This window comes from Balaenoptera musculus, chromosome 20 (assembly GCF_009873245.2).
Source record: "Balaenoptera musculus isolate JJ_BM4_2016_0621 chromosome 20, mBalMus1.pri.v3, whole genome shotgun sequence".
Classification (NCBI taxonomy): domain Eukaryota; kingdom Metazoa; phylum Chordata; class Mammalia; order Artiodactyla; family Balaenopteridae; genus Balaenoptera; species Balaenoptera musculus.
Genome location: NC_045804.1, coordinates 32,817,939 through 32,961,949, shown reverse-complemented (window position 1 = coordinate 32,961,949; position 144,011 = coordinate 32,817,939). Strand labels below are relative to the sequence as shown.

Here is a 144,011-nt window from a genome sequence, read left to right as displayed (position 1 = left end):
TGAGGTGGGGAGAGTGCTAGAAAAGAAGGTTGGAGACTATAAAGGGAGGAGGGGTTTTTTTGGGGGGGCAGGGGGTGTGAGGGAACTGGACCACTTTATAAGCCATAGTAAAGCTTAGGTTTTCTTCTACTCTGTTTAGCTCTCAGGCATACTTCTACCCCAGGGCCTTTGCACTTGCTATTCCCTCCAACTGGAATATTCTGCAGAGCTCAACTCCCTCACCTCTTTCAAGTCCTTTGCTCAAAGATCACCTACTCAGTCTCAGTGAAACCTTCCTTGGAGTCCCTGTTTAATAACTGTAAAGACACACATACACACACAATTCCCTGTCCTTCACGCCTTCTTTATTTTTCTTCACAGCATTTACCACTATCTACATACTACATATTTCTTTTACTTCGTGAGTGGAGGCGTTGTTGAGGGTATGGCACATCGAGGGCACTCAGTCAAAATATGTTTAGTGAATGAATGGGAAGCCATTCAAGAGGGTTAAGTAGAGAGTGACACAGTATAATTTCTGTTTGGATATGGGAGCTGTAGCTACTGTGGAAAGAATGGGCTAGAGGAACACTAGCATAGAAGCAGTGAGACCAGTTGGGAGGCTGGTGCAGTGATCCAGGTGAGAAATGGTGTTGGCTGAGCCGAGAGTCATGGCAGTGAACATGAAGAGACTGCTTTGGACTCAAGACAGATTTTAGAAGTAGTAGCAACAAGACTCGCTCATGTCGTTGGGGGTAAAGAAGAGGGAGCAATGCTTCCTCTGGCCTGAGTTACTGTGTGAAATGGGGTACAGTTTATTGAGACGGGGGAAGATGGGGGCAGAGAATCATTCGTTTCATTTTGGACCCATTAAGTTTGTAATGTGTTCGTAACATCCAAGTGCAAATAGTAATTAAGCTGGATATGCAAGCCTGCAGCTCAGAGGACTTGGGCTCAGAGGAGTGGATGGGAAATAAAATTATGTATTGAAAACCATGTAAAAAGTGGATATTTTAAAGGAAGACAATGCCCTGGTGGTGGTGGAGGTAGGAAATGTCCACAAGGAAGAAACTGAAAAAATGATGCCAGGGGGGTGAGACCTGGAAAGGTGGCAGGAAAAAATGGGGGGACGGAGGCAGAGGGGAGGAAGAGGAAGAAAGAGGGAGATGGGGCTATGAGTATGGTTATGAGAAGGAGGGACAGAAAGCAGGGGCAAAGAAGGCGGAGATGTCAGTCATATCTATGCCTGGGGATGAGGGCAAAGCCTGCCAGGATAAAAGGAATGAGGGGAGAAAAGAGGAGTGGGAGAACGGGAACACTAGGGAAGGTACAAGACTCAAGTCCAAGGGGGAGAGGTGAGAACACAGATTAACTGTAATCACAACTAGAAATCAGCCCAGCAGCTGTGGCTGAGGAGGTGGCCACAAGGTCAGGGCAGTTCAGAGGTCAAAGAGTGATCCTAGTATGAGATTAGAAGATAGAGGAATGAGAAGGGAGGTGAGGATGGAATGTGAGTCTAAGAACGTGGCCATGAGGAAAATAGGATTCTATTATTAGACTTAAACTCCAACAGGAGCTCATAATGGGCAAAAGCCTGCTTAAGGCAGGGATTTTAAGCTAGGTTGCCCAAGCTTCTGGATGTCCATGAGCTCCCCGAAATTGCTCACATAGTTTTATAAGTATGGTATTTTCTGTGGAAATAAGGTTTTTTTTTAATATATTGTTTTTGTCTCATTAGATTAATATAACACCCCGAACAAAGTGAAACAAACCTCTCTTACTCTCCATCCCACTCCCTGTTCCCTTAAACTGCAGAAGCATTTGGTTCTGCCCCAGGACATGTGTGTCTGCAGGGAAGAATAAATGATCTCCTTCTAGGGAAGTCAATGGAAAGAGTTGGGAAGTAACAACACTAATGGCTAATACTTAATGAGCACTTAACGCACAGCACCGTTTACAGCACCTTATTCTAACCTCCACAAACCTCAGTCACACAGCAGCAGAGACAAAGTTTTTAACCCAAGAAATTTGGCTCGGAACCCATGGGTTAACCAGTTCACTATACTAGAGGCGGATCTAGGGATCCAGAGAGCAGTTTTATACAGGAACGTGTCTGCTATAGATTGAATTGTGGCCCCCCGCCAAAAAAAAGATAATGATGAAGTCCTAACCCCCAGTACCTCTGAATGTGACTTTATTTGGAAATACGGCTGTTGCAGATGTAATTAGTTGAGCTGAGGTCATAACTGGAGTAGATTGGACCCCTAATGCAATATGACTGGTGTCCTTATAAGAAGATGGCCATGCGAAGACAGGGAAACAGAGAGAACATCATGTGATGACAGCAGATTGGATTTATGCATCTATAAGCCAAGGAATGCCAAAGATTGCCCGCAAACCACCAGAAGCAAGTAAGAGCCAAGGAAGGATTCCCCTGCAGGCTTCAGAGGGAACAGAGCCTGCTAACATCTTGATTTTGGACTTAATCACTCCTATACTGTGAGACAATACATTTCTATTGTTTTAAGCCATCCAGTTGGTGGTACTTTGTCACAGCAGCCCTAAGAAACTGATACAGTGCCCTTCTTTCTTGAACCCACGGATGCCAGGTGGTACAAGAGAATGTGAAGTCATTCAGCAGTTGATAAAAGGTGGCTGTCCCCTTCCTCCCATCTGGACCCAAGGTGCCATGGCTTCACAAGGCAGAGGCCTCATCCAAGTGGCTATGATGAAAGGGCCTCAAACTGGCACTACCCAGGCTCTGACACCATCACCACTACATAGTTCTTGGGAATTTTCCAGCTACATATTTAAGATCTTAATTCTGGTTCTCTTCAGTGGGTGTCTGGCAGGTTGGCCATTTCCCAGAGCCCCCTCCACTCTTCCCAGCTTCTTCCAGTTTTGAAGTGGAGCCTGAGAAACTCTGCAAGCTACTCCAGACAGGGTGAAATTCTACCCCAAACCAATTTAGGTCCTTCAACTATAGCCAAGCTCGTGCATATAGAGAAGCAATTAAACCTTCTATAGATAGATTGTTACCTACCTCATTTTGTTCCACGAGAGGCATCTCTTTGGGGCCAACCGTTGGGATCCGTAAGGCCGCACATGCTGGGTGCTGTATGAATGTTTGAATTGCTTGGACTCTATAAGAAAAACTGCAGTGAGCCCTCTCTGGTAAGGTTAATAATCTTTATGAAATATTTTTGTTAGTTTGCATACCTTGCTGTGCACCACCGCAGCTGGGATGGTCTGAAACAGCAAGATCCGGAAGTTTCAAGTAACTGCAGAGAGACAGGAACTTCCCTGGGGATGAGACATTTCGTCAAGGTGACCCACCTCTAGAAGGGATGGGGCAGAGCACATAGCACTATGGGGGCTCAGACCCCCCCCCTCAAATTTTCCATTGCCCCCAGCCTCCGCATACCCTCTGCTATTTCTCTGGAACCATTTCCTTGCTCTATCCATTCTAAAACCTGGCAAGTTTCTTAGTCACCTCTGTCTTCTGTTTGATCAGGCATTCAGGTTTCCCATAGACTAGCACATTCTCCCCAGGACTATCACTAGTCTACCCAGTGGCATTGTGCAGATTAGGTAACAAGGGTCCCTTCCCCTAGACAGACAGCTCTGTGCCAGGCACCATGGTGAGCGCAGTGCAATAGCACAGCCTAGATTTCAGTCCCTACTTGCCCTTGGGCTGGATGCCCTTGTGCAGAACTTGACCTGCACAACCCTCCATGACGTTCCTGTAGTTGGGAGGCAGCCTTCACAGAGCGAGTGCTGTCTACCATGACACAGTCATCCAACCAGACGCCTGAGGGTTTTGGGCACCATACTGAAGTGGCTTCATTCATCTAATTGCTGCCAAAGCCTAAAGCACTGCCTTGCTCAGCACAGGTACACTTGTGACCTCAAGGAACTTTGCCTAGACTCTGTTCCCTCATCTGTAAAATGAGGATAATAATAAGACCTACTTCATGGGATCGTTGTGACAATTAAGTGAGATATTCAGCATAAAATACTTTGCACAGTGCTGAGCCCAAGAATAAAAACAATTATTGCATTTCAAGTTCTTTCATCAATCAATCAAGAGCAAGTCAAGGTTCATTCAACAAATATGTATTAACAACTATTTTGTGCCAGGCATCGTGTAGGGTGTTGTGGTTACCAAGGTGAATACCCCCAATGTGGTAGGGAAGGCAGACGTGAATGTACACAAAGGCTGTGTACAGCGGGATCAGGGCTGTGACAGAGGTCAGTACAGAGGTGGGAGGAGAGGTGGTAAATGTCAACGAGTTTCATTCTGCTTGTGATAGGGTTAAGGAAGCTTGACTATATCATTGGTACCCCTTCTGCATTTGACATTCACCAAAATAAAATGTATTGCTTTAGTTCTGTTGTTGCATATCAATTCACCCCCAAACTGAAATGGCTTTAAACAACCATTGTGGGCTTCCCTGGTGGCGCAGTGGTTGAGAATCCACCTGCCAATGCAGGGGACTCAGGTTCGATCCCGGTCTGGGAAGATCCCACATGCCACGGAGCAACTAAGCCTATGCGCCACAACTACTGAGCCTGTGTGCCACAACTACTGAAGCCCACGCACCTAGAGCCCGTGCTCCACAATGAGAGAAGCCACCACAATGAGAAGCCCGCGCACTGCAATGAAGAGTAGCCCCCGCTCGCCACAACTAGAGAAAGCCCACGCGCAGCAACGAAGACCCAACACAACCAAAAATAAATAAGTTAAATAAATAACTTAAAAAAAAACAACAACCATTGATTGTCAGCTCATCAGGAGGGTTTGTTTCTGCTCCAGATGTTGTTGGCGGGGTGACTCAACTGAGATTGGAGGGTCCAAGATGACGTCACTCACATGTCTGGTGCCTGAGGTGAGATGGCTGGAACAGCTGGGCTGGCCAGGCACTTACCTCTCCCTCCTCGTGGTCTCTCCAGCAAGGAAGTGGAACATGTCTATATAGTGGCTTGGGGTTCCAAGAGGATGAAGGCTGAATCTGCCAGGTGTCTTAAGACCTAGGTCCAGACCTAGGCAGCATCACTTGTGCTGCATTCTATTGGTCAAAATAAGTCACCAGACCAGTCGAGGTTCAAGGGAAGCACCAATAGACTCCACCTCTGGGTGGGAGAAGAGGCAGAGGACTGGGGACATGTTTAACCCACCACATCTGTTATATCATATTCCATTTTACAGCCTATTTATTTAATAAATTTATTTATTTATTTATTTATTTTTGACTGCACTTCGTTGCTGTGCACAGGCTTTCTCTAGTTGCGGTGAGCGGGGGCTACTCTTCTTTGTGGTGCGTGGGCTTCTCATTGCGGTGGCTTCTCTTGTTGCGGAGCATGGGTTCTAGGTGTGCGGGCTTCAGTAGTTGTGGCTCACGGGCTCTAGAACGCCGGCTCAGTAGTTGTGGCGCAGGGGCTTTGTTGCTCTGTGGCATGTGAGATCTTCCAGGACCAGGGCTCGAACCCACGTACCCTGCATTGGCAGGCAGATTCTTAACCACTGTGCCACCAGGGAAGTCCCATTACAGCCGATTTATGACTTAGGAGGTATCTATCAATAATTGGTGAGATTCCGTGGCTGCTTCAGAAATCAGTGGCGTGAAATGCAGTGTGGTATAGCAATGATAAAACACAGGGTTCAACTCCTCATTTCAGTACTAACTTGCTGTATGACCCTCAGGCAAGTTATCAATCCTGTCTTCCCACCCTTTCCTCATCTGTAAAATGAGGGGCAGTAAGATCTAATTTGCCAGGGTTATTTTGAGTATTAGAGAGAATGCATGGAAAGTGCCGGCGCCTGGTAGATGAGATAGCTGAGCAGTTCTGTAATACTGTTGTTATTAGGCTGCCTTTCTTCTTCTTCTTTTTAAAATTTAATTAAATTTAATTTTTTTTCAGTTATCTTCGGGTCTTTGAGCATTTCCTGGGCAAAGAGAAACATTTTATTTTTAATATTTATTATTTATTTACTTATTTTTGACTGTGTTGGGTCTGTTGCTGCCTGTGGGCTTTCTCTAGTTGCGGCGATTGGGGGCTACTCTTAGTTGCGGTGCGCGGGCTTCTCATCGCGGTGGCTTCTCTTGTCGCAGAGCACAGGCTCTAGGTGCGTGGGCTTCAGTACTTGCGGCACTCGGGCTCAGCAGCTGTGGCTCGCGGGCTTAGTTGCTCTGTGGCATGTGGGATCTTACCGGACCAGGGCACGAACCCGTGTCCCCTGCATTGGCAGGCAGATTCTTAACCACTGTGCCACCAGGGAAGCCCTGTCTTTCTTCTTAAGTAAGGTAATAGGACTGGTAATATAGTGGTTTCTTCTACCTGTCAGGGGAACACCTAACAGACCTCTAGTATTGCTTGCCCCTCCCTGAAAACCTCAGCAATTATGCTGTGGAGTTGAGGCATGGCTTTGTGAATTTGTTCAACCTTTTGGAAAGCAATTTAGTAATCATTAACAAGAGTCGTAAAAAACGTTCATATCCTTTGACCCAATAACCAGATTTCAAGAAAATTATTCCAAGGGAACTGATTCAAAAGAAAAGCAAAATCCATATACATCAAGTTCTTCATTGCCATTTCCTGTAGAATGGCTAAAAATAGAGAAACAGCTTAAATGTCTAGTAATAAAGAAATGGTTAGCTAAATTATGATACGAATAAAAACTTGTTGGAATATTACATGATTCCTAAAGTGACAATTATTATCACTACATGAAAGCATGGAAACATTTCTTAACAAAATGCTAAGTGACAAATTCAGAATTAAAGAATTTCTCTACATAAACAACAACTAGAGACAAACAAGGAAAAAAAATTTGTTAGTGTTTGGGAAGTGGTTTTGAAATTGATTTATTTTCTTTAAAAATATTCCTTATTTTTTTATATCAAAATCAGAAGAAAAATTTAGGCAGGGCCACGTGGGAAAGTGGTTTATTAAAAAAGAAATGCCACGTCATAAAAGCCAGAGAATAAATTGCAGAGCTTTTAAAAATACAAATGCCCAAGCTCCTCCCTGGAGATTCTAATTCAGAAGGTCCCAGATAGGGCCCAGTTACTTATATTTTTTCAGAGCTCCACAAATGATTTTGATGTACACGAGGGTGAAACTCATCATTATCCTTTCAAATGATCTAATAAACACTCTGTCTGATCAGAAATAGAAATACAAGGAAAACTTACATAACTAGAACTCTTTTTCCCTAATAAAATTGGTTCCTACTTGTGGGCCTTCTCCATTTCCAGTTATTTAGTTGTACTCTGATAAATTGTGGCCTTTGTACATAATCCAGAACACAGAAAGGACAGCTTTCAATAAACATGTGTGGTTCTGTACAATGTAAGGAAACAACATGACATAAGAGCTGATGACCTGGGGTTTAGCAGGAAGAGTAATAGCATCAGAAAAAAAATCTCATCTCCGTATCAGTCAAAAGATATTGACAGAATTTCAAGGATCATCTCCCACTGTGACCAGCTGTGGCCCTTTCTTGAGGAATAGAGATAGTGGGTAGGCTCATGAAAATTAATATGCATATTTTTCTTTCTTTTTATATTGCTAACATTAACCCATAGACAGTTATTGTTAAAAACGGAAGAGTAGGAACAGATAAAGCCAAATAGAGCCTTGTTCTACCCAACTTAGCTTCCACAGAATATAGTGAAAGAGACAGTAGATTCTTTGCGAAAATCCTGGAGTTAACCAGTTTTCACAATAACTGTTTCCTGAGACCATCATTTCCCAAAGTGAGCTCTTTGTAAAAAGCAGTTCCTCAGAAGGCTGAAAGGTATTGCCTGAAAAGGGGTTCCGTGATTAAATAAATTTGGAATGCAGGATTTAACTGAGGTAGAGAGGTTTCTTTGCAGGACTTGTCAGGGCCTTTGTGAATCTCTGAGAAAGAATTGTAGTATGAAATATGAAAACCTCCTCTTGGTCGATGAGACATGATTTGCAAAACACTTCCATAGACCATATGATTTCCAGTAAGAGCTAAATAAACGTTAGTTGTTAAGTCAAAGAAAATTAATACAGGGTATTATGATCCTAGGTTTACATTACTAAATTTGCATATTTCACCTAAGGAAAATTAACTTTTGTGTAAAAATTAGGAGATAAAATTTCTAGAAAATTCAAGAGCCTCTCCAGACAAATCCTCAGAACTGATGAAAAAGTTGACTACAATTTCCAGTAAAAAGAAAGTTGCAAAAAAAAAAAAAGCAAATAATTAGAAAATTTGATTTTAAAAATACCATTCATAATAGGACAAAAATCTATAAGCTATATAGGAATAAGTCTTATAAAATATGGTCAGACTTCTATGAAAAACAATTTAAAGCTTTTACTGAAAGACTTAAAAGTATTCCTAAACAAATGGAGAGATGATACCATGTTTGTGGCTGGGGAGACTCAATGTAGTAAAGATGTAATAGTCTCCATCTTTCACTTCCTTTTCTTCCTAATGAAGACCTTTACCTCTCATCCTTTCATTTTCTTGTTTCTTGTAATGTCCAAAAACAAAGAAGGTAGTAGCTCTTTCACTGCCAGAATGTCTTCTGCCTATCTTAATAAGCCTCTAGCGAGACACATTTTAGATCTCCATCTAAAGATGCCCAATGGGGCTTCCCTGGTGGCGCAGTGGTTGAGAATCTGCCTGCCAATGCAGGGGACACGGGTTCGAGCCCTGGTCTGGGAGGATCCCACATGCCGCGGAGCGGCTGGGCCCGTGAGCCACAATCACTGAGCCTGCGCGTCTGGAGCCTGTGCTCCGCAACAAGAGAGGCCACGATAGTGAGAGGCCCGCGCACCGCGATGAAGAATGGCCCCCGCTCACCGCACCTAGAGAAAGCCCTCGCACAGAAACGAAGACCCAACACAGCCATAAATGAATGAATAAATAAATAAATAAAATTAAAAAAAAATAAAGATGCCCAATGGTACCCTGTAGTTGTTTTTAAGGTTTCCAGTGTAATATTCGTGTAATATCAGATTCTGTGAGGGGCCTAGGCAATTTATTTGTGTCTTCCAACCATTGGATATCTCTTTGGATGGCTTAGCTAGAAAGGGCTTTTCTTGTGTTCGAAATTGCCAATTTAATTTACTAAGCAGGGTGCGATAGAGATAAATGAAGGTACCTTCCTGGTTCACAATAATACTCCTAGTGGCCACATTTGTGCTACAGTTCCCCTGATAATAAACTCAACCTCAAGTCACAGAGGTGGGCAAGCAATCCCACCTGGGTTAGTTATAATGTCTCTTTCCTCAGGCCTGTAATTGGACCAGTGGTGGATACCTGACCTGAGCTGGACTGATCAGCCTTTCCTCATAGAGGGAAGGATAAAGCTAACAGGAAAAGAGCAGAAGAGATAAGAGCCTGAGAGTTTTTGAACCCCTGGCTCCAGTCACCCCTCTTCTTTCATGGGTTGAGGATATAAGCCAAAAAAGGTCCCCTTTTTGCTTAAATTAGTTCAGTATGGCTTTCTGTCTCTTGCAACCAAAGACTCTTCACGATAAGTAAGCAGGTGGAAGCTTCCGTGCATTGATTTCCCAGGAGTCTCCACAGGCTGCTAGTAATGCAGTCAGAGGTTATTCAGGGAAGCAGAAATGCTCCAAGTCATAGAGTAGGAATTTATTATAGGAAGGAGACTTACACAATGGTGGGAGAAACTGGTGAAGAGAAGGACCAGGAGGAAAGTTGGGGAACAGAGAAGAGATCACTGTTTGGTCAATCTGAGAAGCTAAGCACATCCAGTACCAAAATGAGATAGATGGCAAAGCCAAGTCTCATGGGAGGTCAGTGGGAAGCTGTGCCTTTGGGGAGCGACTGCCTTTGTGGATCACTGTCAAGCATCTGGTGTCGGGGGCCACTCTTAGTCATCAGGGTTAGCAGTTGGCAAGAAGAGGCAGATCCGGAGCAGAGGAGAACACGGACGAGCTGGAACCCACAGGCACCTCTGCATCTATCTGTAACCGCTTCTGACCACAACAACCTGCAGAGGGTGATGGCCGGTGCTTCCTCTGCACCTTCCAAATCTCATGCCGGTTCCTTTTTTGGCCAAATCCTACCTGGAACCATACAGAGAAGGGGATCCTGGGAAATGTACATCCCAATTTACCCAAACAGACACAGTACAAATTATCCTAACTTTATCCAGGAGGCGCACATTGAGAACTTCCTGTAAAAGAAGGACAACCAGACGCTACTGCACTTGACTTGACCGTGGGCTCTGCAACAGTCTGACCCTCCAGATACTTCTCATCGGGCAATTTTTCTCACCCGCTTCCAGGTTCTTAGCTCTGCAGCCCTCTTCTCTTATACCTAAGAGCCCTTGATCCTCCTCCCAAATCTGTAGACTCAGCCCTGTCACAATTTCTAGGACCAATTCTAACTTTAGAAAAGGAAGATTAATGTTTAGTCTGATGATCGGGGACACAACATAAAGGTAAGTTTGCTCTGAGATCATCTTTGACTTCTTGCTCTGTCCTAGGTTCCTTTGGCTGGGGCCAACAAGGCCCTTTTCATTATCATCCTAGTCCTCCCAGGACTAAGTCCCTACCTGGCTTTGGCTCTCCCCAAGCCCCACCCAAGTCCTGCCTCTGAACTCCAGCTGGGAGAAATGGCTGCTACCTGCAAACATGTTTTCCCGAAACCGGCGCCTACAGGCTTGATTTCCAATTGCAGCAAACCCACGACATGCTTGAGCAATACTCTTCCAAGCCATTTTGAACCCCAACGTTGTATACACAAGTGACTCTTGTTCTCCAGAATCAAAGGGTCACCTGCTTGTCGTGTGTAGCCTCTCATCACCTACTCACCTCCCTTTCAACGTTCGCTAAAATTTAACTCTCTTTTGATGACCAGTTTCTGTGCCATACTCAAACAGCTTCTTTAATTTCTTTTTTTTGTATAGAACACAAGTGGACCTGTTCATCCCTTCCAGCCCAGCACAGCTGAGTTTGACATTCAGTTATATTTCATTTTTCTGACTAAATTTCTCTTCAGTTTAATACCAGCATCAGCAGCTAACTTACTCTTTCAAAGAAAAAACCATTGTGGTTATTGTTATTTTTAAATTACCTAAGGAAAATTTCTGTGTGCCCAACACTGAGCAAGGAACCACAGTGTCATGGTGAGATGGAAGACCAGTCATTCACTCAATTAGCTCACACGTGCTCAGGTATTTAAGATGCTTGTCCTGGCAAAATGACAAATGGCTGCATGTCATGGATCTTTGGGGTCACTCAAAAGTATTTTCAGTGGTGACTGTGACATCCAAGAAGGCCAAGGGTGTTAATTTATTAGCTGCTCTGTTGCTACCCTGTATCCGCCTCTTGTCATATCAGATGACCCTGATGTCTCCTATTTTACAAAACAACTGCTTATCATTGATTGCCCTGTTCCCCAGATTCCATGTTCTGCCTGCCACACTGGAGAGCCTCCTAGCACCCAAACCTGTGGGCTGCATTCCCAGGGCATATCCTGGGTGGGTGTGTCAAGTGCCAGGTCCCCACCCCTTCCAGTGCACCTTGTTTCTTTAATGCTCTGGACCAGATTGACTAGGATGGCTGCCATTACCAATAACACATTGAACACTGGATGTACTGACTCATGGAAATAGTTTTAAATACCTCTGCTGGTTCCAGGGAAACATATCAAGAGAAAATACAGGAATCCGTAAGATATCTTAGATCATTAAATCACCTCTTATGAGCCATCTAAACTCTAACAAGTTGAGCAAGATTATCATTTACCCTTTATAGCCATCAAATTAGGCTCTAGTTCAAGTGTTTGATCCAATGGCACTTTTATGCACTTACAGCTCATTGGGCTCTTGTGTAATCACTGCAGCTATATTTAAGTCTGTTTTATAGAAGTTGGAGCAGCACACTTTTATTGTTCTAGGTGATTACAGATTTTATCATCTTTTCTCCTAGGATGTATTTTTGACCATGTCTCTGACTTATTTAATGCTGAGTCCTTGGTTAGGAGCCCACTGTCCCATTTTAATAGTATTCCTATGAAGAAATGAAATACATCTTTATTTTTTCATTCAATGAATATGTTAATGTTTAAATGATCCATTCTACTACTGAGGACATTATGAGCAGTCTGCCTCTGATTTGTGCACTGAGTGTGTGTGTGTGTGTGTGTGTGTGTGTGTGTGTGTGTGTGTATAGCCAATAGTGAGGGAAGGGGTGGTGTGGAATGGATATGATCCTTGGAGAAGAAGCTCTATTCTAGGACTGATAAGTGTGACAAGTTTCCCAAATGGTAAAAAAAGTAGAGAGCCTGCTGGTTGGGATGACCCTGAGCCAGGCTCCCCCAAAGATTCAACACTTTCAGCTTCCCCTAGTTTTCCTCCCTTAGAATTTCAGCTCATTCTCGTTCTTTCTCTGGACAAAATGGAGCCATTCCTTTTTATCTTGACCCTACTTTGGCTAGAGGCCCTAGCATCTTTTCCCCAAAGTCTCAGCCTCTCCTAAGTACCTCCCAGGGATGTCCACATCTTAATCCCCAGAACATGTGAATATGCTACCTTGCAGGGCAAAGGGGACTTGGCAGATGTCATTAAGTGAAGGATCTTGAGATGGGAAGATTATTCTGGGTTATTTGTGTGGGCACAACATAATCACAAGGGTCCTTATAAGAGGGATGCAGGAGGGTTAGAGCCAGAGAAGGAGATGTGACTATGGAAGCAGAAGTTGGAGTGATGTGGGGCTATGAGCCAAGGAACGTGGACAGCCTCTAGAAGCTAGAAAAGGCGAGGTAACAGTGTCTCCAGAAAGAAGGCAACTTGACCAATATCTTAGCCTAGTAAGACCCATTTTGGACTTCTGATCTCCAGAACTATAAGAGAATAAATTTGTGTTGTCTTATGCCACTCAATTTGGGGTGACTTGTTACAGCAGCAATAAGAAACTAATACAGTGCCCCAGCCAACATTGACTAGAAGGTAGAGACAGAGGGCTTATCTAGAGCTGTGCTGCCCAATATGGTAGCCATAGCCACATGCAGCTACTGAGCAGTTGAAATGTGGGAGGTCTGGATTAAGATGTGCTGCCAGTGTAAAATACACACCAGATCTTAGGAACTTCATTAATATTTTGGATACATTGGGTTAAATAAAATATACCATTAGAATTCCTTTCACCTGATTATTTTTACTTGTTTAAATGTAGCCACTAGAAAATTTAAAGTTACACCTGTGACTTGCATTATATTTCTATTGATCAGCGCTGTTTTAGGGATTTGGATGAATCTTGCTGCTGGGGTTTCTTTTATTACTGTGAAACCTGACTGGGTTGGACCAGGCTTTGCTTCCAGCTCAGATGTCTCTAGTCCCTGTTGAGTACTCCAGGATGCTGCTAGAAGGAGGACCAGTCCTGAAGTTCCCTGCCTGTCTTGAGTCCTTGTATTCCACTTTAAAAGTTTTATGGACTGGGGGCCACCTTTAAGAAAAAGAACAGAAAATTAGGTATGGGTCTTGGAGCAGTCTGTGCAAATAAAGGGCTTGGAAGCTTAAGCCTCATTTAGCCTCATGGTGATCTGCCTCTGTCCCCTCTCCCAAATCTCACCTAGCGGGTCTCCTTTCTCCTAGTTGCTGATCTGCCAGGTTTTCCAGTCTCCATAGATTCTCGCTATTACAAAGACAACATCCGAATTGGACATCACAGCCCTTAATCCAGGCAAAAGGGGCCCAAGCCTTGAGCTTTACACAACAGATAATTGTATTAAGGAATGTAGGAGTGCCCATCATTTGGGGTTTGGCAGTCAGTGCTACCACAGCACAATCCATAAACCCTAAACATTTGTTCTCATGACTCACACTGCTCAGGTCCCAAGAAATGGTTTCCTTACATTTCTAACCCTATGTCCTTGAAATACAAAGGGACTGAGACCAGATGCCATGAAGATTTGTCAGTGGTGCTACCGCTAACATAGAGCTAGACATTGCCTCCGAGCGCAAGGAGGAGGAAGCATTTAAGAGAAAAAGACAAATCAATTAACTTGTCAAATCCTTCCTCTCAGCTAGCTTGAATGCAACAGATTCCTGCATAACAAGGTTATCATTTCCCGGTGGTGCAGGTTCTGGTATTTGCAAGAGTTGCAAGTAAAAGCTAAGGAATATTTTGTAACACTAAATAATTCATATTACTCTTAAATTTGTATATATGCAAGTTTAGATGCAACATTCAGGAAACATTATATGAATTGGCAACTAGTGGACAAATACAGCGGCAACTAGATGCACATTGAATGCTAAAATGATGAATTTTCATTAACATTTGAATAAAATGTAAATTTTTCCAAAATTTAGATATACATTTCAGCTTTATTTAAATAATTTTGAAAATGAGTACAAGATCATCATAGAGATAGAAAATACAAAAGTGAAGCTCAGTGAAGAAAAAAGATGAAGGAAAAGGAAGTATTGATAGAAAGCAGTCCGCTTACATAGAGAACAGACTTGTGGTTGCCAAGGGGAAGAGAGGGTGGGAGAGGAACTAATTGGGAGTTTGAGGTTAGCAGATGCAAACTATTATATATAGAATGGATAAACAACACGTCCTACTGTATAGCACAGGGAAATATATTCAATATCCTGTGATAAACCATAATGGAATAGAATATAAAAAAGAATATATATATATATATATATACACATACATATATGTATGTATAACTGAATCACTGCTGTACAGCAGAAATTAACACAACATTGTAAGTCGACTATACTTCAATAAGAAAAAAAATCAGTGCTTAAATTTCTAAAAACTAGGAACAATGAAAGTGAGCAGATTTCTGCTGAGCATGACCCACATAAAAAGACAGACAGGATTTTACAAATTTTTTACCTAATAAAAATTTCATTACTAATCAAATAACAATGAACAAAAAAATTTCCAACTTATATTTTGGAAAGATTAGATGAAATCCCTGCAACTTCATATTCTCCATTAAATAAAGGCTTAATTATTGATTAAAATGATAACAGCAACAAAAAGAATTATTCATAACAAAGTTATGACTCAGGGAGCCAAATGCAATTCTGGCCTGTCTGATAGCATATGAAGAAAACTGCATTTATAAAAGCTGAAATTGAATGTGAAAACGAAAAACCTCTGGAGCTTTACTGTGTTTGTTGGACAGTGAGCCTGAAAAATGGCTGTCACGTCCTTCTGACAGTGTAAATATATTTCTAGCAAGATGCAATCCAATTCAAATTAATGATTACAATTTTCCATTGCATGAATATGGCAGAATTAAATTTAGTATTTAATTTTACAGCAAAATTATTTTAGATGGAGAAAGAAATTGTAGAAATAGCTGTTATATGTTTTTATATCCTAGGTCCAAAAGCAGTATTTTGTTACCGCTGTGACAAAATTTTAAAGCAAGCCTCATGATCAGTTTTGGCCAATTAAGGTGTTTGTGTCTGGAATCACTTAGGTTCTTGACTAAAATGAAACACCACTTGCATACAAAAAATATTACATATGCAACTACTATGATTAATTTTTTAAAAGATTGAATAAACAGCAAAACAAAAATAGTATTCAACAGAGACAAATGATGTTCTTATATTATGTATGATGCTCTTATAAAATAGTATGTGTCCAGATGGCAAATAGGCACCTGAAAAGAAGCTCAACATCGCTAATTATTAGAAAAATGCAAATCAAAACTACAATGAGGTATCACCTCACACCAGTCAGAACGGCCATCATCAAAAATATACATACAATAAATGCTGGGGAGGGTGTGGAGAAAAGGGAACCCTCCTAAACTGTTGGTGGGAATGTAAATTGATGCAGTCACTAGGAGAACAGTACGGAGTTTCCTTAAAAAACTAAAAGTAGAGTTGTCATATGATCCAGCAATCCCACTCCTGGGCATATATCCAGACAAAACTATAATTCAAAAAGATACATGCACCCCTATGTTCATAGCAGCACTATTTACAATAGCCAAGACATGGAAACAACCTAAATGTCCATCAACAGATGAATGGATAAAGAATATGTGGTGGGCTTCCCTGGTGGCGCAGTGGTTGAGAATCTGCCTGCCAATGCAGGGGACACGGGTTCGAGCCCTGGTCTGGGAAGATCCCACATGCCGCGGAGCGACTAAGCCCGTGAGCCACAATTGCTGAGCCTGCGCGTCTGGAGACTGTGCTCTGCGACAAGAGAGGCCGCAATAGTGAGAGGCCCGTGCACCGCAATGAAGAGTGGCCCCCACTTGCCACAACTGGAGAAAGCCCTCGCACAGAAACGAAGACCCAACACAGCCATAAATAAATAAATAAATAAATAAATAAATAAAAATTAAAAAAAAAAAAAAAGAATATGTGGTACATATATACAATGAAATACTACTCAGCCGTAAAAAAGAATGAATTAATGCTATTTGCAGCTACATGGATGGACCTAGAGATTATCGTATGAAGCAACGTAAATCAGAAAGAGAAAGACAAATACCATAGGATATCACTTATATGTGGAATCTAAAATATGACACAAATGAACTTATCTACAAAATAAACAGACTCACAGACATAGAGAATGGACTTGTGGTTGCCAAGGGAAAGGGGGATGGAGGAGGGTTGGATTGGGAGTTTGGGATTAGCAGATGCAAACTATTATGTATAGAATGGATAAACAACCAGATCGTACTCTATAGCACAGGGAACTATATTCAATATCCTGTAATTAACCATAATGGAAAAGAATTTTTAAAATTAGAGGATAAAATTGTATGTGTCCAATATTTAACCAAGCATAATGATGCTTTTTGTGGCAATGGCAGCTCAATATTTACAGAAAACAATGGAAATTTTCTCAGTTTCATAAAAATTATTTTACAACATAATGCAAAAATGTTCAGCATGGAAAAAGAGAAAAAAAGAAAAAATAAATTTAAAAACAGAAAAACAAAAGATAAAAAAGAAAAAACAACTACAAAAAAGGGAAAAAATGTTCAGCATGTAATATAGGTTAAAAAATGCATCAGATGATCACTATATAGAATGGAGGACTCAAAATGAGATTATTAATTTAATGTGTTTTAAAGTAAGAGGAGAAATCATATACAACATACTTAGAAGTAAATTTTACTTAGGTACTCAACTTACTTAGATTATATTACAGAATATAATCAAAAGTATTATTTCTTTTTCTTTATTATTATAAAGGTAACATTTCAAAAGTCATGGAAAACAAGTAATATATATTATATATGTTGATGAACCACCAGAAGGAAAAAAAAAAACAAGGAAATTGAAATTAATATTCACTGCAGTAATAATTACATTCAGTTATCTTTGCTATTTTGCTGGCTTTAAGTCATGTTAAAAACCACAGCTTTATGGATTTTTTAAAAATTTTGTTGTCATGAAAGTATGTTTGTTTTGTTGTGATGAAGCTGTATGTGTTAGAGAGTTAGAATTTATTTTATTTAACTGTTTATTAGTTTGATTCTAAACTCTTAATTATTTAGACATATGGTACATGAATTTATTTAATATTCTTACTTGGGCCCAGCAAATGTTAGGTGTAGACCCAGTTGCCACCCACCACCTTTCTCAGGTCTGCAGACTCAGAGCCTTTAGGAACCCAACTTGCAGCTACACCAGTTTGCCAAGTCCCGGTCACACCAATTCCCAGCTTCTTCCACAACCCACATAGCTAGTTGTTGATGTACCATCAGGTCTCAGGCACAAGGGCACATATGTAACTACCATAAAAGTCTCCAAAGTGTAAAACATACTAAATCAACCATGTGTGAGGAGCAGCCTCACAGATGAACACTTTTACCAGCTGATGAAATGATCCTACTTCTTTCTCACACACTCTAGACTCCCAGACAGCTAGTGTTTGGAGTACCAGACCTATGGGAAGTGAAGAGAGATTTAAGTTTATACTAATCTTCCTCACCCAGAGCCTAATTACATCATGGCCATTCATCTGTGTGAACTCAAATGGCTGTGTAGAGTCAGGGAAGTTATGTATTAATTATTCAAATTACTGATCTCCTGTATGAATTAGACCCTTACCTTTGCCCAAAGTCCCCAGCCTGGTTTCCTCTCTCATCAGCCACTCTCTTGTGGGATACAAGCTCTTTCAAATTGTCAGAGCAGTACATTTGCTGGTTCAAAAAACAAAAACTAAGTACCTGTAGATGAACACCCTGGGTTCAACCACCAATGGTTTGGAGGATCTCCTCATGTTTTTTTTTTTTAAACATCTTTATTGAAGTATAATTGCCTTACAATGGTGTGTTAGCTTCTGCTTTATAACAAAGTGAATCAGTTATACATATACAATATGTTCCCATATCTCTTCCCTCTTGCATCTCCCTCCCTCCCACCCTCCCCATCCCACCCCTCTAGGTGGTCACAAAGCACCGAGCTGATCTCCCTGTGCTATGCGGCTGCTTCCCACTAGCTATCTATTTTACGTTTGGTAGTGTGTATATGTCCATGCCACTCTCTCACTTTGTCACAGTTTACCCTTCCCCCTCCCCATATCCTCAAGTCCATTCTCTAGTAGGTCTGTGTCTTTATTCCCATCTTACCACTAGGTTCTTCTTGACCTTTTTTTTTTCCCTTAGATTCCATATATATGTGTTAGCATACTGTATTTGTTTTTCTCTTTCTGACTTACTTCACTCTGTATGACAGACTCTAACTCCATCCACCTCATTACAAATACCTCCATTTCATTTCTTTTTATGGCTGAGTAATATTCCATTGTATATATGTGCCACATCTTCTTTATCCATTCATCTGTCGATGGACACTTAGATTGCTTCCATGTCCTGGCTATTGTAAATAGAGCTGCAATGAACATTTTGGTACATGACTCTTTTTGAACTATGGTTTTCTCAGGGTATATGCCCAGTAGTGGGATTGCTGGGTCGTATGGTAGTTCTATTTGTAGTTTTTTAAGGAACCTCCATACTGTTCTCCATAGTGGCTGTATCAATTTACATTCCCACCAACAGTGCAAGAGTGTTCCCTTTCCTCCACATCCTCTCCAGCATTTATTGTTTCTAGATTTTTTGATGATGGCCATTCTGACTGGTGTGAGATGATATCTCATTGTAGTTTTGATTTGCATTTCTCTAATGATTAATGATGTTAAGCATTCTTTCATGTGTCTGTTGGCAATCTGTATATCTTCTTTGGAGAAATGTCTATTTAGGTCTTCTGCCCATTTTTGGATTGGGTTGTTCGTTTTTTTGTTATTGAGCTGCATGAGCTGCTTGTAAATCTTGGAGATTAATCCTTTGTCAGTTGCTTCATTTGCAAATATTTTCTCCCATTCTGATGGTTGTCTTTTGGTCTTGTTTATGGTTTCCTTTGCTGTGCAAAAGCTTTGAAGTTTCATTAGGTCCCATTTGTTTATTTGTGTTCTTATTTCCATTTCTCTGGGAGCTGGGTCAAAAAGAATCTTGCTGTGATGTATGTCATAGAGTGTTCTGCCTATGTTTTCCTCTAAGAGTTTGATAGTGTCTGGCCTTACACTTAGGTCTTTAATCCATTTTGAGTTTATTTTTGTGCATGGTGTCAGGGAGTGTTCTAATTTCATACTTTTACCTGTATCTGTCCAATTTTCCCAGCACCACTTATTGAAGAGGCTGTCTTTTCTCCACTGTATATGCTTGCCTCCTTTATCAAAGATAAGGTGACCATATGTGTGTGGGTTTATCTCTGGGCTTTCTATCCTGTTCCATTGATCTATACTTCTGTTTTTGTGCCAGTACCAAACTGTCTTGATTACTGTAGCTTTGTAATATAGTCTGAAGTCAGGGAGCCTGATTCCCCCAGCTCCATTTTTCGTTCTCAAGATTGCTTTGGCTATTCGGGGTCTTTTGTGTTTCCATACAAATTGTGAAATTTTTTGTTCTAGTTCTGTGAAAAATGCCAGTGGTAGTTTGATAGGGATTGCATTGAATCTGTAGATTGCTTTGGGTAGTAGAGTCATTTTCACAATGTTGATTCTTCCAATCCAGGAACATGGTATATCTCTCCATCTATTTGTATCTCTCCTCATGTTTTATATCACTGCTCCTTTCTATTATCACAGATCCTTAAGAGTAGCTGCAAAGAGAAGAATTTAGTGGCAAGCTGTGCCCACATCCAGATAAGCGACAAACTGCTCCAGGCTCTTTGATGCCTTGAGTCTGTGTGGTAGGATTTCCCTGAGAGTGGTGCTTGTATTCGTCAAAGACAGACTGCGAGAGTGAAAAAACAAACAAAAAACAAAACACAACAAAACAAAAAAATAGGACAACTGAAGCCTGCCAAGATAGGCTGGTACCTTATCCATCCCATGGCATCTGGTCATGAAGCTTTGCTAGATCTTCCAGAAAAATCACACACTGTTTCTCTTTCTTTTATAGTGACATGCTTTTCTTGTTTCTTTTTATCATTCCATAAGAGTTGCTATGTATTGTACAAACTAGTGGAATTACAGATTGGCAAAATAATATACAATCAACTGCATATGTGCAAAGTAAAATATAATTTTAAAAATCACCTGTAGTTCTACCCACACTATCATTGATAAACTCTGGTGTAAACTTCCAGTTGTGTGTGTGTGTGTGTGTGTGTGTGTGTGTGTATTTTAATAAGAATGAGATCATGTTGTAAATGCTATTTTGACAATCTGACTTTTTAATCTATAATATTATGAATGATTTTTCATTGCTTCGAATCTTCTGCTATATTATTATGATTATTATTATTGAAAATGAATTCTCAGTATATGATAGCTACTTCTATGTGCCATGTGCTATACTAAGCACTTCACCTATGTCATTTAATCATTTCTGTGACCCTGGGAAGTAGGTATTATTATCCCCATTTCACAGATTAGGAAAGTAAGTCTCAGAGAGATTGAATAAGTTAAAATATGCCAAAGAGTTAGTAAATGGCATAGCAGACTGGAGCCCAGTTCTCTCTGCTGACAGAACTCAGGTTTTTAACCAATATGATAATAATTCTGATTAGCAGAATTGAGTGTTCTAATAACCTTTTAGTTAGAAACATGGATAGATCAACAGGTAGTAGGTAGATCAACAACCAAAAGATATACATAAACATATGTAAATACAGTCAAGCATGTCATCATATACATGGATGTGCATGGGTATTCGTAGACACACACACATGCACGCACACACACACACACACACACACACACACACACAGAAAAACAATATAATCCAGGATCAAAAGAAGGAAAACCAGAAGAGAGAGTAAGGTCAGAGGCAATGATGTAGAAAATGTTCTCATTCTTTCCCTGGATAAGTTGTGGATGTCTCGGAGAAGTAGAAACTACCCTTTAGTTCCCCTTTAACTCTTTTTTTCTTCTATTGGAGTAAAATTGCTTTACAATGGTGTGTTAGTTTGTGCTGTACAACGAAGTGAATCAGCTAGGTACATCTACATCTCTACAAATGGCCCAATTTCATTCCTTTTTATGGCTGAGTAATATTCCATTGTATATATGTACCACATCTTCTTTATCTATTCATCTATTTTTGGACATTTAGGTTGTTTCCATGTCCTGGCTATTGTAAATAGTGATGCAATGAACATTGGAGTACATGTGTTCTTTTGAATTATGGTTTTCTCAGGGTATATGCCCGGTAGTGGGATTGCTGGGTCATATGGTAGTTCTATTTTTAGTTTTTTAAGGAACATCCATACTGTTCTCCATAGTGCTGTATCAATTTACATTCCCACCAACAGTGCAAGAGGGTTCCATTTTCTCCACACCCTCTCCAGCATTTATTGTTTGTAGATTTTTTGATGGTGGCCATTCTGACTGGTGTGAGGTGATACCTCATTGTAACTTTGATTTGCTTTTCTCTAATAATTAGTGATGTTGAGCACCTTTTCATGTGCCTCTTGGCCATCTGTATGTCTTCTTTGGTGAAATATCTATTTAGGTCTTCCGCCTATTTTTGTGTTTGTTTTTTTGATATTGAGCTCCATGAGCTGTTTGTATATTTTGGAGATGAATCCTTTGTCCGTTGCTTCATTTGTAAATATTTTCTCCCATTCTGAGGGTTGTCTTTTCGTCTTCTTTATGGCTTCTTTGTTTTGCAAAAACTTTTAACTTTAATTAGGTCACATTTGTTTATTTTTGTTTTTATTTCCATTACTCTGGAAGGTGGGTCAGAAAAGATTTTGCTGTGGTTTATGTCAAACTGTGTTTTTCCTATGTTTTCCTCTAAGAGTTTTATAGTGTCCAGTCTTATATTTAGGTCGTTAATCTATTTGGAGTTTATTTTTGTGTATGGTGTTAGGTAGTGTTCTAGTTTCATCCTTTTACATGTAGCTGTCCAGTTTTGCCAGCACCGCTTATTGAAGAGACTGCCTTTTCTCCATTGTATGTTCTTGCCTACTTTGTCATAACTTAGGTGACCATACGTGCATGGGTTTATCTCTGGGCTTTCTATCCTGTACCATTGATCTATATTTCTGTTTTTGTGCCAGTACCATACTGTCTTGATTACTGTAGCTTTGTAGTATAGTTTGAAGTCAGGGAGCCTGATTCCTCCAGCTCCATTTTTCTTTCTCCAGGTTGCTTTGGCTATTCGGGGTCTTTTGTGTTTCCATACGAATTGTAAAATTTTTTGTTCTAATTCTGTGAAGAATGACATTGGTAGTTTGATAGGGATTGCATTGAATCTGTAGATTGCTTTGGGTAGTATAGTCATTTTCACAATATTGATTCTTCCAATCCAAGAACATGGTATATTTCTCCACCTGTTTATGTCATCTTTGATTTCTTTCATCAGTGTTTTATAGTTTTCTGAGTACAAGTCTTTCGCCTCCTTAGGCAGGGTTATTCCTAGGTATTTTATTCTTTTTGTTGCAATGGTAAATGGAAGGGTTTCCTTAATTTCCCTTTCTGATTTTTCACTGTTGGTGTATAGGAATGCCAGAGATTTCTGTGCATTAACTTTGTATCCTGCAACCTTACCAAATTCATTGATTAGTTCTAGTAGTTTTCTGATGGCATCTTTAGGATTTTCTATGTACAGTATCATGTCATTGGCAAACAGTGACAGTTTTACTTCTCCTTTTCCAATTTGTATTCCTTTTATTGCTTTTTCTTCTCTGATTGCTGTGGCTGGGACTTCCAAAAACTATGTTGAATAAGAGTGGCAAGAGTGGACATCCTTGTCTTGTTCCTGATCTTAGTGGAAATGCTTTCAGTTTTTCACCATTGAGTATGATGCTTGCTGTGGGTTTGTCATATATGGTCTTTATTATGTTGAGGTAGGTTCCCTCTATGCCTATTTTCTGGAGAGTTTTTATCATAAATCGGTATTGAATTTTGTCAAAAGCTTTTTCTGCATCTATTGAGATGTTCATATGGTTTTTATTCCTTAATTTGTTATTGTGGTGTATCACATTGATTGATTTGCATATGTTGAAGAATCCTTGCATCCCTGGGACAAATGTTACTTGATCATGATGTATGATCCTTTTAATGTGCTGTTGGATTCTGTTTGCCAGTATTTTGTTCAGGATTTTTGCATATATGTTCATCAGTGATATTGGTCTGTAATTTTCTCTTTTTTTGTGATATCTTTTTCTGGTTTTGGTATCAGAGTGATGGTGGCCTCGTAGAACGAATTTGGGAGTGTTCCTTCCTCTGTAATTTTTTGGAAGAGTTTGAGAAGGATAGGTGTTAGCTCTTCTCTAAATGTTTGATAGAATTCTCCTGTGAAGCCATCTGGTCCTGGACTTTTGTTTGTTGGAAGAATATTAATTACAGTTTCAATTACAGTGCTTGTGATAGGTCTGTTTATATTTTCTAATTCTTCCTGGTTCAGTCTTGGAAAATTGTACATTTCCAAGAATTTGTCCATTTCTGTGTGGTTCTCCATTTTATTGGCATATAGTTTATTGTAGTAGTCTCTTATAACCCTTTGTATTTCTGCAGTGTCAGTTATGATTTCTCCTTTGTCATTTATAATTTCATTGAATTGCATCCTCTCCCATTTTTTCTTGATGAGTCTGGCTAAAGGCTTATCAATTTTGTTTATCTTCTCAAAGAACTAACTTTTAGTTTTATTGATCTTTGCTATTGTTTTCTTTGTTTCTATTTCATTTATTTCTGTTCTGATCTTTATGATTTCTTTTCTTCTACTGACTCTGGGTTTTCTTTGTTTTTCTTTCCCTAGTTGCTTTAGGTATAAGGATAGGTTGTTTATTTGAGATTTTTCTTGTTTCTTGAGGTGAGATTGAATTGCTATAAACTTCCCTCTTAGAACTGTTTTTGCTGCGTCTCATGGGTTTTGGGTCATCGTGTTTTTGTTGTCATTTGTTTCTATGTATTTTTTTATTTCTTTTTTGATTTCCTCAGTGATCTCTTGGTTATTTAGTAGCACACTATTTGGTCTCCATGTATTTGTACTTTTTACAGTTTTTTTCCTGTGATTGATTTCCAATCTCATAGTGTTGTGGTCAGAAAAGATGCTTGATATGATTGCAATTTTCTTAAATTTTCCAAGGTTTGATTTGTGACCCAAGATGTGATCTATCCTGGAGAATGTTCTGTGTGCACTTGAGAAGAAAGTGTATTCTGCCACTTTTGGGTGGAATGTCCTATAAATATCAATTAAATCTATCTGGTCTATTGTGTCATTTAAAGCTTGTGTTTCCTTATTTATTTTCTGTTTGGATGATCTGTCCATTGGTGTAAGTGGGGTGTTAAATTCCCCTACTATTATTGTGTTACTGTCAATTTCCCCTTTCATTGTTGTTAGCACTTGCCTTATGTATTGAGGTACTCCTATGTTGGGTGCATAAACATTTATAATTGTTATATCTTCTTCTTGGATTGATCCTTTGATCATTATGTAGTGTCCTTCCTTATCTCTTGTAACAGTCTTTATTTTAAAGTCTATTTTATCTGATAAGAGTATTGCTACTCCAGTTTTCTTTTGATTTCCATTTGCGTGGAATATCTTTTTCCATCCCTTCACTTTCAGTCTGTATGTGTCCCTAGGTCTGAGGTTGGTCTCTTGTAGACAGCATATATATGGGCCTTGTTTTTGTATTCATTCAGTCAGCCTGTTTCTTTTGTTTGGAGCATTTAATCCATTTACATTCAAGGTCATTATCAATATATATGTTCCTATTACCATTTTCTTGTTTTGGGTTTGTTTTTGTGGGTCTTTTTCTTCTCTTGTGTTTCCCACCTAGAGAAGTTCCTTTAGCATTTGTTGTAAAGCTGGTTTGGTGGTGCTGAATTCTCTTAGCTTTTGCTTGTCTGTAAAGCTTTTGATTTCTCCATTGAATGCGAATGAGATCCTTGCTGGGTAATCTTGGTTGTAACTTTTTTTCTTTCATCACTTTAAGTATATCTTGCCACTCCCTTCTGGCCTGCAGAGTTTCTGCTGCAAAATCAGCTGATAACCCTATGGGGATTCCTTTGTATGTTATTTTTGCTTTTCCCTTTGCTTTTAATATTTTTTCTTTGAATTTAGTTTTTGTTAGTTTGATTAATATGTGTCTTGGTGTGTTTCTTCTAGGGTTTATCCTGTATGGGATTCTCTGTGCTTCCTGGACTTGGGTGACTATTTCCTTTCCCATGTTAGGGAAGTTTTCCACTATAGTCTCTTCAAATACTTTCTCAGACCCTTTCTTTCTCTCTTCTTCTGGGACCCCTATAATTCGAATGTTGGCATGTTTAGTGTTGTCCCAGAGGTCTCTGAGATTGTCTTCAATTCTTTTCATTCTTTTTTCTTTATTCTGCTCCTTGGCACTTATTTCCACCATTCTTTCTTCCTGCTCACTTATTCGTTCTTCTGCCTCAGTTATTCTGTTATTGATTCCTTCTAGTGTGTTTTTCATTTCAGTTATTGTGTTGTTTATCTCTGTTTGTTTGTTCATTAGTTCTCCTAGATCTTTGTTAAACATTTCTTGTATTTTCTCAATCTGTTCCTCCATTCTCTTTCCGAGATTCTGGATCATCTTTACTATCATTACTCTGAATTCTTTTTCAGATAGGTTGCCTTTTTCCTCTTTATTTATTTGGTCTTTTAGGTTTTTACCTTGCTCCTTCATCTGTGACATATTTTTTTGTCATCTCATTTTTTTTTTTTCGATGGGTGGGATTGTGTTCCTGTCTTACTGGTTGTTTGGCCTGAGGCTTCTAGCACTGGAATCTGTAGGCTGTTGGATAGAGCTGGGTCTTGGTGTCGAGGTGAGGCCCTCCCAGAGACCTCACTCTGATGAATATTCCCTGGGGTCTGAGGCTCTCTGTTAGTCCAGTGGTTTGGACTCAGAGCTCCCACCGCATGAGTTCTGACCTGACTGCTGGCTTGTGAACCAAAATCCCACAAGCTGTGTGGGGCAGCAAAAAAAAGAAAAGAATAAAAGGAACAGAACTGTAACAAAGAGTAAAAAATAAAATAAGATTAGAAAATTAACAGATACGTTAGAAAGAATAAAAAAGTAAAAATATAGATGAAACAACAACCAGAAGGTAAAACAGAACCACTATAGTAAAAAAGGGGAGACAAGAAAAAAAGAAGAAGCTGGAAAAGGCCTTGGCTGGGGTGTGGAGCTTAGGCTTAACTCAGCAGGAGGGGCCCAGGAGTGCCTCTGGCCTTGGAGGTCGGAGGACCAAGTCCAGGACCCCAGCAGGCTCACTGGGCCCGAATGGGTGGGGGAAATGCTAGGCACGTTCCCCCCGATCCTCTGATCCCAGAGGGCCCCTCCCCATTGGCATCTCTTTTTCTTCCCCTTCTCTCCCTTCTATGCCCCTAGTAGCCATATAGACAGAGGGGGCCCCAGAAGGCAGGGAGGGGACCAGACCCGGAAGCCCAACAGGCTTCCTGGGGCCAAGTGGGTGGGGGAGATGCCCTCCATGCCACCCCTGATCCTCCAGTCCTGGAGGGAACCCCCCCACCGTCAGCCTCTTCCTCTTCCTCCCCTCCTCTCTCCCTCCTATGGCCCTAGTATCCACAAGACTGGAGGAGGCCCCAGAGAATGGAGGACCAGAAAATCATTCCAGGGAGTTTTGTAGGAAATAATGGGAAGAGACTTTTCCTTTCAGAGTTGGTGGATAATAAGAAACTGCTAGTTGCTATTTTTATCATGACTAGGGAGACACTAGTTGAGAATGAAGCCCAAACAAAAGGGAGCTGGATCACTGAAGACGTCTCTGAGTACCTAGATCCAACTGTGTCTGAAGCCAAACGACCCCTAGATTCAGGTGAGTCAGCAAATTCCCCTTACTGCTCTGGCCGATTCAAATATGATTTGCCATTTGTAACTGAAAGAGACTTGTAGCATTCACAGGGCTTTTCACAAATACTCTGCTTCTTTCTTTCCAGACACATGATAAGACTGTACTTCCACATCCTCTTTAAGTTAGGGGTGGTTATGGGACCTGCTTTGACCAATTACGTGTGAACAGATATTTTAAGAGCCAGTACAAGATCTGCCACTTTTTTGTCTGTGCCGTAGCAACCAGCAATACTCCAGATAGCGTCTCTCCCATCAGCCTGGTTCCCAGCTGACCTGCAATGGACATGCAGCGTGAGTTAAAAATAAACCTTTATTTTTTTCAAGCCACTGAGATTTTGGAGTTTTTTGCTACTACAGCATAACCTATGCCATCCTGACCAACACTAATATAGACTAGTTTAGAAAGGAAAGGAATTATTGCTTTGTTAATCTGTGTATCATTTAAAAATCGTCAGCATGCACAATAATGTAAATATACATAATGCCACTGAACTGTACTCTTAAAAAATGTTTAAAATGGCACAGCCCCTTTAAGGGGGTTACAGTATCATCACCACTTTACTGCAGGCTGTGATCCCAAGTACCGGAGCTGTGACATCAGTCACCTTCATGAATGATGCTCTTCATTTACACTTTAAAGTTGCTCACTCTCACGTAGCTCAGCACCAGACTGATGTAGCCCCTTCCACTTCTGTCCATCCTCAATCCCACTACAGCACAGAGAGCAATGCAGGGGCATATATATGAGATTTCTGATTGGACCGTAACCATGAACAATACCAAATTTCAAAATTCCACTCTCCAGTTCGGATATGGTATGATGCCCTATGACAGCTCTGAAGATATCATTAAAAGGCCAGGTTACTTTCTTCTGGAAAAAAAAGGTTAAAATTGTCCATTTTATGCTATCTATATTTTATCATAATAAAAAATATCACCAGCAGGCAATCAGGTATTTATTAGGGCCCTATGGGATCGTTCCATGTAAATGGCTCTGATGGCCAAAAAAATTCTTTCTTGCATTCATTCAGCAGACCTTTATTGAGCACCTACTATGTGCCTATCACCATGCTAGGCACTGGGGCTACAGAGACCACACTTTTGCTCTTGAAAAGTTTTCATCCAGCAAGAGGGCACTCATCACAGCTGTTTGCCATCCTCGACCCCCTGCCCACCCCCCCCCACCCCCACTTTCAGGTTCTTGTATTATCACTAGACCCATCTATAGCCCTCATCAAGCAGTAATGACTCAAAGCCATTGTAGCCATTTAAAGAACACTCCCTCTTTCTAATCTTTTTGCCCTCCTCCTCACTAGGACAGTGTTTACGAGGATAGGCTGGAAGGTCCAGCAGGCAGAGTCAAATCCCAGCTCTACCACGTAATAGTTTTGTGACCTGGGCAAGTTACTTAATCTCTTAAAATGGAGATGCAAATAGTAACTGCTTTGTGATGGTTGTGAAGATTAAATGAGGTATTTCACCTGAACACGTAGCCCAATGCCTGTACAGAGTAAGTGCTGAATAAATATTAGTTACCATCAGTAGTTGTTCTGAACTTCTGGTTTACCCTGTGATGCTCACATATCCAGCCCACTAGTGGAAGTTGCAGTCAAGGATTCTGTATCCCAGGCTTCTCCATGTTCTCCATGTCCTGATACGTAGAGTTGGGCTCCCATTTCTTGCCTCTCTGCAGGGGACCATTGCTGGTCCACAGCCACTTGGGAGCACCCTTGAGTTAGGCACGACCTGTTCTTCCTCCAGACAGGTGGCTCCATTCCCAGCCAGCAGAATCCAGTCAGAACCTTTCACTTTCTCATTTAGTCAGAACTGGGTGTGTCCTCCCGGACACGAGGCTGGAGGCTGGTTCCCAACAGCTAAAGGAGGCCACCCCTGCTGAGAGAAGGCTTATAGCAGCTCAGTATCCCAACTTCCCAGCCTTGTCAGCAGGATTTGTGAGTGTGGCTGGATTAATATTTCAAAGTCCCCCTCACTCTTGTCAAATTTCTGTAAGGCCTCCCTGCATACCCTGCCCTTTCACCCTTTGTGAACAGGAGTCACCCTTCTGAACCAGAGAACAAGGGTGAAAACACTGGACAGTTATAGGCAAGATGCCGCTGGGCTAAACAAAGAGAGACCAAAGGGCACATTTGTAGAGAAAATCTGCATGTACAGTTCTTCTAGATGGTAATAATTTTCTTCCAGGCGTTCGTAGTTATCTCAACCAAATCTAATTCCAATGATTTTTTTTTAAAAATTCCAAAATTTTTTATTTTTTTAAAAATTCCAAAACATCTCATTTGGATTTTTTCTTCTATTTTCCTTATCTTTTAGAAAATTAGCAGACATTTTTTAGAGCAGTTTTAGGTTTATAGAAAAATTGGGCAGAAAGTACAAAGAGTTCCCATATAACCCCCTCTCCCCAAGTATACACTTTCCCGTGTTATTAACATCTGGCATTAGTGTGTTATACCTGTTACAATTAATGAATCAAAAATTATGCATTATTATTAACTAAGGGTCCTAGTTGACATTAAGCCTCACTCTTTGTGACATACAGTTCTATGGGTTTTGACAAATGCATAATGTCATGCACAGTATCAGACAATAGATTCACTGCCCTAAAAATCCCGTGTTCCACTTACTCATTCGTCCCCTGCCCCCAACCCCTGACAACACTGATCTTTTTACTGTCTCTGTAGTTTTGCCTTTTCCAGAACATCATATATTTAGAATCATACAGTATGTAATCTTTTCAGATTGGCTTCTTTCACTTAGCAATATGCATTTATAGTTCTTCCATGGCTTTTCCTGGCTTGGTGGCTTGCTTGCTTGCTTTCTCTCTTCCTTCCTTCCTCCCTCCTTCCTCCCTTCCTCCCTTCCTCCCTTCCTTCTTTCCTTCCTTCCGGCCTATTGAGATATAAATTGACACATAATATTGTGTAACTTTAAGGTGTACAATGTGTTGATTTGATACATTTATAAATTGTAAAATGATAACCACCATAATATTAGCTACCACCTCCAACCCATCACATAGCTACCTTTTTTTTGTGTGTGTGGTGAGAACATTTAAGATCTATTCTCTTAGCAACTTTCAAGTAAATGAAACAGTATTATTAGCCATAATCACCATGTTGTACCTCAGATCCCCAAACTTGTTAATCTTATAACTGGAAGTTTGTACTCTTTGACCAACATTTCCCCCACCCCTGCCCCCAAGTGGCTTATTTCTTTTTATCATTGAATAATATTACATTGTATGGATGTACCATGATTAGTTTAATCCATTCACCTATTGAAGCACATCTTGCTTGGTTCCAAGTTTTGGCAGTTATGAATAAAGCTGCTATAAACAATTGTATACAGGTTTGTGTGTAGACATAAGTTTCCAACGCATTTGGGTTAATACCAAGAAATATGATTGCTGGATCATATGGTAAGACTATGTTTAGTTTTTAAGAAACTGCCAGACTGTCTTCCAAAGTGGCTGTATTATTTTGCATTCCCACTCTTTTGGATTCTCTTTTTTTTTTTTTTTCATTAATGTGCAGTGAGAATTTGCAGTCAGAGGAAATCTAAGTATAGCATTTTCCCAGATAATAATGATCTTTCAGTCATTTGCAGTTATTTGAATCAAATCCAATTTTTTTTAGCAGCTGTTTCTTATTGAGAAATCCCAAAACATCAAATTCGGAGTTTTCCTCTTCTTTTTTCCTTATTATCTTTTGAAAACCTTTTTATTATGGAGAATTCTGAACATAGTTCAAAGAGCAGATGGTCAGTGTTAATGAACCCTATGTGTAAGCATCGCCACCCCCCAACCAGGAACCCATGACCAACCCTGTCTCATCCATACCCCCAGCCATGTCCCCTCCATATTTTAGTTTTTCAACTAGCACTTTTATTGAGGTATGCCTTTATTGAGGTTATACCTTTATTAAAGTAAAATTTATACACAATAAATTGCATCCATTTTAGTGTACAATTTGATGAGATTTAACAGATGTATACATCCTTGAAACCACTGCCATAATCAAAACACAAAACATTTCTATCAGCCCCCAAATTTTCTTGTGCCCATGTGCAGTGCATCCCTCCCTCTGCTGCCATTCTCAGGCAACCATGAGCTGCCTTTTCTTTTTTTTTTTTTTGGACAACATACGTTCCCTCCTCATATTATTTTGAAGCAAATGTCAGATATTGTTTAATCTATAAATATTTTACTATACATTTCTAAGAGATAAGAGCTCCTTAAAAATACATAATGTCAGGTGGTCCAGTGGTTAAGACTCTGTGCTTCCACTGCAGGGGGGCATGGGTTCGATCCCTGGTCAGGGAACTAAGATCCTGCATGCCACACTGTGTGGCCAAAAAAACAGTAAAAAACAAAATGAAAAAAACCCAAATGTCATTATTATACTTCATAATTAACAATAATTCCTGAATATTATCAAATATCCAGTGCAAAGCAGGTGTGCATCCTGCACACTGGGTAGAAACCCCCAAGGGCTGGCAAAAGGGAGAGAAACGTGAGCAGATCAAGCAAGCGTAGGCACTGCTGGTTGCACAGAGCCCAGGAGCATTTTGTCTGCATCCAGCTGTCCTTTCCTTTGCTAGATGCTGGGTACTCTCTCCCCTAGGGTTGCCAAATAAATACACAAATAAAAATAGAGGATGCTCAGTTGAATAGTTGGATTTGAATTTCAGATAAGCAATGAATAATTTTTTTAGTATAAGTATGTCCCATGCAATACTTGGGGCATACGTATACTAAAAAGTTATTCATTGTTTATCTGATATTCAGATTTAACAGGCGTCCAGTACTTTATCTGGCAACCCTACCTCCTCTGCAATTGATGGTGGAAGGACGCTGTCATGAGCTCAGGGCATCTAGAGGGCTGGAAATTCAGAGAGCAAAGCTCCATCTGACTAAGGTGGGACTGGTTAGAAGGAGCTCAAAATCCCCCAAAGAGATAGGACATCTCCCAGCTCCCCACCCCCAGGCCCCTATTCCTATCCATGGACAGAGATTGGCTTCCAAATCCCTCTCAAGTATTTCCAGCTGGTCTGGCTTCACAGCCTCACACAGAACCCACCCTAAAAGACCCCTCTGCTTTTTGGACAGATTCTAAAAGGGAATAAATTAAAGCCTAATTAATCTGAGGTACCCCAGGAGTGAGCTTTCCCTGGCACTTTTCTACAAAGTTGCTCTTTGCTTTGTACTGATCTAAGTGGCCATTGTTATAATGGGAATCGTCTCCAGCAGCCCTTTCTGCAATAGGAAAGCCCCACTTGCTCAGACTTGCTGTATCAAATTGCAAGATGATCTCACCAAGCGCTGTCCTCCTCAGAATTTATTTTGGGTGTAACACATGTTAAGAACATAGGGGTGAGCCAGGCTGTGAATCTATCTGTGCCAAAGGTAAAAAGACCTTCTGCCCCTCATGTCTATAAAAGAGAGCTCTTTACCTGCCATCACAGGTGCCTGCACCTGGCAAATAACATCCCACTCAATGCAATTGGTTTTTTATTGTCATTTTATTTATTGTGAGATATCTGATATATACAGAGGAGTAAATAAAAACACATATACAGTTTAATGAATCATTATAAACCGGACACCCATATAACAACCAACTAGGTCTAAAAGGGCACTCAGCCTTGTGAGGCCCCCATCCCAAATCATATTCCCCTCCTCCTCCAGAGATGGTCACTATCCTAACCTGTGGAAATCATTTCCATGCTTTTCTCTTTAGGGTTATGACTATTTGTGCACCGCTAAGCAAGCCCCTGTTTTTGAACTTCATACAAATGGAATGATATTGCATATATTCTTTGTGACTTGTTCCTTCCTCCCAATTGTTCTTAGACTAGCAATGTTTTCTGGAGTAGGCTGTCTTCATAAAAATTACTGGCCTTGAAGTCACACTAACCAGTTTTGCCCTCCTGGCTCAGCCACTTACCCACTAACTGTGTGACCTCTCATTTCCTCCTTTGTCAAATTGTATCCCTGGACATGAGCACCTCAAGGGCAGGAAGTGCACTTCATGTATCATTCTGTTCTCAGCAGCTCACAGGGCCTGATACCTGATGAATCTTGTGTGAATGAAGGCGTCGTGGTGAGATGATGTATTCAGGGCCAAATCCCACACCTGATTCATAGCAAATGGTCAACACATGGTGGCTAAAATTATTATTGTCATCAGTGTTGTTTATTTGAATATGCACCTGCTCATGGGAGGAAGCCTCTGCAATGGCTGCCAATGGTCCCTGCCTCCTGATAGAATGTGGCAGGAGTGATAAGGTGTCACTTCCAAGATTCGATTATAAAGGGCCATGACTTCCACTTTGGGTCCTCTTTCTCACTGTCCCTGGGGGAAGTCAGCTGCCATGTAATGAGGTAGTCCTGAGGAGAGGTCCCTGGGATGAGGGACGAAGGCCTGCCAACCACCACACAAGTGAGCTTTGAGGCGTATTCCCTCCCCAGTGGAGCCTTCAGATGAGACCGTGGCCCCAGTACAGCTTGACTACAACCTCTTGAGAGACCTTCAGCCAGAGGCTCCCAGCCACACTGGGCCTGGATTCCTGACCCACAGAAACTATGAGATAATGAATGCTGTTTTAAGCTACTACATTTGGGGGCAATTTGTTACACAGCAATGGATGACTAATACACTGCCTTTTCTTGGATGAAGGAGCACTGGAAATTTTTAGAGCATGTGGCAAACAAGGAGATACAGTGTTCAGATCCCCATTTAAGGATGGACTCCTGCCCAGATGCAAGGAGTACAGTTAACTGACAGGCTTTGGGGTCCAGCACAGCTTTCAAGCTGAGATCACACTTTTCTTAAGTGCCTTCCCCAGCCAACAGGTAAGCTGAAGTAGTGGTACAAGGGCTTGGCCATCTCCATCTCTGTCTTTGCTTACAGAGCTCCACGTTGGGCTCCAGAGACTTTGACAGGTCTGCACTGGAGTCTTACATTTCCATGGGTGTCACTCCCCAATAAACCTTTCTTGTTCCCAATCCCATCTCAGCCTATGCTTCCCAGATAACCCTTTCTGCAAACCAAAGACAACATCTGCTTCATAGAAGCCCAAGCTTTCTAGTCAGCCCAGACCTGGGTCCAATACAGACTCTGCCCCATGCTAGTTCTGTGACTCTGTGGAAGTTACTTAACCTTTCTGAGCCTTTTTTTCTCACATGTAAATTGGATGGTAAATAACGTGGGGCTCAAACAGGATTTTTATTTACAGTGTATTACAGAATGAGCGACACATAGTTAAGTGCTAGATAAAGGACAACTATTGTCTATCTGTAGACTATATACCAACTAGCCACTTTATATTTTCCATAAAGTTTTATTGGAAATTATTGCAGTAATTTGTCCAAAATATGTTGTCTAGTATATCTATAGTAGACCTTTGATTTTCATGAGGGTGTCGACAAAAAATGAATCATTCAATCTAAGAAAACAATGGAAAATTTTATTCAAGCCAAATTTGAGGATTATAACCTGGGAAGAGCATCTCAGAAAGCTCTGAGAACTGTTCCACCCCCTTAGAAGTCAAGGCACAGTTACATAAGTTTTTTGAGACAGAGGACTGTACCTCAAATGACGTATTATTGACAGTTTACATAATCCAGATATAAGCCTCATCGTGGTGGGTCATGGGACCCCTTACAAGATCAAGAAGGAATGCTATCTTTTAAGAGTTGTCTTGTTGATGCTGGGAGAATGTTGTTCTTTATGGCTGAGCAGGTATTTCTACCGATGGGGGAGGTCTGGTCAATGTACAATGCAGATACACAATGCACAGTGGGGGAGAGAAGAGGCCAAAGGGCAGAGAGTTTTGTTTAAATTTTTCTTGTCTTGCCATAAAAATAAGACTTCTATTTCACAAGGGTTATACCTGTTATCTTTGTGAAACCTCAAACCACCAACTGCCCCTCTAGCACGTACTGTCAGCCATAAAATGAAATCAAGTACAACTCAAACATATACATGACTCTTTCAAGTCCTTAACAGTTCTATAAATAAGGAACTAAACCTTTTTAAAGCCGTTAACTTGTGCCAAAGCAACTGGGTGAACTGTTTCTCTTGTTTGCATTGAACTTTATCACATCAGAGGTCTGAGCCACCTCTGAATGCTGCCCTTTTAATAGACCCAGTCATGTGAAGTTTAAGTCCAAACCTGTTCCTCCCACAGTCTGTCTCACTTTGATGGATAATTCCAAGCCAGGAAATGGGAAGCCATCTGCGGCACTGCCCTCTCTCATTCCCCACCTCCAGTCCAACAGCATGTTTTGTCTTCAAAATGCCCTAAATCCACACACCTCTTTCCATCTCCAAGGGCACCATCCCAGCCTCCTTTTTTTTAAGAGCCTCCTAACAGTCTTCCTCTTGCATTTAGAATAAAGACCAAAAAACTCTTTATCAAGGCCTAGGGGTTCTGCATGAACTGGCCCCTCCCCTCCAAATCTCCCCTCCACTCTCCAAACACTCCTTCCCATGTGTCAAGCTTGCTCTTGTCTCAGGACCATCCTGCAGGCACTTCCGGTGTCTGGAACTGTCCTCTGCCCACTCTGTGCATTGCAGCCTCCTTTCCTCCTAAAAATCTGAGCCTAGTGAACTGCTTTCTCAAGCAGGTTCCATCACTCTCAACCATAGCACCCAGGTCATTTCTTTCAAAGCATGCATCTCATTTTATCATGACCTATTTATTAGTTTACTGAAGGTTTCCCTCAATTTATTACAGTTTCTCTGAGTGCAGCAGTCTTATCCCTTTTGTTCATCCAGCGCCACGCCCAGTGCTGGCCACAATACAGCCTTGATAAACATCTGTTGGATGGATTTTCTAGCTAAAAATATCACTTTTGTCTTTAACAATTATTTTTCCCCTATTGCAAAAGCCATACTTTTTGTTGTAGAAAAGATTAGAAGGTACAGATTAAAAAAACAAAACAAAACATGTTATCTCACATTTAGAGATAGCTGCATTAGCCTTCAGATGTATTCTTCTAGGACAATTTCAATTCATCTCTACCCACATATACAGGGATATATATGCTCCCAAGTCCTTCAACTTTCTGGGGTTACTCTTTCAACAGCCAAACAAAATGTCTTGGTCCCCGGACAACACACAAAGGGAAATCAAGCCTTCTAGAGGGACTATAATGGGGCTTGGTATCCTAGGAGGAATAAACATTACAGATGGTGGCAATCAGAGACAAAAGCCTTTGGGAAGGTCCCTGGAAGGGGAAGAGGAAGCAGCTAACATGGAGAACTGACCAAAGCTAGAGGAAAAGCCTCTGTCTCATAATAAATGTGTTTGACTTAGTTTATTCCATCTTAGCCAGTTTAGTTTTCCCAGCAATCTCAAAATAGCCTTTGTCATACTTCAGCCAACCTGCCCAGCAAGATGCTAAGATGAGGCCAACTGGGTTTCCAGACAAAACAGAGAGAACAGTTCTCACTGAGTTTGACTCCAGTCAAACTTAACCAAATGTGGGAAAAGTCTGATGTGCTAGGAGCCCCCAGAACTATTTAGAATATGTGTGTAGTAAAGCATAGTAGGGCAGGGGAGCTCCCAGGCAGTGTCATGATCAAAACAGATGGACAGGTCTTGGTCAGCTACTTTTCATGTTAGTTCACCCGCCCAACAAGCCTGCACCTCAGGTGAGGTGTTTTTTCACCCCTTTCACAGGGAGGTTAAGTAATTTGCCCAGAGTGATTCAGCCAGAAGGGGCAGAGCTGAGATTGGAACCCAGTCTGTTTGGCCTCAGAACCTGAACTCTCTCTGTGGATCAGAAAGATGGATATAAGGGTACCGTAATCATCACTGAGCTGCAGGGCTGTTCGTGGCATGATCCTGTGTTGTTGTTAGAAATAATGATAACAACTAACATTTAGTGCATTATGCTAAAATTCTTCTGTATGCATCTCAATTACTTCCCCTCACAACTCTATAAGGAAGGCATGGTTATTGTCTTGCCTTTGCAGATAAGAAAGGTGCAGAGACTCGGAATAACTTGCCCAAGATCACATTACTAGTAAATGGCCGAGCTAGGATTCAAACCCAGAGAGTCTGGCTCCAAAACCCACACATTTATGCCCCATGCTATGCTCCTCCTACCAGAAATAGGGGCCAGAAGCTCGTAGACATGAATTCCCACAGTCCCAAAGCTCCATGCAGGGGCTGGGAAAGGGGGGTGGGGGAAGATGTGACTGTACAGATAATTAAGGCATGAGCTTTGGAGTCAGGCAGTTCCAAGTTCACATCTCCCCTCACCTTGGGGGCTTCGAGCCTCCCTTCTCCACCCCAAAACAACTCTGGCTGTCATTTCCCTTCTGCTGTTTTCCAGGATTGTGATGTGCACACACAGAGGAACAAAAGTGCCATAACCCAGCCGGGGCTTTCCTATCTCCTGTGTCCAGCCGCTCCCTCTTTTCACCCAGTGTCGACAGACCACAGAACTCAGCAGCTCCCCAGTGTCCCCCAAGAGGATGCACTCGGGACTTCCCTGGCGGTCCAGCGGGTAAGACTCAGCGCTGCCAATGCAGGGGGTGCGGGTTCGAGCCCTGGTCGGGGAACCAAGATCCCACATGCCGCGCAGCAGGGCCAAAAAAGCCCCACAAAAAGCAAAACAAAACAGACAAACGAACAACGACAAAAAAAACCAAAAGGATGCACTCACCACAACAGGGAACAACAGAAACATTACTGAAGATTTCAAAGCAGAGCTGAGGAAGGGGATCTCCAGCGCACAACTCACAGAAGACAACAATTCCATTTCTATTCTTCCATGCTTCTTTCCAGCCTGCCACCCGTTCTTCTGTCACCGTTCCCTCCAGCCTCCCTCCCCCCTCCCCCACACATCCTCTGCCTGGCGTGGCAGGTGGTGGCTGAGGGAGGACTTCCCTCTTTTCCAAGTCTCTCCTTCTCACTCTCCCCTTCTCACCCAAATTCCTCTTGGAGCCGCGCTCGGGTTAGCAAACCAGTTTTCCTCATCCAGCACATCCTTTGGGTGCCTCCCTCCAGCCCAAGTTGTTAAAGGCTTTATTCCAAATAAGTGTTGTTCTCTCCCTGCTTGGAATCCTGATTAATACATTAGCTTCCTCTACCAACCCTCCTTCGAAAAAGGAAGCTCTTTTGAGAAAGGAAGGCAATGGAAATGTTGGGGCAGAGCTGTTGTGCCTGTCTTGCCGGGAGCGGGGAGGTGGGATTCACCTGCCTTGGCCTGCGCTGGCCTTTCCCCCATTTCCTCTGTTTGGAAAGGTCACTGGTTTCAAAGGTCTTGGCATGTCTGTTCTGAGCCCCTGTTTTTCCATCTCTGGGTTTCTAGGTTGTCCTAACAGCAAAAGGGATTTGTCTCTGGTGAACGCTGCCAAAGGTAGTGGCAGGAATCTCTCAGAGAACAATTACCTTGAAGAGCCCTCCCTGGAGAACTGGCTCTTTCGCTTCCGAAATGGAAAATTTGCACGTCACGCCAATTATTCCAGAGGGCACTTGGACCTTTACCAGCTGAAACACTAACGAGTCTTAAAGGGAAAGTGAGCAAGGAAAAAGGGCAACCTTCCAGGCGCTGGGGCAGCAGGCAGGTGGCTTTTGAAGGAAAAGCCCAAGGTAATAATGAGCTGTGTCGCTGGTGGAACACACTGGAATGTAATGCTAAAACCCATCAACGATTAAAGTTATACGCCCCAGTCTTTTTTTCTTTTTCTCCAAGAGAGTATAGATTTCATCGCCAAGTTCTACAACCCTCTCCTTTACCCTAGAGGTGAAATGTCTATTTTTAAAAAGACTTATGACATGAGAAACCTCCTAAAGTCCATACGTAAATTTGACTTGCTGAAGGTTAATTGTTTATCACAATAATAGAATGGCTGAGGATGTTTGCAGGTTTCTTTTTAATCCCATTGGCTTTGAGATGCACTATATGATTTATTTTGGAAACAGATTTGCTACCTCTGTTAGGCTTTGCCTAAGACAAAACTCAACTTTGCTTTCCCCAGGTGAACACTGATTGGAGTAGTTCAGAGGTGTGCAGACAGGCGGGAAGAAGCTGGCCCGGGTTGACATCTTGCCATGTGTAATCACAGATTGGATGGCCCCTCTATAGCTCGTTTGCAAGCACCCAAAGCTTCAATCCAGGATGAGTTAGAGGGAAAGAGGGCATCTTACAGGAACTGGCCAGACCTATCACATGTGGTTTGGCAGAGAGGACAGTGGGTGGGGAGGTCTGGTCGAGAGAGTTCTTTACATCAGAAGACATCAAATTAAGCTACGTCATTGGCGATGCTATTTCATTCTGAAGAGGGTCACCTACAGGTTGCTCTTTGCTTTTGAATCTGACCCTGATTTTGACTGCTGACAAATTCCTAATGGCAGGAAAAAGCAAGGGCCAGGATTGCTTCTAAACATCCCAGCAAAACATTTCACTCCCTTTGCTGCCCCCAGAAATGAGCACTTTTTTTGACAAACAACAACAAAAGTCCCTGATTCCCCATTCCCAACATATCTGAGCCCCAAAGTTATCTGTGCTTTCACCAAAATACATTCTAACATGACTTTCTTTTGACCTGGCATTTTGTTTCTCTTTTTTAGATTGACATTTTTGTTTTAAAATACTTTCTTAGTGGTTTCTTTTTCCCAGCTCAGAGGAAAACAGAGCTAGACTTGGGCTTTAGCAAATTAAAACAGGTTATTCTTCTCAGATCAGAGTTAAATGTGTTCCCAGAGAGATGCCAATGCCACTTTATTTTTGGTTTCAGTTCTCTCAAGAGGACCTTTTAATAGTTCTTGGAGTAGGGATGGTAATCTCTGGAAACAAGATAAACTGGGATATATTTACCCTACCCCTACTCCCTTTTTTTTTTCTTTTACACTTGAGGTAACTAAATTGGAAGTTGGACATCATGAATCCTATAGTTTTACTTGGGATTTCCTGCTGTTGACACTAAAGTTTTCTTTTTTGTTGGAATCAGCAATACTTACGCCAAACCTAATGACATGTTCTCGAACTACATTTGAAATGCTTTTTGCCAGGGCAGTAACTCTTCCCTTCTCTGGGCTGATGAAAAAGAGTGTAACAATGCTATTCCCAGTTTCTAAAGCCACACGTATTTAGTTAGTATAAGGTTTGGCTGTATGTGGTAGAAAACCCAAACCACCAGTGGCTTAAGATGGAACTTTCTCTCTCCCATGCAAAGGGGAGGGAAGTGGAGGGAGTGGAATGGTGGGTGCATTCCTCAAAGTTCTCAGTGACCCTGGCCTCTTCCAGCTTGTCTCCCACCGTGACTAGGCTTTTGTCCTTATGCTCATTATCCCAAATGATGGCATCCATATTACCAGCCAGTAAAGTAAAAAAAGAAGAGGGAAAAAAAAAAAAGGCAAAAAGCACCTATTGGGGAAGGTTTCCATCCACTGCCAAGAGAACACTTCTGCTTATATCTCACTGACCAGAACTTAATCACATGATCACACTTAGCTACAAGGGAGGCTGGGAAATGTAGTCCTTTTTTCTGGATGGCTGTGTGCCCACTTAAAAATTATATTTCTAGGGGAATTTCCTGGTGGTTGGGGAACTAAAATCCCACACACAAACCGTGCGGCACGGCCAGAAGAAAAAAAAGCAAACCCAAAATTATATTTCTATGACATACACTCTAGGTCTTATCTTCTTAAAATTAATGTTTCTATCAATTTTACCTTAAGAATTTTGAATCACCTTTTGAAATAACAATATAAGATGGTGTAAAATCAGTATTAGAAATGCCCCATTCTATAATATTCATACTCTTTTACCAGTAATTTTGCTACAATTTAATTAACTCAAAATTCAGAAAAAGTTTTAAACAAAAAAAATACTCATTACATAGTTATATATAATCAGACACAATAAAAGGGATCAGAATGGCAAAATATGGGAGATTGATCAAATAAACCATGCTATACATCCTTAATGAAATATGCATCTATTAAAAATTATGTTTACAGGGACTTGCCTGGCAGTCCAGTGGTTAGGACTCAGTGCTTTCACTGCTGGGGTCCAGGTTCGATCCCTGGTCAGGGAACTAAGATCCTGCAAGCCACGTGGCACAGCCAGAAAAAAAAAATTATTTTTACAAAAAGTCCACAGTAACTTAGAAAACTGCTTACCCTGTTAAATAAAAATATAGGGATATAAACTTGCAGTACAGTTACAATTAACCTATATATAGAAAGAAAAACAAAAAACAAGTAAACAAAAAACAAGTAACCAAAACCAAAAAATCAAACATTAAAAATCAAACATTAAAACCCCAATGGCTTTTTGGTTAATAAGAATTTTAATGACTATTTTTCCTACATTTCTTTATTTTCCAAGTTTTCTTACTATTATACTTATTTATTATATTAGAAATAAAAAATAAATCCTATTCTCTTGTCTCTTTAGGTACCTACATCCAACCCACCTCATAGAGCTCAGTTTAATCCTTCTTCCTATACAAAAGCTTTTCCTGATTACCCTCTCTCTCTTTTGTATTACTGTTATTACCACTTAAAATGGAAAGTCAGCTTTTTTGACTTACCACCATCAAGGGGAATCCTCTGCTGGAGGAGTCTTGGGGTCTAAAGCAGGCTAGATGTCCCCTCTCCTTGCTCCTTGGCAGATACAATGCAGTCCTATGATCCGGGCACACTAATCAGATGACACGAAGCATGGGATATGCTTTAAAATAGTCCATTTCAGGGGATGGAGGGTAGACTAGGTGAAATAAGTTTGTTCATGAGTTGATTAACTGTTGAAAAGAGTGAGAGAAGCATAGTGGTTCATTATACCATTGTCTCTACTTTTGTATTTGTTTGAAATTTTCCATAATGTAATTAAAAAAAAAATGATACTTAGAATTTACTCCAGTTTCTGAAACTGGTTAACTATGCAACTTCAACAGTTCATTTAATTAGGGCATTAACAACTGGGAACAAAGTCATTAGTAAATTTTAAGGCAGGAGGCAAATGTTATCAATGGCATCATTTAGGGCTGTTTCCATTCCAAGCGAAGGAAAATCTAATTCAAAATGGTTTAAGCAATTTATTGCATCCCATTCATGAAAAGTTAGAAAATACGACTCTCTTCAGCTTGTTAACCTAAAACAATAAACAGCCGGTTATTTTATCAGCAAAATGGGTTTATTTGGGAGCAGCAAAAAATTGCAATTTGGGACATGCAATTACGGAAAACCACATGCAAGTCCTGGTAAAGCAAAGGAGAGGAAACTCTTTTATAGAGGAGAAGGGAAGTTGGGAGGGGCTATTACAAACAAAGTGTCCATTAGAGGAAAACTGGAAGTTTCCCAGTATAGTCGCTTTTCATTGGCTGAGTCGTGACAGTCTCTCATTGGCTGAGCTGTTGCCAAGCAAAGAGAATCTTTTTTCTTCCTTCTGCAGGTGATAAAGTATTGTCACTTCCTGCTGGAGACGCAAGGTACCTCTCTTCCGGTTGGGATCTGAATTGTATGTGCATGAGATCTCCCCTTTCTGGCCTCCTGACTCTATTTTAGTAGGGTTTCCCTTTATTAATTTTCACAAGGCGTTGTTCGAGCCAGGGTTCAAACATGCCATTGCACTGGGACTCTCTATATCTCTCTGTCTCTTGGCTCTGCCTTCTGCCAAGTTAGCTTCATCCTTGGACTTCACAAGGTGCTTCCTCAGGTTCACATCTGATCTGGTTCAAGTCTAGCAAAAACAAGGGAGTAGCAGTTGCTGTTGCCGCCCCCTCCCCCATGCATACACACACACACACACACACACACACACACACACACACAATATTATATTCATCTTTGTATCCCACCATCACCCAACACAGTCCTCGCACATGAAAGGGGTTCAACAAATGCTTCTAAATGCTTTTTTGAATGGAAAACTTTTTGCCAGTGTACAACTACAGGGCCAACCAGGAAGACTTGGAAAAGGAATTTTGCGACACCATAGAGAGAAATTTCATTAGACCTGTCTGATGACTAATGTCTGATAATCTCATGGGGGATAATACCATTTGCCAGGCTTCCCAAGAGATAAACCTTTACAAAAAAAACACAAACTTCCTCTTTCTGTGGAATGATTAACAATAACAGCAGCTAGTGCTGACTGAGGGCTTACTGTATGCCCTTCACATTTCATCATCACAATAAGCCTATTATTATCCTCATTTTACAAATGAGGAAGTTGAGGCACAGAACAATTAAGTCAATTACTGTAGGTCATCTGGCTAGTAGTAACCTGAGCCAGGATTGAATTCTGGTGACAGAGCTCGTTCTTTTTTTTTTTTTTTTTTAATTTATTTATTTATTTATTTATTTTTGGCTGTGTTGGGTCTTCGTTTCTGTGCGAGGGCTTTCTCTAGTTGTGGCAAGCGGGGGCCACTCTTCATCGCGGTGCACGGGCCTCTCACTATCGCGGCCTCTCTTGTTGCGGAGCACAGGCTCCAGACGCACAGGCTCAGTAGTGGTGGCTCACGGGCCTAGTTGCTCCGCGGCATGTGGGATCTTCCCAGACCAGGGCTCGAACCCGTGTCCCCTGCATTAGCAGGCAGATTCTCAACCACTGCGCCACCAGGGAAGCCCAAGCTCGTTCTTTTAATCCCTCTCCTTCTTGGTCTTGCTGATACTTCCAAGCACTCTTTCTCAAACACTCTCCCTTGCAAGTCAGGCTCCAGTACCTGGCTGTTAAGTGTTACAAGTTCTCACAGGATTCTGCCTAGGCCCTCCTCTCCTCTCACTGTCTAGATTCTATCCCTGTGCAATTGCATTAAGGCCCTTGGGTTCAGTTGCCATCAGTATCAGGACTGCATTTGCCTACATACAGTTGGCCTTCTGTACCCATGGATGTGGAACCCACGGATACAGAGGGCCAACTCTGCCATTTTGTATAAGGGACTTGACCATCCTTAGATTTTGTCATCCTTTTGGGGAGGGTTCTGGAACTGTTAGGGGAACCACTGACCAAAACCGCCCACCCTGGCCAGACATGATCGTAACCACTTGCATGAGTTATCTTACAACAGGAGGTCCTGGTAAGGAACGTGGAACTAATAAGCTACCGCCAACCGGAAGAATTTGGTAAAAGTCAAAAGGAGAGAGGAGACTCTAGTCCATACATCCTACCAACCTCTCAGAATACTTCTTGCTGGAATCCATCTTGGCAATGCACAGGCCACCAGGAAGGACCCTGAGTCAGAATGATTGACCAGAGACAACCTGGAAACTAACTCCATTACCCTAAAACCTGAGACTGTGAGCCACGTGGCAGAGCAGTTCTCCTGGGTTCCCTTACCCTGATGCTCTCCACCCGGGCGCCCCTTCCCAATAAAGTCTGTTGCGTTGTCAACATGCGTCTCCTCGGACAATTCATTTCTGAGTGTCAGACAAGAGCCCTGGGAGGGATCCCCTTTCCTGCAACAGAACTAATCCCCCATGGATACTGAGGGATGACTGTACAGCTAAAAAAGTGACTGTACAGTCATCAAAAAATCTAGAAACAATAAATGCTGGAGAGGGTGTGGAGAAAAGGGAACCCTCTTACACTGTTGGTGGGAATGTAAATTGATACAGCCAGTATGGAGAACAGTATGGAGGTTCTTTAAAAAACTAAAAATAGAATTACCATACGACCCAGCAATCCCACTACTGGGCATATACCCTGAGAAAACCATAATTCAAAAAGAGTCATGTACCAAAATGTTCATTGCAGCTCTATTTACAATAGCCAGGACATGGAAGCAATCTAAGTGTCCATCATCGGATGAATGGATAAAGAAGATGTGGCACATATATACAATGGAATATTACTCAGCCATAAAAAGAAATGAAATGGAGTTATTTGTAGTGAGATGGATGGACCTAGAGTCTGTCATACAGAGTGAAGTAAGTCAGAAAGAGAAAAACAAATACAGTATGCTAACACATATATATGGAATCTAAGGGGAAAAAAAAAAAAAGGTCAAGAAGAACCTAGTGGTAAGACGGGAATAAAGACACAGACCTACTAGAGAATGGACTTGAGGATATGGGGAGGGGGAAGGGTAAACTGTGACAAAGTGAGAGAGTGGCATGGACATATACACACTACCAAACGTAAAATAGATAGCTAGTGGGAAGCAGCCGCATAGCACAGGGAGATCAGCTCGGTGCTTTGTGACCACCTAGAGGGGTGGGATAGGGAGGGTGAGAGGGAGGGAGATGCAAGAGGGAGGAGATATGGGAACATATGTATATGTATAACTGATTCACTTTGTTATAAAGCAGAAACTAACACACCATTGTAAAGCAATTATACTCCAATAAAGATGTTAAAAAAAAAAAAAAGGAAATGGTTGCAAATTGGAAATTCCCTTTAGTGTGTGTATGTTTCCCGAATGACCTTCCTTTTAATTTGCTGTCATTTCAACTTTGAATTGAGTAGAAGAAAGAGCTGTTAAGTGTATTAAATATTGGGGTATTAAAAAATAATTCTATCATGCTTTTTGTTTAACTTGGGGAATCAATGAAGGAATTTTTAGGGTAATAAAAAAAAAGTGACTATACTAGCTTAACCAAACGGGGGCTTGTTTTTCTAGTAAGATTAAAAATACTATATATCTATATATGTATCTGTATAGCTATACATGTATACGTATAGCTGATTCACTTTGTTATACAGCAGAAACTAACACACCATTGGAAAGCAATTATACTCTAATAAAGATGTTAAAAAAAAAATACATGATCTGGGCTCTGCCATGTCATCAGCGTCCTAGGGACCCTTGACTGTTCCTCTCCACCATCCTCACATGTAGCTTTCATTCTTATGCTCTTTTTGCCTTAAATAACAAGATAGATGCTCTGCCTCCAGGTTCAAGTTCATATTCCAGGCAGGTAGATGGGGGAATGACAAAAATTTATGAAAGCCTAATCTATCACTTTGTATAAACTTTCCTGGAGCTCTTACCTGGCTACTTCTGTTTACCTCTTTGGTCAGAGCCGGCAATTTCCAGCAGCCAGGAAGTCAGAGAAGGTATATTTAACTGGGCACATGGTATCCTGAACAAATTTAAGACGCTGATAGAATGAAGGAAATTTATATATATACAATGAAATACTATTCAGCTATGAGAAAGAAAGAAATTCAGCCATTTGCATCCAACAACATGGATGGAACTTGAGGGCGTAATGCTAAGAGATAAGTCAGACAGAGAAAGACAAATACTATATGATATTACTTGTATGTGGAATCTAAAAAAGCTGAACTAAAAACAGAGAGTAGAATGGTGGTTACCAGGGGCTGGGGGCTTGGGGTTGGGTGGGTGGGGGAACTGGGAGATGTTTAAGGGTGCAAACCTGCTACTAGTAAATAAAAAAGTTCTGGAGATCTAATGCATAGCATAGTACTTATAGTCAACAATGCTCTATTATAAACTTCAAAATTGCTAAGAGACTAGATTTTAATTGTTCTCATCACAAAAAAGAGATGATAATTAGGTGACGTGATAGAGGTGTTAGCAAACACTATTGTAGTAATCATATTGCAACACAGAAATGTGTCAAACCAACACACTGTACACCTTAAACTTACACAATGTCATATGTCAATTATATCTCAATTGGGAAAAAAAAGGAAGAGAAATGATATTGGGAAGGCAATCAACACACCATTTATATACCATTGACCTCAAATTTATAATTCTATCTCAGACCCCTGCACAAATTGAAGTTGAGATGAGTTTATGCTGGACTCTCTTTCCTGTTGCAATAGTATTACTGAATAAAGTCTAGCCTCACCACTTTAGCTAGTGTTCAGCTTTGTTTATCTTTGATACCATGTGTCGTTCAGGCACACATTCTCTGCCCTTTTCTTGCAGGATCTTTTTGATCTTCAAATGTCCTTTCTTTTCTATTGCAAAATCAAAAGCTATAGTTTCCCAACGTTTCTTAAGTACGCTTCAGGAGCTTAGGTTGGAAAGTCAAAAGTTAACTGTTCCTTTCTGTTTGCATTCCTGTTTTAACAACTCTAATTCTTCCCAAGGCATTTAAGATGTCTCTGGATGATTAGGTGAAGGATCACGTACTCAGTAGAATAGAGAAGAAAGCCACAAAGATTAATAATCTCGAACTATTATCTTGCTGTAGATACAGAATGCTTGTGGCAATAAATATAAAGAGAAGCCAACAATAGATGAATGACATAAACCATTATATATCAATTTCATGGAATTGCGAGTCAATAAATTACATAATTTCAAAAATTACATAAATAACTGGAGTTTGTTGCTCTTTTACTTACTATTACTGGTTTATCATTAGTTATTTATTTATTTGGCTGTGTTGGGTCTTAGTTGCGGCACGTAGGATCTTCACTGTGGCAGGCGGGATCTTTTGTTTTGGTGCATGGACTCTTCGTTGTGGTGTGCCGGCTTCTCTAGTTGTGTCGCATGGGCTCCAGAGTGAGAGGGCTTCAGTAGTGGCGGTGCAAGGGCTTAGTTGCCCTGCAGCACGTGGGATCTTAGTTCCCCAACCAGGGATCAAACCCAACCCACATCCCCTGCACTGGAAGGTGGATTCTCAACCACTGGACCACCAGGGAAGTCCCTATTACCGGTTTATTATAAAGGATACAATTCAGGAACAGCCAGATGGAAGCAATGCATAGCGCACAGTATGGGGTGAGGGACACACAGCTTCCATGCCCTCTCTGGGTGCATCACCCTCCCAGCACCTTGATGTGTTCACCAATCTGGAAGCTCTCAGGATCCTGTTGTTTAGGGGTTTTGTGGAGGTTTCATTACATAGGCATAGGTCTTTGCCCATAAGTAGATAAAACTTGAAACACAGGGGCTTTTATCATTCTTCAATTCTCCCACCACTGCTAGGAAAACAGCATGCAATTCAGCCCACCTCGCTGATTTGTTTTTTACTTTCTTTGATCAGAGAGGTGGCCTTCCAAACAGGATGTTATCCGTTTACCTTACAGCTGCCATCCATAAACCAAGCAGCTCTTTGTTGGTAGGTTGAGAGCTGTTTACAGGGCACTGGCTAAGTGATGACAGAATCTGGTGGGTCCTCATACAAAGTCAGTCCTAGGGGAAAAGAGGCTCCCTGCTCGTGAGTACATGATCCTTACATTCCACAGGTAGCATGATTCTGTATAAACCATTTTTCTATTTTATTTTTTAATTGAAGTATAGTTTTTTTTTTTTCCCCATTTTATTATGGAACTCTTCTGGGCGTTGCCCTCCCTGATAGAGTGTTTTTCTGACATCACCCAAGACATCACAGGCGTTTCTGGTCTCAAAATTATTTTCTATCCTTCAGTCACAGGGGCAGTTTTAATTAATGTCTGCTAGCAAGCTAGTAATTGCCCCTCAGATGGCAATTTGCTAAAGTCCTAGTACTCAACGCGGGGAGGTGCTCACAGCCTTTTGCAATAAACCCTAGTCTCTGCTCCACACACAGCTATTGCACAGAGAATTTGTCCCTGTCAGCACTCCAGGTGGTCAGCACTCAGGCAGTCTTATTGGTTCCAATTTAGCACATCCAATTAATACTGCCTGAAGGGTAGATTTACACATTTTCTGTTTTCAAAAACAGTTCCCTAGTCAGGCACAATGTCCAGCCCCATAATCATTCAGATAAAAGAGATGCAACCACTTCACATATACGAATTTTCATCTAAACTTTCACCTTAATCCCATCAATCTTTACATTCCTAACTGTAGGCTGGGGAGGTGTTCCCAAGTCAGACATGATATCCATCCCACAGACCATTCATATGAAGGAGACAGTTTCAACCTTACAGTTTTCATCCAAACCTCCATCTAAATTCTATTAATCTGTTTATCACTATATTCTCTCCATCTAACTGAGGCCCACCTCAGGCTTCACTGATGCATTTTGGTACCACAGTGCTTGGGTATTCCATGTCTGGGAGAAAGGTCCCAGAGACCTTTCTCCTTCACTCCCTGATCATTTCACCCACTCAAGTACATAACGTGTTCGGTCCCCAGCAAGGGGATGAGCCTGGGGACCCTGGCCCTTTGTCAGGCGTGTTAGAGAACAAAATTCAACCGAGTAAAATTTAAAGACCTTGTTGGCTTTATTCAGAGATTCATAAATTGGGGAGCATCAATCTAGTAATAGATAGATAGGAGCCTCAAAGAACTGTACAAGGCAAGAAATTTTATAGGCAGAAGGGAGCAGGAACAAGGAAGTTATGTTGGGCATTTGCTGATTTGTTAAGGCAGGGTTTCTTTCCTTACATGGAGCAAAGGGAAATCTTAGAAGAGCTGGGCCAGGTAATTTGTGCTGAGCAGACAAGAGCTGACGGGTTGGCTTAGGTCCTCCTTTTCCAGGAGAGCCCAGCATAAAAACTTAGTGAAGTTTTGGTTTGATGACATGTGGTTTAGCGTGAGTGACTGCATCTTGGCCCTAATCTGGTTACTTTAACAGTCTTCATCTTGGTTTACTGCCTAGTTATTGCCCCAACCTACTCCAGGTCAGGTTTCTCATTGTAATCTTTGTCTGCCAGCTTTTTAAATTTACAAAAATTTCTTCAAACTGAAGTAAATAGAGTGGACTTGTTTGGGGCCTACCAGGGGGTCCCTTTTGTCCACCCAACCTTCAAGCGTGCTGTATTAAGACTTTTGTTTCAATCCCATCAATGTCCAGTTTTATTTATCTCATTTCTAAGGACTTCCATCCTGCTGGGATGCATCCCTTGATCCGCACCACCCCCCCACCTTTCCACATTCTCTTGTTCATTAACCTAGAGTTTTTATTAGCATCTGTAAAGCCCATGAGGAGAAACTGAGACAGCAAATTCGATAAGGCTTCTGGGATTATTGCTGATTTTGCAGCAGTAAAGTTACACAGGGTGCCCAGTGAAAAAGGGCACCCCTTAACCACAGAATTTACCATGACCTGGGTTACAGGTGTGAAAATTAATAAACAGAAACCTCATTTAAAATGGAGTCAGGATGAGACTTCCCTGGTGGTCCAATGGTTAAGACTCCACGTTTCCACTGCAGGGGGCACAGGTTCAAATCCTGGTCGGGGAACTATAAACTAATTAATTAAATAAAATGGAGCCAGGAGGCCAGAAGGGGGAATTCTTATGCACTAGCACTTGTAGTCAATTGCAGACCCAATAGGAAGAGACATACCTTTGCATCTCCAACAGGAAGAAGATTACTACTTTACTACCCAGCAGGAGAAGGAAGAATTTCTTCTTGCTCAGCAACAGCCCAGCCAATGAGAGGCTGTCACCATTCAGCCAATGAAAAGTCACTACACTTGGAACTCCCAGTTTCCTCCAATGGACTCTTTATTTACAACAGCCCCTCCCAACACCTCCTTTTCCTTTATAAAAGAACATTCTTCTCCTTTGTTCTCCGGACTTGCTGGTGCTTCGTCAAAGATTTTATGTCCTGAATTGTAGTTCTTTGCTGCCCCCAAATAAACCCATTTTGCTGCAGGTGAATACCCTGGTCATCATAAAGCCAGTCCCGCACAGCTTGCATATAGAGCGTATCAGCTGCTTCATGTGGGGTGTTCACTTGGCCTTTATAGGGAGAGTAAGACAGTCTCCCTTCTCAGGGTAAAAAGAACTTACATTCACTTTTAGTCATTCACCAGACTGGTGTTTCCTTGGGAATAGCCTATTATGTTTCTGAATCTTGTACAGCCACCTGTGATTGTTCCATCGTGAGCTGTGGGTCCTACATCAACCCAAACATGCTCTTCCACTTTGCAGCTTTCAAAACCAAAGACAGTGCTCCTAAATTACTCTCATAATCTATTCTAGTAAAGGTTCTTCAGGAAGCTGATGATACCAATCCACAAAATAAGACAGATTCTTCATGCTGTACCCTCTGGTTTCAATAGTTTCTTGATTTTGCCCTCCCCCAGTGTGGACCACCTCCTTGGTGACCAGAGATATTGGAGTTACTCTCTGTTGTCCCCCCATAATCCATCCTTTTGGGGTGGCTTTGAGGCTTGAGGCTGAAGCTCAGACTGATAGAAATGTGAGCGTGGTTCAGTATCAAGGTCTGACCCAGCACTCTCTTTTAATTTCATTTTAGTCTTTACAGATAACAATAACTTAGGGACTGTGTGTTTTGCTTTTTTCTTATTCGTTTGCATTTCTTTTGTTTTCTTTTTTAATTTTATTTATTTTTGGCTGTTTAAACTTCAAAAAGAGAAGTTTAAACAGCCAAAAATAAATAAAAATTTATTTATTTTATTTTATTTTGGGTCTTCATTGCCGTGTGTGGGCTTTCTCTAGTTGCAGCGAGCGGGGCTACTCTTTTTTGCGGTGCACGGTCTTCTCATTGCGATGGCTTCTCTTGTTGTGGAGCATGGGCTCTAGGCGTGCGGGCTTCAATAGTTGCAGCACGCAGGCTCAGTAGTCATGGAGCACGGGCTTAGTTGCTCCACGGCATGTGGGATCTTCCTGGACCAGGGCTCGAACCCCTGTCCCCTGCATTGGCAGGCGGATTCTTAACCACTGCACCACCAGGGAAGCCCTCGTTTGCATCTCTCATGTATCCAGTGGACCAGCTCCCTGGGAGCTATTAATTTTTACTGTTAGTAATTTATCCCACCACAGCTGCTGCTCCGTACTGTGGATGGCCACATGACTACCCAGGGATTAAAGGTTCCTTATACTCCACTCACTTTTCCTCTTCCCAAATCACATGTTTCAGAGAGCAAGGCCGTTTCAGCAAATCCCACATTTTTTCTGACACTGAAAGAGCTGTTTTAACGCACAATACTTCTGATACCAAACGTGTGGGGTTTTTTTTCACACCAACAACCAATTCTCTGATTCTCTGACACCAACTAGGTGTCTTACAATTCAACTCAATTCTGACACTAACCACCCAGAGTTAGCATCAGGCCCACAGGTTTAAGGGCTCGGTCCCATACATCAGACACTGGTCACAAATGGGGTGGTCAGGGTACCCACACTTCTATCTAAATTGGCTAAAGTTTGGGGGTTCCTACAAATCCATCTCCAAGGCTCAATAATTCACTAATACAACTCACTCAGGAAACAATTTACTTACTATTACTGGTTTATTATAAAGGATACAACTTAGGAACAGTCAAATGGAAGAGATACATAGGGTACAGTATGGGGTGAGGGGTACACAGCTTCCATGTCCTCTCCAGACACATCACCCTCCCAGCACCTTGATGTGTTCACCAATCCAGAAGTTCCAATAACTGGAATGTTTTATATGAAATACTATTAAATGAAAAAAAAGTATAGGATATAAAGTACAAATACATGATGATTAAAAACACATAAAAATTAAATTTCCACACGGTGCCTGAGCTTGTTTGCTTTCTTCTTGATCCCAGATGGTAAGGCTGAAGTTACGAAAGAAGGTGTGAAACTACCATGAGTCCAGGAAAAGTATTTGGGAGGTAGCTATTCTTTACAACTGTACTCAGACAGTGATCATCAGGAATAGAGAAAATTAAGCCAAGTGACAAATGGGTCACTAAAGAAATCAAAGAGGAAATAAAGAAGTACCTAGAGGCAAGTGAAAATGAAAACACAACAATCCAAAATCTATGGGACATAGCAAAAGCAGTTCTGAGGGGAAAGTTTATAGGGATAGAAGCTAACCTCAGGAAACAAGAAAAATCTCAAATAAACAACCTAAATTTGCACCTAAAGGAACTAGAAAAAGAAGGACAAACAAAACCCAAAGTTAGTAGAAGGAATGAAATCATAAAGATCAGAGCAGAAATAAATGACATAGAGACAAAAAAACAAAAATCAATGAAACTAAGAGCTGGTTCTTTGAAAAGGTAAACGAAACTGATAAACCTTTAGCCAAATTCATCAAGAAAAAAAGAGAGAGGGCCCAAATTAATAAAATCGGAAATGAAAAAGAAGTCAATGCCAAAACCACAGAAATATAAAGGATCATAATAAATTACCATGAATAATTATACACCAATAAAATGGACAACTTAGAAGAAATGGACAAATTCCTAGAAATGTACAACCTCTCAAGACTGAATCAGGAAGAAATAGAAAATACGAACAGACCAATTACCAGTAAAGAAATTGAATCAGTAATTTTAAAACTTCCAGCAAACAAAAGCCCAGGATCAGATGGCTTCATAGGTGAATTCTATCAAATGTTTAGAGAAGAGTTAACATCTATCCTTCTCAAACTATTCCAAAAAATTGCAGAGGAAGAAATGCTTCTGAACTCATTCAATGAGGCCAGCATCACCCTGAGACCAAAACCAAAGATATCACAAAAAAAGAAAATTATAGGCCAATATCACTGATGAATGAACATAGATGCAAAATTCCTCAACAAAATATTAGCAAACCAATGCAACAATACATTAAAAGGATCATACACCATGATCCAGGGGATTTATCCCAGGGATGCAAGGATGGATCAATATCCACAAATCAATCAATGTGACACATTACATTAACAAAGTGAAGAACAAAAATCATATAATCACCTCAATAAATGCAAAAAAAGCTTTTGACAAAAGTCAGCATCCATTTATGATTAAAAACTCTCCAGAAAGTGGGTATAGAGGGAACATAACCTCAACATAATAAAGGCTACATATGACAAGCACACAGCTGAACATAATTTTCCACGATGAAAAGCAGAAAGCACTTCCTCTAAGATAAGGAACAAGACAAGGATGCCCACTCTCGCCACTTTTATTCAACATAGTATTAGAAGTCCTAGCCACAGCAAGCAGATAAGAAAAAGAAATAAAAGGAATCCAAATTGTAAAGGAATAAGTAAAAGTGTCAGTGTTTGCAGATGACATGATTCTAAATATAGAAAATCCTAAAGATGCCACCAAAAAACTAATAGAACTCATCAGAATTTGGTAAAGTTGCAGGATATAAAATTAATATACAGAAATACGTTGTGTTTCTATACACTAACAATAAACTATTGGAAAGAGAAGTTAACAAAATAAACCCATTTAAAATTGTATCAAAAATAATAAAATACCTAGAAATAAATCTAACTAAGGAGGTAAAAGACCTGTAGGTAGAAACTGTAAGGCACTGATGAAAGAAATTAAATATGACACAGATGGACAGATATACGGTGCTCATGGATTGGAAGAATTAATACTGTTAAAATGACCATAATACCCAAAGCAATCTACAGATACAATGCAATCCCTATCAAAATACCAATGGCACTTTTCACAGAACTAGAACAAATAATTCTATAATTTGTATGGAAACACAAAAGAAATTGAATAGCCAAAACAATCTTGAGAAAGAAGAACAAAGCTGGAGGTATCATGCTGCCTGATTTCAAACTATACTACAAAGCTACAGTAATCAAAACAGTATGGTACTGGGGCTTCCCTGGTGGCGCAGTGGTTGAGAGTCTGCCTGCCAATGCAGGGCACATGGGTTCAAGCCCTGGTCCGGGGGAATCCCACATGCCGCGGAGCAACTGGGCCCGTGCGCCACAACTGCTGAGCCTGTGTTCTGGAGCCCGCAAGTCACAACTACTGAGCCACGTGCCACAACTGCTGAGGCCCGTGTGCCTAGAGCCCATGCTCCGTGACGGGACAGGCCACCGCAATGAGAAGCCCGCACACCATGGCGAGGGGTGGCCCCCACTCGCCACAACTAGAGAGGGCCCGCGCACAGCAACGAAGACCCAATGCAGCCAAAACTAAATAAATTAAAAAAAAATAGTTTGGTACTGGCACAAAAATAGACACACAGATCAATGGAGCAGAATAGAGAGCCCAGAAATGAACCCACACTTGTCTGGGCAATTAATCTATGACAAAGGAGGTAAGAATACATCATGGGGAAAAGACAGCCTAATAAATGGTGTTCAGAAAACTCGACAGCTACATGCAAAAGACTCAAGCTGGAGTATGTTCTCACACCATGCACAAAAATAAATTCAAAATGGATTAAAGACTTGAAACCATAAAATTTCTAGAAGAAAACATAACCACTACATTTTTACATCAGTCTTAGTAATATTTTTTTGGATATATCTCCTCAGGCAAGGGAAACAAAAGCAAAAATAGACAAATTGGGCTGCTTCAAATTAAAAAGTTTTTGCACAGTGAAGGAAACTATCAACAAAATGAAGAGGCCACCTACTGAATGGGAGAAGACATTTGCAAACAATATCTCCTATAAGGGGTTAATATCCAAAATATACAAAAATGCATACAACTCAACATTAAAAACACCACTCAATTAAAAAATGAGCAGAACATTTTTTCCAAAGAAGACATACATATGGCCAACCAGTACATGAAAAGATGCTCAACATCACTAATCATCAGGGAAATGTAAATCAAAACCACAGTGAGTAGGTAAATTATAAGGACTCACTGTATAGCACAGGGAACTATATTCAATGTCCTGTAATTATCTGTATTGGAAAAGAATCTGAAAAAGAATATATATATATATATATATATATATATATATATATTTTATATATACATATGTATATATATAATATACATATGAATCAGTTTGCTCTACACATGAAACACTGTAAATAAACTATACTATGAGTTATCACCTCATAACTGTCAGAATGGCTATTATTAAAAAGACAACAAATACCATGTGTTGGTGAGGGTGTGAAGAAATGGGAACCCTTACGCACTGTTGGTGGCAATGTAAATTGGTGCAGTCACTATGGAAAACAGTATGGAGATTCCTCAAAAAATTAAAAATAGAACTCCCATATGATCCATCAATTCCACTACTGGGTATTTATCTGAAGAAAAAAAAAACACTAACTAGAAAAGATATATGTATCCCTATGTTTACAGCAGCATTATTTACAATAGCCAAAATATGAAAGCTACCTAGGTGTCCACCAGTAGATGAACGGATAAAGATGTGATCTATATATACAGAAGATATGATGCATATATATATGCAATGGAATTTTACTTTGCCATAAAAAAGAATGAAATCTTGCCATTTGCAACAACATGGACAGACCTAGAGGGAATTACACTAAGTGAAACAAGAAAAGAGGGTATTATGCTAAGTGAAATGGGGAAAGACAAATACTGTATGATTTCACTTATATGTGGAATCCTAAAAACAAAACAAATGAACAAACATAACAAAACAGAAACAGAATCATAGAGGTAGAGAATAAACAGGTGGTTGCCAGAGGGGAAGTGGTGGTGGGGGGGAGGAGAGAAATAGGTGAGGGAGATTAAGAGGCACACACTTTCAATTGCAAAATAAATGGGTCATGGGTATGAAAATTATAGTGTGGGGAATATAGTCAATAATTATATAATATTTGTGTATGGTGACAGATGGTAACTAGACATTGTGGTGATCATTTTGAAATGTATAGAAATATCAAATCACAATGCTGTAGAACAGGAACTAACATAGTATTGTGTTTTAGGGTAATTATACTTCAAAAACAAACAAACAAACAATCTCATAGAAAAAGAGATCAGATTTGTGGTTACCAGAGGCGGGAGATGGGGGGAGGTGGAATTGGATGAAGGTAATCAAATGTTACAAATTTCCTGTTATAAGATAAATAAATATTAGGTAGGGATGTAATGTACAGCATGATAAATATAATTAACACTGTTGTATGTTTTATATGACAGCTGTTAAGAGAGTAAATCCTGTGCTCTCATTCCAAGAGAAAAATAGTTTCTTTCTACTTTGATTTTAAACCTATATGAGATGATGAATGTTCACCAAATTTATTGTGGTGATCGTTTCATGATGTAGTAAGTGAAATCATTATGGTGTATACCTTAAACTTGTACAGTGCTGTATATCAATTACATCTCAATAAAACTGGGAGAAAAAACTCCACTATGAATCAAAATTGGAAGAGCTTATACTTAACCTCAGTAAATCTATTTCCTCATAAATAAAATGGGATGGTTTTTTTAGGTGCCCATTTCATGGGGTTGATGTGAAGAGTAATGAGATGAGGCATGTAAACACTTGGTCCAGCATTTCACACATGGCAACTATTCCATAAATGTTAGTTGTTAGCATGGTGTATGAAGAAATGCAAATTGTTGTAAGCTGGTGAGGTAGGAAGGGCAAATACTTTTTTGTAAAATTGTTTCCAGATCAAACAGTTTTAGGAAAAAAAATTTATAAGAAAACATTTTTAGCCTAATAAAATACCAAGTATCTGTTGATGAACTAATCGGAGTCCTATGTATCTCCAATAAGACTTGACACATCAAGAAACTCATAAAGACCCTAAGAAGACAATGGAAAAAAATGCAACCCAAGCCAGGTTTCAAGTTGGGCCATGCTAAATATCAAATAGACATAACATAAATGATGCAATGAATGTGCACCAGGCAAGAGTCCCCCTAAAGTCACAGAGTGATGTGAGAGATGGGCAAAAGAACAGGTGAACTGTTTTTTCATAAAGGCAGCCCCATTGACGTCCGGGATGGACTGCATGGTGAGGCGAAGTCTGACATCACCTAAGTTCCAAATGAAACTGGAAACATTAAACTGGAAATGCACTTCTCCATTTCTTAAGTAGGTTCCAGGCTTCCTGCGTGATGCTCATAATTTAGTTTGGTTTGTCGAATATTTACCGCGTGCTCTTATGTGTCAGGCATTGGGACAGGTACTTGGGATCTGAAGATGAGTAAGACACATTCTTTTATTTATTTGTTTACTTATTTATTTATATTTATTTTTTTAACATCTTTATTGGAGTATAATTGCTTTACAATGTGTTAGTTTCTGCTTTATAACAAAGTGAATCAGCTATACATATACATATGTCCCCATATCTCCTCCATCTTGCGTCTCCCTCCCATCCTCCCTATCCCACCCCTCTAGGTGGTCACAAAGCACCGAGCTGATCTCCCTGTGCTACGCGGCTGCTTCCCACTAGCTATCTATTTTACATTTGGTAGTGTATATACGTCCATGCCACTCTCTCACTTTGTCCCAGCTTACCCTTCCCCCTCCCCGTGTCCGCAAGTCCATTCTCTACGTCTGCATCTTTATTCCTGTCTTGCCCCTAGGTTATTCAGAACCAATTTTTTTTTTTTTTAGATTCCATATATCTGTGTTAGCATACGGTATTTGTTTTCCTCTTTCTGACTCACTTCACTCCGTATGACAGTCTCTAGGTCCATCCACCTCACTACAAATAACTCAATTTCGTTTCTTTTTATGGCTGAGTAATATTCCATTGTTTATATGTGCCACATATCCATTCATCTGTTGATGGACATTTACGTTGGTTCCATGCCCTGGCTATTGTAAATAGTGCTGCAATGAACATTGTGGTACATGCCTCTTTTTGAATTATGGTTTTCTCAGGGTATATACCCAGTACTGGGATTGCTAGGTCATCTGGTAGTTCTAGTTTTAGTTTTTTAAGGAGCCTCCATACTGTTTTCCATAGTGGGTGTATCAATTTACATTCCCAGCAACAGTGCAGGAGGGTTCCCTTTTCACCACACCCTTTCCAGCATTTGTTGTTTCTAGTTTTGATAATGGCCATTCTGACTGGTGTGAGGTGATACCTCATTGGAATTTTTTTTTTTTAAATAAATTTATTTATTTTATTTATTTATTTTTGGCTGCGATGGCTCTTCGTTGCTGTGCACGGGCTTTCTCTAGTTGTGGTGAGCGGGGGCTACTCTTCGTTGTGGTGCACGGGCTTCTCACTGTGGTGGCTTCTCTTGTTGCGGAGCATGGGCTCTAGGCACGTGGGCTGCAGTAGTTGTGGCACTTGGGCTCAGTCATTGTGGTTTGCGGGCTTAGCTGCTCCGCGGCATGTGGGATCTTCCTGGACCAGGGCACGAACCTGTGTCCCCTGCATTGGCAGGCGGATTCTTAACCACTGTGCCACCAGGGAAGTCCCCTCATTGGAGTTTTGATTTGCATTTCTCTAATGATTAGTGATGCTGAGCATCTTTTCATGTGCCTCTTGGCCACCTGTATGTCTTCCTTGGTCAAACGTCTATTTAGGTCTTTCACCCATTTTTTAACTGGATTGTTTGTTTTTTGATATTGAGCTCCATGAGCTGTTTGTATATTTTGGAGATTAATCCTTTGTCTGTTGTTTCATTTGTAAATATTTTCTCCAATTCTGAGGGTTGTCTTTTTGTCTTGTTTATAGTTTCCTTTGCTGTGTAAAAGCCTTTAAGTTTAATTAAATCCCATGTGTTTATTTTTGTTTTTATTTCTGTTACTCTAGGAGGTGGGTCAAAAAAGATCTTGCTGTGGCTTATGTCAAAGAGTATTTTTCCTATGTTTTCCTCTAAGAGTTTTATAGGGTCTGGTCTTATTTAAGTCTTTAATCCATTTGGAGTTTATTTTTGTGTATGGTGTTATATAGTGTTCTAATTTTATTCTTTTACATGTAGCTGTCCAGTTTTCCAAGCACCACTTGTTGAAGAGGCTGTCTTTTCTCCATTGTATGTTCTTGCTTCCTTTGTTGTAAATTAAGTGCCTGTATGTGCGTGGGTTTATCTCTGGGCATTCTATCTTGTACCATTGATCTATATTTGTTTTTGTACCATTACCATACTGTCTTCATTACTGTAGCTTTGTGGTATAGCTTGAAGCCTGATTCCTCCAACTCAGTTTTTCTTTCTCCAGATTGCTTTGGCTATTTGGGGTCTTTTGTGTTTCCATACAAATTGTAAAATTTTTTGTTCTAATTCTGTGAAGAATGACATTGGTAGTTTGATAGCGATTGCACTGAATCTGCAGATTGCTTTGGTTAGTATAGTCATTTTCACAATATTGATTCTTCCAATCTAAGAACATGGTGTATTTTTCCATCTGTTTATGTCATCTTTGATTTCTTTCATCAGTGTTTTATAGTTTTCTGAGTACAAGTCTTTCGCCTCCTTAGGCAGGGTTATTCCTAGGTATTTTATTCTTTTTGTTGCAATGGTAAATGGAAGTGTTTCCTTAATTTCTCTTTCTGATTTTTCACTGTTGGTGTATAGGAATGCCAGAGATTTCTGTGCATTAATTTTGTATCCTGCAACCTTACCAAATTCATTGATTAGTTCTAGTAGTTTTCTGGTGACATCTTTAGGATTTTCTATGTACAGTATCATGTCATTGGCAAACAGTGACAGTTTTACTTCTCCTTTTCCAATTTGTATTCCTTTTATTGATTTTTCTTCTCTGATTGCTGTGGCGAGGACTTCCAAAACTATGTTGAATAAGAGTGGCGAGAGTGGACATCCTTGTCTTTTTCCTGATCTTAGTGGAAATGCTTTCAGTTTTTCACCGTTGAATATGATGCTTGCTGTGGGTTTGTCATGTATGGCCTTTATTATGTTGAGGTAGGTTCCCTCTATGCCCATATTCTGGAGAGTTTTCATCATAAACCAGTGTTGAATTTTGCTAAAAGCTTTTTCTGCATCTATTGAGATGATCATATGGTTTTTATTCCTTAATTTGTTCATGTAGTGTATCACATTGATTGATTTGCGTATATTGAAGAATCCTTGCATCCCTGGGATAAATGCCACTTGATCACGGTGTATGATCCTTTTAATGTGCTGTTGGATTCTGTTTGCTAGTATTTTGTTGAGGATTTTTACATCTATGTTCATCAGTGATATTGGTCTGTAATTTTCTTTTTTTGTGTGATATCTTTTTCTGGTTTTGGTATCAGAGTGATGGTGGCTTCGTAGAATGAATCTGGGAGTGTTTCTCCCTCTGCAATTTTTTGGAGGAGTTTGAGAAGATCAGTGTTAGCTCTTCTGTAAATGTTTGATAGAATTCTCCTGTGAAGCCATCTGGTCCTGGACTTTTGTTTGTTGGAAGATTTTAAATTATGGTGTCAATTTCAGTGCTTGTGATAGGTCTGTTTATATTTTCTAATTCTTCCTGGTTCAGTCTTGGAAAATTGTACCTTTCCAAGAATTTGTCCATTTCTTCATGGTTGTCCATTTTATTGGCATACAGTTGTTTGTAGTAGTCTCTTATCATCCATTTTATTTCTGCAGTATCAGTTGTGGTTTCTCCTTTTTCATTTCTAATTTTATTGATTTGCGTCCTCTCCCTTTTTTTCTTGATGAGTCTGGCTAAGGGTTTATCAATTTTGTTTATCTTCCCAAAGAACCAGCTTTTAGTTTTATTGATCTTTGCTGTTGTTTTCTTCATTTCTATTTCATTTATTTCTGCTCTGATCTTTATGATTTCTTTACTTCTACTGACTTTGGGTTTTCTTTGTTCTTCATTCTCTAGTTGTTTAAAGTGTAGGGTTAGATTGTTTTATTTGCGATTTTTCTTGTTTCTTGAGGTGAGATTGTATTGCTATAAACTTCCCTCTTAAAACTGTTTTTGCTGCACCCCATAGGTTTTGGATTGTCATGTTCTCATTGCCATTTGTTTCTATGTATTTTTTAATTTCTTCTTTGATTTCTTCCATGATCTCTTGGTTATTTAGTAGTGCACTGTTTAGCCTCCATGTATTTGTGTTTTTCACAGTTTTTTTCCCCTGTAATTGATTTCCAACCTCATACCATTGTGGTCAGAAAAGATGTTTGATACTATTTCAATTTTCTTGAATTTTCTAAGGCTTGTTTTGTGACCCAAGATATGATCTATGCTGGAGAATGTTCTCTGTGCATTTGAGAAGAAAGTGTACTCGGCCACTTTTGGGTGGAATGTTCTATAAATATCAAGTAGATCTATCTGGTCTATTGTGTCATTTAAAGCTTGTGTTTCCTTACTTATTTTCTGTTTGGATGATCTGTCCATTGGTGAAAGTGGGGTGTCAAAGTCCCCTACTACTATTGTGTTACTGGTGATTTCTCTTTTCATGGTTTTTAGCATTTGCCATATGTATTGAGGTGTTCCTATGTTGGGTGCATAAACCTTTATAATTATTATATCTTCTTCTTGGATTGATCCTTTGATCATTATGTAGTGTCCCTCCTTACCTCTTGTAACAGTCTTTATTATAAAGTCTATTTTATCTGATATGAGTATTACTACTCCATCTTTCTTTTGATTTCCATTTGCATGGAACATATTTTTCCATTCCTCCACTTTCAGTCTGTATGTGTCCCTAGGACTGAAGTGCGTCTCCTGTAGGCAGCATATATATGGGTCTTGTTTTTGTATCAATTCAGCCAGTCTGTGTCTTTTGGTTGGGGCATTTAATACATTTACATTCAAGGTTATTATCGATATGTATGTTCCTATTACCATTTTCTTAATTGCTTTGGGTTTGTTTTTGTAGGTCTTTTTCTTCTTTTGGGTTTCCCGCTTAGAGAAGTTTCTTTAGCATTTGGTGTAAAGCTGGTTTGGTGGTGCCGAATTCTCTAGCTTTTGCTTGTCTGAAAAGCTTTTGACTTCTCCATCGAATCTGAATGAGATCCTTGCTGGGTAGAGTAATCTTGGTTGTAGGTTTTTGTCTTTCATCACTTTAAGTATATCCTGCCACTCCTTTCTGGCCTGCAGAGTTTCTGCTGAAAAATCAGCTGATAACCTTATGGGGATTCCTTTGTATGTTATTTTTTGCTTTTCCCTTGCTGCTTTTAATATTTTTTCTTTGAATTAAATTTTGTTAGTTTGATTAATATGTGTCTTGGTGTGTTTTTCCTAGGTTTTATCCTGTATGGGATTCTCTGTGCTTCCTGGACTTGGGTGCCTATTTCCTTTCCCATGTTAGAGAAGTTTTCCACTATAGTCTCTTCAAATATTTTCTCAGACTCTTTCTTTCTCTCTTCTTTTCTAGGAACCCTATAATTCAAATGTTGGTGTGTTTAGTGCTGTCCCAGAGGTCACTGAGATTGCCTTCTTTTTTTATTTAATAAATTTATTTATTTTATTTATTTATTTTTGGCTGCGTTGGGTCTTCGTTGCTGCGCGTGGGCTTTCTCTAGTTGCCGCGAGCGGGGGCTACTCTTCGTTGCAGTGTGTGGGCATCTCATTGCGGTGGCTTTTCTTGTTGCAGAGCACAGGCTCTAGAGCACAGGCTCAGTAGTTGTGGCTCACAGGCTTAGTTGCTCTGCAGCATGTGGGATCTTCCCAGACCAGGGCTCGAACTCGTGTCCCTTGCATTGGCTGGTGGATTCTTAACCACTGTGCCACCAGGGAAGTCCCCTGTCTTCAATTCTTTTCATTCCTTTTTCTTTATTCTGCTTCTTGGCAGTTATTTCCACCATTTTGTCTTCCAACTCACTTATTCGTTTTTTTTGCCTCATTTATTCTGTTATTGATTCCTTCTCATGTATTTTTCAATTCAGTTATTGTGTTGTTCATCTCTGTTTGTTTGTTCTTTACTTCTTCTAGATCTTTGTTAAGCATTTCTTGTATTTTCTCAATCCATGTCTGCATTCTATTTCTTAGATTCTGGATCATGTTCACTATCATTACTCTGAATTCTTTTTCAGGTAGGTTGCCTATTTCCTCTTCATTTATTTGGTCTTGTAGGTTTTAACCTTGCTCCTTCATCTGTGACATATTTTTTTGCCTTCTTCTTTTTTTTTTTTTTTTTATGAGTGGGATTGCGTTCCTGTCTTGTTGTTTGGCCTGAGGCTTCCAACACTGGGGTTTGTAGGCTATTGGGTAGAGCTGGGTCTTGGTGCTGAGATGAGGAACTCTGTGAGATCTCACTCCTATGAATATTCCCTGGGGTCTGAGGTTCTCTGTTAGTCCAGTGGTTGGGACTCAGAGCTCCCACCTCAGGAGCTTTGGCCTGACCCTGGGCTCGTGAACCAAGATCCTTCAAGCTGCCTGGGGCAGCAAGAAAAAAAAAGTAAAAAATAAAATTAGACTAGTAAACTAACAGATATGTTAGGAAGAATATAAAAATAAAAATATAGATGAATCAATAACCAGAAGGTACATTAGTACCACAACAGTAAAAAAGAGGAGGAGGGAAAAGGAAAAAAAAAAGGGTGGGAAAGGCCTTGGCTGTGGAGGGCAGGGACTAAACAAGAGCAAGTTTTGGGCGGTGGGTGGGGCCAATGCTCAGGACCCACAGAATCAGAAAAGGCCCTGGGGGCTGTGGGGGGTGGGGCTTAGGCTCAAGAAACAGAAGGGGCCCAGGTGTACCACGCATCCCTGGTCTCAGAGGGCAGGGGACCTCACCTGGGAGCCCAGAAGGCTTCCTGGGCTCGAGTGGGCAGGGCAAACGCCCTCCGCTCCTCTCCTGCTCCTTCGGTCTGGAAGGGCCCCTCCCGCCTGCCTCTCCTGATCTCCCCAGCCTCCCTCCTATGCCCCCAAGGACCCGTGTGGCCTGGAGGAGGCTTTGGAGGGCAGGGGATCAGCCTGGGAGCTCAGCAGCCTCCCTGTTCCTGAGTGGGCCAGGCAATTGCCCTCCACTCCTCTCCCGCTCCTCCCACCTGCCTCTCCTGTTCTCCCCTCGGCTTCCTTCCTATGCTCCCAAGGACTCACACGACCTGGAGGGGGGTTTGGAGGGCACTTTGGAGGGCAGGGGATCGGCCTGGGAGCTCAGCAGGCTCCCCAGGCCCAAGTGAGCAGGGCAATCACCCTCCGCTCCTCTCCTGCTCCTCCTGGATGGCTCCTCCCGCCTGCCTCTCCTGATCTCCCCAGCCTCCCTCTTATGCCCCCAGGACCTACGTGGCCTGGATGGGGCTTTGGAGGGGCGGGTACCAGCCTGGGAGCTCAGCAGGCTCCCCGGCCCGAGTGGGCCAGGCGATCGCCCTCTGCTCCTCTCCTGCTCTTCCTGGAGAGTCCTTCCCGCCTGCCTCTCCTGATCTCCCCACCCTCAGGAGCGCCAATCCTGTCTGGCCTCCACTTCTCCTCCCCCCTTAGTCCCCCTACATCCTACCGGTTCACTTTGGCATTCCTCCAGTCTCCTTGGGCATCAGAGTCCCCCACCAGCAGCCGGCAGGCGCCCTAGTCGTGGGGAGATGCTAACTCCGCGTCTTCCTACACCGTCATCTTGACCCCCTCTATTTTTTATATATAGTAGTGTGTATATGTTAATCTCAAACTCCTAATTTATCCCTCCCCCCAACCTTTCCCCTTTGGTAACCATAAGTTTGTTTTCGAAGTCTGTGAGTCTGTTTCTGTTTTGTAAATAAGTTTATTTGTGTCATCTTTTTAGATTCCACATGTAAGTGATATCATATGATATTTGTCTTTCTCTGTCTGACTTCACTTAGTATGATAATCTCTAGGTCCACCCATGTTGCTGCAAATGGTATTATTTCATTCTTTTTTTATGGCCGAGTGACATTCCATTGTATATACATATCCCATCTTCTTTATCCATTCCTCTGTCGATGGACATTTAGGTTGCTTCCATGTCTTGTCTATTGTAAATAGTGCTCCATTGAACACCAGGGTGCATGTATCTTTTCAAATTATGGTTTTCTCCAGATATGTGGCCAGGAGCGGGATTGCTGGATCATGTGGTAGTTCTATTTTTAGGTTTTTTTTTTTTTTTTAAACATCTTTATTGGAGTATAATTGCTTTACAAGGGTGTGTTAGTTTCTATTGTATAACAAAGTGAATCAGCTATACGCATACATATATCCCCATATCTCTTGTGCCTCCCTCCCACCCTCCCTATCCCACCCCTCTAGCTGGTCACAAAGCACCAAGCTGATCTCCCTGTGCTATGAGGCTGCTTCCCACTAGCTATATATTTTACATTTGGTAGTGTATATATGTCCATGCCACTCTCTCACTTTGTCCCAGCTTACCCTTTCCCCTCCCCATGTCCTCAAGTCTATTCTCTACGTCTGCATCTTTATTCTGTTTTTAGTTTTTTTAAGGAACCTCCATACTGTTCTCCATAGTGGTTGTACCAATTTACATTCCCACCAACAATGTAGGAAGGTTCCCTTTTCTCCACACTCTCTCCAGCATTTATTGTTGTAGAGTTTTTTTTTTTTATAAAGGTTTTACTCTTTTCTTAAAATTTATTTATTTATTTATTTATTTATTTATTTATTTATTTATTTATTTATGGCTGTGTTGGGTCTTCGTTTCTGTGTGAGGGCTTTCTCTAGTTGCGGCAAGCGGGGGCCACTCTTCATCGCGGTGCGCGGGCCTCTCACTGTCGTGGCCTCTCGTTGCGGAGCACAGGCTCCAGACGCGCAGGCTCAGCAATTGTGGCTTATGGGCCTAGTCACTCCGCGGCATGTGGGATCTTCCCAGAGCAGGGCTCGAACCCATATCCCCTGCATTGGCAGGCAGATTCTCAACCACTGCGCCACCAGGGAAGCCCTATTGTAGAGTTTTTAATGATGGCCATTCTGACCAGTGTGAGGTGATACCTAATTCAGAAGGGCTTTCATATTGGCACACTCAGCCTACAACCTGCTCGATTACCTATCCTACAGCATAGATAGACCTCCATAAAGTGTAACTAACCTTGCAAAAGATGGCCCTAAGTCAGGGGCACAATTCCTCGTGAGAAATACAATTCTTGTTCTTGCTATCATTGAAGACGTTGCTCCCAAGACTTCTGCAACAGTGAACTACATCTGCCAACAAAGTTGGAAAGAGAACAGCACAAATGAAAAGGTCAAGTTTCTGAAACGAGAAAATGTGGCAAATTTTCATGCACAGATACGGCAAAAAGTGGGTATCACTGAATGGTGAAATCCCAGTCAGAGCCAATGAGGAAGGTAAGCACCTGGAACAAAGCAAACTCAAGTGCAGCTCAGGGACTGCACAATTTGGAGGAGGTCCATTGTGTTCATTCCTCATTCCCGCTCTGGAGTGCCAGTCAGCCAAACAACTAGCAAAGCCTGAAGGCCTACCCTGTACCAGGGCCACAGGAAGTAATCACTAGAAGACTGAGGATCACAGAGCACAGGTAGAGGGCTATGAGACTGAGTAAGGGGGCTCCTAACTTCCCAGGGGAATCAGGGAAGGCTTATGAGAGAAGGTCAGGTTTATGCTGAAACCTCAAAGATGAGTAAGAAAGTAGCTACGTGGGGAGGGGCAGGAGGTCTTTCAATAAGAAGGACACATGAAAAGTTCAGTGTTGGGTGTTGAAGAGTGGAGAGGGGAAAGGCTTCTTCCCTGTGTCTGGCTTTAAGTCTTCCTGAAGACTCAGAGCTCTTGCCCCACTTTAATTCTCCGCAATGAGGAAGCCTGAGTTATCTGATGGGTATCTGTTTTGTGGCAGTCTCAGCCTATTGACAGTGATGCTACCTATCTGCTAGGAATGCCTGCGGGCACTCACCTGGGCCCCTGCTACTTGTGGTGAGCCTACTCTTTCCCTATTGAGCCAGTGTTGTGGCTGGATTAGCTCTTGTGGTTCTGATCATGACTGCAAGATGCACCTCACAGGAACCCTCAGGGAACTTTGAAAAAGCAAGGTTGATTACTCACAAGCCCTGGAGGGTACAGGCATGCCCGGGGCCTACATACTGAGGTCATGGATAAAGAGAAAGAGAGTGCATACCTGGGTTCTGCCTTTACTGGGGTCAAGGTGGGGTGCCTAGGGTTGCATGAGTTCACTCTTTATTGGTTAATTTAGAACACAGGATTGGGAATGAAGGAGCAGGAAGGGAAAAAGCAGGATCACTCAAGCGGTCAGTCATCTAGGTCACCCAGGGCTTTCTAAAGGGGGAACTTCATAGGTGCGGTGGCCTGGCTCTTTATGTACTTGTGTAGCTGGCAATGTGTTTATCCAATCGAAAGTTTACTGTCAGGCACCTACATTACAATCAAATAAGCTAATTGTCAAGGCACTTACACTACAGTATCATCCAAAGTTTAGTGCAGGAAATAGAAAGCGCTGTAGATATTTTGGGTAGGAAAGGATTTATCAGTATCAGTGCTCACTACTTCATTGGAAAGACTGGAAGGAGGGAAGAAATGGCTCGAGGATAGGGTCTCCAGAGGTGAGTCCAAGAACATGGAAGAACTCGTCCACTACTGTAGCTCCTACCACTGGAACACTGATTTAACATAGACCACCATAGTTGTAAGTCAGGGACCAGGAGCCCTCAGGCAAGAAGATGCCACCCCAAAAGATCCTTCATACACAGGAAGAATGGGTACTGGAACGTTGCTGCTGAAAAATCTCACGATTCTACAACCTGGCTTGCGAGAAAAAAAAAAAAAAAACCCAAAAGGGCCACCATCTAATTTCCACCTTATTTACAACACGAACCCTAGCTACAAAGGCATCTGTGAGTATAGTTTTGGCTTTCTGACCTCTGCACTCCAGAAGGTGCCTATGAGGGTGGGCTGGCAGTTAAAAAAGCTAATTCATAGTGTTCATCACACTGTGGCACAGATGGTGGTCTACATTTCTTGACTGGGTAGAGCCAATCTAGCATGAATGCCGGCTTGGGGGGATTTGGCTTTCTTTTTCCCTCTCTACCAGGATGAGCAAGAGGCAGTGTCTGCCCTACACACTGTACCTTTCCCTTGGATGGGCTGGTCCAAGGTCAAGACTGGGGATTTGGAATTAGCAAGTGCGTTCTGATTCAAACACTAAGCTATGTCCTCCAATTTATTTTGGTTTTCTTATCTGCTGACTTTATTGTGTTGTTTTCAATTGTTTCAGAACTTGGGTAAGGAAGAGGATATAATTTATAGGGCCCTCTCCAGGAATCCAACTTCTAATAGCACTGCAGTGAAAAGAGAAAGGGGTAGAGAGACACCAATGAGGCTGAAGAGGGCCCTGATTCTATTAGGCCTTTGGGTATGGTTAAGGATTTTGGACTTGAACCTAAGCCCATGGGGAAGCCCATTCTTCCACCTCAGGAGTGTGAGGCGTGAGGAGAGCCTGAAAGTCTACACATCACCATACTTTCTCCTCTGACCCCTCTCATGACAAGAAGAGTTCTGAGGTGAAGAAAGACAGAGGGAGGTATGAGAAAATGAGTGCTGGCCCACCTGGTAGACAGTCTCTCAATGGCTCTCAGCGATGTCTGCTTCCTTTTTTCACGCCCTTGTGTAATTCCCTCCACTTGAATGGGGCAGGACATACTGACTTGCTTCTTAAGAATAGAATAGGCAAAGGTGATAAGATAGCACACTGGGATTCGGCTATAAAGGACGGTGACCTGTACCTTGCTCACTTTCTCTCCCTGATTCTTCTCTCTCACTTTGCCACGTCATGCGCTGCCCTGCGGAGAGATTCACATGGCAAATAACTGAGAGAGGCCCTCAGTCCAACCGCCTGTGATGAGCTGAGTCTTGCCAACAATCTCATGAGCGAGCTTGAAAGCATATCCTTCCCCAGTTGAGCCTTGAGATGACTGCAGCCCTGGCTAATACCTTGATGGCAGCCCCAGGAGAGACCCCAACTTGACCTACAGAAACGATCAGATAATAATGTTCTAAGTCACTACATTTCTGGGTGATTTATTATGCAGCAATAGGTAACTAATACTAATCCATCAAATAAGGAGTCCCTAGGTCTCTCTGGACTTTGCTTCTTACCAAAGTGGTTGGTCCAAAAAAACAAAGAAAAAACCAAAGTGGTTGGTCCATCCTGCAGCAGGTGACCACAACAAAATCTAGGTGCCTCTGCCATTAGTGAATAAGGGCCTCAAGGAAAGTTCCCAATACAGACAGTCCACGACTTACAATGGTTTGACTTACAACTTTTCGACTTCAGATGGTGCAAAAGCAATGTGCATTCAGTAGGAACCATACGTCAGATTCTGAATTGTGATCTTTCCCCGGGCAGCGATACCTGGTACAACGCTCTCTTGTGATGCTGGGCAGCAGCAGCCACAGCTCCCAGTCGGCCACGTGATCATGAGACACTGACAACCATTCCGTCTTTCACTTTCAGTACAGTATTCAACAAATTACATGAGATATTCAACAGTTTATTATAAAATAGGCTTTGTGTTGGATGATTGCGCCCAACTGTAGGCTAATGGAAGTGTTCTGAGCACGTTTAAGGTAGGTTAGGCTACGCTACGTAAGCTAGGTAGGTTAGGTATATTAAATGCAGTTTTGACTTATTTTCAACTTACGATAGATTTATCAGGATGTAACCCCATCAAAGTCGAGGAAGATCTGTTCTTATTGCTCAAGATCCCAGCATCCACCTCCCTTAGGCACCTGAACAACTAAACAGACCATATGGACCCACAACATCCAATCTTCCAGAATAAGAACTAAGGGGACAATCTAAAAATTAACCAAATGAACAGGATGGGGAATGAGATTATTCTGTAACTACCCTCATTCAAAGATAAGTATACATAAACAAGCAAACATAATAAACATGAAAAAACACACACACAACCAACCTCAACTAAAAGGGAGGAAATCAACACAAAATACAAAAGGTAGATGAAACAGATGAGAAACATTCCTTGGAAGGTTTGTACTAGGAAACTCTAAACACTTTGCTTCCTCTCAAGGAAATTAAAGCAAACACTGAGTTCATGAAATAAGAAATTAAGAAACAGATGAGAAGACAACAGTTAATAAGGTGAAACAGCAGCTGGCATAACTAGGAAAAATCAATTTCCATCCTCCAAAAGTTATAGAATCTCCAGTCTTCTGGGCCACTCTAATCAGAAACATAGAGGAAATTTAATCCCAGAAAACAGAGTTCGGCCAAGGCAAGTTGAAACATTACAAAGACTACAGTCCACCCCTTCTCAACTGGCCACCCACACGTTGCCTGAAACCCCATTTAATCTCCAAATAAAGACAAAAACAAAGCTATGCTTCTGCTTAACATGACACACTATCCCTCTTACAACCAAAACCATTCTAACCTCATCCCCAGGAGAGCATCAGGGTCCCTTTTTTGTCTTTGGATAACGTTCATTCTTTTCCTAGCTGATTCACACTCCTGTTTTGACATCTTGTAACTTAAAATATGTAAAGTGATTATGAGCACATCTCAGGTTAGATGATAGAGATTGAGAGAGGAGATAAAAAATTTTTGGTTAATATTTATTAAAATATAGTCACATCAAAATAAGGAAGAAATACTTTAAACTATTAGAGTCCTCATTCTACAGCTGGTCACAAGGCCACAGTTAGTATTTATAACTATCATCATCTACTGCTCATTCCATATTTCTTTTGCCCTCAGCAAACAGCTCCGTTGTCATAGTTCCTTGCCTGGTGGAATGACTCAAGCCCTTTGTGAAGGATCTGGGACATTAGCAGTCTAAATTGGGTTGTTGTAGTTTTCCACTGATCTTTTGTTTGTTTTACTGACATATAGTTGATTTACAACGTTGTGTTAATTTCTGTTGTAGAGAAAAGTGATTCAGTTATATATATATATTCTTTTAATATTCTTTTCCATTACCGTTCATCATAGGATACTGAATATAGTCCTCTGTGCTATACAGTAGTAGGACCTTGTTGTTTATCCATTTTCCATTGATCTTAATCAGAGGATATGGGAGTACTAAGAGGCACCCCAAAGGGTCTCCTGCAGTACCCCTTCTTACCACCACCGTGCAGCAGCAACCCAGTCTCCCCTTGATAGTCAGGTCTATCACCCCAGCCAGTACTCTGCCTATTGATTCAGTGCCCAAAGAGGCCAGATGGCAGCTTCAAGTTCCAATTTAATGCAATCTTCGCTGTGTCTCCTGGTGAAAGCATTTCTCCCTTTGTAATGAAGATCTCTACACCAGCAGATGCTAAAACTGCAGAGATGGGAAGCAAAACTTTGACTATTGGATCATTAGGGTTAATACTGAGAGGATTGACTTTCACATTTATCCCTTGATTCCTGAACTTCTGAATCCAGGGTATGGGAGAAACATAATGCTGATTTAGAGAATTTACCACAAACTGGAGGACACTGCCCCAGCCCTTGCAAGATGTCACCACCTATTCGGCAATATAACTGAATTTTCAAAAAGTCATTCAATTGTCTGTCAAAGTAGTTGCTTCGACATGACGAAGACTAGGGTTGGACCAGTGAATTCCAAGAGCATGAACCCACTGCTGTATTTCATTTGCTGTGAATACCATGATGGTGGATGAGACATTCTGTAAGGCCACAGATGGTAGTTTTGGCAGAAGCATTGTGGGCAGGGAAGGCAAATCTATGTCCAGAGCAAGTGTCAGTTCCAGTAAGAGCAACTTGCTGCCTCTTCCAAAATGAAAGTGGTCCAATGTAATCAACCTAACACCAGGTAGCTGGCTGATTCCTTGCGGCAATGGTGCCACATTAGGGGCTCAGCGCTGTCTCTGCTGCTGGCAGACTGGGCACTGAGCAGTAGCTGTAGCCAGGTCAGTCTTGGTGAACACACGTTCATGTTGCTGAGCCCATGCATAGCCTCCATCACTGTCACCAGGGCCACTCTGTTCACAAGTCCACAGGAGTTGCTGGGGAACGGGGCTGTCTGTTGTCTACCAAATGGGTCATCCCATCCACCCGATTATTAAAACCTTCCTCTACCCTTCAGTGAGCATTCACATGGAACCCAAATATCTTCAGGCTCTGCCAATCAGAGAGCTCTATCCTCAGACCTTTCGATTTTCCAGTTGCGCTCCTTCCAGTTCAACGACCCAACCAAACCATGACTTGGGGCAGACGCTTTCTTCTGGCCATCTCTCTTTGCAGGCAAAATAAACAGGTGCACTGCTCCCAGGTCTGTCCAGTGGGAGGATTTCCCTTCACCACCACCTTCCAGGGCTGTCCCAGAGAGGAACTCCAGTGCCAAAGCTGTCCACTTTCAGGTGATGCATGCCTATCACACAGAACCATCTACAAACCAAGCCTGAGACTTTTCTTCCTCAGTCAACACATCATAGGGAATCCCATGAAGGCATGGGTGTGGGTTGAGAGAGAATACAATGTAGCAGGAACAGGGGCCTTAGGCAAGTCTGGGAATTTGCTATAGGATCTTAGGGCAAGAGACTCACCTCCTCAGACAGGGACGGAAGGGCTGCTTCCAGTGGCAAAAAAGCTTTGAGGTGCCAGGTTCCTTGGAATCTGCCCATATGACATATCCTAATGTTCAAACTTGCACTCCTTCCCCCCAAATACCTTAACCTCTAACAAAAAGACTCTGTGAGGTTGGGAATTCAACTTGTGTTGTAATTCAACGCCCGAAGGACTCGTAAGACTCAGCAACTAGTTATACTCATAGTTCAATTTTTTTCCAGCAACTGATACCCGGCAGAAGCAGCAGCAGAACGATACGCACTGGTGGATCCAGGGGGACCCAGCACAAGCCTCTGGCCTTCTTCCCCGTCCACACAGGAGTACAGGAGCCCTCTCTTCCCAACAGCAAACCAAACTGTGGGGAAAGCGTGGAGTACCACCCAAGGAAGCCTGTTTTAATCTCAGGTCAGAAGGGGCTGGTCACGCAGGCGTAACCTGTTAGTAACTCTTTCCTCACACACTGCAGGACGAGACTTCGGGTTTGGTTTTCAAAATCTCAGCCCCACAACTACAGGAAGTGGTATTTCTTTCAGGGCTATCATAGACGCTATCAGGTCCCTTTGCAGATCTTGAGCCATGAATTAAAACTCAAAAGTCCCGAACTCATCATTTTAATTTTAAAGAAATGTTACAAATTTTTGACTGAACAAGTATGCTTTTAGGAAATTATTTTAAGAAAATGATAAGGATGTGTGTAAAAATGTAACTAACAGGATAAATCACCAGAGCACCGTTTATAAAAGCGACAAACTAGACACTGTTTATGGGAAACAACTGGGCATTTGGTAGGTAAATTATGGTACATCCATAAAATGGAATGCTCAGCAGACATCATACTGATGGGTGAACAAAATAGACTGTGAAATAACATAGCAATGATTGCGTTTTTTGTAAAAAATATATATGTATATATAGCAAAAAAAGATTTGCAAGGATAAACATTTAAGTGGTAACAGTGCTTATCCCTGGGAAGGGAGCATATGAGTATTCATTTTGTTCTTTGTTTGCCTGTATTTCCTGTTTTTTCTATAAATCGCATAACTTGCTTTTGTAATAAGAAAATGTTAATCTATTTCAACCCTTCATTTTGATGAAAACAAACCCATTTTTTTAAAACTTAGTTTTCAGAAGCAGTAATGATATCCAAGTTGTCACAAAGGCAATGATTTTATCCTCTGTCGAAGCTGATGGGACCCTTCACAATCACAGCCCAAGTCAGGTTCTCCCCCGGAGTCAGATTCGAAGGGAGAAGAGTGGTTCCTACACCTTCAGGGTGCTTGCTTCGGCTTCCGTGCCCCGAGGCCAAGCAGCTCACCTCCAGCCCAGGCCATCCTATTCTTGCTGAGTCACCAGCCTCACCATCTGCAGAGCCATGTCCCCTTGGTCGGAAGGAACCTGGAAGCAAGCAGTATCTGCGTTAGCACTCCTGGTTCCATGCCTGGGGCTGGGGTCAGGGCCGGCATCCCGAGACACAGCTGGGGGGGAGCCAGCTCTGTGACAGCAACCTGGGAGGACAGCTGCACCTGGGTGCCATTCCTTAAAAGAGCGTCCCTTCTGTGAAATGACCCTACGCTGGACAAATCCTCTTCTGGGCCCCCACCTGCTGGGCTGCAGGGGTCTAGAGAAGCCAGCATTTAGGAAGGAATCTTCTATTCCATTTGGGGCTGATCTGTTGATTTCTTTCTTTCTTTTTTTTTTTGGCCACACCGCATGCAGGATCTTAGTTCCCCAAACAGGGATGGAACCCTCGCCCCCTGCAGGGGAAGCGTGGAGTCTTAACCCCTGGACCACCAGGGAAGTCCCTGTTGATTTCTTTATAAGGGCTGTGCTTATGTTACTAGGATCCAGACTGTTCAAGGAAGAGGGAAGATTGTAAATATTTTAAAGGATTCTCTGTGTAAGAAGGGTCCCAGAGTGGAAGGGAAACTAACAGCAAATCTGTAAACCAACAAGACCCTTTGTTTGGGGCACCCCTGCTTTTACACGGTTATTCAACTTTTTGTTTTCCTGTAAGATTTTTTCAAATAATTCTTGTAAAAAATCTCCTTCCCACACACCATCAAAAGGGGGAGGGGCATGGGCCTCAGTTTGTCCCCCACAAAGATGGGGGTAGAGTTGATGGCTCCAAGTTCTGAAATTCTGCGGCTCCATGATTCTCTCACACTCCTGCCCCTGACTCTCCTGCCAGGCTTGGTCCCCAGGAGGCACAGGCACAGTGGGGTATGCCAAAATGACACTTAATCAACTAAAGAGGAAGTGGTTGGGAGATGATTTAGTAACAGTCTCCAATAGCTATTTTAAGGCTGCCCCCAACTGATGCCTTGTTCTACCGGTGACAAACCAAGAGGAACCAGGCCTGAACTCCTCACACCAGTGACAGCCCACAGCTGCTTCCTCCTGCCTCCCCCTCCTCTCTGACTCCGCAGAGACCCTTTCTTGGAATAGTGTTGTGCTCTAAGACCTCCTACTGCCTTTTCCCAGTCAACACCGAAGGTACTCAGAGCCATGACAAAATGCCTTCTTAACCCTGTGTCCTGCTGCCTTGTCCACTGTCTCCTCGGATCAAGTTTATTAAAAGGGTGGGCTACTACTTCCTTCCGGTTTCTTAAGGGAAGTTGTGTTCTCTCCCTCACTGCTCATTCATTCGCTCTGTCCTTTCCGTGCTGGCTTGAGCCTGCCGATCCACTAAACATGCTTTTGCCACAATTACCACCAACACCGGTGCACCCAAATCACTGCTTACACTTCAGTCCTTTATCTGAGCTCTTGGCAGCATTCGACACCACTGGCCCCTCTCTGCTTTGGGGATGTCCCTGGTCTCCCTCCTACTTTTCTAGCTGTTCTCTTCTCAAGTCTCATTTGTGGGTCCTTCTTTTTCCTCCTGCCTCTTAAATACTGGTGTATCCAGGGCCCTGACCCTCGCCTTTTCCATATTCGACTCCCGAATCTCTATCTCTAAGGACAAACATTTAACTCCAGACCCACAAATACACAGTTTATATAGTCAATTGCCTATGGACAGCCCACTCGGCTGGTCTATAGACAAACAGTTACCAAGTCCTGCTTATTCTCCCTTCTAACATCAAATTCCTCTATGTCTCTCCCGTCTGCATTATTATAAAAGCATCTTAGATCAGCTCTCTGCTCCAGTCTTGTCCCACGTCCTCTATGGCTAGAATGTTATTTCTTAGACAAATCTGGTAATTTTACTCCTTTCCTTAAAACTCCCCAGGGGCACATCATTGCTTTCAGGGTAGGTCTAAGCTCCTTACAGAGGTATGCAAACTCTCCCTCTCCAGCCTCATGTCTCCTCAGTGATGCGGAGACAACCCGCCGAGGCCGCAGTTGCCTGAAGGCACCTCTGGACTTGCACGCACTGCTCTCTTTGACCCCACACCTTCTCCTCTTTACCCAGCTAACTCCTGCCCATCCTTAGGGCCTCGTCTTTGACCCCCAAGCCTGGGCTGGGCTCCCTTCCCAGGGCCAAGCCCCATCTTGGGATTTCTCACCCCATGTTACTAGAGTCTCTCTGCCTGTCTGCCGTTCTGGTCCATGAGCTCCCGGAGGACAGAGATGGTGTATCATCCATCTTTGTACTCCCAGGACCTGGCACAGGGATGAGTGGTTATGAGACACTCAAATGTTTGCTCAGTGAATAAAGGAACCAAAGAGTAACTTTGGTTTCTCTTAAAGCTTGCAGCATCTACATTTCTGGGAGGTTCTTGAGAGAAGACTAAGAGAAGGGCTTTCCTGGTGGCACAGTGGTTGAGAGTCTGCCTGCCCATGCAGGGGACACGGGTTCGATCCCTGGTTTTGGAAGATCCTACATGCCGCAGAGCAACTAAGCCTGTGCGCCACAACTACTGAGCCAGCGCTCTAGAGCCCGCGAGCCACAACTACTGAAGCCCGAGCGCCTAGAGCCTGTGCTCTGCAACAAGAGAAGCCACCACCATGAGAAGCCTACGCACTGCAACAAAGAGTAGCCCCCGCTCACCGCAACTAGAGAAAGCCCACGTGCAGCAACAAAGACCCAATGCAGCCAAAAATAAATAAATAAATAAAATGAATTTATTAAATAAATAAATAAATAAAAGACTAAGGGTCAGAGAGGTTGAGGGTAAGTTATCCATGGTCAAGATACCTAATAAATATAGTAAGAACAAGTATACCATATACCCAAGCTCCCACTTTCCCCTAGATCAGGGTTTCTCAACCTTGACACGACTAACGTTTTGTGCGGCACAATTCTCTGTGGTGGGGGGCCAGCCTGTGTGCGGCAGGATGTTTACCAGGATCCATGGCCTCTCCCCACCACATACCAGTAGCAACCCTCCCCAAGCTGTGACAACCCCAAATGTCTCCAGACATCGCTGAAGTCCCCTTGGGGCAAAACTGACCCCAGTTGAGAACCACTATTGGTAACCCCCAAGTCCCTCAGCACTTCCTTGGCGGTCCAAGTGAATGCTCTATGATGTGCTCACTGTGCAAATGAAGCTTTAAGGCCAGTTCCTCAGGCCCTCCTTTCTAGCCAGACAGCTGTCCCTCAGCCCCTTCTCTGTGGAGATTCTGTCTTAGCACAATGGCGCCAAGCCTTACCATCTCTCCCACAGATCTCCTCCAGGAAACTGCCAGCTGGGACGAAAGGAGAGCCTGCATTTAAATGGCTGGACCAAAGCATAACCATGAGGGAAACACCTGGGCCCCTTCTGCTTCCTGGGCATCCCTGCCTTTGGCTCCTTTGCAGGTAGTCTGTGTGTGTATGCGTGTGCACGTGTGTGCATGTGCTTGCATAGTGTATTCATCCCTCCATAATCTCCCTCAGCCCAGGGAAAGCTACTCAGTCCACCTACAGCCTAAGGGAAAACACCGTGTTCGCTAGGCAAGTGCAAGAGTGCTGCAGCCTCCGTGCCCGTCTTTGCAGGTGAAGCCTCTTCTGAATTGAAGTTCCAGAGCCACCACTCCTCACAAACACTTGTACTCTGCACTGTGCTCAGCCTTACAGACCACCGAGCTCTGATTTCACTCCCTGAAAATGTCAGGGAAAGACGATTTCTCCCTCCCTCCCTCAGGACAAGTTGTTCCTTCAGGACAAACTGTCCAGAGGAAAGTAACATTCAACTCATTTAACCTAAACAGCAGAGGATAGAGAACCCAGCGCAAGTCTCTCAGGAGGATTTACTTTTTCAATGAAGCACAAATAGAGTTTCATTAGCAACCCCAAAACACCCCCAAACCCAACGCACTTATGAGACCAGTGCGTGTGGCTCCTCCACCCCCAGCTCGAGTGGCAAATCTGGAACAAACGCTGACCCTCTCTCACCATGTGTCCAGCTCTGAGAATCCAGTAGAAAGCCAGGTTCTTGTGGGACTTGACAAAGGCAGACGTTTCTGAAGTCTTAGGGTCACTGTGCAGAGGCTTCCACTTCAGCTGACTGAATTTGGGCAGTTCTGCCCACTTCAGTTTTCGCACCCAGGCCTCCTGACCTGGCGAGAGGGATGAAGAAGGGCCCAGCGTTAAGAGCTGAGTGGAGTAGAAACCAAAATCTGGGTCCCATGATTCGGCATGGAATTTGCAAGCTGGGCTGTACATAAAACTCACTCCGGGATCTTGTTAAAATGCAAATTCCGATGCAGTAGGTCTGGGCAGGGCCTGGGACTCTGCATTTGCAGCACTGGGTGTCCCAGCCACAGCCAGGCTGCCCGGGAGAAACCTAACAGCTGTGACTACTTTTTGCCCCTGACCCTCCCACTGCCCTATGCTCTGTAGGAAGGAAATCGGGGACCTCTGGAGGTGGACAGGGCTGCCAGGAGGATGGAGAAGCCTCAGGGTAAGGAGATGGTGGATCACACGGGGGAGCTCATGGAAGAAACATGGAACCTTTTCACATCATCCTCAGTACCCTTGGCTCCCAAGTCGCAAAAATATTCAATCCTGCTGACTTTGAGGTGCGCTCACGCCTGCCAGACCACGTGCCTCGATTTTTCTGCCAGTTCTGAGAACCTGCCTGAGCTTCTCCCTGGCCCTCCCTGAAACCAGAGGTGGGCACAGGTGGCAGCCAGTGCGGGAGGGACCCCACCAAGACCATTTCCCCCGGGTCTTCATCTTTACAGGGTCAGCAGGGCTGTCTTGATTCATGCTGCAGTGCTTACCATCCCCTGTGACGCTGCACAAAAACGAGGTTTTCCCTCAGTTAAATGGTGCCTTTGTCCAGTGGCTAGGGAAATGTCTTCTTTTTAAATTTCGAGGTGGGGGTGGGTATTATCCTTTTCTGTAATCATACCTAAGGCCTCAAAAGCTGGACAGGCCAGGCTTCTCTGAGGGGTCACAACCTCGGGCAGCCCTACCTTCTTCAAAGAGTCAGGTCAGGGGTGGATGCATGTAACAGGAAATGGCCTTCCTCCTGCCATTTCAATGTCAACAGTCCCCCAAGAGGCCAGTTCCCTTCCAGCTCAACCCACGACACTGGCTCCATGGGCCCCGAGTGGCTCCTACCCATGGTGTCCACGATGAGGTCAAGCTGTCCATTATACACGGTCACGTTGACCCCGGCTTCCAGCAGCTCGTCCACGATGCTGATGACTGGCTTCATGAAGTCCCCCTCCATGTTCAGGAAGACACTGGAAGCCTGGCCTGTACAAGGGGAAGGAGAAAGAGGTAGCAGCTTGGAACCTGCCAGAACAAGAGGCACCTTTCAGCCCAGAGCATCCAGCACCCAAAAGTGACCACCATGCAGCACCTAACAAAGACCGAATACACAGCTGCTTCGCCAACAGGGACGAGCTGGCCCAGAAATCTGTGCCCCGAGCTGGCCGTGTAGAAGGGGAGCCCAAACAGCACACGTGTCTGTTCATCCAGGTGCTTGTGATGACAGCAGATGCCATTTGTCATGAGGGATGGAAACCCAGAGAAAGCTAACACCCAAGGAAACAGGGAGGTTTAGAAAATACCCTTTGAGGGACTTCCCTGGTGGCGCAGTGGTTAAGGATCCGCCTACCAACACAGGGGACACAGGTTCGAGCCCTGGTCCGGGAAGATCCCACATGCCGTGGATCAACTAAGCCCGTGCGCCACAACTACTGAGCCTGTGCTCTAGAGCCCACGTGCCGCAACAACTGAAGCCCGCGTGCCTAGAGCCCGTGCTCCTCAACAAGAGAAGCCACCACAACGAGAAGCCCACGCACCGCAACAAAGAGTAGCCCCCGCTCTCCACAACTAGAGAAAAGCCCGCGCGCAGCAACGAAGACCCAATGCAGCCAAAAAATAAATAAAATTAAAAAAAAAAAAAAAAAAAAAAAAGAAAATACCCATTGGGCTGGTCCTCTCAGGGGACAAACTGATTTGGGGCCAACATTAGTTTTCCTCCTTTGCTGAGTAATACCAGGGCCAAGGTTTTTTTGTTTTGCTTTGTTTTTGCTTTTTCAGGGCCAAGTTTTAAGCTCTGAACCAGGAGGGCTACCTTAGTAACCAACAAATCAGCCCTAAACCAATTCGGAGCCGGCCCCCTGGTAAAGTCGCGTGGATGACTAGCCCCAGGCAAGAGAGGAGGCGGTCCGCACCGCACAGCCTTCCTGCTGGATCCCTGACCACCACTGTCATCGTACTGAACAACGGCACCAGCCATCATTGATTTTTAGTTGCCAGTCACTGTGCTAAGTAAGCACTCTGTAAGCAACACCCTATTGCCTCCTTCCTTCACCAGCCCTGCGAGGTTAGGTTCTTTAGCCCGTGCAATGGCTAAAGAAAATAAGGCTCAGAGAGGCTGAGAAACATGCCCCGGGCGAAACAGCCAGTGGCAAGGTGGGACCAGAACGCAGGCCTGGCTGACTCCGAAGTACGTAGGCCTTAACTACAAACTGGACTTGGGACACTGAGGGTACCCGGAAAGTGCAGTCTGTCCTTTCCAGACCCCTACACAGGCACACCCGGAGCCAGGGAGAGTTTGCTCTTAGCAGTTTTCATCTGCAAAAGTGTAGTTGGCTCGCCCGTCCAGCCACTCTGGGCAGGGAGGGAGGGTCCCTATAACGCGAGAAGCTGGGGCTGGACAACACGGTCATGAAGGTAAGATGAGGGGGTTGAGCTGAAAAGATGTGCTCTTGTGAGCTTGACCTTCGCCTGGCCTCCTGGGGGTGCTCACATCTCCTCCTTCTCAGCGTCCAACCTCCTGTGGGTGTCTGTACCCCTTAAAGCTCTGACACCACATTCTTTTATTTGAGCTAACTTTCCCCTCATTTCTAGAAAACTCTAAGGGGTGAGGGGGAAATGAAGACACTAGGTCTAGGACGAGTCCTCTGTTGACTGCATGTTGGGAGGATGGCCGCGTCCCCTGAAGAAGCCAGGGCCAGAGCCAAGTCCCAGCCTCTCCGCCGCTGTCAAGGTTCTGCCCTAACAGAGGCATAGCTCTGGGGTCTCTTAGACATGAACAAAACCCTCCTCAGCTTGAGTGTTTCCCCTCCAGGAGTCTGGGAGTCCCACTTAACTCATGGCTTCCCTGTAAGACTGAGCAGGAACTTATGCAAGATTTCTACCTGGTCTCGGTCCCTGAGGACCCCAGTATTTCCCCACTATGACCTTCAGACCAGAATGCAATAGATGCCAGACCACATCTACATCAGGACGCCTGCAGAGGCCAGCCAGAGAGAGCTTCTCAAACCCTGTCCGAAAGGACCTTTGTGTGGAAGTCTTACCCACAACCAACTGTGGCCTTGGGCATGGCTTTTTTAATCTCCATTTTTTATTATGGAAAACCTCACACTGATACAGAAGTAAAGAGGAGGGTGTGATGATTCCTGCGTACTGACTCCAGGCTTCCACTTATAAAAAGTCGCTTCATTTCTCTCCCCACCCACTTCCCTTACCAACCCCCGATTTTGAACCAATTTTGGCATGTTATTTACTGTCTTTCTATGTTTGCTCATCTATCAATGTCGATACTGTTCTGCCTGCAACACACTATCGCCACCACCAAAACCCATTCAACAAATTAAGGCCTTTGAATTTCCACCTTTTTCACCCCCCAGCTCTACAAAAGACGCTTTAATTAGGTCACACAAGTTACCTCCCCAGGAGCAATCTTCAGGAATAATTTTGAGCTTCTTTCTGATGGGACCATTCATGAGCTGACTTAAGGCATCCTGCTGTAAGTGTCTCACGTGGCGCTGGAAAAGATGAACTAAAACAAACTGGTACACGGTGAGTCAAAGGACTGGAAATAAGACCAAGCGAACCTCTTTTCTAAGCTGCTGGGGATGCTGTAAGAGGGAGGCCTGCACCTGGAAAAAGAAAAGTGTCCCCCTGATTCCCCCCAGATGGCGGGGGGGGGGGGGCGGGGGGAGTCAGGAACCTGTTCCAAGTGGAGATGCTTTATTGATTTTGATTGCTGCATTTTATGTACTCTGGGGCCACTGAGATTATCCAGCACGGCCAAAGGCAATCAGCTGAGTGGAATCTAGAGGCCTCCTGCAGCTTCTGCATGGCGGGAGGATAACAGGCATTCAGCACCCGCAGGGAAGACAACTCAATCCAGCCTTTAGGAGAACTGACATCATAATTCAATGTGCAGAAGCTGGTTTCCAAACTTCAAAACGCTATCTAAGTGCAAGAAGCCGGATGCAAAAGACTACCTAGTGCATGACTCCATCTATGTGAAATGTCCTGAAATGGCCGATCTAGAGAGACAGAAAGCAGATTAGTGGTTGCCTGGGGCTGGGAGTGGGAACAGAAATTGACTGCAGACAGACATGTGGGACCTTTCTGGGGTGATGGAAATGTTCTAAAACTGGATTGTGGTGATGAGTGCACAACTCTGTAAATAAACTAAAAACCATGGAAAATTACACACTTAAAATGGGTGAATTTTATGGTATGTAAATTATATATCAATAAAGCTTTTTAAAAAATTGGTGTCCTCTCACACGGAGGCGGAGACAGGGTCTAGCAACTTCAAGGTCCACTCACCTAGGTGGCTCTGGGTGAACTGTAGACTCGATTTCACGGTAGACATGGGAGACGTCTTAGTTAAGATGTTATAGAAGTTCACCCCGTCTGTGTTCTGAAATACAGAAGAAATATATTTGGCTGTTTGTTTTATTTATTCATTATCAAAGTTGCAAAACAGAACGGCACCTGGTTCTCCACCTTATCCGAGGACAGCTTTAACTCTGTATATTTGCTCGGACCAGAAAGAAATGTAGCCCTGAAGGCTCAGAGACCAGCAGTGTCAGCCTGGTCTCCTGAGGTAGTGAGCTCCGATGCCGCAGGAGAAAATCAAGGGCCTGTGTGTTAATTACCAGGGAAAACTGAGCTACAGTGTCCTACACACTCAAGTCCTCAGCCTGTGCATTCTTCTTTCCTGGCTCATTGGGGCCAGAGAACTGCTCGGCAAGGATCCAAACACTTGCCTCTGTGGGACATATTCTTTTTTATAGAAGCCATACCTTCAGTCGAGGGGCAGGCAAGTCTTGCAGGCTGGGTGGCTTTCTGACCCTGTCTTTGCTCAGACTCGTCAGATGTATCGTTTAGTTTGACATCATTTCTCGACTTGTGGGCAGTCTCAGGACAGATCCCAATCCTAACAACACCAACCAAGGTCCCTTCACCCAAGGGGAAAAGCCAAGCAGGCTGGCCCCGAGCGTGTCCCCTCTTACCTGTTCGATGACCATTTCTGCTTTCCCCCACAGCTCGGTGGCCTCTTTGTAGAGTCTCTTATTTACGGCATCCAGGACTTGCTCTGCAACCCGAGACACCTCTGCCAGACCTCGGTCGTCGAGAAGAGACTGGAACGCAAAGCAAGAACTAAAAGGCCCACTTTGTGAGAGACACAAATCTGCCATTGCTCCAGTTAGGGATGGGTAACAGAAAGAGTGGCAGGAAGGAGAAAGGGGACCGTCCATATGAAAGCACAGCATTACAAGTGCTGTGTTTATTGATGAAGGAAATATAGGAAAATGGTAACTGAGTCTAAGTGATGGGTATATGGGTGTTCACCATGATCTTTCAACTTTTCTGCATATTTGAAAATGTCTGAGGCTTCCCTGGTGGTGCAGTGGTTAAGAATCCGCCTGCCAATGCAGGGGACACGGGTTCAAGCCTTGGTCTGGGAAGATCCCACGTGCCACGGAGCAACTAAGCCCATGCACCACAACTACTGAGCCTGCGCTCTAGAGCCCGCGAGCCACAACTACTGAGCACACGTGCCACAGCTACTGAAGCCCACATGCCTAGAGCCCGTGCTCCGCAACAAGAGAAGCCACCACAATGAGAAGCCTGCGTGCTGCAATGAAGAGTAGCCCCCGCTCACCGCAACTAGAGAAAGCCCGCGCGCAGCAACGAAGACCCAACGCAACCAAAAATAAATAAATTAAATAATTTTAAAAAAAATGTCTGTAATAAAAAGCTGGTGGAGGGGATTTAAAAATGTGCATTTCTTGTACCTGAAGAAATGGGATAACTGTGCTGATATTTCTTTAAATTTGTCCCCAAGGCCGGCTGTTGCTTAGGGTCTTTGATTTGATATGGATTATTTGATAAGTCCCTAAGGGGCAGTGTCAACCACATAGGCAAACCCAGCTAGCTTTGTTCTTCCTTCGGACAGAGCCAGAAGAGGTCAGCTGGGCTGTTAACCACAGAAGGTGCAGAGCTGGGGACTCATCTACTTACCATGCTGTACAAGTAAGGTCCCCAGGAGAGCACTGAATCTAAAGGAAACCACACAAGAATAAAATAAGTTTGTTGTGGCTCTGTCCTCCCCCCAAAATACCTAACTAGTTTTCCTTCCAAAGCAGAAAGAGACAGAAGAAATGCAGTGGCTTTGGGTCTGAAGGCTCCTTAACTCACCAAGGCCCATGCAGGGCCGATGTCTCAGTGGCTGGGAGGTGGGGCGAGGCTGTGGGGGTCTTTCTGGTGACTCAGGACTAAATGCCACATTAATTTGGCCTGATACTGGCACAGCCAGTGAGTCATCGCCAGGGATGGCACCACAGGCAAGCAGTGCGTGTGCAGTGGAGGCTCTCATCTGCAGACTTCTAGACTTTGTGACAGCCTAAAATATGTCCCCACCTTCACAGTTCTGCTCTGCATCCTGCCTGCTCCTCCAATGTGGGGACGCCAGCTTCCTAATTAAGGAAGAAGACTAATGACCTCACAACAAGTGTCTGTGCTGTACTGCCAATCGATTCATTCCAATTCCGAAAATGTATTGAGAGTTTACTATGGGCCTAAAGCCAGTAAGGAGCTTTATAAGATATAAGCATGAGTAAGACAATACCTGACTTCAAAGAGAATAGTTGGGCTTGGTTTGGACAAGTTCACAACTACCATAACACTAAGTACGGCTAATGCCATTGAGAGGTGTGCCAAAAAAGTAGCAAGGACCACAACTTTTTTTTTTTTTGGCTTTGTGATTTTTTTTCTTCTGTAATTAAAAAAAAAAAATTGAAGTATAGTTGATTTACATCAAGGACCACAACTTATAGAGCACATTTGAACACACCACTCCTTTGCTTAAAAGCCTTCAATGGTTCCCCCTAAGCCCAAGTATCTCAAAGTCTGTTTCAAATAACCCCAGTTCTACAGAATGTTAACCTAAGTATTAGAAGGAAAAATGACTTGCTGGTGAAATACCTTTGGGGTTATGCAAAAGAAAACACTTTTTTTTTTTTTACTGCAGGACTTCTCAGAGCCTTTAATGTACCTGTGAACCTTGAGGAAGTGGGACCAGTATTTGGCACTTCTGAAACTTATTTGGCCATGGAGCCCTTTGCATAGCACTTCATTGTACTGGTATTCTTCAGAGCACACCCTGAGAAATGCAGGCACACCAGGTCCTTCAGGACCTAGCTGTCATTCACCTCTCCAGCTAAACCCTAAACCATCAAGCCTGTGCCTCGGTTTCTTATAAAGAATCATCTGCAGTTCTCCAATGCATCCCATTCCCTGCTTGATCTAGACCAGGGACTGACAAACTTTTTCTGAAAGAAAGAAATAAATAATAAATATTTCTGGCTTTGCAGGCCAGCGGGTCTCTGTTACAACTACTCAACTCTGTTTTTGCAGCCTTCAAACAGTCAGAGGATATGTAAATAAATAGGTGTGACTGTGTCCCAGTAAAAACTTTATTTACCAAAGCAGAGTGGCAGGACAGACTTGACTTGGAGGCTGTAGTTTGCTGAACTCTGATGTGGACCTCTGATGTCCAACAGAACTTTCTGCAATGATGGAAATGTTCTATATCTTTTTCTTTTTTTTTTCTTCCACACCGCGAGGCTTGTGGGATCGTAGTTCCCTGACCAGGGACTGAACCTGTGCCCCCTGCAGTGGAAGCACAGAGTCCTAACCCACTGGACCGCCAGGGAATTCCCAAAATGTTCTATATCTGTGTGGTCCAAAACAGTAGTCAACAGCCACATATGGCTATTGGGCACTTTGAAATTGTGGGTAGTACAAATGAAAGATGGAAACGTTTATGTATTTTCATTAATTTAAATAGTCATATGCGGCTATGGCTACCATATTGAACTGTGCAGATCTTCTTGAAGAAATGAAGCATGTCTGTGTATCTTTCCTAGCACCCAACAAAACAACTACTCCCTAGCAAGCAATTAATAATTGCTTATGAAAATTAACAGTACTTCTTCAAAAAAGGGAGTACTTCTGGGGTGGAAGAGTGATACATAAGGTGGACCTGGAAGGAGGGATTAAGAGCTGGGCAGGAAGATTCAAAAGGGGAGGTGGGTCACAACAAGGTGAATTCGGGAGATTTTGGACCAGATGAAGAGCACATGCAAAGCCATGAGGCTAACTTACTGGTCTCAGGAAGGAATGCAGGGTAATGGTTAAGTGCATGGATTCCAGTGCCTGCTGCCTTCATGTGCATCCTGGCTTTAGCTGTGTGACTTTAGGAAGATTGCTTAACCTCTCTGAGTCTCCATTTCATCACCTCTAAAACTAGGATAATAATACCATGTCCCATAGAGCTGTTGCAAGCATTAAGTGACGTTAACACATGAAAAGTGTTTAGTGTTATTAACACAGCTGTGATGAGACCCTCGAAGGAAGCGTGAGGCCAGTACTGTCACTCTGAAGTGAGACACCTGGCAGAAAACCTGCTGGCCCCCTCACGCCTCAGGTCAAGGCTTCTGCAACATCTTGGCGTCCTAGGAAGTACATCCAGAAAGGAAACACAAAGAGCAGCCCTTTTCACAATGTGGACTGAGCTCTCAGTTCTGTCCTTTCAGTCCTGCCCTGGAGATGCCAAGAACGAGGGCAAGAAATAACCATTCCAAGCAGCTTCAGAATGTCTTGAATCCATCAGGGACATGGCTCTGTAACAAGCCAAATCTCTATCTTTTAACAGGAAAATATTACCTTTTATAAATTATTATTTTTAAAAACCTGAGGCATAATCACACATCACAAACCACAGACATACATTTAGAAGAGTTTCGATTAACACATCCACTCATGTAACAACCACCCAACGAGAGCCTAAAAAGTTCCTTCGTGTCCCTTTCCAGCTTACTCCCCTCCCTCCTTCAGAGGCAACTTCTCTTCTGAAATCTAACTCTACAGTTTGGTTTTGCCTGTGAAAAGTCACCTTTTGTTAGGTTAGGGCAGTAGTTCTTAACTGGGGTGATTTTGTCCCCTGGGGACATTTGGCAATATGTCTGGAGATATTGTTGGTTGCCACGCTGGGGTGGAAATACTGGCATCTAATGGGTAGAGATGTTGCTAACGTCCTCCACTGCACAGGACACCCCCCTACAACAAAGAATCACATGACGCTCAGAACATCAACATTGCTGAGATTTAGAAATCCTCACTAGAGTTAACCCTACCACAGCGACTATTTCAGATGCCTGAAGCCACACCCTGGGTGTATACAATCCAAACAACTTTTATCTATACTCCCAACAAGGATACTCAGGTTATGAAATTTCGAACCTCTGAGTTACAGGACCAGATGGTAGCCCTGCCTCACCATCAAAATGAGCAACAGGTGGGAATTTCACCCCAAATGCTCATGTTAGCATAAGGATGGTGGACAGGACGAGATGACAAACAGACTTGGGTTTGAATCCTGCCCAGGCGACTCACTCTGTGTGTCAGAGGGCAAATTCCATCATCTTTCTAAGTCTCTAGAATGTCTTCAACTGTAAAATTTGATTCTTTTGTTGTGAAAATCAAATAAGAGACCTCGGTTCAGCCTGTAGCAGTCCATGGTAGGTGCTCTGTAAATGAGTTCTCACCCCCGAATTTCTTGGAATACGCCTGGGGCAAACACTTTCTGTGTGACTTCTTCAAGGACCCAGAGAATTCCATTGCCTTGTTTCTTTGATCTAGACACCACAGCCCAAAGTCCCGAAGGGTAGGGAAAGGGAATTTTAAAATGTCTGAAAATTCCCTACTTACCGATGGGAGAGATCCAGGAGTCACCCAAAGCAACCCCGGCAAAGTTGCACTGGATGGTCCCTTGCTGAATGGCCTGAAAGAGAAGCCAAGAAATATCCTTGTCAAGAAGACCCAGGGGCCTCCATCCCTTCCTCAACATGAGGGAGCCAAGCCTTTATACACTGCCTTTCCTGAGCAGAGAAAGCTCCTGCCCACCCAGGATACGCTGGATATCCAAAGACAACAGATGCCCACTAGAGGGTAAGGGTAACTCTTTCCCGCTGCCATTTGCAAAATGAGTAGGAACTGTTTGAGTTTTCCCAAGGGTGTTGGCAGGATGTGCGGGGGATCTGGTGTAGCCCCTATCTCTTCCTTAGAAGGGACGCTGGCACCCTTTCCCCTGGAGGTCTCTGATTTCTCACAAGGTGCTCTGGGGGCTCTCTGGGTACAATCGCCACTGTCTGAGTGGCCGTCACTGGAGAGTTGGGAGGCCTCCTCAGAAGGTCCTTGAGGGTGGGATGGATGCCTTAGGACTGGGAACTCATGCCCCCTGCTGCTTTTATCCATTTAAAAGGAATTCATCTGCCCAGTAGCAGAACATTGGAAACAACTGAAATATTTATCAATAGGATGGGCTAAATTAATTACGGTTATTTCCATGGTGCATGATGCAGCTTAAAAAAAGGAATGAGAAGGCTTTTTATGGTCAAATATAAAAAGATCTCCAGGGTATGTTGTTAAAGTAAAAAAGAGACATGTAGAATAGTGTGCAGTATATACAATCATTTGTATAAAAATGGGGGAAAAGAATACACAGGAACTAGCTTATATAGGCATGAAATACTCTGAAAAGGTACAGAAAAAACTAATAGAGGTTGCCTTAGGCGGGGGACAGAGGCAAGACGGAGAATTTTTATAGCATACCATTTACATATTTTGAATTTTGAATTATGTGAATGCACAAGCTATTCAGAGATCTAAAATAAGAAAACAATGAATAGCCTGACTTTGAACACTGGTAATAAAAGAGAAAAAATTATGCCATTCTTTGGCTTTTCCAAAAGGAACTTATTTCAAGTTACTTAAATAGTCCCAGCAGATGAGGAAAAGTTCCACTTTATAGGAGAATACCAGCTAACAAATGTGAACAAAATGAAGGGAGGAGAAAACCATCATTTGGAAACTCCTAATGAAATTACTGACTTGCATAAGAATTAAAAATTGATGTTAAAACCATTATTCAGCGAAAGATGGATGAAGAATTGGACATCCATGTCGTGTGAAAATAACACAACTCAGATCATTTTCTGTCCAGGCGGAGGGTATAGGAGTTCAATGGAGGGATCAGACTAGATCTGGATATTACGTGCCCTCTGATTCAAAGCAAAATGAAGTGCACAACATCCCCTACATCAGAGGCTGGCAATTTTTTCTATAAGAGGCAGATATTAAATATTCTAGGCTTTGTAAAACAAAAGTCTACTACATTGCAATTACTCAACTCTGCCAGTGTACTGATAAAGCAACCACAGGCAATATGTAAACAAGTGAGAGTTCTAATAAAACTTTATTTGTGGAGGAGCTTCAAGATGGCGGAAGAGTAAGACGTGGAAATTACCCTCCTTCCCACAAATACATCAGAAATACATCTACATGTGGAACAACTCCTACAGAACACCTACTGAACGCTGGCAGAAGACGTCAGACCTCCCAAAAGGCAAGAAAATCCCCACGTACTTGGGTAGGGCAAAAGAAAAAAGAAATAACAGAGACAAAAGAATAGGGACGGGACCTGCACCAGTGGGAGGGAGCTGTGAAGGAGGAAAGGTTTCCACACACTAGGAAGGCCCTTCGCGGGCGGAGACTGCGGGTGGCGGAGGGGGGAAGCTTCGGAGCCACGGAGGAGAGCGCAGCCACAGGGGTGCGGAGGGCAGAGCGGAGAGATTCCCGCACAGAGGATCAGTGCCGACCAGCACTCACCAGCCCGAGAGGCTTGTCTGCTCACCCGCCGGGGCGGGCGGGGGCTGGGAGCTGAGGCTCGGGCTTCGGAGGTCTGATCGCAGGGAGAGGACCGGGGTTGGCGGCGTGAACACAGCCTGAAGGGGGCTAGTGCGCCACGGCTAGCTGGGAGGGAGTCCGGGAAAAAGTCTGCAGCTGCTGAAGAGGCAAGAGACTTTTTCTTGCCTCTTTGTTTCCTGGTGCACGAGGAGAGGGGATTCAGAGCGCCGCCTAAACGAGCTCCAGAGACGGGCGCGAGCCGCGGCAATCAGCGTGGACCCCAGAGATGGGCGTGATACGCTAAAGCTGCTGCTGCCGCCACCAAGAAGCCTGTGTGCGAGCACAGGTCACTCTCCACACCTCCCCTCCCAGGAGCCTGTTTAGCCCACCACTGCCAGGGTCCCGTGATCCAGGGACAACTTCCCCAAGAGAACGCATGGCGCCTCAGGCTGGTGCAATGTCATGCTGGCCTCTGCCACAGCAGGCTCGCCCCACACTCCATACCCCTCCCTCCCCCTGGCCTGAGTAAGCCAGAGCCCCCGAAGCAGCTGCTCCTTTAACCCCGTCCTGCCTGTGCAAAGAACAGATGCCCTCAGGCGACCTACACGCAGAGGCGGGTCCAAATCCAAAGCTGAACCCCAGGAGCTGTGTGAACAAAGAAGAGAAAAGGAAATTCCTCCCAGCAGCCTCAGGAGCAGCAGATTAAATCTCCACAATTAACTTGATGTACCTGCATCTGTGGAATACCTGAATAGACAACGAATCATCCCAAATTCAGGAGGTGGACTTTGGGAGCAACGATATATATATATATTTTTTCCCCTTTTTCTCTTTTTGTGAGTGTGTATGTGTATGCTTCTGTGTGTGATTTTGTCTGTATACCTTTGCTTTTACAATTTGTCATAGGGTTCTGTCCGTTTTTTTTTTTTCCTAGTATAGATTTTAACACTTGTTATCATTGGTGGATTTGTTTTTTGGTTTGGTTGCTCTCTTCTTTCTTTTTTTCTTTTTTTTTATTACTTAAAAAAATTTTTTTAATAATTATTTTTTATTTTAATAACTTTATTTTATTTTATCTTCTTCTTATTTTCTTTTTTTTTTTCCTTTTATTCTGAGCCATGTGGATGACAGGCTCTTGGTGCTCCAGCCAGACATCAGGGCTGTGCCTCTGAGGTGGGAGAGCCAAGTTCAGGACACTGGTCCACAAGAGACCTCCCAGCTCCACGTAATATCAAACAGCAAAAATCTCCCAAAGATCTCCATCTCAACACCAAGACCCAGCTCCACTCAACGACGAGCAAGCTACAGTGCTGGACACCCTATGCCAAACAACTAGCAAGACAGGAACACAACCCCATCCATTAGCAGAGAGGCTGCCTAAAATCATAATAAGGCCACAGACACCTCAAAACACACCACCAGACGTGGACCTGCCCACCAGAAAGACAAGATCCAGCCTCATCCACCAGACCATAGGCACTAGTCCCCTCCACCAGGAAGCCTACACAACCCACTGAACTAACCTTAGCCACTGGGGACAGATACCAAAAACAACAGGAACTACGAACCTGCAGCCTGCGAAAAGGAGACCCCAAACACAGTAAGTTAAGCAAAATGAGAAGACAGAGAAACACACTGCAGATGAAGGAGCAAGGCAAAAACCCACCTAACAAATGAAGAGGAAATAGGCAGTCTACCTGAAAAAGAATTCAGAATAATGATAGTAAAGCGGATCCAAAATCTTGGAAATAGAATGGAGGAAATACAAGACACGTTTAACAAGGACCTAGAAGAACTAAAGAGCAAACAAACAGTGATGAACAACACAATAAATGAAATTAAAAATTCTCTAGAAGGGGTCAATAGCAGAATAACTGAGGCAGAAGAACGGATAAGTGACCTGGAAGATAAAATAGCGGAAATAATTACTGTAGAGCAGAATAAAGAAAAAAGAATGAAAAGAATTGAGGACAGTCTCAGAGACCTCTGGGAGAACATTAAACGCACCCACATGCGAATTATAGTGGTCCCAGAAGAAGAAGAGAAAAAGAAAGGGACTGAGAAAATATATGAAGAAATTATAGTTGAAAACTTCCCTAATATGGGAAAGGAAATACTTAATCGAGTCCAGGAAGCACAGAGAGTCCCATACAGGATAAATCCAAGGAGAAACACACCAAGACACACATTAATCAAACTATCAAAAATTAAATACAAAGAAAAAATATTAAAAGCTGCAAGGGAAAAACAACAAGTAACACCCAAGGGAATCCCCATAAGGTTAACAGCTGATCTTTCAGCAGAAACTCTGCAAGCCAGAAGGGAGTGGCAGGACATATTTAAAGTAATGAAGGAGAAAAACCTACAACCAAGATTACTCTACCCAGCAAGGATCTCATTCAGATTTGACGGAGAAATTAAAACCTTTACAGATAAGCAAAAGCTAAGAGAATTCAGCACCACCAAACCAACTTTACAACAAATGCTAAAGGAACTTCTCTAGGCAGGAAACACAAGAGAAGGAAAAGACCTACAATAACAAACCCAAAACAATTAAGAAAATGGTCATAGGAACATACATATCGATAATTACCTTAAATGTAAATGGATTAAATGCTCCAACCAAAAGACATAGACTGGCTGAATGGATACAAAAACAAGACCCATATATATGCTGTGTACAAGAGACCCACTTCAGACCTAGGGACACATACAGACTGAAAGTGAGGAGATGGAAAAAGATATTCCATGCAAATGGAAATCAAAAGAAAGCTGGAGTAGCAATTCTCATATCAGACAAAATAGACTTTAAAACAAAGACTATTACAAGAGACAAAGAAGGACATTACATAATGATCAAGGGATCAATCCAAGAAGAAGAAATAACAATTGTAAATATTTATGCACCCAACATAGGAGCACCTCAATACATAAGACAAATGCTAACAGCCATAAAAGGGGAAATCGACAGTAACACAATCATAGTAGGGGACTTTAACACCCCACTTTCACCAATGGACAGATCATCCAAAATGAAAATAAATAAGGAAACACAAGCTCTAAATGATACATTAAACAAGATGGACTTAATTGATATTTATAGGACATTCCATCCAAAAACAACAGAATACACATTCTTCTCAAGTGCTCATGGAACATTCTCCAGGACAGATCATATCTTGAGACACAAATCAAGCCTTGGTATTTAAGAAAATTGAAATCGTATCAAGTATCTTTTCTGACCATAACGCTATGGGACTAGATATCAATTACAGGAAAAAATCTGTAAAAAATACAAACACATGGAGGCTAAACAATACACTACTTAATAACCAAGAGATCACTGAAGAAATCAAAGAGGAAATCAAAAAATACCTAGAAACAAATGACTATGAAAACACGACGACCCAAAACCTATGGGATGCAGCAAAAGCAGTTTTAAGAGGGAAGTTTATAGCAATAGAATCCTACCTTAAGAAACAAGAAACACCTCAAATAAACAACCTAACCTTACACCTAAAGCAATTAGAGAAAGAACAAAAAACCCCCAAAGTTAGCAGAAGGAAACAAATCATAAAGATCAGAACAGAAATAAATGAAAAAGAAATGAAGGAAACGATAGCAAAGACCAATAAAACTAAAAGCTGGTTCTTTGAGAAGATAAACAAAATTGATAAACCATTAGCCAGACTCATCAAGCAAAAAGGGAGAAGACTCAAATCAATAGAATTAGAAATGAAAAAGGAGAAGTAACAACTGACACTGCAGAAATACAAAGGATCATGAGAGATTACTACAAGCAACTCTATGCCAATAAAATGGACAACCTGGAAGAAATGGACAGATTCTTAGAAATGCACAACCTTCCGAGACTGAACCAGGAAGAAATAGAAAATATGAACAGACCAATCACAAGCACTGATATTGAAACTGTGATTAAAAATCTTCCAACAAACAAAAGCCCAGGACCAGATGGCTTCACAGGAGAATTCTATCAAACATTTAGAGAAGAGCTGACACCTATTCTTCTCAAACTCTTCCAAAATATAGCAGAGGGAGGAACACTCCCAAACTCATTCTATGAGGCCACCATCAACCTGATACCAAAATCAGACAAAGATGTCACAAAGAAAGAAAACTACAGGCCAATATCACTGATGAACATAGATGCAAAAGTCCTCAACAAAATACTAGCAAACAGAATCCAACAGCACATTAAAAGGATCATACACCATAATCAAGTGGGGTTTATCCTAGGGATGCAAGGATTCTTCAATATACGCAAATCAATCAATGTGATACACCATATTAACAAACTGAAGAATAAAAACCATATGATCATCTCAATAGATGCAGAGAAAGCTTTTGACAAAATTCAACACCCATTTATGATTAAAAACCCTCCAGAAAGTAGGCATAGAGGGAACTTTCCTCAACATAATAAAGGCCATCTATGACAAACCCACAGCCAACATCATCCTCAATGGTGATAAACTGAAACTATTTCCACTAAGATCAGGAACAAGACAAGGTTGCCCACTCTCACCACTATTATTCAACATAGTTTTGGAAGTTTTAGCCACAGCAATCAGAGAAGAAAAAGAAATTAAAGGAATACAAATCGGAAAAGAAGAAGTAAAGCTGTCACTGTTTGCAGATGACATGATACTGTACATAGAGAATCCTAAAGATGCTACCAGAAAACTATTAGAGCTAATCAATGAATTTGGTAAAGTAGCAGGATACAAAATTAATGCACAGAAATCTCTTGCATTCCTATACACTAATGATGAAAAATCTGAAAGTGAAATTAAGAAAACACTCCCATTTACCATTGCAACAAAAAGAATAAAATATCTAGGAATAAACCTACCTAAGGAGACAAAAGACCTGTATGCAGAAAATTATAAGACACTGATGAAAGAAAGAAGATGCAAATAGATGGAGAGATATACCATGTTCTTGGGTTGGAAGAATCAACAATGTGAAAATGACTCTACTACCCAAAGTAATCTACAGATTCAATGCAATCCCTATCAAACTACCACTGGCATTTTTCACAGAACTAGAACAAAAAATTTCACAATTTGTATGGAAACACAGAAGACCCCGAATAGCCAAAGCAATCTTGAGAAAGAAAAATGGAGCTGGAGGAATCAGGCTCCTGGACTTCAGACTATACTACAAAGCTACAGTAATCAAGACGGTATGGTACTGCCACAAAAACAGAAATACAGATCAATGGAACAGGATAGAAAGCCCAAAGATAAACCCATGCACATATGGTCACCTTATCTTTGATAAAGGAGGCAAGAATATACAGTGGAGAAAAGACAGCCTCTTCAATAAGTGGTGCTGGGGAAACTGGACAGCTACATGTAAAAGAATGAAATTAGAACACTCCCTAACACCAACACAAAATTAAACTCAAAATGGATTACAGACCTAAATGTAAGGCCAGACACTATCAAACTCTTAGAGGAAAACATAGGCAGAACACTCTATGACATAAATCACAGCAAGATCCTTTTTGACCCACCTCCTAGAGAAAGGGAAATAAAAACAAAAGTAAACAAATGGGACCTAATGAAACTTAAAAGCTTTTGCACAGCAAAGGAAACCATAAACCAGATGAAAAGACAACCCTCAGAATGGGAGAAAATATTTGCAAATGAAGCAACTGACAAAAGATTAATCTCCAAAATTTACAAGCAGCTCATGCAGCTCAATATCAATAAAACAAACAACCCAATCCAAAAATGGGCAGAAGACCTAAATAGACATTTCTCCAAAGAAGATATACAGGTTGCCAAGAAATACATGAAAGAATGCTCAACATCATTAATCATTAGAGAAATGCATATCAAAACTACAATGAGATATCACCTCACACCGGTCAGAATGGCCATCATCAAAAAACCAACAAACAATAAATGCCGGAGAGGGTGCACTGTTGGTGGGAATGTAAATTGATACAGCCACTATGGAGAACAGTATGGAGGTTCCTTAGAAAACTAAAAATAGAACTACCATACAACCCAGCAATCCCACTATTGGGCATATACCCTGAGAAAAACATAATTGAAAAAGAGTCATGTACCAAAATGTTCATTGCAGCTCTATTTACAATTGCCAGGACATGGAAGCCACCTAAGTGTCCATCAACAGATGAATGGATAAAGAAGATGTGGCACATATATTGAATGGAATATTACTCAGCCATAAAAAGAAACGAAATTGAGTTATTTGTAGTGAGGTGGATGGACCTAGAGTTTGTCATACAGAGTGAAGTAAGTCAGAAAGAGAAAAACAAATACCGTATGCTAACACACATATATGGAACATTAAAAAAAAAAAGTTCTGAAGAACCTAGGGGCAAGACGGGAATAAAGACACAGACCTACTAGAGAATGGACTTGAGGATACGGGGAGGGGGAAGGGTAAGCTGTGACAAAGTGAGAGAGTGGCATGTACACATATACACTACCAAATGTAAAATAGATAGCTAGTGGGAAGCAAGCGCATAGCACAGGGAGATCAGCTCGGTGCTTTGTGACCACCTAGAGGGGTGGGATAAGGAGGGTGGGAGGGAGGGAGATGCAAGAGGGAAGAGATATGGGGACATATGTATATGTATAACTGATTCACTTTGTTTTAAAGTAGAAACTAACACACCATTGTGAAGCAATTATACTCCAATAAAGACGTTAAAAAAATAAAATAAATTAAAAATAAATTACAAAAAAACACCTTTATTTGTGGACATTGAAATTTGAGTTTCACATAATTTTCATGTGTCATGAAATATTATTCTTCTTTTAATCCACCCCACCCCCACCACTGTCACTCGATAATGTAAAAACCATTCTTAGCTCATGGGTCGTATAAAAGCAGGTGGTGGACTGGATTTGACCTATGGGCCATCGTTTCCTGAAATCTGACCTATTATAATATATTCTATCCAAAACTTTTACCTTGAATGCATCAGGCCTTTAACTATGACCTCCAGTTTTGTAGGAAACACCATGAAGAGAGGAAGAAACTAAATAACACCATGAAGATGCTACCACACAAATCCAGAAAATGGGATATTCTGTAAGTAGTCTAGTTTCTTTACCAAATGGGGGTCATAAGAAAGGAACTGTGTTAGATGAAGACTTTAGGGACATCCCAGCCACATGTAATTCACGGATCTGGACTGAGTCCTGGCTTAAACAAACTGACCATAAAGGACGTGTTGGGATCATTAAAGCCTCAATATTTGAGATGAAAATTTACTGAAGTAGGAAAGGGAGGACTAATGACGGAAGAAAGCAGGCTACAGACATTACGTATACTACTATCTCCTATTGGTTAAAAAATTTACTTATTTCTAAAAGTGCAGAAAAAGATTTAAAGGCTATACACTAAGGTGTTAACAATGGTGATCTCTTTTTAATTTTTTAAATTTGTGCTTGCTGTATTTTCTAATTTTCTGTTATGCACCTATACTGCTTCTTATAAAAGGTTCATTTTCAAAGAGAATTAATAAATCTTAAAAAAATAAAGCTCATACTGTATAACACGAATATAGCCAATATTTTACAACTATAAATAGAATATAATCTTTATAAATTGTGAATCAGTATATTGTATATATGTAACTTATATAATATTGTCCATCAAGTATACTTCAATTAAAAAAAAAAAAGGTCATACAAGCTCACTGTAAAAAATTTAATCACAGAAGGAGACAGGAGAAAATGTGAAAAAAGTTTTACCTCTGCCCCACCTGCACCCTCACACTCACTAACCAGTTAACATGGTATATATCCTTCTAAGTCCTTTCTTTGTTTTCACAAGCATATATATATACATACATGTATACATATGCACAGATCTACCCATTCTTTCTGATGGCTTCAAAGTGTCCATCATGGAAGGATCCACGTATTTCATTTAAGTAATCTTCTACAGACAGCCACTGATCTTGTTTTCCATTTATGGACATTATAAGCAATGATGAACTTAACATCTTCTGACACACACACACATGTATAAGTATTCCCACAGAACAGATTCCTGGAAGTGAAATTATTGGGTCAAAGGGTACATACATTTTAAAAGTTTATAGATACTGCCAAAGTGCCCCTTTGGGCACATATACATATATAATACATAATGTATTATATATTATGTATTATATATTACGTATAATATATATACATATTATAATGTATATAATACATTGCTATGCCAGCCCCAAATTGCTTTACTCGCTTAGCTGTATAGCCTGTTCGATATCTGGTGGGGCAAACTTCATTGTTCTTTTTGAAACTTTTCATGGTTATTATTACAGACTTACTCTGTATGTACAAGGTCCTATTCAAAGAATATTCAATTATCAGGTGACTACAACAAGTAAGATAATCAGTTTCTGTCCAACACCAAAACAAAGTCATCTTCCTTGTTACCTTATAAAGTTCTAGAGCAATGCCAGCAGCCATTTTTCCTCCATAGGACTCTGAGAAAATGTAGAATGGAATCGTCTAGGAAGAAAAGGAATTTACAAAGAATTAAATATCCTGAATGCCTTTTAATTCACACGAATCAATTTCAAATTTCTATTGCATGTAATGGCCAGACAAAACAAATCTGCTTTTGCTGATCTTTCCTCCCATATCTGATTATTATGTTTAATTAGAATACTGGCTGCAGGGTCATGTTTTTCAAGCTAAAACCACCTTTAGTGATGACTGAGACAGGAGCCCACAATCTGCTCCTGGGTGCAAAAAGGTTTTCTCTGGAATCAGCTAGGCATGTAACTCTCGGGGAAGTTTGCATCTGGTGGATGCAGTGCTGCAACTGCTAGCCCCCCTCTGAGCTTGCTTACCTGGAATTCTTTGTGGCATTCAAAGAAAGTCTTCAGGAGAACCATCATGTCTGATGCCACCATGGCCAGGTCTTTGGTGTACGCGTCACTCTTGTTCACATAACTGAACCCGGTGCCCACTGGGTTATCCACAAACAGGAGACTGGCTGACTGGAGCTACAAACCACAGAGGAAAGTCAAATGTTGCAATCAGTCAGTCAGTCACCAACTATCTTTTGATCATCCTATATGAGCTCAACAAAAACCACACATGTGAGGATATCAGTGTGGTTATGATCTGTTACTAAAATGGATTAAAAAAAAATTTGGAACAGGAACATAGACCACTATGGCAAAGAAAGGCAAAGAAAAGGAGAGGCAAGAAGGAAAGATTAACATATACACAGGGATCGAAGCATCTAGGCTGTTACTTTCACACACTACAAATGTCCTGAATGTAATTCATTCGTGCAGGTAGAACCATGCGGTGTCAGTCTGAGCAATGGCTCGAAGCAGTGAGAGGTCGGAATACCACACCTCTGTTTTCTTCAAGATGAATCCAGTTTCCACATTGGCCTGGCTTTGCTGAACACTACAAGAACAGAATTTATTCTAACACCTTTCCCAAAGAGGCTTAGATTTATAGAATTTTACATCCCGAAGGATCCCTAGTGATGACACACTACAGCCATGTCCTTTACTGATCAGGACATTAAAGCCCAGAAAAGGCCCAGGACTTGTCCAAGGTCACAAAGTTCGATAGGTGATGGCAGCATCAGGACCAAGGCCAGCATCTCCTCACTTCTTGTTCAGGCTCTCTGTCCCAGTCACATGACCCTATTAGTCGTGGGAGGCTTGGGGACAAGCCAGTGGGGTACTCTGCTACTGGAAGTGAGTATGTGAATGTTCCAGGCTGAGGGAACAGCATGTGCAAAGACCCTGAGGCAAGAGTAAGTAAAATGTGCTTAAGGAAGACCAGTATGGAGACAGACAAGAAAATCAAAGGGCTCAGAGGGGATCTTCAGGTGGAGGTGCTCCCGCACTGAGTCTTAGAGGTGAGTATGGTGAGCTAGGTGTGACCGGGTGACCAAAGGAATGAAGTCCAAGCCCAGGAATGGCCCACGCAGAGGCCTCAAGGAAGAGTGCACATGAAGAGAAGATGGGAGGTGTGGCTAGAGGTAGCAGGAGCCAGTTGATGCCCAGGAATCTGGATCCAATCTTTGGGGAACTGAAAGATGGTAAACTAAGGAGTGATTGGCATTGGAGGGTTTCACTCAAGCACCATGTGGGAAGTGGATTGGGGGTGGGGGGGGTGCATCTTGAAAGCACCCATGAGAGGCGATGGAAAAGGGGTGGATGAAGAACATTAACAATACTTGGGTATTAAACACAGAGCTACCATAGGACCCAGCAATTCCCCACCCCCCACCAAATTGAAAATAGGGGCCCAAACAAATACTTGCACGCTAATGTTCCCTGCATTATTCACAACAGCCAAAAGGTGAAAACAACCTAAGTGTCCATCAACAGACGGGAGAGGAGCAGAGGAGAAGCACAGAGCAGAGGGGGGCCACCAGCTGGGAGCAACAGCCCCACCCTGCCCACTGGGGTGGTGTTGCCTACCAGTGTTTGGCGGCCTGGAGGAAGGGGCCGAGCACGTGGACAGGGGGACTGACCCCAGGCTGGGCGCGGCAAGGATGTGGAGGGAGAAGGATGAGGGAACCAGGGGTGGGGGTTAGGTAAGGAAGTGAAGCTAAGAATGAGGGGGCGGGGGGAGACAGAGAGCTAGAGAGACATCAGAAGGGCAGAGGACAAGGGGTTTGAAGTCCTGAGGAAGACAAGAATTGAAGCAGGAGAGTAGGAGGGGAAAGGACTGCAGGTTGTGGCCAGAAGGTGGGACCCTGGCGTCTCAGATTGCAGGGATGGCCAATATGTGGGTAATGACAAGGTCCAGGGTGTCTGCTAGAGTAGACAGAGGTTGCTGCAGGCAAGTGGAGAGAAAGGTCACCGAGTCGGGAAGGTGACCAGTGTGGGATTTAGCTGCCCCAAGAAATGGAAGAGGCTGGCCGGAGAGGAAGCCTGTGGACAAGTACCCAAGGTCCCCCTGGACACAGAGGAAGAAGGAGGGGGGTGGAGTGGGATCGCTCAACTTGTGACGCCACCCAGAACAGGGTAGGGCTGGGTGGGACTCAGCCTGGGGGAGGCCACACGGCAGTGTGAGTTCGAGGCCTTCCTCACTGTACCCAAGTGGTTCTTCGTGGTTTGAGTTCTCTGTCAAGGGGCCCGATTTCCTCAAAGTTCCCAAATCCAGTGCTGGAACCACCTGGACCACCCTGTGAAAGCAAAAAACAACAAACAAAAATAAAGTCAGAGAAAATGTTAGTCAAACCTTCGTCATTACAACCATGACCCCATTCACTATAAACAATTTATGAGTCAGTGATGGCTGGGTCAACCTTACACACAGGACACAATTGATCCAGTGCCTGCACTAACTGAGCCCCCTGGTAACTGCTCAAGTCTTTTCTAAAAAAAGGAAGCAACCAGGCTAAGAGCCCCCAGAGGGAACGTTCCTACCTCTGATTCTCTGAGCTTGAGCCTTGGCCTCACGTGGGGTTTGCTGACTTCAAAACATCTCGTCCAAACCCTCTCCCTTCGAAGATGAGCAGTATGGCCCAGAGAGGGAACGTGGCAATTAGGGGCTCCACCAGGACTGGACCCGGGGCCTTGTGACTCTCCACCACCCTCTCCTCAGTGTCCCTGAGGATTTACAAGGGACCCAGACTGAGGGGCAGTTTGATCAAGATGATCCCCAGGATATAACATAGTAAATGCGGAAGTCCCAGGGCAGGAAGTACTCAATACCGTGGGCATCCAAGGCCAGGGGCGAGGCAGGACTCTGAACAGAAGCTCAGTGCTGGGGCCCCAGACTATGAGAGGCAGAGGTTCTATGGGTTCTAAGGGCTAAGAGAGGGGAGGAGGTCCTTCAGGAGATGGTCAGGGGAAATGATGGTCAGTGCTTTTCTGGACAAAACCTCAGGGGCCATCTGAGCCAACAGGATAGGCCGAGGGCCTTGAATAAAAGGATGTTGTCTCCCTGTGCAAGATGGATAGGAAAGGGAGATACGCAAAGATGGAAGGAAACAGCTCAGGCAAAACATAAGCCAGGGCAATCTGTACAGGGAAATCTAAAGGAAAAAAAAAGACAACATAGAGTCAGGGCTCAGGGGTAACTAAAAGATCCCAACAGAGAGACTTTATGAAACTAATGTTTTGAACTGACACCAAGCTAACTATTATAAAACTGGGAGGCTATAAATCCCTCTAATTATATGCACTCTGTATCTTAAGATTTCCTAATACAGTGGTAAAAAGCTCACAAGTCAGAGGGAGCTGTTTACTGCAGTGGTATTTATAAGAGCAAAAGGATGAAACTCCAATGTCCCGCAGTAGGGAAATGGGTTAGTAAATCATGACACGTCTACAGGACGGAATGTGACACTGCCATTTAGGATCACAAACTGTGATAAACTACGTGGCAACATTGAAAAATGCACGTAACGTGCAATAAATTAAGAGCAATGTCCTCACCATTGACAGAATGAAAAGACCTATGGAATGGGAGAAAATATTTGCAAATGATAACGACCAATAAGGGGTTAATATCCAACATATATGAACAGCTCATATAACTCAACATCAAAAAAACAAACAACCTGACTAAAAAATGGGCAGAAGAACTCAATTGACATTTTTCCAAAGAGGAAACGCAGATGGCCAGCATGAACATGAAAAGATGCTCAACACTGCTAATCATCAGGGAAATGCAAATCAAAACCATAGTGAGATATCACCTCACACCTGTCAGAATGGCTATCATCAAAAAGAACACAAATAACAAATGTTGGTGAGGATGTGGAGAAAAGGGAATCCTTGTAACACTGTTGGTGGGAATGTAAATTGGTGCAGCCACTGTGGAAAACAGTATGGAGGTTTCTCAAAAAACTAAAAATAGAACTACCACATGATCCAGTGATTCCACTCCTGAGTATATATTTGAAAAAAACAAAAACACTAATTTGAAAAAATACATGCATCCTAATGTTCATAGAAGCGTTATTTACAATAGCCAAGATATGGGAAGCAACCTAAGTGCCCATCAACAGATGAATGGATAAAGAAGATGTGGTGTATATATATATACAATGGAATACTACTCAATCATAAAAAATAATGAAATTTTGCCAATTGCAGCAGCATGATTGGACTTGGAGGGTATTATGCTAAGTGAAATAAGTCAGACAGAGAAAGACAAATACTGTATGATGTCACTTATATGGAAAATCTAAAAAATACAACAAACTAGTGGCTGTAACAAAAAAGCAGCAGACTCACAGATATAGAGAACAAACTAGTGGTTACCAGGGGGGAGAGGGAAGGGAGGAGGGAATGTAAAGGAAGGGGATTAAGAGGTACAAACCACTATGTATAAAATAAACTACAAGGATATATTGTACAACACAGGGAATATAGCCAATATTTGTAGAACTATAAATGGAGTAGAACCCTTAAAAATTGTGAATCACTATACTGTATACCTGTAACATATAATACTGTACACCAACTATTCTTCAATTTAAAAAAAAGCAAAGCAAAAAAACAAAAACAAAAACAAAATAAAATAAAATAAGAGCAAGGGTCCTTGAGTGAAAGCTGGGCCCCTCTTTCCTAGTGGACTTACTGGGCTGGGATAGGACCAAAGTGAAAGGAGAGAAGCTGGAATCCTAGAGGTATGGTCTTTGTGGGAGAAATCCCATTCTCCTGTTCTGTTCTACTTGATAACATACCACTGCAAAATCTCTTCATCTAGAACTCTGGGATGGGGTACTGTCATGGCCCGGGACTATGCAGTGACTCTGAAATATGGCAAGTGTGTCAAAGGACAAACTAAAACGCTTAAATGACTTGAAAGTGTACCTAAAGTAGCACACTACATCACTCAGAGCTATTCCACTCAGATGACGTGACCTTGATTCCCAAAGACCTGTCCAGAGAAGTCAGTGCACGGATTCTCAGTAGGCTGCTAAGACAGATCTCCTTTTAACCTGAATTAATTATTTCTTCCTTAATCATACGCTTTTCCTCTTCCCTTGGGCCTCTGAGGAGATGAAGAGCAGGCCAGCTGGCCAGTTGATAACCATCAAATAGCATCTCAGATCACAGAAACCAAAGGTCACAAACTGCACGGTCTTGAGGGGCCAGAAGTGCACCACACGGAGCAAAGAGGGCAGGTGGGTCCCCTCCTCCAGAAGCTCCTGCCTGTGTGCAAGAGGGCCCCCACCGCTCAGCTCCGGGATAGCAAGTTCAGGCCCCAAGTAATCACATCTCCTGGTTTTTGGAAAAAGGAAGGAAACGTCTTGATTTGTAAATATTGGTAACTCATTCAAATAAAACAACTGCCCTATTCTGCAATCAACCAGAAGGAAGGTTTGTAGTTTCTGAAATTCAGTGGTTTTCAAATTGTGTTCCTGGAAGCCCAAAAAGTACCTGAGGGGTAGCATGTGACAAAGGGGAGGCTGAATGGGTGGGACTTGGCACTCCGCCCCAACCTCGGCCCCAGCACTTCTGTCTTCTGCTTTGGCTGGTCTGCAAGCTTTCACTTGGGAGTGGAAAAAGTTCTGCTGATTAATAAAAAGTTTGAAAAGCGCTGAAATCCCGCAGATTAGAAAACCAAAGCCCAGAGAAGGGAAGTGTTTTGCCACGGCTGTAAGTGGCAGGAAGGCAGAACTGGGCTTGTCCACGGCTATAAGTGGCAGGAAGGCAGAACTGGGCTTGTCCACTGCACGGCTCTCCCTGACAGCCCTGTCACAGCTTCATCTCCAGCCGCCCGGGATGCACAAAAGCTCCCTGGGCCACACAGACAGGTTCTTCTTCTGAGACATTTTCCTATCTGCACTCTTGGGCTGAGCCTCACCCCAGCCTTCAAAGAAAATACTTTCGATAATCCCAAGAGAGAAAGGCCCCTCCCTGCAAACTGCTCTTCTTCACTATCTCATCAGGAAGCCTGTAGCCACTGGTCTGGAAGGCAAAGCTGGGGGCACTGGGAGGTTGCTTATGAATAATGACGTTTTTGGAGGAAGTGACATTTACATCCCATGGGGGTGAGTATCAGGGTGCCCTATTTACTGGTGAGCAACCTGGCGCCCCAGCTGGGCCATGCCTACAGTTTCCAGAAGGTGAAGCAAGACCTGCGTTCCTCAACCCCTCCCTAGATCTTGGTCTTCCAGGTGGGTGTGGGCCACCTTTGGACAGACATTTCAGGAATGAAAGGAAGGATCCTTTGCCTGCCCTCAAATAATTTTCAACCAGTTTCCTGTCTTCAATCCTACCACTAGAGCTCAAGATTAAAATGCAAACACTCCTTAGGGAGAAGGATAGGGCCCAACACTTAATGCTAAGATACAAAAGGCTGAGTTCTTTCAAAATATCAGTTTTTCTAGGGGCAAGGAATTCAGGTCTAGGAAAGGACTGGGAGGGGAGGGAGAGGAAGGGCTGGTCAGGGTACCTCAGTCTTTGCTTTGGAACCTTCCAGAAACACTTTCTGTCAGCATATTGTCAAATGGGTCTTCAGGAGCTTCCAGTAAGGGTTCCTACCGTTGCCTGTGCTGGGCTCAACAGAAAAAGACCCCCGTAAAAGGCTAGAACATCTCACTCTCTGATTTGGCTTCCTTGGCTGTACCATCGCCTTTGCCTGCCTCAGAAGGACGCTGAATCCCCAAGCCTAGGAGAGCCCCAGCCGGCTGCTGGACCACATCAGTTCTTCACTGCTGAGCTGTGAGCCTTTAAGGGCAAGCAAGGTGGTAAGTGGGGGAAACCTGGCCTCAACCTCAGGCCAGGCAGTGAAACCAATTTTACCTGAAGCCACATGACCAGGGGCAGTTCTGAGAAGTTCTTGCTGGGGCTGGTGGCATAATAGAGCCACCAGAACATGTGGGCGTCCTTCCGGACAGTCACATAATCCCATACTTCCTTGCCCTCTTTTGTGGGCCAGCTGATGGCAGCTCCTGAAACAGAAGCACAATTCGATTTTCCGGAAGAATGTCTATGTCCAGTTAAATTCCCAGCCCAGGAGACATGGCTGGGATAGGCTAGTGATGATTTGGTTTACATTTCAGACAATTTATTTACTCCAATATATTATGGAGATAAGGAAAAAAAAAACCCAAAAACTCAGTTATGAAAAAACATACCAAACTTAATAGTGGCACAGGGGGCTGGAGGCTTTCACGTTTTCACCTACACCCTCTGTAATGTTTGGATTTTTAACAGCAAGCATAAAACGTGTTTATAATTCTGTTTAAAAGAGAGAGAGATTTACACTTGGGGGAAAAAAGAAAAAATCTCAAAATGCAGCATGCTGATTTTTGTTCCTCATTTAATATACGATTAAAGAAGCATCACAAGTTAGTGGGGCAAGATTACTCACTATATTACTCTGGGGCACCTGTTAGATTTTTGAAGAAAAAAAATAGAGATGTAGGTTCTTTCTTAACACTATAAACCAAAATAAATTCCAAGTGGATCAGATATTTCAATTTTAAAATTTAGATGCGAAAAATAATATGAAAATAGAGTTGAATGTCTTTTTGACCGCTGGATGGGGAAACGATTAAAGCATACCCTAGAGACTATAAAACAAAATATCAAGAGTTGAGGACAGAAACTTGTTACATTTCTGTACAACAAAAATAAAAGGCAAAACAACAAAGAAAGATCGGCAACAAATATGAAAAAGGGTATTTCCTTAATCGTTAGACCAACTAAAAAATGCAAGAGCCTTGCAACAATCAAGATAGTTGTACAATACCTAGCACTTACTAGGCGTTCAATAAATAACAGTAATTATAACAACAACAACAAAAAAAGTAAGATCCTAATAATTAAATGGATAAACGTCACGAGAAAATAATTTATGAAAAGGGAAATACGAATGTCATAAATACGTGAAAGAATGTTTAACATCACTAATATTCAAAGATATGAAAATTAAAGCAATAATGAGGTCACTAAAAAAAGCTTTGCTTATTTGACAGATGGCAGGGGCTCAACCTCCACAATGAGACAGGAGACCAGCCCTCAGCACTGTTGGCAAAAGTGCACACTGGGAAGGCAGTTTGGCAGAAAATTTATAAAAGCCATATATATATTCGTTAATCCCGCAACTCCAATTTTCTTCCAATTTAGAGTTAACCAAAGTTAACTTTTCTAGCATCTGCAAAATGTGTATAAGAGTAGGTTGAACACATTTTCTATGTCACCTTTGCTAAAGTAACAACTTTCAAGTTACAGTATCTTTTTTTCTCCAATACTACTCTGTGGGTAAAGAAGGCTAATGTTGAAAGGTGATGAGAGGGTGATCCTTGGTGACTGGAGTTGTCTGCCTCTACTTCCTCCTTTTTTGAATTTCATTGCCCCTGTGGCAAGTGAAAAAACAAAAACTGGTCCCCAAAATAAGAGGAGTATATGAGGAGACAATGCTGTTTTGAAACTTGTTAAGGATGAAGATTAAGACAAGCAGAAAGTGGTCTGATGAGCAAAACAGAAAGGCTAGAATATTTATTATAGACGTGGCTATAAGATCCTACATTCAAGTAACACAAGATTACAGTCTCCTTAAAAATGATAGATAAGGCTTGGTCCGTTTTGACCTAACCCCTGGCACTCCTCCTCCTCCCTTTCCTGCCCGTGACCACTGTTAAAATCTGGGGGGCAGGGCTTCCCTCGTGGCGCAGTGGTTAAGAATCCGCCTGCCAACGCAGGGGACACGGGTTCGAGCCCTGGTCCGGGAAGATCCCACATGCCGCGGAGTAACTGGGCCCATACACCACAACTGCTGAGCTTGCGCTCTAGAGCCCGCGAGCCACAACGGCTGGGCCCGCGTTCCACAACTACTGAAGCCCGCGCGCCTGGAGCCCGTGCTCCACAACAGGAGAAGCCACTGCAATGAGAAGCCCGCGCACCGCAACGAAGAGTAGCCCCCGCTCGCCGCAACTAGAGAAAGCCCGCGCGCAGCAACAAAGACCCAACACAGCCAAAAATAAATAATAATAAAATAAAATAAATTTATATTAAAAAAAAATCTGGGGGGCAACCTATTCGACAACATTTCCCAGACACAAGCCGAAGGGTCATATCCCCATTTTACAAAAGGGAAAACAAGTTAAGCAACTTGCCTAAGATCACAAGGCAAGTTTGTGGCCAGTTCGAATTCTTAGTTCTTGATTCACACCAGGGCTCATTTTGCTTAAAGAAAAGACTGAAAATCAATTTGCAAGTCATCCCATTAAACACGAATTTGTTTTTGCCAAAAAGGACTGCGGTGAGGGGACATATTATCTTGCCTGTTCTGATCAGGTAGAGGGAGAAAGGCTTACTCTCAATTAAACGTCCCATTCGTGGTAGGATTTTTCAGAGTCTTTTGGTACCGTGTGTTTCAGCTCAAAATAAAAAGACCTTATAATCTCATTTAGCAGCCAATCACGGCAGGAAAAGGGAGGTGGCCTTAAGATCGTGGAAACCTCATTAATCAGCAGCTTCTCCAAATCTTACATTTTGCAAAACTGCTTCTACCTACGCGCAGGGAAGAAACAGGGCAGCAGACCACCCAGAGCCAGAATAAAGTAGAAAAAGAACTTTGAATCAGGAAAAAAAAAAAAATAGAGTAAGGCTCAAAAGCGAAATAATTACGCAAGGTAGAAACAGGGGAAAAGGAATATGCTTTAAAAAGCACAAACCCACTAACAGATTCTCATCCCTAAAGAAGAGAAGGAGGCACCGGCCGCTGAAGCACCTTTTGCCCGAACCTACCCGTGCTCAGGCCCAGGAGCAGCAGCGGCAGCGGCAGAGAACAACTCCGCGACGCCAGCTCCATGATGAATACCGCGCGGCAGCATCAGCTACGGACTGCACCCCGCGCCTCACCACGTGACGGTGGGGGGGGGGCTGGGCGAGGCCCAGCCGGGACGGGGGCGGGGCCTGACCTGGGCGGTCAGGGGCGGGGCCTGGGCGTCGGGCCTGGGTGGGCGGGGCTTGGGAGGGTGGAGCGGCTAGCGACGTCTCGCGCGCTCTCTGCCCAACCCGCCCACTAGGTTTCCTGCAACGGCGTTCGGGGTGTTGTTTTTGCCCCACTACGTGGTTCTTTGCCGTTTTGGGGACAAGCAGAAAGGAAGAGGCGTTTAATGCATTGATTTGACTTGGGTTGTGCGACAGAACTGAGACGCTACAGAGAAATAACTACGAGGACCGTCCTTCCTGCCCCGCCCATCTCTTCCTTCCTCAACAAAAGACCTGGCATTTCAAACTGCTGCATCTGCCCCAAATCAGATTAAACCTGGCCAGCTTAATCTGGAAACTGTGGGATTCCATTTTCATACATTTGTTCTTAAAATTATTTTTCTTATAAAATTACGAATATAATGGACATTTTGGAAATTTGGGGGAAAAAATTAGATACTGCATAAACATTGTTGGCATTTGGGATTTTTTTTCCTCTAGTCTTTTACGTCATCTTTTTAAATACGATAATAAAATTTTTTATTCTGTTTTTTTTCTCGATAATTTGTCATTGGCATAATTCTGTGTTGTTAATGATAGGGATTGAGTAGGATAATCAAATAGTTAGCTTAGAAACCCCATTAGGGGATTGTTGATAGGGAACTTTAGGGAACTTTGGGAGACCGCAGTAAGATTAATGATCACTCAAGAAAGTAATGGGAAAATCCTGAAAAAATGTGGGCTTGCTTGACTCATAAAGCAGAACAAGTGGCTTAGCATCAAAGCCAGATAGGCTTGCTTAACAAGAAAATAAAGCTAGCTTGATTAGCAACAAAATCATGCAACAGAAGCATGAGACATGCCCCAAAACAATACAACAATGGTGGCATGAGACCTATATCCTGCCCAGTGGTGTCATCAAGTTAATGACAACCGGCGCATGCTCTGTGCACACAAAAAAATCATTTATGGAAAGGTGACATATCAAAGTGAAAGGTCCTCATTGTACTGAGACCTGAAATAATTTTTCCAAAGTGCCATGACAGTCCCGGCCTGACCATGTAGGGACAAAAAACCCAATCTGGAGGAGGAACTGATGAGGAAAGCGTGACATCTACTCAAGAAAGACAAAGAAGGTCTTCTCCCCCTCCTCTCTCTTCCTCTGGTTATAAAAATGTAACCCACTAAGTACTCGGGGCATCGCAACGCTTGCCTGACTGCTTGTTAAGCCTAGCAAGCGTCCTATTCTAATAAATCACTTCTTATCTATCAGTTTGCCTCTCGCTGAATTCTTTCTACGCTGAGACATAAAGGACCGAGCCCCCTAAATGACACCTAACTGTTTCGTTAACATGACAACAGTCATTTTAAAGAGGCATTTAGAGGTTTGGGAAGGGGAAGGGAAGAAAAAGGATGGGAGAGGTGTTTTCTTGTGTGTGTGTGTGTGCATGTGTATCTAAATATCATTTTTATTTTAGGGTGTACAGAATAACTCACCTCAGAGCTAGGAAACAAGATTGTGCAGGGCGGTATGACGGTCAGGTTACTTCTAAATATTCTGCTTCAAAGGTGCACATGACAAAACAGAAAAACGAAGTACATGTGACAACTCTCTCTTTCCTGTTCCCTTCTCTAACCTTCTGCCCCTGCAGGTCATTAACGGACAGATGTTTTCATCTGCAGCCTTGAGAAATGGCAGAGTCCTGCAGATGAAGGGGGAGGGTGCTGAGATTTGGGCCAGAGAAGAGAAATATGCAACCAGGTTCTCGTAAACTTTAGCATGGGATGCTCCAGAATGAGTAAAATCCCATAATGCTGGTGTTGGGGATGAGCCTCTGGAGAAACATTTGGAAGATACTGTTTATATAAAAGTTACACCGTTAGTCAAACAGAAGTAATGATGTAACAAAGATTGTCCTAAACTTTTCCTATCTAAACATTCAAAGTTGTTCTGTGTCACCAGAGCCTCAAATACACTTAAACCCTTCCATAATTAGACTCTAGGGCTTCACTTTGTCACAGAAAAATAGCACTATGATAAATATATTTTCCATATGGTATTTTTCATATTTGGGGTTATTTCTCTAAGATAAAATAGAAGTGGTACTATTGCATTAAAGGCTGCCACCGTTATTCTGCAAGTCAGCCCTCCCTCACTATTGGCTGGTTCCATATCTGTGGATTCCACATCCGTGGATTCAACCAACAGGAGATCAAAAATATTTGGAAAAAATTCTAGAAAGTTCCTAAAAGCAAAACTTGAATTTACTGCATGCAGGCAACTATTTACATAGCATTAACATTGTACAGGCATACCTTGGAGATACTGCAGGTTTGATTCCAGACCACCACAATAGAGTCACACAGATGTTTTTGTTTCCCAGTGCATGTAAAAGTTATGTCTACAAGGTACTGTAGTCTATTAAGTGTGCAATAGCATTATGCCTTAAAAAATGTACATGCCTTAATTAAAAAATATTTTATTGCTAAAAAAAATACTGACCATCATCTGAGCCTTCAGCAAGTCATACTCTTTTTGTAATAGTAACACCAAAGATCACAGATCACAAATCACCGTAACAAATATAATAATAATGAAAGTTTGAAATATTGGCAATTTGTGAAGTATTTCCAAAATGTGACACAAGATACAAAGTGAGCAAATGTTATTGGAAAAATGGCAGCAATAGACTTCCTTGAAACAGGGTTGCCACAAACCTTCAATTTGTGAAAAATGCAATACCCGTGAAGCACAATAAAATGAGGCATGCCTGTATCTACAACTATTTACATAGCATGTATTAGGTATTATAAGTAATCTAGAGATGATTTAAAGTATATGGGAGATAATATGCAAATACCACACTATTTTATATGAGGGACTTGAGCATTTGTGAATTTTGGTATCTGTGGGGTGTTTTGGAGCCAATCTCCTATAGATACTGAGGGGCGACTGGATATAACATTAAAAGTGTTATTTTTAAATCATGGGATGGGCTTATTCAGCAGAAGTAATGGAGGAGAGGGAATTCCCTGATAAAATGACGGAGTAAAAATCAACTAGAAACTATGGTTGATAAAAGGCAGGGATCAAAGGGATAAAAGGCAGGCATTGACAGGGAAGGGATATGAAATTTCCTGGGGTAGTGGTAATATTGCACATTTTGATAGGTGTGTTAACAAAGAAAATTCAGCTGAGTAAAATTTTTTTTTTTTCTGGCCATGTCTTGCAGCATGCGGGATCTTAGTTCCCTGACTAGGGATCAAACCTGTGCCCGCTGCATTGGGAGGGTGGAGTCTTAACCACTGGGCCGCCAGGGAAGCCCCCTCAACTGAGTAAATTTAAAGATCTTATTGGCTTTATTCAGTGATTCATGAATCAGGCATCACTCAACCTAGCAGACAGAAAAGAGCTCCAATGTACAAAATGAAAGAATTTTATAGGTAGAAAGGAGCAGAATGAGGAAGTTATACAGACAAAAAAGTGGGTTGGTTATTGCAAGTTTACTTGCCTTTACGGGATGGCAGGAGTCTATCAGGCAGATTAACTAGGGCTGAACAGGCAAATCCTGATGGACTGGTTTAAGATTCCATTTCTGGGACAGCCAAAACTGTAATTAAGTCTCGGTTTGGTGATGTGGGGCTTAGCATAAGTGACTTCATTTGGGTCCTGTTGTCTTGTTTTTAACAGGTGTTTGGATTACAACAGATGTATATATTTGTCGAAACTCAGCAAACATACACTTGATTTGTTCATTTCATAAAAGGCAAATTTTGCTTGAAAAGGAAAAATTGTAAACAAAACTTCACCTTTAGTTAATCATATGGGTTTGAAGTGTTTAGGAGGAAGTGTATACAATCTTTAAAATGAATCCAAAATATACGATGGAATGATGGGTGGAAAGAGCAATGAATAGATGGATAAATATGTGATAAAGCAAGTATTATAGTAAGATGTTAATGGTAGAGTAGGGATGGCAGGTATATGGGTGTTCACTATATATTTTTTTCAACCTTTATATGTGTCCGGAAATTTTTATAATAAGATATAAGGAAAAAGTCAGCTAGGAAAAAGTAGGACTAGACCTCTGGTGGATTGTAGAAGTCCATTCTTAAAATGCCTTAGGACTTGAAATGCATACTATTTCATCTGTTTAAGTTTTTGACGATATAAGCAAAGGCTAACCAAACAAGGGAATCCCCAAAATGCTCTTATGACACAAGAATCACCAAACAATGAGTCACTTACAGTGGCTGTGTAGATAAATGTGGTGTTAAGTACGGCAAACTGTGAGTAGGTGCCCTATAATCTCCATTTTAATCTGGCCTTCAACACTGGGTGGTCTTTTATAGGGCAAACACTAACATATTCCCTTTTCTTTACAGTTTATAATCACTAGAATCAAAGCAACAAAACACACCTGGGAACCAAGTGAAAGATTATTATTCTAAGAGCCAGTAGTAAAGTTCCTCCCAAGAACTGGAATGGTCTTTGTTTAAGAAAAATATCTTTTTGAATGAAATAATGTCATTTGCAGCAACATGGATGGACCTAGAAACCATCGTACTAACTGAAGTAAGTCAGAAAGAGAAAGACAAATATCACTTATACGTGGAATCTAAAATACGACCCAAATTAACTTATGTATGAAACAGAAACAGACTCAGACGTAGAAAACCAATGGATGATTACAAAAGGGAAAAGGGTGTGGGGAGGGATAAATTAGGAGTTTGGGGTTAGCAGATACGAACTACTATATATAAAATACATAAACAACATGGTCCTACTGTATAGCACAGACAATTATATTCAATATCCTGTAATAAACGATAATGAGAAAAAAAGAAACCTATTGGTTCCTTGACATTAGGAGGTGGGAGCTGAGAGTATAGGGCAAGCCAAGGCAACAAAGAATTGCTAAACTGTGCTGCACAGGAATATGAGAGGAATTTGGTTTCCTTCTAGGAGAGGAAAGAAGAGAGATAGATGAAAAGAAGGGGACTGTGCAGAAAGACCAGCAAAAGAGTCAAGACCGAAGAGCCAATGGAATTTTCTCTCATGGAGAGTGGCAAAAGAACATTTTTTAAGGTGATGCTTGTGGTTCAGTTTGAACTTGCATTTCTGTGATGTAAACTCATCTTCTCGGGACAGATCAAAAATGTAATAGAGCTTTGGGGGAGGCAACAGGATTGGAAGAAATCTATTGGGAACTTATCTCAAAACTGTTTGCAACAATACTTTATTTTTTAAATTATATGTTGGGGAAGGGTATGAGAAGCTGATGGAGGCTCTTTGGCTGGGGGCTCGTTAAAGGCCCTCCCAGTGAATTTTCAGAGCATAGGCTTGCAATCCAGGGTGTTACATGGCAGTCTCTTCCCTGTGTGTCTTCACACCATCTTCCTTCTGTGTGTGTCTTTCTCTGTGCACTTAAACGTGCTGTTCTCCCTGTATGGACTGCCCTTTTGCATGTTTTCTCTCCCCTGCACCTGACTAGTTACTATTGAGACTTCAGCTGTCAGTTTAAATGTCACTTCCCAGGGAAGCCTTTCCCAACACTGCAGACTAGGTGAAGTCTGCATAGGATCTCACAACATCCTGTACCTCTACTTCCTGATGCTCATCGTAATTGTTTTAAAATAATCATTTGTGTGGTTATTTATTTTATTTTCCTCACTAAACTGTGGACACCATGAGATTGAGGATCAGTCTGTCCTGGGTGGTTGGCCAAACAGACCCTGACCATGAAGTAGTATTTGAGAGTATCCTATGAGAGCCATGCAGCCCTATTGAAACTCCTCTGCCGTGGTATCACAGAGGCAAACAGCATTTTGCCTTTTTCCAAGTTTGGGATAAATTATTCTTTTATTGTATGCAGGGCCTCAGAGGCACCAGCATATTCAGGGAGCTATAAGTAATAAGGGAATTGTTGGAGAATAAAGTACAAGGGGTCTTGGTTGGTCTGGATCAGAATGCAGCTACTGCTGACAAGCTACTAATTCAAGATTCACTGCAGGTGGTGTGAATCCGGGGAAGAGGATTAGGCAGGCAGTCACATGACCAGATCTGCGGGGGCAGGCAATTTTGTTTCATAGTTGCAAAAAAAGTGTTTTTTCTCTTCTTTAGGGCTAATTTCCTGAAGGAACCGGGCTAAACGCCATAGCAACTATTTCCAAAACTCTAACAGGATGATAGCAGGCAGGGAATCATAACAAAGCCCCCAAGTCAAGGAGGAGGGAAGATAAAAGTGCGCTTGACAAAGCTGAGTGAGAACAGGAAAATATGAGAGAAGAAATGGACTAGAAATAATTCTTAGGAGCAAGGAAAACCCAGAGAGGCCAATGCTATTTTTCATGCTCCTTATTTTCAGCTTCAGTTTCTAAATTTAAATCCTATAGGTGCAACAACAGGAATTCAACTCTATATGTGGGGTGTATCAGAATGCACCTTGTTTCTCAAATTTCCAAACTCAGATAAAAATAAATCAGGGACCAGGGACAAATGAGTTTGCTTGAGTCCATTCTTACATGTCAACCAGGATGGGAACTTCCACCGGTGGCAGCAGCAAGGAGGAGCTTCTCTGCCACTTGCGCCTTCAGGTGTTAACACAGCCCAAGTAAGGAACTTGGACTTCAATCCCCACCTGCAGTACCTCCCCTCCCCCACTAGAGCAGTGTCAGAGAAAGACAGCTAAAACAGAATAAACAAGATCCAGAATCTCAGACCATAATATGAAAATGTTCAGATTTCAACTTCTTCAATTTCATACCCAGAACCAGGAAGATCTCAAACTGAAAAAAAGACAATTAATAGATGCCGACACAGAGATAATGGTGATGTTAGAATTATCTGACAAATATTTTAAAGCAGACAGGATAAACATGTTGAAATGAGTGAAAGAAAAGAAAGACTCAGCAAGGAAATAGAAAGTCTCAGCAAGGAAATAGAAAGTCTCAGCAAAGGAATAGAAGATGTAAAGGAGAACCGGAAGGAAATTTTAGAACTGAAAAATACAATTACCAAAGTAAGAAGCTCAGTGGATGGACTCTACAACAAAATGGAGGGGAGAGAGGAAATAATCAGTGATCTAAAAGAGAACAATAGAAAATTCGCAATTTGAACAACTGAGAGAAAATAAAGTTAAAAAAAAAAAAGAGCCTCAAGGATCTGTGGGACTATAATAAGAGATCTAATGTTTAAGCGATTGGAATCCTAGGAAGAGAGGATGAAAAAGTACCCAAAGAAATAATGGCTGAAAATGCCCCAAATTTGGCATGAGATATAAACCTACAGATTCTCGAAGCTGAGTGAAACTCCAGCAGGATAAACCTAAAAAAATCCATGCCAAGACACAGCATAATTAAAATTTTGAAACCCAAAGACAAAAAAAAAATCTTGAAAGCAGAGAAAAATGACACCTTACCTATAAAGTAAAGACAATTCCAAGGATAGCAGATTTCTCACCAGAAACCACGGAGGACACACTCGAGGTTCCGGTAATAGGGGGAATGGTGGTGTTTTGCACATCTCCAGAAAGGAAACAAGACTAGCCAGGTAAACACTGCTTAGGTAACTTTCCATGTTTTGGAGTAGCAGTCTTCAAACTGGGCGTAAATGTGTCCTGAGGAGTCGCATGCACTTTCTAAGGAGAGGTAGTCCTGTGTGGTTTTAAGAGAATTCAGTTCATCTCCCTCTTTCACTGGGACTCCTTCCTACAGCTGATTGCCTCAGAATGTGCCTGTGCACTGTTTCTGTTCTCCTCAAAGTGTCTTTCTCCCTCCTGACCCCATCCACATAGCCTTACAGCACCTACTGTACTTGTTCGTTTCCACCAGCTATTATTAAATTTAGATTAACTTTAGGGAAACATGTAGTGGATTCTGCTGTAAATCATGTCCATAACAGCAATCATTCGTACAAAAAATGTAACAATGCCCTGAACTTGAGAACTCAGCTTCATTTTATTGGGATTAACTCTTCTTTCTTAGATGTTGATATGCTCTTCCAATTCTATCAAATGAATATTTATAAACATAATTGATTTCAACTATCAGATTAAATTGCTAATAAATCTATATATAATAGTTGACAATCATCCATCTCTCTATCCATCTGTCATCAATATACAGGTCTTTGATCATAATCCCCATTTTTATGGAATTGTCATTTTTACCCCCGTTTCATCTAATTTTAGCGCCATGGACCAGGCACCTCTAATTGTAAAAGTAAGTGGTATAATAATCACTTAGATCTTAGTAGAGCCTTCCCAGATATTGAGAAACTGAACAACTCTAGCGACTGGGTAAACACTTTCTTTGAAAGTCATGTGATTCCCAATTCTTTGTTTTTAACATTATTGAACCTAACTGAATTGTTGACTGAAGGAGTACTGAAAATAATTTTTAACGAACGATCTCTAGGTGATTTTAGTATGTAAGTTGGAAAGAGTTTTAAGGAATTGACTGATATAGCCAATAACATAAGTCCTTCCATTCTTATCTACTTACATAAATGAACATGTTTTCTCAGGGCGTCACATCTATAAAAACAAAAAATAGGTCCAGAATTGATGGGGAGCCCTGTCTCATTTAGCAATATCCATTCACAGAGACTTGGACTAATTAAAAAACCCCACACAGAGCTCCATTTATTTTATTAATAGATACGGTCCATGTCCATTTTATTTTCTCCGTTTAATAATTATGTAACAAAATGTGTGGCGTTTTATGCTATTTTGATCAATTGTGTACCTCTAATAATAGTAATAACTCAATCCAGAGGACCTAGAGCATTAGGGTCACAGGAAAATAAAACTTAAAAAAAAAATTTTTTAAACGTATCTACTGACTGCAAGGTATTAGCCACGTACTTAGTCCAGTGACCTTGGGGAAGTTACTTAACCTCTCTGAACTTTTTGTTGTTTTTTAATCTTCAAAATGGGAATAATAATAGCTCATAATTCATACCTTTGTCATGAAAACTAAAGGAGTTAATATATCATGTCGAAGAAATGGAATGGAAGTTCAAGTGATGTAAAATTTCTGATTCACTTACCTAAGAGTTAATAAGAGGATGTATTTTTTATATTTTAAAATTTGCATGGTGGTATGTATTAAACTGCTAAGGTATTTAAATTCCACTGGATACTTTTAAAAGAGTGATTAATGGTTTTATTTTAAAATGTCAATATTTACAATACATTAGGAATTACATCTTTTGCAACTCTGTATGATGAAACATTTTGTAAACTAGATGCATTGGGAGTTACGTTTTTGAAATTATTTTATGTATATGAGCAAATATCTTAGAAGAAGACCACAGCTGAGCAGTGCTTGTTTATCTAGAGAGTTGCCTAAATTCGGACCCTACGTAGGGCTCAGCAGGAAAGGAATAAAGGCATTTCGCTTATTCTCTTCCCTAGCCCTGTCTTGAGCGGATCTGAATCAATCCTGCTCCGCGTTCTCGTCATTCACAAAGCCTGGAGCAGCCATTTGCCATCAACAGGTGGCACCAGTTAACAGGCTCCAGGGGGCGGGCCCCGCGCACGCCTCTCGGCGGCCCAGTGGAGTCTCTCGGCTTCCGTTGCGCATCGAGCAAGATGGCAGCCTCCGAGACGGTTAGGCTACGCCTTCAATTCGATTACCCGCCGCCAGCCACCCCGCACTGCACGTCCTTCTGGCTTCTCATCGACTTGAACAGATGCCGAGTAGTCACGGATCTCATCAGTCTCATCCGCCAGCGCTTCGGCTTCAGTTCTGGGGCCCTCCTGGGCCTCTACTTGGAGGGGGGGCTCTTGCCCCCCACCGAGAGCGCGCGCCTGGTACGAGACAACGACTGCCTCAGGTGCGCGGGCGGGATGGGGGCGCTGCAGTGGGGCGCCGGGGACCCGCCTGCGCACGCCCGGGGGGAGCCTCCGGCGACTGGAGACCGCATGTGGGTGTGGGTCCGGGTGAGGGTCGGGGTGAGCTGGGGGGGGGGGGTGCTGTCAAACTGCACTTCCGTGAACCCCGGAGATTCTGATTGGTCCAGTCAGGTATGGGGCTCAGGAATCTGCCTTGTAACGAGCATCTTTCTCCGGGAAGCTTCTAATGCAGAAGGTTGGTGGACCACACTTGGAAAAACCCTGATCTTGGGTGTGGGCAGGGCTCGCGTTTCTTGCAGCCTTGACTTAGCAAGCGCTCATTTAGCCGGGCACTGTGTTAGGTGCGCGGGGTGCCGGGCGTGCCTGAGACCCCGCCTTCTCCCGGCAGCTCGCAGGGTCAGGTGCCGGAGACCCAAGCAAACGGACCAACAGTCATGTTTTCTTCACCGCTTGCAGCGTGTCCAATCTCTGAGCTCCTGTGATACCCCCTGGGACTGGTGGGCGTCATTCTGTGTCTCACCTGGGTTCACTTAAATAGGTGTTTGGAACCTTTTGGGTTGTGAATTGGGAAACAAAATAGTTTTAAATATGCTTTTGGAAGTTTTAAAAAATGATACTGAGATGAGTATCAAGGAGCGGTTGTGGTGTAAATTGCTCACGTGTGGCTGATTTGTCTCAATAAAATGGTAAGACATGATCATTTCAGTTCGGATTCATATCTTGGACTGATTTATTCAGGGCTTCTTTTTAAAAGCTTCATCTACAGTGAAAAAAATTCTAGAGTTGTGAACCAGGCTACTTCTGCTTGCCATTTGTTGCATGTTGAATATTCCTTTCCCCAGAGTATGTCAGATTCATAAGATTTCTTCAGAGCATCAGGGAATTTAACTTGGAGCAACTGCTATATCTTTGAGCATATGTGAGTCTTTCTCTCTTTGAAAAGCAGGAACACTGATTTACTAATAATGTTTAGCTGTTTCCAGTGACAATTTGAAAAAATCCAAGTTTCAAAAGAGGTCTTCTTCCTTTTTATTCACTGTGAAATAGATCTCCATTCTCTCTGCAATTCAGGGCCTATTTAAATATTGCAGTTGTAAGGACTGCATCCTCTCCTGTTAAGTTTGCTTTCTGATCTATCTCCTGTCTAATGAATTAATAACTTGCTGATGGCTAACTGCAGTTATACCTCATTTAATGAATCATCTGGAAATTAGACTCTTTATAATGAAGTCAACAATGTCAAAAGCAAACCATGAAAGCTGTTATGGGAAATAAATACAGCACAATGGCAGGCAGAATTCCTCCTAAACAGCAGAATGCACAATTGCGTATGGCAAGAAATACCTCTGCAGCTAGCTTCAGTGGTAAATGGGGCAGACCTTAGGAAAAAGTTGAATTTGGAGAAGTTTTGTATGTTTTTGTGGTTTCATGTCCATAGTCATTCTCTGTCTTCCCCTGACAGACTCACTTTTCTTCAGAGCTACAGAAGAAAACAGTTTCTTTTCTCAAAGGTACCCAATATTGTTGGAGTAGACCAAAATAACTAGTTTTGTGTTTCTGTGTATTATCTTCTTGTGTCATGTGGACTGGATAATTATCTGACCAGATAATCATACCAGGTTTTGCTGCTAAGTGCAGAAGATGGTTGAGAAAGAAGAGATCATCGTGGAACGCAAATGGTCAGGGAATTTCACAGTACCTTGAAGGTTGGATAGCCTTGTACAGTTGTGGAGGCAAAAGCTACCCTGACTTGGTGAAGGGATGAGTTTGACCAGCAGAAGAATTCTGTTGGGATTGCCAGGAGTGCTGAGAGAGCTCTCATGAGGAAAAGCGGGGCCTGGTTGTGGGAATCCTGAGACCCAGCCCTGGAGGCGCGAGCATCTCCACGCTTGTGTGCCACGGCCACTTCCTCACAGCCCCTTCTTTTGAGCCCCCAGAATCTGACTTCCTCTGCCCCCAGGCTGCTAACATGGAGCTCCTGAAGGCGGTCTCCATCTCCCCTGGGAGGAGGAAGTGCTCCCATTTGCCTGGAGCCCCATCCGTCTGCTAGGGCTGCTCTAACAAAACACCACAGGCTTAAGCAACCGAAATTTCTCTCTCACAGTTCTGGAGGCTGGAAGTCCAAGGTTAAGTGTTGGCAAGTTTTGTTTCTGCAAGTTTTGTTTCTCTCTGCTTGGCTAGTATGTGTCTCTCTTCTTACTGTGTCCTCACATGACCTTTTTTCTGTCCTCAGAAAAAGGCACGTGACCTGGTGTCTCTTTGTGTGTCCAGATTTTCTCTCTCATAAGGACACCAGTCAGATTGGATTAGGGCCCGCTCTCAACGGCCTCATCTTAACTTGATTACCTCTTCAAAGGCCCTGTCTAAATACAGTCACATTTAGAGGTACTATGGATGAGGGCTTCAGCATAAGAATTTTGAGGGGACACAGTTCATCCCATAACACCCCCTGAAGAGAGCTTCACAGAGGCCTGGCTGCAGCACCTGGAGAGCAACCAGCTGGAGTGAGAGCTCCCTGTTGAAGAGTCATTCTGTGCGGAAACAGAATGCCTTCTCTCCTCTGGCACTCTTTTGACTGTGCGGCATTTAATACTGATTATTAAATACTGAACATTAGGGCTTCCCTGGTGGCGCAGTGGTTGAGAGTCTGCCTGCCAATGCAGGGGACACGGGTTCGAGCCCTGGTCTGGGAAGATCCCACATGCCGCGGAGCAACTGGGCCCGTGAGCCACAATTACTGAGCCTGCGCGTCTGGAGCCTGTGCTCCGCAACAAGAGAGGCCGCGATAGTGAGAGGCCCGCGCACCGCGATGAAGAGTGGCCCCCGCTCGCCGCAACTGGAGAAGGCCCTCGCGCAGAAACGGAGACCCAACACAGCCATAGATAAATAAATAAATTAAAAAAATTAAAAAAAAAAAATACTGAACATTAGAGATGAGCTCTCATTTCATGTTGCTGTGATCAGTGGCTCCTTGGATAGCCAGCCAAGCCCCTCTTGACATGTCTGTGAGGCTGGCAGTGGGAGTGAAGAAGACAGAGTATCTGAGCCAGGCTGAGGGCAGTTTGGTTTCCTGAAACCTCGGGAGCCAGAGAAGGTACTTGCCATTAAGGCTGCCGATCCTTGTGCAGCTCTGGGTCTCTTGACGCTAAATGTCGTTTTGTAGCGTGCTGATGGTTTTGGGGATTTAGAATACTGAGAGCTCTTCTCTCATGTTCAGGAGCGTGTTTGTCCAGTGCCCATGGGTAAACAGAGACCAGTGGAAGTTAGGCCTGGGCTGCTTTCATTGTGGAACATTCATAGTCCCTTCCTATTCTTTTATTAAAACAAAGCAAACAAAAAGGCTTATTGTTAAAAAAAAAATTATACTTCAAAATAGTTCAGGGTACAAAATCCCTTATTTCTTTTCTCACGTACTCTTCCTACACCCCACTCTCCAGAAGTATCCTCAGTTAAATTTGGAGTGTCCTTTCCATACATATACAAACATATATACTTACACTTTTTAAATACACATGTCATTATAATATACATTTTTTCCTGCACCTCACTTTTTTTTTTACCTAACGTATCTTGGGTATCTTTCATTTTAGTATATACGATATGTGATGCAATCGCTACATCATTCTTTTTAAATGCTATATTATTCCTTTGCATGACCATATTAATTTATTTAACCAGCCCCTTATTAATGGACATTTTAGGTTGTAATCTTAGTTTGACTGGGCTTCTATAATAAAAATACCATAAACTGGGTAGCTTATAAACAACAGAAATTTAATTCTCACAGTTTAGAGGCTGAGGAGCCCAAGATCAAGGTGCCAGCAGACTCATGGTCTGGTGAGGGCTTGCTTTCTGGTTCACAGATGGTACCTTTTTCCTGTGTCCTTACATGGTGGAAGGGGACTAGGGAGCCCTGGGGGTCTCTTTCATAAGGGCGCTAATCCCATTCATGAGGGCTTTACCCTTATGATGTAATCGCTTCCCAAAGGCCCCATCTCCTAACACCATAACATTGGGGGGTTAGGATTTCAACATATGAATTTGGGGGGAACACCAAAACATTCAGACCTTGGCAGTTGTCGTCTGGTTTTCACTGTTACATACTGCTGTGGTGAGTATTCTTCTATATCTTTGTGTACTTGGGCAATGATTCAGTAAGATACATTTCCAGAAGGGGTACTCCTTGGTCAAATTTTAAAATTTGATAAGTACTGTCAAGTTGGCCTCCAGAAGAGTTGTACAGGTCTGTATTTATGCCAAAAATATATGAGTTACTTTTGTTCAATATGGTGTGAAAGGTAAGAGAGCAGAGTGATTAAGAGCTCAGGGTCTGGAATCAGAACCCTGGATTCAGATCTTGGCTCTATGACTCATTAGCTGTGTGCCCTTGGTCAGGTAACTTGCTTCTCTGAAGGTGGTAATGCAGGGCACTGCAAGCAGCAGCTAGACAGGAGGGAGGCTGCAGGGAACAGGTGGGACCTAAAGAGATTGCAGGTCCCTGCTTTCACCCTTTTTGTTGAATTTCACCTCCATTTGATGGGACAAGTTCATTAAAAGCCCACCAACTCCTGCCCTCAGAGGACTAACAACATTCACTGTATTGATAAAAATTAGAGCTAATGTGTAGATAGCACTTGCTCTGAGCCCAGCACTGCTCTAAATATATATGATAGCTCATTTGAGTACTATAGTTATTACTGTTACCCCCATTTGTACAGATGAGAAAAGTTGAGGTAATGATATTTTAAAATTTTAACTAAAGGCAGAAGAAGGATTTGAATCCAGTCACTTTGGCCTTGGCAGGCAATGGCTAGTGGGAGTGGGGAGGTGTCAGGCAGTGCAGATGGGCATGTCTTATTTATGTATGAAAGAATCCTAGAGGTGCACTTGCAGATTTAAAGGGAATACCTTGCATTTTGATACTAGTGCCCAGTTTGCCCGGCAAAGAGTTTGAATGAACAGTGGAGAGTCTGTTTTAAACATTTCTTGGAATCAAATCTCTTTCATTGCTAATTATACAGGTAATTCACTTTTCTTTGTAAAAGGACAGTTACATTTGTTGTCTGTGATCCAAGTGGAGAAATGAAGAACATTGCCAGGGAAAGTGTCCACCCTGAAAAGAACGGTAACTGAGCAGACCCAGGTGGAAAGTTTTTTGTTCTCTGGATGGTGTTCTGTTTCTCAGTCTTAATATGTTCCAAACTGAAATTATTCTCTTCAGGAGTAGCAGATAGCGAGGCTGCAGCAATCACAGGTCAAGTATCCACAGATCCATGATCTTCAGAATGGGTGAGATGATGACAGGAGCTGCTCTTGAAAGCGTGATGCTGTTGTAGGCTCCTGTGAAAGCCAGGGGTCCTGCCTACACGGGATGCAGCGCGTGCAGTGTTCCAGTGAATTAATGCACCACAGTGACTGAACAGAAGGTCTTGCATCCATTTTCAAAGTGTGAGGGAAAGTTTGGTGCTAATTGTCATCTCAGAATTGAAACTTGAATCATAGCATTGCTACAAGTGAAAACAAATTGATCAAGAATGTTATGGAAAGTTCCATATCCAGGAAGTTCCTAAGTAGGTCTTAGACTCACAGGATGCCAAACTAGCTTTTGCCCGTTTAAGAATTACTTCCTTGCTGCTAGGTGGCAAGGTCCACAGCTGAGAACAAGGGGTAGTGAGTTTTTATTTAAGTCCCTGCTCTTTCAGAGTTTTATTTCTCTCTTCATCCTACTCCTGGTATCAGTAGCTTTTATTTTATCTTCATTTGTATGTGTCTGTGTATTTATGTATTCTGAAGAATAATTGAGGATTTTTTTCAACTACCACATTGAGATAAATCCACAGGATTACTATACCTTAAAAAAATTTAAAGAATGCCTATAATCTATCTTATTACTCACCAATTGTACTTTATTTTCTATTTTTTTAAAATAAATTTATTTATTTTATTTGTTTATTTTTGGCTGCGTTGGGTTTTCGTTGCTGCGCGCGGGCTTTCTCTAGTTGTGGCGAGCGGGGGCTACTGTTCGTTGCGGTGCACAGGCTTCTCATTGCGGTGGCTTCTCTTGTTGCGGAGCACGGGCTCTAGGCCCGTGGGCTCAGTAGTTGTGGCTCCCGGGCTCTAGAGCGCAGGCTCAGTAGTTGTGGCGCACGGGCTTAGCTGCTCCGCGGCATGTCGGATCTTCCCGGACCAGGGCTCGAACCCGTGTCCCCTGCTTTGGCAGGCGGATTCTTAACCACTGTGCCACCAGGGAAGCCCTGTACTTTATTTTCAAATATGATTGTCGACATCTTTCCCTGGTCACTAAAAGTACTTGATGAAAGATATAGCTGGATGTAAATGTATTGAAAGAATAATGTATGTTTTTAGGAGACATTTTTTTAAAAATAAATTTATTTATTTTATTTATTTTTGGCTGCGTTGGGTCTTCGTTGCTGTGCGTGGGCTTTCTCTAGCTGCGGTGAGCGGGGGCTACTCTTTGTTGCAGTGAGTGGGCTTCTCATTGCAGTGGCTTCTGTTGTTGCAGAGCATGGGCTCTAGGCATGTGGGCTTCAGTAGTTGTGACATGTGGGCTCAGTAGTTGTGGCTCACGGGCTCTAGAGTGCAGGGTCAGTAGTTGTGGCGCACGGGCTTAGTTGCTCCATGGCTTGTGGGATCTTCCTGGACCAGGGCTTGAACCCATGTCCCCTGCATTGGCAGGTGGATTCTTAACCATTGCGCCACCAGGGAAGCCCCAGCAGGCATTTTTAAACACCCAGTACGTGCTTGACATTGACGACACTCACTCAGCTGTCTGTCACTGGGCTGTGCCTAATAGAATTAGCTGTTGCCAGTTCATGGAGGAACAGAATTCCTTTACTATAGTGAAATGATTTTGGATGAACTGTATATTAGTCAGAGTTCTCCAGAGAAACAGAAACAATAGGAGATGATATAGATATAGACATAGCTATAGCTCTAGGTACAGAAATGAGATTTATTATAAGGACCTGGCTCATGAGATTATGGAGGCAGAGAAGTCCCAAGATCTGCAGTCGGCAAGCTGGAGACCTGGGAAAGCTGATGATAAAGTTCCGGCCCAAGTGCAAAGGCCAGGAAAGCAGATGGTGTGTTTCAGTCTGATTCCTAGTCTGAGGCAGGAGAAGTTCTTCTGACGTCCCAGCTCAAAGATAGTCAGGCAGGGAGAGCGAATTTCCTCTTGCTCAGCCTTTTATTCTGTTCAGGCCTTCAGTGGATTGGGTGAGGGCCATTCACGCTGGGACCGTCTGCTCACAAAGGCACTCTATTTAGTGTACAAATTCAAATGTTAATCTGATCCTGAAACACCCCGACAAACATGCCCAGAACAATGTTTAACCAAATATCTGGTCACCGCAGGGCCTAGTCAAGTTGGCACATAAACTTAAGAATCACCAAATGTTATGGAATTTTACGATGGTTGTCAGTACCCCAGAGAACATAAATTATAAATTGTTTGGTGTTTTCCTAAATTTAAACAAAATAAAAATGAAATCTGATTTTTTTAAAAAGTAGCTTACAGCTAAAACCAAAAAGGGATAGTTAGCCTTATCACCATTTAGCGTAGGCACGTAATGTAGTGGAAAGATTGTGAACGTTGGCGTTAGACAAACAGGTTTGAATCCTGTTTCTGTGGCTTATTAGCTGTGGATCCTGGGCAGTTACGTGTCTGAACCGTAATTTTGTGATCTGTTTTAAAATGAAAGATACCTACTTCATGGTGGTGTTTAGATTAGGGAAAATCTATAGAAAATGTTTAGGATGCAGTAGTTGATCAATAAATAAAACTAGTCATTTGAAAGTTGACCATAAGTGATGCCATATAGGCCGTTTTGTTGAAAGTTGACCATAAGTGATGCCATATAGGCCATTTTGTTAAAAAGAGTCTTTTGTCCTTAAGTGATTTGACATTTTTTCATTGCCTGATGACAGTGACAGTTTGCAGTCCTCTTAGTATATAACTACATCCTGGAGACATGCTTATGAATTACTTACTAAAGCTTTCTCTCTTGTTCTTTTGATAGAGTTAAATTAGAAGAGAGAGGAGTTGCTGAGAGTCCTGTAACAGTTAGTAATGGTGATAGTACTCGTTTATTACCTAGAAAAGCAAAGAAGCGGGCATTTAAGCTGGAGGAAGATGAAGAAACCGAACTAGATTACAAAAATTCAAAGAAGCATTGGAAGAGGCATGAGAACAATAACAGTGAGAAGACCTTGGATCTAGAACCAAAAGCTGTCACAGATCAGAGTGTGAGTAAAAAAAACAAGAGGAAAAACAAAGCCACATGTGGTGTAGTGGATGCTGATGGTGGAGAGACCAAAAGAAAATCACCAAAGAAAAAGGAGAAATGTGAATATAAAAAGCAGGCAAAGACTCCCAAGTCTTCTAAAGCACAGTCAGTGAAAGAGTGGACCATCCTGAAGTGCAGTCCTCCAAAAGGTCCTCCTGCTAGAAACAGCCTTGTGAAAGCCAAAAGAAAAGGTCACACAGGCATTCATACAAAAGATAGTCCCGATTCCTCCTCAGAGTCTGAGTCTTATCATGAATCAACCAGTGATGGTCTCAGCAATGTCATCTTGGAGGTCAGACATTCCCCAGAGGAAATCTTGACTGAAGTATCAAAGGAAGGATCCTCTATGAAAACCACAACTGCAGACAAAGTGGCTGCAAAAACTGGTTTTCCCTCTACCCGCATCAAGGGCAAGACCTCCAGAACATCATCTTCTAGTTCAGACTCTAGTTCAGAGTCAGATGACCAATGTGTGATGTCAAAGAGTACCCCGGTGTGTACTGCAGATTTCTTAAAGACTGTAGGTCTCTTTGCAGGAAAACGTTGTCCAGGGCCATCCGCACAGGTTCCAAATGCTGCTGGATGGAAGCAGTCGGACTCAAATGGTGGCAGACAGGCCCTTGGTCCTCCTCCCAACGTGACTCTCCCCATCACTTTGGGAAGAGGTTGGAGTAGGGGAGAGGACCTTCTTTCTTGGAAGGGAGCGAGGGGTCGGGGTATGCGGGGCAGAGGTCGAGGACGAGGGCATGCTGTTCCCTGTGTTTTAAATAGAAATGCTGATTATCAGAAGCAACAGCAGTTGAATGAAATGGTGACAAACTCATCTACTGTTATCCAGGTAAGTATTATTTATCGTGAGTTTACCTCTTCCCCTTTCCTCACGTAGTGTTTCTGGAATTGACGTCATGGGTTCACAGTTTCTCACTAGTAACAAAATCACATGACTAATACTGTTTTTCAGAATCCCATAGAGACACACAAGAAGGACTACAGTCTCTTACCGCTTTTAGCAGCTGCCCCTCAAGTTGGAGAAAAGATTGCATTTAAGGTATATTTTTTAAAAACAACAGTAGTTACAACAAAAAAGATTATTCCCCCTCTAAATAAACTTACTCATTAGCATGTCAGGTTACATTTATATTTAATTTAATATAATTTATATTAATAAAATTTAATAAATTTATTAAACTAATTTATATTATATCATATTTATAATAACTCTTCCTGGATCATATCTTTCGTGTTCTCTTGCCTAGCATGTAGTAGGTGCCTAGTAATTGTTTTCTGAATGAGTAGAAATGTCTCAGCCTGGTGTCTGGAACATAGCAAGTGCTCAATAAAAACAGGCTCTACATGTCACCCCAAAAACCTCCCAAATCCAAAAAAACCTTTCCTACTGGAACCCCTGTTTTGCCACAGGCTCATGGTAGGGCTCCCAGAGTGGTGGAGTGGGCACCCCAATACTGCGTGTTTTGTTTTCTCAGGAGTAGGGGAAAGGAGCCACAGGGCATGTGTATTTGTGAGTTTTTTTCTTCTTTTTTAGCTTTTGGAACTAACATCCGATTATTCTCCTGATGTTTCTGACTACAAGGTAAGGTTCTTTATTTTAAAGTAATCAAATGTCAGTATATTAAAGAAGCTAAAGTCATATTTAATACTGCTAATATGGATAACATGGATTTTTATGGAGTAAATAATGTCATAAAGTAGAAAATAAAAATATTTTCAAAATGTAAACTTTTTGATAGTATCAAAAAGTCTCCCAGTGTTATTTTTCGTAATACTTGGGAAGAATATAGAATGAGAATGACAAATTTAATTTTTTTTTATTGCTCATTTATTTCTAATCAGCTTAGATACACAAAGTTATTTGAGTACCCCTCTCCTATGATCCTAAACTTTGAAAGAGAAAAATAGATAGCTCTCAGCCAGAAAATATGATTATTTTCAGCATAGGAACCTATTTCATATATTTGTGAATTACTACTGGTTATTATCGTCTAATATGGTTTGTTTTGCTTTACCAGTTAACCACAGGTAATTCACAAATACTATCCTTGGAATTTACTTACTTAATATTTGTATGGGACTTCATATTGGCATATGAACTTTATCACAGTTTTCAGTAAAAGTTTGACTCAATCAGTAATTACATGTTTCCTTCCCTTTCTCACCCATTCAAAATTTTGTTGAAAATCTTGTTAAAATGCATACTTTCTTATTTTGATGTGAGATTCAGAATGTAAGTCCATTTTTTTTAAGGGAATAATTGATACCGTTAATATAGTAATACAGATAAGGTATAAGAAGATTTGATTCAATCTGAGTTGATACCTTGGTAGCCTTTTAAAATCTTGGTAAGAATCTTTCTTCAAAAGCAGGCTAGAAGAAGAATCAGTTCATGAAGGGATTTGATTGGTTAGTTCTGGGTAACTGGTGTTTTATCATCTTTTTCATCTTAGCCCCTTAATATAGGTGACCACATAACTTATATAAATCAGAACACTTGTGAGTGAAAAGGATTAATATTGTATTAATAATTATACTGAAAGGAAATGTAAATGGACCTGTGTTGGGCAAACCAGGATGTTTTTTCACCCTGCCATAGATGACTAATTTAATTCTGTGGTACGTGAGGAAATGGAGATAAACGTGAATTGGTATGTCCCATAGCCTCTACCAAGTGTTGATGCTAGATGATATTGATTTTTTTAAAACTCATTAAATGGATGTTGGTCATTATAGTTATCATCTTGGAAAGCTATTTGCTTACTTTATTTCCCAGTATTTTTAGAACTTTTTTGAAGTTGCTTTCAAAACCGTTTCAAGGGTGAAAATCAATACCACTTTTTTGCTTTGATGTCAAGTACTGTTATCCAGCTAGATCATCGGGTTTATTCATTAAGCTTGTCTTTAAAAGTCAAATCTACCTTCAAAGAATGTAGTCTCCTCAGCCCCTAACCTGTCTCATTTGTATCCGTGGGATTTTAATTTATGGAGGTGACTGAGTGATGACACAGAGAAGTCAGTGCTACTGAGAAAGGAATTTAATACTTACATTTCCCGAGAGAAGAGGGGGGATGCCACAACAGGCAGGACCACAGGTGACAGCACCTGGTTGTGGCTGGGAGGCAGAAGCAGGAGGGAGGAGCTTTTATTGGGGTTTCCTTGGTGTAGGCAAGGCAGGGTGAGGGAGACAGCTTAGGATCGGCTAGTTTGACTAAGTAGCAGGCTGTGGGCTATAGGGGCTGTCCCTGTTTGGTACCTGCTCCTGGGATGATTGAGACCAGGGGAGATGCTGGCTTGGTATGTGGGAGTTTTATTTCAAATGCATGTTGATTTATTTAAAAACTTTTTTTGTTGAGATAAAACCCACATAACAAAACTCACTATTTAACTGTTCTAAAGTGTGCAACTCAGTGGTTTTAGTATATTCATAATATTTCACATGTTGATTTTTGACTTGGACTTTTGTTTTTTGAAAGGAAGGAAAAATATTAAGCCATAATCCAGAGACCCAGCAAGTAGATATAGAAATTCTTTCATCTTTACCTGGTGAGTGTTCTAGAAAAGAATCTGGCAATGTAGGCTCTTCACATCTACACTGGTTTCTAAACAGCTTTCACACACAGGCGCTGCTGTCTTCCTTGGCCCCCGTGGCTGCCTGGCACTCTGCATACCTCTGTCAGCACAGAGTGGCCGGGTGGGTGGGTGCTGCACTCCCACAAGTGGAGGTGCGTGTCTACTAAGAGTTGTTGGGTTTGTTCCCAGAGCTGTTAGGCACGTTGTTCTTGGTACTGTAGTTATGTAATTTCATAAAATTACATAAATTGATGAAAATTGATGGCAAAAAAAACTATGTCTGTGAAACCTAAGTTGAATGCTGACTCAGGATTGTTACTGAAAAATTCGCTTTTGAATTATATGTGGTGGGTCAGCTATAAGAGATTGGGAGGAATTTGGTAAAAATCTGGGAAGATTCTGCACTTACATTGCGTTGCCAGCTTTTGTATTCTTGCATCACTTAAAAAAAACCCCTCAAAACTCAAAAATTGTGGAAATTGCATATCTACATTAAGGATATGATTTTTAAAAGAAAGACAGCTCTAGTTGGTGGACTCATAAGACCTACTAGCTCTGTTTCAAAAGATTGGCAAATGAACATACTTCTGTGTGTTAAGTCAAAGTAAAATGTCTGAAGTATAAGTGTATCCACACTCTCACACATTATTTTAAATGGTTCCCTGCTTTATCCCTGATTCACCCCACCCATTATTGGTTCTGAAATCCTGGAATAAGAGGGCTTTTACTATATATGGCTTAACTGGGGTTGTGTTTGCAGGGGTCCCTGGCCAGGGAGTAGAGGAGATCTCTTTTTCTTTAGCAGACTCTAAGGAATTAATTATTTTCTGTTTGTGTTTAAATAAGGTAGGGAGTAAAAGATTCAAAACTCCAGTACATAGAAATCATTCAAAAAGGTTTTTCAGAGAATTCCCTGGCTGTCCAGTGGTTCGGATTCAGTGCTTTCACTGCCGGGGCCCAGGTTCAACCCCTGGTCGGGGAACAAAGATCACAGAAGCCGTGCGGTGCGGCCAGAAAAAACACAAACACACACACACACACAAGAACTTCCACTGGTTTTCCAGCTTTCTTCTGATTAGATTTCATTTGAAGAAATCCCCCTTCTTAGGAATGGTGGACAGAGGTTTGTCCATGGTCAAATTCTGTGGACACAGCCTGATCACTTCTTGTCAGGTGATTGACAGTGATGACATCCAGTTAGGACTTTTCTTTTTGGGAGCATCAAGAAACACTTTATCTGTTTTCTAGCAGAAGTACAGGTAGTCCTCACCTTGCATGGTTCTAATATACATGAATTTCAGTTACCATGGTTTAGTTAAATAAAACCAGCTCCCCAGTGACATTGGTATGTTAACTCTTAACTGTGAGTAATTGTATAGAGTACTGCTAGCTCTCCCGTCCACAAATCACTGCACAAATAACACATGGCCATATGATTAGTGACAAGTCACATCACTTCTTTCAAAGTCTGTTGGTGGTTGGTCACTGTGCATCTGTTACTCAATTCCCGTAACACAGCAAAGTGTGTAGTTGTGCTGCTTCCTTGTCTCTCAGTGATAAACCCACGTGACACTTCACAAAAATGGATAATTGAAATAGGGAATTGGCCAACAAAGATGAAAGCACAACAAAGAAACAAAAAGTGATAATGCTAAAAGTGACACCCAAATCGAGTTTAAGTGAAATCATAGAAGAAATAGCTCACTGTGGGAATGTTGACATTGAGCTTTATGTGAGCTTCTTGCCGTCAGCGAGGAAAGTGGTTGTAATGAGAGGGATGAGGACGTCCTAGAAGTGACATCAGCAAAAACTTCGCAAAACTGTGAAAAAGAAACTCTCAGAGCTATTGCGTGGCGTTAAAAGCTCGAAGAATAACAGACTGAGAGGAGTATGACAGTTGTGTAAGGCGTAGAAAAGATTCTCACTCTGTACTTGGTTACATGACAAGAAGGTGAGCACTGCTCAAACTACCCTCGATAAGTTTCTTACAAAGACATAGAAGACTTTAATTCCCAGTATTTCTGTTTTAAATTAGATCAGTGTACTACATAAATAGCAGTTTTAGTATTTTTTCATTTCCCTGTACAGTAAAGGTTTTAAAGTTTTGACAAAAAATTTAAAAGATCATGAGACAGTCATAAGTTTTCCATTGATTAAGATTGTTTTGCATGATTTCAGCCTGCATGGTCACTTTAACGGCCCCACGCTACCATGTAAAGTGAGGACTGCTGTATTACCAAGTAGGACGCCTGTGTGATTTCTGAGGACACAGCAAGATATAAGAACTTTGCAGAATTCACATTACCTTCCCTTGTTGAAACATACCAGCTATTTTGGGGATTATCTTGTGGTTACACGTTCTTTTCTGGGGTTACTAGTGGTAGCGTATCAAGCTCATTTCTTTTTGATGAAGGAAAGATTGTCACTGATCAAGAGCCGAGAAGCTCCTGTCTGTTGATGCAGGGTTTTCGAAGGCTCTCCCGTCACTGAGCACTCCATACTTCCATGTGTGTCCCCAGCCTCCACATCAATGGACAGTGTGTTTGTGGTTGTTTTTCTAATGATATGAATTCCCTGTAGAGGAACATTTCACTACTGGGAAATGACTTATTGTCTCTCCTTCCTACTGTCTGGTTTCAGCCGTGAAAGAACCTGGGAAATTTGATTTGGTTTATCACAACGAAAATGGAGCTGAGGTAGTGGAGTACGCTGTGACGCAGGAGAAGAGGGTAGGCACGCTTCTCTTCTTGGGATTGTTTGGTCGTCCACTCTCTTGACTGGCTACTGGTGACCTGGAAGGTGACATTGCAGCTTCCTGAACTGCCTGTATTAAAATCATAAAGGATCTCAGCCTTGGGGATCTCTGTCGTGCCTACAGGGTGGCTGTAACAGTGCCCAGTGCCAAGTTAGGATGCCATCTTGAATGTCAGAGAGCCTATAAGACAAGATGCACAAATAAATCTTATTTAAGAGGATACAGTTGCATAAAATCAGTTTTGGGAGTTCCCTGGTGGCCTAGTGGTTAGGATTCTGGGCTTTCACTGCCATGGCCCTGGTTCAGTCCCTGGTCAGGGAACTGAGATCCCACAAGCTATGTGGCACTGCCAAAAATCAGTATCAAATCAAATCAGATCAAATCACAGTTTTATAAGGGTGTCAGTAGAAAAGAGTAGCATTTTAACAACTTTTTATTGAAAAAAAAAGTACACATAAATGTACAGCTTGGGCGATTTTCACCAGTGAACATACCCCATGTAGTAACCAGCACCCAGATCAAGAAATAGCACCTGAGCAGCCCCTCCAGAAATCTCCATCACGCCTCCTTGCAGTTACTACTACCTCTCAAATGTTAACCATGATTCTGACTTATAACAGCACAGGTCATTTTGAAGAATGACATAAAATGATGAATCTGTCTTTTGATTTTGTTTCAGTCCTTAAATTTCCATTTTAGGAAATACATGGTTTAGAGCTCTGTAGGCGGCCAGACTTCCAGCGTTGCTGGAATGGCTGCCTCATTAGAGTATGGTAGCATTAAAGTGAAGAGAATTTATATTTAAGAAACCACTTCTTAAGGTGCTTATACTTGAAATGTTATGATATTATTCTGAGTTTTAGTGTTGCAGAGTCACGTTTTATCTGAAACGTGAATTTGTGGAAACCCTAAGCAGACTGTATGTTTTGCTTTGTCTTAGGGATAGATGACACTCAGGGATTTACTCCAAAAGCACATTTTTAGGGTCTGTGGTAGGCTCAGCAGATTTTGCCCAGTCTCCTGTACTTCTTCATTTGCAATATATGCAGCCCCACGTTTTTGTTGAAATGTGTTCTTGGAAACTACATTGGAAAATTAAACGTTGTAGGCTTTCCTCGTGGAGGCCTTACTAAACAGCGGCCTGAAGTAGGGCCTGTAATTACCTTTTTTGACACTAGATGGCTCTCATTATTCATATGGCCAATGTTAGCTTTGCTTTCTCTTGGTAAAATGTGAAATACCTCCTATTTTTAGGCAGCACAGGAAGAGAACTACAGAGCTGCACAAAAGGGCATCAACAGTATAGTGATAAACTTCCTGGGCCACATCTGCCTCCCAGGAGATCTGTGGGCTGCCTTTCCACAGAGGCTTGTTGGCCAAATCCTCCTGACCGCTTTGTAACCAGCTAGCTACCTCTCCCCGCACAGCCCCAGCTCTAAATCAAAGAAAGATAAAATATGTTTAATGTAAAATTTAGCTGCATTCTAGGTAAAAAAGACCTTCTACCCTAATTGAACTGAGTTTACTGGGACTCAAATTACTCCAGGTCTTCAAGCATTCTGCACAAATGGAAATTGACTTTTTAAATGACTACAATTCATACGACCTCAAAATGAAGTCTCTAAACTGAATATTTTCTGTTTTTCCTCAGATCACCATTTTTTGGAGAGAATTAATTGATCCAAGACTGATTATCGAATCTCCAAGTAACACAAAGTGCGGAGCTTCCCTGAGTATGACCGCGCCACCTCATGGTTTATAGATGTCTTATTTGTGAAAGTGACTATAACCTGAACTTTTTTTTTTTTTTTTTTTTTTAAAGAAGATTTGAGAGTTGTATGCATTTTTGGTTATCTTTATCACATAGGAAAAAATCTACCTCATCATTTAAAATAACATGGGTGTTGCTTTTTTAGACCTCTTTTTTTTCCGCAGGCTTAATTTTAGTAACAAAATTCAAAACATGACATTCTTCAGGCATTGTTTATGAAGCAATATGTATGGTTTCTTCTCTTTTTTATTTTTTTGGACCATCGAGTAGCCATTGTCAGTAGGAGTTTATAATACCAAGTACAAAAAAGTGCTGCATATCTTGTCTCAGTAAGTTTTATTAAGTAACATTTTAAAACGTGAAAGCATGTTACTTGACTTAATTTTTTAACATTTAAGATGTTCCATTCAGTATGGAACATCTTATACATTTCAAGTATTTTATACTTGTAATTGTCAAGAGTTAACCAGTAGTTGGGTTTATTGCAGGCAATGAGTTAAGGAATCCTTTCATACTCTTTTCAACTGTAAAATGAAGGATTCTTAGGGCCTGTGGAGAGCAGTGGAAATAAGTATGTGTGCCTGGGGAAGAACTGGGGCTCCACTCGGGGGAGAGGATTTACTGTGGGCTCAGACCAGGGTTATCTTGCTACAAGGTCCTGAGCACCTGGCTGAGTGTGCTGGAGTGAGGATCTTGAACAGAAACTTCCTTTTCTGTTATTATTCAGCACAGAGCTAAAAAGGCTAAAATATATAGTGTGAAAATTGTTTTCTTTTAACAAAACATCAGATCCCTCCTTCAGCTTTGCAGATTTTTAAATAAAGTCATATTGAACTAAACTTCTGTGCTGAGTCATCTTGTGCGGTTGAGTTTTGCAAATTGCTTTATATTGTTTTATAATAATGCAAAAGATTAAAAATTTCTGGAACGAGGTTTGCCTTGACTAAAGACTCTGGTGTTGCAAGGTTTAGTCCAGTGGAGTTTGTTAGATTTGGGAGCTATTGGACCAAAGGAGATGCTGTCCAGTTTTAATTTGCATGACATCGATACGTATCAAAGTGTGTATTTATTGATTTGAGAGGTATGACTCCAGAAAGAGTGAGATTAACATGAATGATGGGATCTTGGCACTGGGTTTCTTGTGTAAGCATGCTTTCTTTCCAGGGTTTGGAAAACAAGACAAATAGTAAAGGCCAACAGGTGCATGAAAAAAAACTGCTCAACATCACTAATCTGGGAAATGCAAATCAAAACCACAATGAGATATCACCTCACACCTGTTAGCATGGCTCTTATCAAAAAGACAAGAAATAACAATTGTTGGAAGGCGTGTGCAAAAAAGGGAACCCCTTGGGGCTTCCCTGGTGGCGCAGTGGTTGAGAATCTGCCTGCCAATGCAGGGGACACGGGTTCGAGCCCTGGTCTGGGAAGATCCCACATGCCGTGGAGCAACTAGGCCCGTGAGCCACAATTACTGAGCCTGTGCGTCTGGAGCCTGTGCTCCGCAACAAGAGAGGCCGCGATAATGAGAGGCTCGCGCACTGCAATGAAGAGTGGCCCCCACTTGCCGCAACTAGAGAAAGCCCTCCCACAGAAACGAAGACCCAACACAGCCATAAATAAATAAATAAATAAGAAAAAAAAAGAAAAGGGAACCCCTGTGCACTATTGGTGGGAATGTAAATTGATACATCCACTATGGAAAACAGTATGGAGATTCCTCAAAAAATTAAAAGTAGAACTACCATATGATCCAGAAATTTCATTTCTGGGTATTTATTCGAAGAAAACAAAAACACTAACTCGAAGTCAGAAAGAGAAAAACAAACACCGTATGCTAACACATATATATGGAATGTTAAAAAGCAGTACTGGGGCTTCCCTGGTGGCGCAGTGGTTGAGAATCTGTCTGCCAATGCAGGGGACACGGGTTCGAGCCCTGGTCTGGGAAGATCCCACATGCTGCGGAGCAACTAGGCCCGTGAGCCACAACTACAGAGCCTGCGCGTCTGGAGCTTGTGCTCCGCAACAAGAGAGGCCGCGATAGTGAGAGGCCCGCGCAGCACGATGAAGAGTGGCCCCCGCTTGCCGCAACTAGAGAAAGCCCTCGCACAGAAACGAAGACCCAACACAGCCAAAAATAATTAATTAATTAATTAATTAATTAATTAAAAAAAACAGTACTGATGAACCTAGTGGTAGGGCAGGAATAAAAACAGACGTGAAGAACAGACTTGAGGGCAAGGGGGCGGGGGAGGGGAAGCTGGGATGAAGTGAGAGAGTAGCATTGACGTATATACACCACCGAATGTAAAATGGGTGGCTAGTGGGAAGCAGCTGCATAGCACAGGGAGATCAGCTCAGTGCTCTGTGACCACCTAGAGGGGTGAGATGGGGGGGTGGGATAGGGAGGGTGGGAGGGAGGCTCAAGAGGGAGGGGATATGGGGATATATGTATACATATAGCTGATTCACTTTGTTGTACAGCAGAAGCTAACACAACATTGTAAAGCATTTATACTCCAATAAAGATATGAAAAAAAGCAAAACACTAACTCGAAAAGATATGTGCACCCCCATGTTCATTGCAGCATTGTTTACAATAGCCAACACTGATGTCCATCGATGGATGAATGGATGAAGAAAATGTGGTATGTGTGTATGTATATATATATATTCAGCCATAAAAAAGAATGAAATCTTGCCATTTGTGATAACATGGATGGATCTTGAGGGCATCATGCTAAATGAATTAAGTCAGACAGAGAAAGACAAATAGCGTATGATCTCACTTATCTGTGGAATTTCAAAAAAAACCACTTACAAAGAACAGATTGGTGGTTGGCAGAGGCAGGGGCTGGGTGGTGGGCAAAATGGGTGAAGGTGGTCAAAAGGTATAAACTTCTAGTTATAAAATAAGTCCTGGGGATGTAACATACAGCATGGTGACTGTAGTTAATACTGTGTTGCATACTGTATTTGAAAGTTGTTAAGAGTAGACCTTAGAGATTCTCATCACAAGAAAAAAAATTGTTACTACGTCTGGTAACTAGACTTTTTGTGGTGATCATTTTGCTACGTATACAAATACTGAATATATTGTACTTCTGAGACTTATGTTGTATGTCAATTATACCTCTTTAAAAAAAAAGATAACTGAGGGTGGGAGGGAGGGAGATGCAAAAGGGAAGAGATATGGGAACATATGTATATGTATAACTGATTCACTTTGTTATAAAGCAGAAACTAACACACCATTGTAAAGCAATTATACTTCAATAAAGATGTTTAAAGAAAAAAAAAAGATAACTACTAGACATTGACTAGACCACAGGAAAGTGTTGAGCTCAGGGTGTCTTTTCTTCAGATTATAATCAGTTTATGAGTCACCTTTTTCCTCTATGGTGGCGGTTTTCAGACTATGAATAGCAGTCTACTAGAAGAGTCACGGTATTGATTTAGGGGGTCATGACCTGCATTTTGAAAAATGAAATAGAATAGAAAAATAGTGCACCACATTTAGTAAATTTCAGTTTGCTTAATGAAAGACATAATTTACATATAGCCATCTGTGTCCTGGATCACCATGTAAAATGTAAATGTATTTCTTACTGCTCAAAATCAGACATAATTTTCAGATGTGGAAACTCTAAACAATACCGTTTATTCTAGGAGTGACAGAGAAGAGGAGAGGTGAAAACATAGGTGCTAGGCAAAAAGCCCATGCCAGGGACTGACTAGGATTTTCTCTGGGCTCAAAGCAGTGACTCATCTAACTCCTCTCAACTCAAAATTGAATAACTTGCCAAAGACCACCCAACCAGAAGAGGGAGAGTCTAGTGTCATTTCAGAGCAGGATGGTGGCTGTCGCTAAAGAGGCTCTGTCTTGGCCTGAGTGTAAGCAGCTTCAGGGCGCCTGCCTCACCTTTCCCCCTGCTGCCTTTATCCTTGGGAGCTCATGGCTAATTACCTTTCTGGCCCCATGGCCCAATTTTGTCCATCTTCAGGTTGTCTCCTCACCATTAAGTTCTTTTTTTTTTTTCTAATCAAGTGTTTATTGTTTTGGTTTGGATTAACAATTTTTTAAAAAACAGCTTTATTGAGTTATAACTGATATACCAAAAACTACACATATTGAATGTTTTCAATTTGATGAATGCACACAATTGTGAAACCATCACCACAAACAAGGTAATAAATATCACCTCCAAAAGTTTCCATATACTTTTGTTTTGTTTTGTTTTTGTAGTAAGAACACAACATGAGACCTACCCTCTTAACAAAATTTTTAAGCGCACAATACAGTATTGTTAACTATATTGTACAGCAGATCTCTAGAATGCATTCATCTTGCATAACAAACTTTATACCCATTGAACAAGAGCTCCCCATTTCCCCTAGCTCCAGTCTCTGGAAACCACCATTCTCTGCCCCTATGAGTTTGATTATTCTAGATACCTTATGTAAGTGGAGTCATGCAGTATTTGTCCCTCTGTGACTGGAGAATTTCACTTAGCATAATGCCCTTTGGTTCGTCTATGTTGTCACATAGGCGGGATTTCCTTCTTTTTTAAGGCTGAATAATACTCCATGGTATGTATTACCACATTTTTTTTAATCCATTCATCCATGGATGGACACTTAGGTTGTTTCCACATCTTGGCTATTGTAAATAATGCTGCAGTGACCGTGGTCACTGTTAAGTTCTAAACTGCTTTAGCTCTCAGCTGTTCAACTCTGTATAGAAAGACTCTGACCCTGACTTGGTCCAGTTTCACACTGAATCTTTTTCCTCTTCTTGTGAAACCTTCAAGCTCTCCAGTTCAACTCACATCACTGATATGATTGGTCTCCTCTGTGCTGTCCTCATCTTGGACACTGTGATGGTAACTTCGTCACCTGTTAACTACTTTTTAAGCTACTTCCAAACCTGAACCGGTTGGGTCATTCACTCCCTAGTCCTTTAACTGTTCTGAAGGGATGACATCACAAAAACTCTTTTCACTGGTGAAAGAACTAGCCTGCTCGAGATGTAGGTACTATTTGAGTCTAATTTTCAATTCTTTATTTACATCTAAAAGCAACTGTTCCAAACTTTCTCCTTCAAACCGCCTCCCCGCCCCCCTCCATGTCAAATAGACAGCTCTTGCTGTTGACAAAGATGAGGAGGGTGGTTGGTCGTGCCCCTCTCCTTGCTCTCTTCCCTTCACAGCAGTGACTGTTCTGGTTTGGTTTTCTTCCCTGGTGACTGATCTCAGCGCTTGCTTGCAAGGCCAGCTGTATCAGCCTCGATCCAATCAGGAGAGAGAGAGAGACCACACGGTAATTCAACCAGAGAACTACTAACTATAGCAGGGGCTGGAGTCATATATGAGGGGCAGCCACAATCCCTGGGGCTGAGATAGAGCCCCCAAGGAAGAGTCTGCGATACCCTCGCCTCCTGGGTTGTGATCAGACCTTGTTGGGAGGGTTGCTGGATATCTGCCATCTTTCAAATCCTGACACATTTAATTATGCAGTATTTTAAAATTACGTTTATTAATATTGCCAAGCGCCTCATCTCATCAGGAAAGTCTTTAAGTATTGGGAAGCTATCAGCTCACTATAGCAGATACAAGTTTTCCAAAATTCTAATTTTTGCTTGAAAGCTCAAACTTTTTCATTGGCAACTAACACTGTCAGTCGTTCTTGAAGTGAGAGGCTCACCTCATTCGTTGTCAAGACAATGTCTGCCAATACCCATGTCAGAATGACCACTGATTTTCTGTCTGTAATTATTTCAAGTAACACTGGTGTTCCATGAAAAATGGGGCAGTCCAGCTCACAATGGGACCAGTTGCATGAGTGGTTTTCCTTGAGACAACTGCCATACTGTGGTATGCTGTGGAAACTGTGCCTTTAAGGGTCACGATTTAATAACAACAATTGTCTCTGCTCCATCAGGGACATTCTTAAGTGCAACTGGCTTTTTTTTTTTCTTTCCTACTGTGAGTGAGGCCAAGGACACCACTGACTAGATTGGTGCTCAAGTGCAGCAGTTTGTTGCTTTTGCACCGTCATTGCAAACATCAGTGTTTGCTGATGTGAAAAGACAAATGATGTCTTAGGAGTTTTGACCTCACAGACCCCCCCCCAAAAGCATCTAGAGGACCTGCAGGAGTCCACAGACTACATCTGGAGAACTGCTGTCATAGTGGAAAGAAAACGGGTTTTGAAATCCGAGTTGGGTCCTCATCTGAGCTGGGTGACAAAGGGTGAGTGTCTTCATTTGTAGAATGAGACTAACCCACCCTTAGATTTATAATGAAAGGTTAAAGTAATGCTTGAAAATGTTACATTCAGAAAGTATTGGTCTACTCTTAAGACTTTAATAAGACTCGAAAGAAGCTAAGTAATCAACTCTGGCGAATTCCCTGGCGGTCCAGAGGTTAGGGCTCCTTGCTCTTACTGCCGAGGGCCTGGGTTCGATCCCTGGTCAGGGAACTTAAATCCCACAAGCCGTGTGGAGTGGCCAAAAAATAATAATAATAAACTCCAACTCTGGGACTTCCTTGGTGGTCCAGTGGTTAAGACTCTGTGCTTCTACTGCAGGGGGAACGGGTTCTATCCCTGGTCAGGGAACTAGATCCTCCATGCCACGCAGCGTGGCCCCAGAAAATAAATAAATAAAAATGAAGTAAACTCCAACTTAACCTTCAGAAAGAAAAGTCGCTACTGAGTATTAGCACTGGATATTCTTTACAGTGGATTCATTTCACTTTCAAGTTATATTTAGGTATCCTGTTCTAAAATGTTCATTCTAAAGATTCACTGCCTAAATGAGAGTGGGGTTACAGGGAGCACCCAGCTCTTTAAACAGTCCAGGCACCCCCATGGGAATGGGTCAGCCAGGAGAATATCATCTCTTCCGTGTCCCAGTGGACTCAAGGGAGAAATAAAGCTCCGGTCTGAACTGTGAGTCTTTACTGGAATCTAAGCATACAATCTTCGGTCATTGTAGGGTCACAAAATGTTAAAGCCAGAAGCCACCTTTGGAATAATGAAGCCCAACCTCCATTTTACCCTGAAACGGCAGACTCAGCGTAGGTGAAATAACAGAGATGCTTGTGGTTAGAACGTGGGCGCTGGAGTCTGATGAACCAGGTACAGTTCTGCCTTGTACTCTTCTTAGTCGTTTTTTCATAAGACAAGTTATCTAACCTCTCCGAGCCTTGATTTCCTCATCACAATACCCACCAATAGGAGTGTGGTGAGGACTGAGTGAGATAATAATGCATGTAAAGCATTTAGCACAGGCCCTGGCACGTAGTAAGCGCTTGATGAGACATTAGTTATCATTTATGTTTCCATTATGCGACTTGCCCAAGGTCCTGCTCCAAATTTTTGGTAGCACTTGAACCCCCTTATTTTTAATTTATTTTCACCTGTTAGAAATAACTTGTGTCATATTTCATATCATAGTTGTCATGTTTAGATTTTCTCTAATTTCCTCTTTCAGGTAGGAGGAAGTCAGTCATCTAATTCTCATCAGTGATGCTTTTTAGAATAGGAGGCTTGGAGATTTCTGCACATCCACCCATTATCTCCAAACTGTTGTGTCTTATTCTAATGTTTGAGTGGTACGGCTTTTCTCCCAGGGCTCTAGCCACTTAGAACACATGATCTCCACTTTCAAAGTGGTTATATTAAGAAAACAACTCAGGTGGTTTTTTGTTTTGTTTTGTTTTGTTTCTGTTAACAGGAAAGTCATTCGGAGATGAACCAGTGAGAGATTATGGGAACATAAGTATAATGAAACCCCAGAAAAAATGCATTTGGGATACAAGGGGATTGGCAGTTTGCTCTACAGGACACACAGGCTGGTAAATTTGTTAACCTTGCAGTAATGCTAGCCCACGTGTTGAGTGACTGGATTGGGGCAGGGTTTGGGGAGGGTTTTACTATATGAAATGTGGCTATAAGGTAATGTCTGAATTTTTTTAAAACAAAAAACAAACCCATCATAACAGAGTCCAAAGGCATTGGTTGTGTTGGTTACACATCTCAGCCAGCAAGTTTCCCCTGAACCAGGTCAGTTTCACTGAGATACAGCCTCAGGGTCAACGGCACAGGCCACTCTCTTGGCTCCTGGGTTTCAAACACTAAGGGAAAGGGTTCAGTGGGCTAAGCCAAGACCTTGCTGCTCCCGTGGGTCCACACATCAGCAGTGGCCCCTTCCTGGGAGCTGATTAGGAATGCAGGGTCTCCGCCCACCCCAGACCTGCTTTGTCGAAAGTTGCATTAACCAAACCCCAACCAAACAGGGGACGCGTGCACAGGA

General features: G+C 42.1%; 2 protein-coding genes across 3 annotated transcripts; one reads left to right on the top strand and one right to left on the bottom strand.

Moving 5' to 3' along the window:
• Positions 1 to 73,725: 73,725 nt before the first annotated feature.
• SCPEP1 (serine carboxypeptidase 1) lies at positions 73,726 to 109,356 on the bottom strand. 2 transcript variants are annotated; one of them, XM_036836294.1, is made up of 13 exons: positions 109,232 to 109,356; positions 106,280 to 106,428; positions 101,608 to 101,697; positions 99,386 to 99,541; positions 98,967 to 99,041; positions 88,537 to 88,609; positions 84,787 to 84,824; positions 83,775 to 83,903; positions 83,086 to 83,179; positions 82,187 to 82,300; positions 79,624 to 79,761; positions 78,451 to 78,614; positions 73,726 to 74,525 (listed from the first exon to the last, which is right to left on the bottom strand). In XM_036836294.1, exons 1-13 carry the CDS (start codon positions 109,293 to 109,295, stop codon positions 74,463 to 74,465), a joined length of 1,347 nt encoding a protein of 448 aa, XP_036692189.1. In that variant the 5' UTR covers positions 109,296 to 109,356; the 3' UTR covers positions 73,726 to 74,462. The 2 variants fall into 2 exon arrangements, with proteins under 2 accessions (XP_036692189.1, XP_036692190.1); XM_036836295.1 differs by lacking the exon at positions 109,232 to 109,356 and adding an exon at positions 108,799 to 108,832.
• A 9,639-nt stretch (positions 109,357 to 118,995) lies between these two features.
• Positions 118,996 to 136,526, top strand: COIL (coilin). The gene is made up of 7 exons (XM_036837510.1): positions 118,996 to 119,258; positions 127,317 to 128,421; positions 128,545 to 128,631; positions 129,127 to 129,174; positions 131,069 to 131,138; positions 133,806 to 133,894; positions 135,572 to 136,526. Exons 1-7 carry the CDS (start codon positions 119,014 to 119,016, stop codon positions 135,680 to 135,682), a joined length of 1,755 nt encoding a protein of 584 aa, XP_036693405.1. The 5' UTR covers positions 118,996 to 119,013; the 3' UTR covers positions 135,683 to 136,526.
• Positions 136,527 to 144,011: the final 7,485 nt, after the last annotated feature.

Coding starts and splice junctions, on each gene's coding strand:
- SCPEP1 (XM_036836294.1), bottom strand. CDS start 109,295: ATGGAGCTGGCGTCGCGGAGTTGTTCTCTGCCGCTGCCGCTGCTGCTC. Junction 106,429..109,231: donor GCTCCTGGGCCTGAGCACGG/GTAGGTTCGGGC, acceptor CTTCTGTTTCAG/GAGCTGCCATCAGCTGGCCC. Junction 82,301..83,085: donor GTTCACCCAGAGCCACCTAG/GTGAGTGGACCT, acceptor AGTTTGTTTTAG/TTCATCTTTTCCAGCGCCAC.
- COIL (XM_036837510.1), top strand. CDS start 119,014: ATGGCAGCCTCCGAGACGGTTAGGCTACGCCTTCAATTCGATTACCCG. Junction 128,632..129,126: donor GAGAAAAGATTGCATTTAAG/GTATATTTTTTA, acceptor CTTCTTTTTTAG/CTTTTGGAACTAACATCCGA. Junction 133,895..135,571: donor CTGTGACGCAGGAGAAGAGG/GTAGGCACGCTT, acceptor GTTTTTCCTCAG/ATCACCATTTTTTGGAGAGA.